Below are 141,913 nucleotides of genomic sequence, written 5' to 3' on the forward strand. Positions count from 1 at the left end.
CACTGACGGGAAAAGTGAGTCTGGAGAGACAAGTTCTGTGGCCCGTGAAGTCGTAATTGTTCAGAATGTCACAGATAACTCAAGTTTTGGTGTCAAACTTGATGGTACCAATTATCAGTTATGGCAGAGACTTATGAAGATTCATATTCAGGGAATTGGAAAGTGGAGTTATGTTACCGGTAGTGCAGTAAGACCGGATGCAGGTTCAAAAGCTGATGAATGGGATACGGCAAATATTAATGTGATGGGAATTCTTCTCAAAGCTATGACTCCGGAGGTGATGAGATTGTTTGCTAACTATGATTCTCCCAAAGCAATTTGGGATTCTGTTGCTGCTACATATTATGATGGGAGTGATTTTGCTCGTGTTCATGAATTGAATGTTAAAGCTTTCAAAATAACTCAGAATGGACAGCCTGTTGCAACCTTTTATGCGAATTTGAAGACAATTTGGCAGGAGCTTGATCAGAGGAACCCTAATCCTATGACTTGTGAAGCGGATATTAATTCCTATCGAAATGAGCAGGACAAGATGCGTGTCCATATTTTTCTTGCTGGCCTGGACCCTCACTTTGAAGGGGCAAAGAATGAGTTATTACGTCTTGCAACTCCACCTACGTTGGAGCAAGCTTTTGCTTATATCCGAAGAGATGAAGGTAACAAGGCGGCTGCTCAGAACCTTCATACTGAAATTTCTAGTTTAGCAATCCATGCTACATCCCCATCTCCCCTAGTTCCATCTCAGAACCAGTATCAACCACGGACTCAGGGATATCAGCTGAATCAGAATTATAACCAAATGACTTGCAACTATTGCAAGGAAGCTGGACATTTCAAGAATCAATGCCCTAAGCTTCGAAGGTTTAATTACAGCAACTCTGGTTGGAAAGGAGGCAATAATACTGGAGGTCCTGGAGGACGCGGTGGTGGTCAAAGAGGCAAAGCTGCAGTTCAATTCGTTGCAGAGCCTGACTTCTATAGCATTGAGGGACAAGATCCCTCAAAGGGTAATGTTTCCTTGACTAAGGAAACTCGAGGTAAAATTGGTGTTGCTTTACATGTTTCTGACTTTACTGGTAGTGATACATGGATAATTGATTCTGGTGCGTCTGACCATATGACCTATGATAAGTCCCTCTTTATGTCTCTGTCATCCCCCTCTATATCTCATGTTTCTAATGCGAATGGTGCATCTTTTCCGGTCTTAGGTATTGGGTCTGTTCAGGTTACACCATCCATTGTATTGCATGATGTGCTTTATGTACCTTCGTTGTCTCATCATCTTTTATCTGTCTCCCAGCTGGGGTCACAAAATAAGTGCTCTGTAACCTTTTACCCAATGTATGTTGTTTTTCAGAATCTGTGCACCAAGGTGATCATGGGCAAGGGAGACCTGAGGGGAAGACTGTTTCACTTGGATTGCATGTACGCAGAGCCCACACAAGCACCGGAACCACCTTTGGCCCTGACATTGAATTCTGACCGATTGAGTGAACTATGGTTGTGGCACCGGCGGTTGGGTCATCCATCTTTTGGAATTATGAAGAAGTCCATGCCTTCATTGTTTTTGGGAGTTAGTGAGTCTAGCCTACATTGTGAAACTTGTGCTTTGGCTAAGAGTCATAGGTCTAGTTATCCTTCAAGTTTTCATTCTAGTACTATGCCTTTTGAGTTAATTCATTCAGATGTGTGGGGTCCTTCTAAACATTCTACCCTTTCTGGAATGCGATATTTTGTGTTATTCATTGATGACTTTACTCGACTATCTTGGGTTGTTTTACTTAAGTCCAAAGATTCTGTTTTCTCTGCTTTTACAGCATTCCATAATCTTATTTGTACTCAATATGATGCTCATGTTAAGGTTTTCCGGTCAGATAACGGGGGTGAGTTTGTCAATCATTCTTTTCATGCTTATTTCCAACACCATGGCATAATACATCAAACCTCATGTCCACAAACTCCAGAGCAAAATGGGGTGTCTGAACGAAAAAATCGCCATCTTCTGGACATGGCTCGGTCTCTACTACTTAGTGCTAACATTCCTAAGTATCTTTGGGGAGAGGCCGTCTTGTGTGCTTCTCATCTTATCAATCGTCTTCCGTCTACCACTCTTCAAGGTCGTGTCCCACTTGAGGTTTTGTCTCACTATGTTTCTATTTCATCATCTAACACCCTTCCTGCTCGTGTCTTTGGTTGTGTTGCTTATGTTCATCTGTATAAGAATCAGAGGACAAAATTGGATGCTAGAGCCCTTAAGTGTGTGTTTGTGGGGTATGGTTCTCATCAGAAAGGCTACAAATGTTATCATCCTCAATCCCAAAAATTTTATGTCACTATGGACGTTACGTTCAATGAAGATGCCTGTTTTTTTTCCCCTCCTGTGACTCATCGTCAGGGGGAGCAGTCTTGTTACTATGAAGATTTATTCAGTGGGCAAGATGGGAGGACAGAGTTCTCTAGTCTGGAATGTTTGGGAACAAAACGTGACCAAGGGACTTTGGGGGGAACTGAACGTGCCAAAGAGGGTGTGATGGGTCCCACCTCCAAGGATAATTGCCCACTGATTGGTTCCTCCTCCAACACACATGGGGCATCGCTCCCACAGGAGCTTAACACCTCCGGCCACCGCATAATACAGCACGATCTGGCACCCAGTCCTCCGACCCTGGAAAGGAACGTTGGGTCGCCTGAAGATGGGCCGGCGGTGGAAAGCGGATCGCTTGGAGATGGGCCGGCTATGGGTATCGAGTCGACCGGAGATGGGCATCGGGCACGGACGTTCTCGTCAGGCGTTGGGTCACCCAGAGATGGGGATCGGGCCCTTGGGGGATCGGTGGGCAATGGGCATCGGGAACGGAGCTGCAGCAGTTCCAGATGCAGCAGTTCACTTCCAGCAACCACCGGAGATTATGCAGCCGTTCTGGCCAGAGATGATGCAGCAGTTCCTGATTCCGTAATGGATACCAGTGGCCTTGATTCAGATGCTTTGAACAGTCTCCCTTCTCCTTCAGAGGTCTCACCTGCCCCAACGTCACCTGAGGTACATTCTCCTTCTTTTTTGGCTAATCCATCTTCTGTGTCAGAGTGTGTTCCCACCAAACATATGCCTAGTCGGTCAAATCGTGGTCAGCCCCCCAAACGCTATGAACCCACACTCAATGCAAAAGCTAAATACCCTGTTGTTAATTATGTGTCAACCCATAGGCTGTCTAAACCTTATGTTGCCTTTGTGAATCAATTGTCTTCTGTGTCTCTTCCTAGTAAAGTGCAGGATGCAATGCGGGATGCGAAGTGGATGCAAGCAATGACAGTCGAAATGGATGCCCTTGAGAAGAATGGTACGTGGGAATTAGTATCCTTACCACACGGAAAGAAGACGGTTGGTTGTCGGTGGGTGTTTACCGTGAAACACAATTCTGATGGATCGGTGGACAGGTACAAGGCTAGATTAGTAGCTAAAGGCTATACTCAGAAATATGGGGTGGATTACGATGAGACGTTTGCACCAGTGGCAAAAATCAACACAATTCGGGTACTTCTTTCGTTAGCTGCTAATCTTGATTGGCCTTTGCAACAGTTTGATGTTAAGAATGCATTCTTGCATGGTGATCTGCATGAAGAGGTTTATATGGATTTGCCTCCTGGTTATGGTACTTCTACTAAAGAGCAAGTGGTGTGCAAATTGAAGAAGTCTCTTTATGGTCTGAAGCAGTCTCCCAGAGCTTGGTTTGGCCGATTTACCAAGTTCATGAAGAAAATTGGGTACCGGCAGAGTAATTCCGATCACACCTTGTTCCTCAAACGTCAGTATGGTAAAGTGACTGCCTTGATTATTTATGTTGATGACATGGTTGTGACAGGTGACGATTTGGAGGAGATTCAAAAGTTACAAGGTCAATTATCTTCTGAATTTGAGATGAAAGATTTAGGTAACTTGAAATATTTCTTGGGAATTGAAGTTGCTCGTGGGAAGGACTGTATTGTGTTGAGTCAAAGAAAGTATGTTCTAGACTTGCTAGCAGAAACTGGTATGCTTGACTGTCAACCTGCCGATACTCCTATCGAGCAGAACCATCGATTAGCAGAGTATTTGGATCAAGTACCTACAAATAAAGCGAGATACCAGAGGTTAGTCGGACGGTTGATTTACTTATCTCACACTAGACCGGATTTAGCTTATGCAGTTAGTGTGGTGAGTCAGTTTATGCATAATCCCAGTGAGGCTCATATGGGTGCCGTGTTTCGTATTTTGCGGTATTTAAAGTCTGCTCCAGGGAAGGGGTTAATTTTCTCCAAATACGGTCACCTAGATATTTCTGGGTACACAGATGCAGATTGGGCAGGTAATATTACAGATCGCAGGTCTACTTCGGGCTACTTCACATTTGTAGGTGGTAACTTGGTTACGTGGAAGAGTAAGAAACAAAAAGTGGTGGCTCGTTCTAGTGCAGAAGCAGAGTATAGAGGAATGGCCCGAGGTCTGTGTGAGATGTTGTGGTTGAGAAATTTGTTGAAAGATTTAGGGTTCAAGCAGAACAAGGCTATGCCGCTTTATTGTGATAATAAGGCTGCAATTGAAATTGCTCACAACCCTGTTCAGCATGACCGTACGAAACATGTGGAGGTAGATCGACATTTCATTAAAGAAAACCTTGATAGGAAGTTCATTTTGTTTCCTTTCGTTCCTACTGAAGAACAGTTGGCAGATATTCTCACAAAAGCTCTCTCAAGTAAAGTTTTTTATGACTCACTCGACAAATTGGGCATCCGTGATCTGTATGCACCAATTTGAGGGGGAGTGTTGGCGTGAGTCATACCTTGTGTTATTAGGGTTGTATATCTTGTGTTTTATTAGGAATATTATTATTAGGAATATTCTCTTCTTTTTGTTTCCTAATAGGACACGTTGTATCTTGTATATATATATACTCCATTCTTGGAGAAGAAATATAACACACATATCAGAAAAACACCAAATCACTGTGTTTCTTGGTTCCTTTTGACTCCCTGCACTTTCAAAGTTCATCTTCTGTGTAACATTACTACCTCACAGTGGAGAGGCCAAAGTCTATCAAAGTTGCATGGAAGCCTTCTGCTTCAAAAGGTCTCTTAAGATTCTCTCTTAAGGTTTCAATAACTGGTCACTGGCATCAAACTTGGTGCTCATGGATGCATCCCTTTAGTGCATTACAAGATTATGTCTGCTGCATCAGCGACTTGAATAGTGCATCCTTGTGCAAATGACAATACCATTTCTATCATACATCCACACATAGTACTTTGGAAATGCCAAATAGTGTTTCTTAGTAACTATATACTGGAAATCCCAAAGGAAGCAAGTTTAGAACAGCTTAAGTTACTGTTACTTTTCCTGCTCATCATTCTTTATTGAGAACTGATTCTACAGTAAGATGCAACAATACTTTGTAAATGTAAATGATGGAGGACATTTCATAATCCACAGAATCATGTTTTTTGAACATACGTAGTAATAAACCAGTCCAACATATCTTGATGAGCTTCATTAGCGCTTTTGACAGCAGTCACATTGTCATCTTTATACCTGACAGTCCATCCATGCGAAACACCAGGAAATATTTTCACAAAGTTATCAATCTGTAAACAGAAAGCATCAGTTAATTCCTAAAGCTTCATGTGAATTTTTCATATCAGACTCTCTTCCCATTGCATTAACATTTCTAATTAAGCAACTTCACTTAGGGTTATCCATTCATGCCAGAGAGTGAACATTTGACTATTCGAAGTTGGGAGATGCTTACCTTATTAGTGGATAAAATCTCCTTAAACTGTTTCATGAGTTCAGGTGCAGTGCCGTTGTCAAATTGAGCAGCCAATATGGCTATTGGAGTCTTAATCTCTGACATAGAAGAATAAAGAAAAGGAAAACACTGGATTAGTAACTTAAAGAAGAGAGTGATAGTGCACTAGTTCTTTTTGTCTGAGATCAGATTGCCTGTTGCAAAAGACTTTCAGGATATCAATATTTTTGAAAGTAAGTGTTTTTTCAACTGTGAATTGTGTAAGGGATGCCGTACCTTTAATATCATCAAGAGTGACACGGGAAGGGTGTAACAAAACTGCAGCCTCGGTGTAATAACCCTTTGATAGCTCCGCAACTACTTTGCCTGATGAATTAAGTTTCAGAAGTTGGAATAGTAAGAGCTGGTTAATTCAACAGCCATGGCACAATTAATCAAACCAAGAAATGGACTTTCTGAGTTCTACGATTCTACACATAAAAGTGGAGGTAGAGTTTTTACCGCCCCAACAGAACCCTGCAGCTCCTATCCCGGATACCCCTTTTTTCTTTAGAGCAGCAATTACACGTTTAGCATCTTCAAAACCTTTGTCCTAAAAAAAATGGAATGGGGATGACAGAAGCAACATTCTTAAGTAGGTTATGATCACTAAACTTCATAACACATGGAAGGAAAATATGTAAAAGTAAAATAAGTATATTTAACGCAGTTGCTCTTTTTTTTTTTTCCTTCATAAAAGAAAGAGATTCAGAAACAAACTGTTCCATGGTCCCTTAGCCAGTCTGTCATATTCCTCTGAGTGTTGTTAGGATTGTATGGATCTCCATAAAAGAAGTCTGGAACCACAACATTGAATCCAGCATTGCTAGCAACTTTGTCTGCAATTTTCCTAATAATGACAGTAGATAGGTCCCAAAATGAGTAATGATCGAAAACCCACAATCAATTAGGATGGGAAATAAATCTCAAGGCAGGTATAAAAGTCGGTCATTAAAGCAGATCGACTCTATTATAAATCTTGTTAAGGAAGCCATGAAAGTAAAGGTCTTGGAAATGCACCACCAATTTGAAAGGTTGTGCAAACTAGTGGAGAAAATTTAGGTGTTTTTATAAGTGGGCAAGAAAACCAGATCACCAAAGTAGTCAGAACAACTCCTAATCAAGCATGAAAAGCCTATACGTACAGGAAGTGGTAGATCGATATCTATGTAGTTACTTGCTAATAGCCTAATAAAAAATCTCCAAAAAAATTTGCTAAACAAAACGCTAATATGCTGAACAAACAATGCTTTCCATCTGTGGCTTTACACAGTATATATGCATTGCATCATAAGGTGTCTTTTCAAAGGCTCAAAGGTACACAAATACTAAGCGTAATGAAATAAGAACAATAAGCACATTATTTAGAAGCAGATCGATGTAATCATATGACTGTTGGACTAATACTTTGTGTTACATATAAGAAACTGAGAACAGAATTGAAGTTAGCCTTAGTCAGACAACAATGTCATATTCATGAACAGAATTGCTAAATCTGAAGAGAAACCAATTGATCAAATAGCTCGAATCTTATCAAAATCACAAAACAAATTAGCATGTTCGACACTTTGATTTCTTTCCACACACCCTTTGGCTCCTAGTATGAATTTGAACAGAGCAAACATAAATAACCAGTAGAAACTAGAAAGCTACTGTGGATGCATAACGACATAGTCGAGAAAGTGGTCATACCTTAAGTTTGGTGCTTCAAATCCTTCAAAATAAACAGACAAATCAACTGTTAGAACTTGCATAACCAAGCAATTAATCCTTCATTATTTTAGTAGCACCCAGATAAAATAAAAACTCAAATGTGGGGAACTACCATAGATGTCAGAAGCAAGGATTATGGCAAGCTCGGAATTGGAAGGGCCAGTCACATAGGCCTTCAAGCCTCCAACTTCAATGACTGTTCCAGCTCCTGAGGTTGCGTTTAGGTTGGGTGGATGCTCTAAGCACTGATGACCAGACACACCTTGTTGCAATTGCAGACACAAAATCACACAGACTAAATGTAATACTATGGTGAACATTCTGAGCATTCAAGCTTGTGATTTTGATTATGTTTCTTGATGACACGAAGTCAGAGCCACAGGGAAAGAGAGAGATGCTAGGATTAACGGAGCACAAGAACATGCTATTATAACCGAAAGAGAGGAGCAAACATCGAATAAAGAAGATTTAATATGCATATTAGGCAAAATTCGTTATGGATTTCAAAACATAAATACTTACTATTGATCGATCCATTTAAAATATATTTTGGGACATTATTTTCTAAAAAAATGGTATGAACACATTTTTGGGCAACAAATCAGCATTCGTGGACTTTCTGGAAGTACTAAAATTGAAATCATATGGTTTTCAACCTTTGAAAATCAAGAGAAAAATAATTATAGATTAGCATGCAATACTGAGTATAATGGAGGATTTTAGGAATTGCACTGATTTCTTTCCAAGATTTTCAAAGAAATTTGCTACATATTAGGATTATCAACTTGGATCAAGCAAATTGATACTCCTATGTAATTGAATAGAGCGAAAAACAGTTTGATTTGGAGAGGTAATCTGGGAGGCCACCAAACCAAGACAATAGTGAGAACTATTGTAACCAGTTTAAAAACAGAACTGGCAAGAGTAATCAGTTGGTAGCCAGAGATGCCATTAGTCTCTTGTTTTTTTTGGAATTAACACCAAAATATTGGAATTGAAGTGCAAGGAATCCTAATTAATGTAAAGAAACTTTGAACTGTCCGACCAACCTCAGGACTTATTATAACCTCCCAACAATGGATGAAAAATCAACCACTGAAATTATCTAGACACCGGGGCGCTAAAGCTACCTATGGCATGAACAGTAACTAGAATGTTGTCAAATGACTGATGAGGGCAAAGTTAAGTAAAGAATTTTCTTCCTCATTTCCTTGGTCGGGGATGACTATGTCCCCAAGCTTGGAATTTATTAATGGATTGATCCATTCGGTGAAAGCAAACTTAAAGTGATGCAGATGAAATCATAAATTTGGTCCGGATCATGTAAGACTACAGACCTAACAGGGAGTAAGATAAGGGAGGGATGAATACAGTGAAACTTTACCATGTTGTGAAGAAAAGGAGTGTTCTGGTCTCCATCAAGAAAACCAATGCAGAAAAGAATCTTGCTTGGCAGGAGTGACCTGATAATTGAAGTATGCAACCTTTTCTTGTTGAAATCTCTTATCTGATGGCTCTAATTCAGATAATTCAAACTGAATATATCCCACAACCGTGGTATTCCAATCTTTAATTACTACTTTCAATGCACGAAGTTTCGAAGCAAGAACGAAAATTAAAGAACCGAAAAACCGAGTATTGGTCAAACAGTCCCATACCAGGCTGAAAGAATCCAAGCCCTTGAACCACATACTCTGAACAAAGAATGGAGGCCTTGGAACACAGTTACTAACTTACTATAGATGCAGTTAACAGCAAAAGCAGTGATTAGAAGATATCATGGTGAGAGTTACGGCCTTCAATGTTAGCCAAAGAAAGAAAAAAAATTACGAGTAACAAGAACATTGCTGGATACAAAAACTTGTGAGTTTTTACGTACGCTACGAATGTCAACATTATAGTGATTTTGGTAGTTGGTGAGAATGAGATGACAGACCATGCAAATTTAAGGCCCAAGATGACAAAAATTAAAATTACAGTATGCAAACAGAAGGCAATCTTCATTCAACATGACCATGATGGCAGATAATATCATACAGACAATTAATATAGTTTCAACTTTCAAGTCCTACGCCCAAATGCCAATGGTGAACAAGGGCCCAAAGCCCAAAACTGAGATCAAGTTCGGTTAGGGTTTCAGTTTTTAGGTGCTATATGACACCAAACATTTCTTGCTTGAATCGTTTCAAAATCGTCCATTAAAATTACCAATACAACCGAAAAACGTCATTCTTTTATCAATCCATAACCCATCGTATCTTTCATCAACAATAGAAACCATCGAATTATCACAGATTTATCTACTTATAGAGACCAACACAAGGAAGGGAAAAAGAAAAGAGTAAAAATAAATCTTTGTGGCTTGGAAAAGAGAATTCGCAAGTACATGTATGGGAAACCATGGAGTTGGAGAATACAAGGAAAATGAGAAGTAAGAGAAAATGAAGAAGAAGAATGTTTGTTATTTCATTAGTGATTTTTGGTTAGTGGGTGCGCAAGTCTATACAACTGAATCTGAGAATTGAATCCAATTTTACCAATTCAAAATTTCAAACTGAACAAAACTAAAAAGTTTAAGAGCATCTCCAACAGTAGAATTTTTTTTATAGTTAAATTTAGCTAAACTTGTGAATTATAGCTATTGATTTAACAATGTTGCTCCATCAATGATAGCTATTTGTAAGTGAAATATTATGTTTCATCGAATCGTAAACTGACATGTGGACAAAAGAGGAGAGAGAAATATAACTTTTGCTTTAGCTATGTAGGATTCTCTATCTAAATATAGCTAGTCAATTTAGCTAAAGTTAAATATAGCTAAGCTATAGCTAGTCTGTTGGAGCTGAATTTTGCTTCAAAAATAGTTAAATATAGCTAAAAATTAAATTTAGCTACTCTGTTGGAGATGCTCTAAGTTTAAATCAGTCGGTACCAAAGCAGTACGGTTTGAATTGTCTATGGTTTGCCGGTCTTTCTTGCACACCCTATTTTTTTTTTTTTTTTTTTTTAGAATGGAAAAGTTATATAACCCATAATTTGGATCCAAAGCATTTTCTTAAAACTTAACCACATCAAACATTCCTGTTGGGATTGGTTATAGCATTATGTTTTGGTTCTTCAATTGGGTTCTTCCATTTTCTTTATACTTTCTTATTCCTGAATGGAATATGATTCATTTATGACACGTTTACTTACTTGAAATGGAAAATAATCAGGAATCGGAGACATATGGAATAAGAGAAGAAAGGAATCGGTATTGATTCCGGAGGATTTGATTCCTAGACCCATCTCCCCCCTTCATAATCAAATTCCTAAGTATTCAGGAATCGATTCCTGATAAGGAGGTGAAACAATTCTGATTCCTGATAAGGTTAGTAAACGCATGAATACTTTTACCCGGAATCATTCTGATTCCTTTATGTGTTAGTAAAAGCAGGAATATTTTTACCCTGTAATCATTCCCTCCCATTCTAAGTAAGTAAACATGCCCTTAGACAGGTCTCTCAAAATTTCTAACTTTATTTATAATTCTGTTTGGGATCAGACAGCTTTATCAGCTATTCTTCCTCCTGATATTGTAGGATTGCAATTCATATTCCTGTTTATCCTATTCCTAATGAGTTTGTTTGGGGACCTTCTGGTTTTGGTTTTTTACGGTTAAGAGTGCTTCTTGGCTTCAATATCAAAATGCTCCTTCTCATTCTAAAGTGTCTTTTAGATAAAATGTGGAAGCTAACTTTACCCCTAACAGTTAAGATCTTTGCTTGTCTTCTCATTAGAAATAGACTTAGAACTAGAGATAATTAAGTTATCTATTTACAATCACAATATTACTCCTATTTGTCCTCTCGTAACCTAGATACAAAATCTGTGGATCATTTTTTTATGCATTGCTCTTTTGCCTCTCAAATATGGTCTTTATCTTCTGATATTCCTACACCTATGAATTGGAATAATTCTTTTATAACTTGGCTAGATCATATCAGCCTTTCTAGCTCTTCATCTTCTGAGTTGCTCTCAAGAATCTTACTTATTGTTTGGTCTATTTGGCATTCAAGGAATAGATTAGTTTTTCAATAGTTAGTTCCTTCCCCTAATCAAACTTGTTTTGGGGTTGTGTACATTGATGGGAACTAACTATTCAAGCTAATCCAAACGTTTTTAACCATAAGGTTTCTAAATATTGTCATATCAAATGGTAGCCTCCAGATACTAACCATGTTAAATTGAATTTTGATAGTTCAGTTAGGAATGACTCTATTTCTATTAGTTTTATTATTAGAAATGTTGATGGAGCTAGGTCCAACAAATGTTTTTGTAGCAGAAGCTACTACTCTTAGAGACAGTTTACATACTGCATTACTTCATCACTACAATCATATATTTGTGGAAGGCAATTCCAAATTACTTATTGACTGTTTTTAAGATAAAATTGATGTTCCTTGGAAGATCAAAGTTATTGTTGCTGAATTAAGACTTTGGCAGCTCAATTTTGTACCATCCCCTTTAGACATGTTTATAGAGAGACCAATTTTGTGGCAGATTGTTTAGCTTCTTTAGGCCACAATACTCAAAATCATTCAGTTTGGTTTTTTCAATCTTTTTCTTTCTGTGTCTCGAACATTTCATTTAGATCAGCTGAGAATAGATATTTCTCATAATTTTGATTTTGTTTTAAGTGAACAAAAAATGAGTAGCCTTGGGTAAGAGTGTAATTTCGCACTAAACCGCCTCCCTCACTCAGAGTCACTATACTCCCACTCTAGGGTTTCATTCTCTCTCCCTCATTTCAAAATCGGAACTTGGAAGCTCTCTCTTTCTCTCTCTCTCTCTGCTCCCCCATCAAATTGCTTATTTACTTGACTACCCTCACCTGCACTCAGGGTTAGGGTTAGGGTTCCGATCTCATCCATGGCTTCTTCAGCAGTAGCCGCCCCCCGGTCTTCCTCCAAGACCGAGTCCTACGTCGACAACAAGCGCAAGGAGGACGTCCGCCAGGCCAACATCCTCGCCGCCCGCACCGTCGCCGACGCCGTCCGCACCAGCCTCGGCCCCAAAGGCATGGACAAGATGATCTCCACCGCCAACGGTGACGTCATCATCACCAACGACGGCGCCACCATCCTCAACAAGATGGAGGTCCTCCAGCCCGCCGCCAAGATGCTCGTCGAGCTCTCCAAGTCCCAGGACGCCGCCGCCGGGGACGGCACCACCACCGTCGTCGTCATCGCCGGGGCTCTGCTCAAGCAGTGCCTTGTCCTCCTCTCCCACGGCATCCACCCCACGGTGATCTCCGACTCGCTCCACAAGGTCTCGATCAAGGCCGTCGACGTCCTGACCGCCATGGCCCGCCCCGTGGAGCTCTCCGACCGGGAATCGCTTGTTAAATCGGCGAGCACTGCGCTCAACAGCAAGGTCGTGAGTCAGTACTCGACGCTTCTGGCGCCGTTGGCGGTGGATGCAGTGCTGTCAGTGGTGGACCCTGCGAAGCCGGAAATTGTGGACCTGAGGGACATCAAGATCGTGAAGAAGCTCGGCGGAACCGTCGACGATACCGAAACCGTTAAGGGACTGGTTTTCGATAAGAAGACGAGCCACGCTGCTGGTGGTCCCACAAGGATGGAGAAGGCGAAGATTGCTGTGATTCAGTTCCAGATTTCGCCTCCGAAAACTGATATCGAGCAGAGCATAGTGGTTTCGGACTATACCCAGATGGATAGGATTTTGAAGGAGGAGAGGAATTACATTCTCAGTATGATTAAGAAGATCAAGTCGACGGGTTGTAACGTTCTGCTGATCCAGAAGAGTATTTTGAGGGATGCAGTGACTGATCTGTCATTGCATTACTTGGCCAAAGCCAAGATATTGGTGGTTAAGGATGTGGAGAGGGATGAGATTGAGTTTATCACCAAGACTCTGAATTGCCTGCCCATTGCGAATATCGAGCATTTCCGGGAGGAGAAGCTGGGGTATGCTGACTTGGTGGAGGAGTCTTCGCTTGGTGATAGCAAGATTGTGAAGATTACTGGGATTCAGAACATGGGTAGGACTACGTCTGTGCTGGTTCGTGGCTCGAACCAGTTGGTGCTTGATGAGGCTGAGAGGAGCTTGCACGATGCTTTGTGTGTGGTTAGGTGTTTGGTGAGCAAGAGGTTTTTGATTGCTGGTGGTGGTGCCCCGGAGATTGAGCTCTCCAGGCAGTTGGGTGCTTGGGCTAAGGTGTTGCAGGGGATGGAGAGTCATTGTGTCAAGTATTTTGCACAAGCACTTGAGGTTATTCCCTATACTTTGGCTGAAAATGCGGGGTTGAACCCGATGACCATTGTCACTGAGCTGAGGAACCGCCACAATGAGGGTGAGATCAACACTGGCATTAATGTGAGGAAGGGGCAGATTACCAACATCTGGGACGAGAATGTGGTGCAGCCGCTACTGGTGAGCACAAGTGCCATCACATTGGCCACAGAGTGTGTGCGGATGATTTTGAAGATCGATGACATAGTAACAGTAAGATAGTTTGGATGTCTGGTATTTGATGGGAGCTTTTATCATTTGTGGTTGACTTCTGTTAAGAATTTTGGTTCTGGATTTGGATTGGAACTCTTTTTGGTGTTTTGTAAGAGATATTATGGAACTTTTGTCCATTTATATGCATGTTAGTCAGTTTCTGTTGCTTCTATGTCTTTGTTACATGCTAGAAAAGAAGATGGTTACTTTCTGTTTGTCTTCGATGAAAAAATATTGGTTCTTATTATTTGGCATGACGATAGTTAAGACATTAATCTACTGATTGTCTTTGGACCATATTACACTATTTCTGTCATCTTTTCTGAATTGTACTTTCATACATTAGGGTTTTGATGAGTTCACTTATTTGTGTTTTGGGTTATATTGATGAGTCATGGACTACAAAGGATCCAGGGGTTTGATGCCATGTGGTGGTGGTGGTTGTGGGATTTTTATGAAAATTTGCATTGCATGTAACTTTTGTGGTTGAGTTTTCGTGGATGTAGTTTGAAGTGTGTTGAGAAGCTGTGGAGTGTGAGTAAGCTGATTTGGTGGTTGAAGTGGTGTTTAGGGTGAGGTGAGAGCTGAGTTCGTAGTAGATTACTGTTGGAGAACAATGAAGGTTATTAGCTTTTGAAAATCTTTTATTTAGGAATCATACTGAAAATATTTCAGTGTCGAAGAGTCACATTTGTAATGACAGTGATTCAGTTCTAACGAATAGGTGTGTCCAGTTGTACCAGATACATTGAACATGAGATAGATACATAAAGAATTGATAATTTATCCGCGGAAACCCTTGTTGTATTGTATGCAACCATTGCTTTTTGTGGAGTTGTCTAGAATTACTTGTACAATATTGCAGTCCAGTTAGTTATCTGTACTATTCTTTCTAGATTGGGGCTAAATAGCTGTAACAGGTAGTCCAGGGTTTAGGAAATAGGAAATCAGTGAAGCCTTGCCTCACTGAGGGATGATTCACTTCATCACTTGGCTCTTGTATGCATTTTTTCTTTCTGCTGTATTGGAAAGCCTGGGCTGCCCCAGTCTGCCTTCCCTTACCTTTTCAATAATTTCAGTTTGCTGCGATCCTTTTGACCTCTGGCTTCATTTCCCTAGTTGAATCAATAAATTGGAAATGTCACATAAGGACTGAAAATGCAACAGATGCTTGCGTGGCTGTTGAATAACATGATGTTTGCATCAGTCACAGAATCTAGGTTCAACTCTAGGCAGAAAGTTCTTATAGATTATGTCTGAAATTCTACTTGATAAAAGGAAAATGTGAATTTTTTTTTGCCCCATCCTCAATTCAATTATTGGGAATTTGCAGAAAACTCAACGTTGACAGAGTTTCCCTATATTGGTAGACCTTGCTAGTGGATCGTTTCTAGACCTGCTAAGAGGCCATGAGACTAGTTTTGAAGGAAAATAAATCCATTCAACATTAAGAGCTCGAAAGTTAATCCAAACCGAGACACCAGTCCACAACATTAACCCAACACTAGCTAATGTGATAATAGTGCTATGTTACTTATAACTGGAGCAGTTAATTCAACATTTTACCATTAACTTCTCCAGTTGAGACCATTGAACATAATAGTGTGTTGGAAGATACACAAAAGGTCAGATTCAATCAGAAACATCTCATAAATGTAATTATCAGTTGGTGTAGACGAGGAACAAAATACAGGAAAATACTTGCTATAAGCAAAACTTTGTTGCAACACAATCTGGTGTGGATTTGATGGCAACAACAAAAATAAGAAAAAAAAACAGGTTATAACACAAAAATTGCCTAAAATCTGTACTATGTGCTAATCTCATTTAAGAGATGAACTGACCACACCAGATATTGCGTGCAGGCTTGAGGATTTCCTTCCACTACACCAGACCCGACTATACTAAAGTGGTCCTCAATTAACTCATCACTGTACAAAAAATGTCGAGACCCGTCCCAAATTATTGGGTCTCTGCATTTTATTTGCCTCGAATGTTCATCTGATCATATGCTATGAACAAAATTCTTGGAATGAATGGTTCCAAGAGACTTTCAACTCTACATGAAATCTTGGGTGTGTGTAAAGGAGTTGGTCCTATAACCTTCAGAGAATCTCAGAAACTATGGTGGTTTCATTTAGGTTGGAAATAACTATCATAGATTGAAAGTTGATCAAATGCCTCAAAGTTGGCCTTCAGTCCAACAAATTGGCTGCCCAATTGAGCACAGCCAGCATCTGGCCACCTGCAGCCTCCATCTCGCATGCGTAATGGGCATAAAGTTTCACAAACTCGACCAATTGGATTGCTGCCATCAACATCATCTGCCACGACCGTAATGGAAACAGACAGGTCTGATTTCTCATCATTCTGCAGAGTGCCATCTTCTTGTCTTTTTGAAGAACAAACTAATTTTTGTGGACCTTCAATTACACTACTTTCAATGTCAACAGTGCAATCTCCGCTACTTGAAAAATGTACCTTGCACCCCAGTGACTGTATAGCTCGCTTCATGGCCTCACTCTCCTTGTTTGCCCTCTTGACCAACTTCATAGCCGAGCTGCTGACTTGCTTTTCATGTCTTACATCTGCACTTAAGGTTTCCATGAGAGTAGTGATTTCTTTAGCTTTCCTTTCTGCCACTTCCTTTGCCTGTGAGAAGTTGAAACATAATAGTTCAGTCGCATAAGCAAATGTAACACGCCATTTAATTTTTGGTCAACATACAGCTCATAGATGTGCCAAACATAAGTCACATCCACAAACATAACACAGCAATAAAAAAGTGGAAAGGAATTCCCATGTAGTGGACAAGATATAGACTTGCCATTACAATGGAAGAAGAGAGGTACGTTTTAAATGCTTAGAAAGTTGACATCCATCTTCCTAAATTGAGCTTTAAAAGGACGTAAACTGAAAGAACAATACAGTAACTAAGATTACTACCTTCTGCAGTTCCACGAATTTAATATCCATCTTCCTAAATTGAGCTTCTAGCTCTCCAGCTTGAGCCTCTGAGGGACAAGCCCATCGCAAATGGAATTGTGGCCATAGAGTTGGTGCTAAACCAGCTGCTGGAGGTAATAGCGGACCATTGTGTTTCAGTGGATCATAGAAATAATTATAGTGCACATGAGAATTTCCATCTAAAGAGCGCAAATCAGCCAAATATGCCCACATGCACCCACAAGCTTCAGGTACCCCACACTGTTGCCTCTCCTTTTCACTAAATTGACAGACAACCAGGAGAAATTACTTTTAGTATAAGTATCAGTTATCATAAAAAGTATCAAATCTCTATTCCAATTTCAGTAATTTTCTTAATTATAACGCAATAAATTGAACAATCAAATCCTTAATGAAGATAAAGATGGGTTGTAAAATGACAATAAGGGGGACAGAGGATTTTTTTTATTGGGGTAAATAATCTGGTTTTTAACTCCAATAGCAAGAATGAACTGTGATTGAAATATACAAGTACATCAACCCTGTAAAGTATGTCTACAAGTACATAATGGCACAGTGCTACATCACATTGTTCCTCACAATTTGGATTCCTACTTCAAATTTCACTTTGCTACTTCATTCCATCAATAAAGCAATGCAGTAGTAACGTGGAACAGATCAAAAAACTAAATTGGAGAAAAGAAAAGAAAATCACAACCAGCTGCCTCCATTCAATTTAATAATTCACATTTTATTTGTTCTTCTAACTCCTAAACATTGTATCTCAACTTTCGCATTTTAAATGGGACATTTGCTTTCCAGACTTTCCCATAAGGGTACAAGAGAGGAACTTCTGGCTTATCGCAACAGAATCTAAAAATGACTTGACTTTGTGAGAAACTTTTCCAGCAGTCTCTTGCTTATATATATTGCACCACATTTTTTAACAACTCTACCCCTGCATAACAAGATTTATCCTGAAACCTTATTATTAGAAAGCAGCCGTAGTCTAGGATCTTTGTGTAGGCTGGTTGTCTAGCTTTATCTATTGTGGACTCCTTATCTGCCTTGTGGTACAAATAATATGAGGAATACTTCCTGCCACCACTAGATAAAAAAGCTTATTTTCCCACTTGGCAGTATTTTCACTTTTTCCTCATCTCTCTTCCAAAATTCGATAGCTGTAGGATTTCCCCCGAAAAGATAGGCATGAATACTTTACATGAAATTTAACTATAAACTAAGACAAAATTTAGCATTTTCAAATATTTTTGAGAGCTTAAGGTTGCTATTTGTATCCTATCATAAACAGTGATACCGCTCATCAATATTTGCCTACATGACATTGTGGTCTCAGAGTAGAGCTATTACAGAATGCAGACTCAGATAAGCAAAATCTGATCCACCACCTTAGGATAACTATGTCTGGTTCCATAACATGCAGTCTAATCCGAATGAGAACTACATCTGACTGATAGTATCAATCTAAATGCTCATAAAGGAACGTACCTATTACAAAAGAAGTTTCCAAAGCGGCAGGATAGAACACAATCCAATAGATCCACCAGGAAAACCTAAATGACCGAATTGAAGAGAAGTCAAAGTCGATGAGATTTTGATCCTTGACCAAAAGGAAAATTGGAAAGTGCACTTATGAAAGAAGGCTCATACCGAAGAGAACTCAAAAGCAAAAGGATACATCCGCAATAGCTGTGAAACACAATCTACCCACTGCAATGAAATAAAACATAGATTAGTTGTTGCAAACAAGCTGAAGACAGCAGTTTTGATCTTATATATCTTTCTGAAATCTACTTCACTAATACTAAAACTTCACATCATTTCAAGTAGAAAGCATGCAGAAAATCTAGCATTTGACAATGACAATGGAAAGGAAAGCTTGACACCAAACTAGAGGATCTCCCTGGGGTGAGTGCTCTAGAGTCTTAGCTCCTGGAACTATAAAACCCCAGCACATCATTTGGCGACTAAAATTTGGAAAAGAAAAAAAGAAAAGAAATGTTGGTGCCTACTGTTCTTTTTTCCCCTAACCATAGCATGAAGAACAACTAGCATTCAATACATTAGCCTAGATTGTCATCTGCACCAGTGGTTTGGGATGGCCAACTTGGAAAGTAAAAATATCGCTGGCTCTTCATGTAATGCAGCACTTTGTGATGGAGCGTATTCTCTATGGATATCTGACATCAAGAGCAGATATGTGCCTCGGAAACCTTGGAAAGACGCTTCAAAGGCATCAACTCTTTCTGTGTTAACTAAGTGTACTAGTGGGAGACGGCACAAATCAGAATTTTGGAGGATTGATGGGTAGGGGAGTCTCCTCGAAGTGAGTTATCTCAGCATCATTACATATGTAGTTCTGATGTTGTATTTCTACTTTTACATATACTCAGGTTTTTTTAATAATTTTTGGAGTTAGAAGGTTAAGAACATAGACGCTTACGTAGACGGCTTATTAACTTTGCTTGTTCAATATTCGAGAAAATTTCTGAGTTCTCATCAAAAAGAGAATAATTAAGATTTTTATCTTGCTCTTTGTATTATCTACAAGGCAGAAACTCACTACAGAACCCTCTTTCTGTGAAACTAATGCCCCGCTTTATAGTACTCTTCCCACCCACCTTGTTAAATTTTAGTAACAAACTGGGTCTTTGAAATTACTTATAAGGGCATGCTAAGATTTATCAAACAAACAATATGACAATAGCATGCTACCATCACCACCGCAGTCTAAACATTAAAGAAACAGAGAGTAACATTCGAATTATTGAATTTAAAGGGTAGGTGCATTGAGTTGAATGGTTTCTATATTTTTCTGGAAGGACAGAACAGCAGGTGGGTATGACAAGAGCACCATGCTTTTAGGTCTCTAGCATCTAATTATAGTCATGACACCTGAGGTGAAATGCAATAGCTACTAATTGCACCAGGACCTTTATGTTTGCAACATTGAACTACAAGTAAAAAATTAGTAAGATAAGCTTTACTGCAGTGACTTAAAGATACACACCTGCAGAAATATGGGAGAATAGTTGTTTGAAGTCTGTGCGTGAGATGTAGGAGCTTGAGATGTGAAGGATGTTCCTGACTGGCGATTGGGTGATGATTGGATACTCCCAGTAGAAGACTGCCTTGGTAACTCAGAAGGTATGCTTGTACTTCCGGTTACAGTTGGCATGCCAACTCGATCTGCAAATGGGTGACCAAATGCTAGCCAATCTTTCTCAATGAGTGCCTATATTGAACCAAATAATTAAAATACTTTTTGAGATCAAAATCATAGATAAGAACTTGCAACCCCAAATATGACTTCAGACCCAAAGATAAGAAATGCAACTTCAACATTCCAATTTTGTCTAGCAGATACCTGGAACCCATTTAAAGTCCGATAGTATGGATCAAGCAACAAAATGGCAAGCGAAACCAGCTGAGTAGTTCTATCCCATCCATCACTAATCAAAATAATTGCAAAATTATGAGTTAAAAGATCAAAAATGGAAGTGAATCAGCCAGTTTGATAAAGTACCTCAATGATAGACCCAAAAAAAGTACAACAATAATGGACCTTTACCTGCAATGTACAAGCACCGATGCCGATTCCAGAGCAACGCGTGCAGCAATCCAAGCCGAACCAGCTAACACACTTTGAACATGTTTAAACCAACCACTGTCTCCAAGAGTTGACACTGAAGCAGACATACTGCTAAGGTTGCCTCCACCCCAACTCCACCCACCATCCCTCTGTCAATAGCAACAAGTATAAACACATTCTTACCCACTTCAGACAGAACAGTTTTGACTAACTTAAGAAGAACAAAGGCCATAACATTTATTCCATCACCCCCCCCCCCAAAAAAAAAGCTTTACTGTTATACCGGAAAGCTTATTGTTATACCTGCCCATAAGCCTTATTGTTATACGGGAAAGCTGCAGCGATTTGACTAATGTTTTCTTTGAGCCATTTTTTCTTTTTAGTGTTGAGTTCTCTTAGGTCTGGTTGAGGAGTTCTTGTCCTCTATTGTACTTCGGTTCCCTTTCTAATAAAAAGTGGGGGCTTCTAAGAAAACCATTAATCATTTGATTTGTTGCTCATACAAAATATTATAGCGAAGATCCAATTAGTGACATTCATGCTTTGAAAATGCAGATATATGGTCTCCCCAATAACCTTGTCCCATAATGCATACTTAACATGATATTCTCAAAACAAATGCTTTTATAACATAGGTTATGCCTACAATCAAGAATTTTTTCAATTATCTTTGTTATACTAATACCCTAACATGTGTAATTTACAAAACTAATAGTTATATAAAATGCCTGCAATCATAATCAGTTTTTGGATTGTCTACTATATGCCCCAAACTCTAAACCTGATCAATCAGTGTGGTTCTAATGAACAGATTCAACATATCTATAACATACATCAAATACAGTTGAACAGATATCAAGAAGCCAAAATTTTATTCTGAGGACTAACCAAGAAAGATGACATTCCATCCGATGAAGCTGTACCATAAGTATCTAAGTAATCTCTGAGCCGAGCAAAACTATCTCTCATCGCATGGATGTTGTCTATCCCAAAGAAAACAATCTGATACACATAAAAGAAGGTATGTCTTAGCTAAAGCATTGTTGAAACGATATTGGACACATTTTTTTCCGATATTGGACACATTGTTGAAACGATATTAAGCACCACAGGATTCATAAACGAAACATAAAATTTAAAGAGACCTCAGACTGAAGGTAATTTGAAGATGACTCAGAACCACCTCCCATTGCACCATTAGCTAAAGCATTTTTTCGTGGTCTTGCATCTGCTATATATAGCTTCCTGGAAATAAAAAGAAAACCACTTGTTTTAACCTACAAGTTTAGAAGACAAGCATAGAAGAACTATGGAATGAGTCATTGAATCCCAAGCATAGAAGATACTGGAAGGGCAAATACGTGCATATTAAGAATTGACTTTTTAAACACCCATTATGGAATACGCTTTTTTAATGTTGTCTTTCAATGTTTGATGGGTTTCTAATTGCAACGCTAGCAATAGTAAGTCATTACGAAGCAAATACAAAAACAAATTATAGTGAAGAAAACTAATCATTTACCTTCTTTTACCACCACTACCAGTAAGTTCAGAGCAAAGGGCAGCAACGAGCTTTTCATCTGTGTTGCTGCACAAAAATCAATGGATGTATGCGGATGAGCACAATCTCATCAATACCCATACAAATAAACATTAATATATAGGAAATCTAAATTTCAAGCTTAATCAATACACCACACATGAGCGATAGGTGTGTGCATATTAATATCTGCTTGTTTGGGCAACCAAGTTTGTATTCTCTATGGCATGATAAGATGGGGATTTCAAAAAGAAAAGATAGTTGATAGTTCAAATTACCTCCTCATGTTCATCATGATACCAACTAAGGGTTGGGATGAACGTGCCAGAACGGCTCCTGTTCCTGTATGTGATCATCAACATCAAGACACAACTGTGAAGAAAACCATATAGAAAACAACACTATGTTTACTAGTATTACATACTTGGATGGCACCATGTAACTACAGGCAACCGACATCTTGCACGGAAGCTGGAAGCTTGGAGCACTTCTTCATCACTAGCATCAGTGTATATTCAAAGTTATTAGTTACATATTTACAAAGCCAGTCAAAAGCTTAGGCGAGATCTATGAAAAAATGAATCTTAAAGTGGACTTTAAAGTCTTACGTAATGGATTTCGGAACAATCAAGGCAAATGGATAACTCTGGCACAATGAATAGCTAGAATTTACACTACTTATTCTCCACAAATCATTTGACAAAGTGAATGACCCATCTTCAATCATATTCATAGACGCATGGGAGCCTTTTCCAAGAAGCCGAAAATACTCATTCAGTAACCGCACCTTTGGATTAGTGTTACTATATTTGGAAGGTCCAGAAACAAAAGAAAAAAGATCCCATAGGCTCGCTGGCTTTGTACACTTTAATAATGCATCAAACACTGCATGTCTCTGTAAAAAAGTTGAAAAGGAAAAACGACACCCATATTAGTATGCATTTCATGTGAAAGAAGCAACTAACAATATCCAAAATTTTTGTGTGAAACAAATGTTCTTTGATACGAAACACCACAAAATTTTCTGAGCTAGTTTAAATGAAGGAGCAGAGACAAGGAAGCAAGAACAAAAATTGTTATTTTCTTGAACCTTCACCTCCTCCCTTCTAAGCCAATTGATTGTGAAAGAATATCTAACAAAACCAGCATCTGCCTCACTAGGAGTCAATAGTAACTTCAATAAAAAAATATATAAAAGTAGAAACTTCTTATTATCAAGCTCTTATTGCCATTAAAAAATTTGAAATCAAAAATTTTGAATTTTTCAGACCGGAGAATGACAGGAAGATTAGTTTTAGGCATTTGATAAGAATAGAAAAACGAATTATTCAGAAATTTCAATTTCAGATTGGGGAGCTAATTAGTAAGTTGACTGGTGATTTTATGTCATTGTGGGTTTGAAATTTTTGTGACTTTTCAATCCAGCGAATAACGAGGATATGTTGTAACTCTTTGGATGCAACTTGAATGAAAATATTGAAACCAAATTGCCTCCCTATTATTATTTCTCCTTCACATATTCCTTCCCCCCCTCCCTCCCTCCCTCCTCCTCCCTCCCCCACACCACACAATAAAACTTTATTTCTCTCATTTCTCTTTCCATTTATGTGCTCTGCATCATAAAGCCTCTAATAATACTGTTTTATAAGAAATATGTGCCAGACAATATAAGACGTGGGAATTAGCACATAAAACCTAAAACAAATATATGTTGAACATAATGCAAAAGTACCAAGAAGTGCTAATAGCAAAAATTTACCTGCCTTGTTTTAGGGCGAAACCCAAAGACTATTATCCTCATGTCTTTACCTGCATTGTATACATGAAACCATTAACCTCTCAAATGACTTGCCATTTCACTGTTAATATATCTGACTAAACTAATTACATAATGGATTGCATGGGCAACTTAAAATTTCAAAACCTTTTAGTGACTCTGTAATTAAGAGAGAAGATTTGCTTCAACAAATATTGACAACTAACAGTTATGTCTTATCAAACTAACAAACCTCAAATTTCCCAAATTTCACTAACAAAAAGCCACAATGAACTAGCACAATACCGAGGGGGTTAGTAGGAATTTCTAATCCATGGTTTACTTGTCTGGGTTCAAATCCCCTCACAGTACCTACTTATTTGCTCTAAAGATTGTAGGATTTGGCAGGAGACCCAGATTTGAGCCCAGGCCCACAAACTGAGTATGGGAGATATCTGGGTATTAAGAATAAAAAAATAATGAGCCAGCACAACCCCTTAATTACTTGCACGGTTACGCCAACAACAACAAAAAAAGTGCACAGTGACAGCACCTCGCAAATAAACGAATACAAGTATACAACCAGCATCACCAGTTTACCATCAACATCACTGTCCATGGAATACCTCATGACCATAACTCCCTACAACAATTGATTCTGCCAGTTTACTACTACCAAGTACCAACAAATCCAACAATTTAACAGTAACATTTATCACACAACAGCACGCTCACCAGTGCTCCAACTTCTTCTCTTCACATAATCCATATGGATATTCTCCATCTTAATATCTCTCTCACATGCATGCAGAGTTGCAGACAAATGAAAGAAGGAATAAGTTCTCTATTTTTTTTTTAACTACATCCAACTTCAAAGAGAGCTATCAGCTGGCAATTACGTGATATACACTGAGTAATTCTAACGTATTAGCCACTGTTTGGCATCTATGTTCATACTTCATAGTCTACTCTTAGCTCAAGAAGCTCCACCATACATGTAAATAAATTAACATCTACAACTTTTTGTCCAACCATTATGCAAAATCTTGATACACACTCAATCTCTCACTTATTATCAAGTTTGTGCCAAATACAAACATTTTAGACTAACACCCTGAGAGAGAGAGAGATGGCAATGAACATGTAAACTGGCCCTGTTCATAAAATTAAAGAAGACTATGGAGAAAATTGGCCCTGTCTACAACAATCAATTTTCATAATACTCGGCCAAATTACAAAGTTACAGCAAGACCCATGCTTAAGCAATGCTGAAGAAACACAGTTTCACTCTGAATATCACAAAATGTATATCGCTAATGGCAGGTGATGCTAAAGGGGCCAAATTATTTGTACCATATTTAAACCACCTGATGTGGCAATTAATGTCGCATTCAAACATTGCTATAGAAATCATGTGGTCTCTTTAGCATTGTCCAATGTGTAACTGTCACATCAATTGCAACACTATATGGTCTAAATGTGGTGCAAGTAAATATTGTATGCTGGTATGGTTTAGTATAGGCTCTATATGAATGGTGCATATAATTCTAGGATTTCTATCCAGGCCTATGTTTTTTTTTTTCTTTTTTCTTTTCTGTGAAGTCTTTTTTGATACCCAGATATCCCCCACAGTCCCACACCCACTTTGCAGGCCTGGACCTGATAATTCCTCCTAACCCCTCTTTGGTTATTCTTCAATGATGTCCAACAATCAATTAACCAAGGAAAAGATTCAAGGAGATTTAAATTGACACAAATAATTCATCTGAACTCGTACCAATGACCTGAAGCAATCTTCTTGATGGAGTCTTGTCAGATTGACGAGGGGTTGATTGATTCTTTACAACCTACACTCAAAGAAATACTATTAGAAAGATAAAATAACAAAAAGGGTCTGATCAGAAACAGACATGCATAAATTTGTCATCCTTCCTTTTTCTGTGTTCAGTCTAGCAAAGCAAAAACCAAGCAAAACTTATTTGTCTTAAAGCTCTGTCATCTCTCCAAAATTGAAAGAACTAAACAGATACTGTGCAGGAGAAAAGAAAAAATAGATTTCTGAATGGCGGAGGTATGGTTGGAAAACACCAAAGAAATGAAAGAAATTGGACAGGACAAGGGCAATCTTGAAATTGCTGGAGACTAGGATTAGGAGAGCTTAATAAAACTCAACAGAAAATTCATATCAACAAGCTTTCCTATCTAATTATGTGGCAACATTTTCTTGAGAATCTTATAGAAGTCATCTTTGCAATAAAACAAAGTTCTCATACTTTCGTCCAGCTGACCAGATTTGGAAGGCAAATGTCCCTCCCAAGGTTCAAGTGCTTCCTTGGTGGGTGGCTCATGGGAAATTAAATTCTTGTAACAATATTCAAAAGCAACAGCCTCATCAAAATCCTCAATGTTGGATCCTATGCAAGGCAGGGAAGAGAGTGTTGATCATGTATTCCTTAATTGTCCTTTTACATCACAAATCTGGCTGAGATTTTTCAAGGAAGCGATGTGCCTAAGGATGCACTTTAGGTGTATCGGAAGAGGCAAGAAGGCTAAAACTCTTTGGGATGCAAAATGTTCACAGGCTTGAGTTATTTGGATGGAGAGAAACAGAAGGATTTTTGACGAGTAAGCAGGACATGACAGAGCTTTGGAATCAAAGTAGTTTCAGGTCTGCTCTATGGCTGCCAGTGCAGTGAGTTGACCTAGTGTTGTTACCTGGGAAGTAAATATTAAAAGTGTTTCTAAGCCTCAGGTTCTTTCAATGAGGACTTTGATTTTGCTCTCTTATTCTACCAAAAATTCAGCTTCCTTCCCGAAGAAATAATAATAAACATCAAAACTTTTCATCAACGATTAACATGTGAAGAATCTCTGCAAACTACCTCAATTTAATTTCATCCAATAGTTGTTGTCTGTACCTTTCCAGTGTCAGATTCATGCATAACTTATAGATACAAATACATTTGAGACCGGACCACCAAATAATGTATCCTCCAGAACATAGTTCAGTGTACATAGATATATACAGACAGTATAACTTACCATTTTGTTGAACTTCTCAATTGTTGCCAAAGGTATTGTGCCAAGCGGAATAACATTCCGAGTGTCCTCACTCTGAAATAAAAAAAAGGAAGCATATAAAACAAGAAGGTGACAAAATGGCAATAATTGGGAAATCAAATGCACACAACCACCCCAGTGTCATTATACTCAAGGTTTAATAAATAATAAATATGTGTGTGTGTGAATTACATAATCTGTATTCCACCTAACCATAGACCTGCTACGTTCGAACAGTTTTCTCAAGCAAAAAGACAGTTCGTTTTCTTTTAATTAGCAAATGATAGGGCAAGAATTGCCGTCGCCTGTTTGTAACACAGGGCAAGAGAAAAAGATGTCCAATCTCTTCTGATAATTCTTCTTCTTCTCATTATAAGCATCCGAGGTAAGTCAATATCTAGCTTTATGCGAGTTATTGTTCTAGAGATAGAAAGAGTTTTTGTTTCAAACTCAGGGCATCAAACTCTAGATGTTAGTGTTACACGGATTAGAGCACTATTCTAACACAAATTTTATCCCACAGGTGCACATGACGACCAGAATAATGCACATTGAAGATGGATGGTAAAATTGCCTGGTTATGAATCACTTACCAGAAAAAGAAGCCGAAAATTGGTGACTACCAAGGTACCTGCCTCGTCAGTATTAATAAGAACAACGCCAGATCCCTGGCAGTAAAGTTTCAAAAATTAGAAAAACCTTGAGAATCTGTAACTTGCAGAAGCGTAATGTGTACGGGAGAACTCAACCAAATCACATCCTAATTCAACAATAATTATAGGTTTGAAACTCACAATTTCTGCATAAAACTCAAGAATTCAATAAAAAAGCGTGATGGAGTATCCATACCTCAACTTCAACTTGCTCACCTTCAAGCAAGCAATCCAACCTCAAATGCGAAACGGCGCGTTGAACGGAGCGTGAGACCGGCTGCAAAAGGAATCACGAAATTGAAAAAAAATTGAGCGCACAAGGCAGAATGAGAGATCAAACAGAAAATGAAAACTGATATGAATAAAGACCACTAGCGAGAGAGAAGAGAGAAAGAGACCTCAAAGGTCCATTCGAGGGCGTCCCAGAGACCAGTGGCCTCCATCTTGTCGGAGTCATTGGAGTCCCGGAGCGGCGTTGATCGGCCGGAGCTTGGCCTCGGCGTTGATTCCATGCGGCGAAACGAAACCTAACCAAGTCGCCACAAGTTTGACAAAAAAGCGGTAGAGAGAATAGAGAATAGATAATCGATAATTGAGAGAGAGAGAGAGTCTCTGTTCTGGTTGTTTGTTTGTTTGTTGGAGCCTCAATTGGCTTTACCTGCCTTTCAAAGAAACTACCGCTTCCCACGCCATCTATTTTTTATTCCATTTTATTTTATGCTCTCTCTCTCTCTCTCTCTCTCTCTCAATTCGCTTTACCTCTCTAGTCTCTACTCCTCGTAACCGTCTTCTTCTTCACTCGCCTTCCATGGAGTCGTCGGATCCACCACCGTCGATCAACTTCGGCACCGCAGAGGCTCTCGACCACATCCGTAGCCTCACCGACGTCGGAGCCATGACGCGCCTCCTCCACGAGTGCATAGCCTACCAACGCGCCCTGGATCTCAACCTCGACCACCTCCTCTCCCAGCGCTCCGACCTCGACAAGCACCTCTCCAATCTCCAGAAATCCTCCCAGGTCCTCGACATCGTCAAGTCCGACGCCGACCACGTCCTCTCCAACGTCTCCTCCACCTGCGACCTCGCCGACCACGTCAGCGCCAAGGTCCGCGAGCTCGACCTCGCCCAGTCGCGCGTCAACTCCACGCTCCTCCGGCTGGACGCGATTGTGGAGAGGACCAACTGCATTGACGGCGTTAAGCAGGCGCTTGACGGCCAGGACTACGAGTCTGCGGCGAAGTTCGTGCAGAGGTTTACGCAGATTGAGTCGGAGTATAGGGATTCGGGTTCGGAGCAGAGGGATCAGCTCATGGAGTCGAAGAAGCAGCTCGAATCGATTGTGAAGAAGAAGCTATCTGCAGCCGTGGACCAGAGGGACCATCCCAATGTGCTGAGGTTCATTAGGCTCTACACGCCGTTAGGGATAGAAGAGGAGGGTCTACAGGCGTATGTGAGTTACTTGAGGAAGGTGATTGGGATGAGATCGAGGCTCGAGTTCGAGCATTTGATGGAGTTGATGGAGCAGAAGAACAATCAGAACCAGCAGGTTAATTTTGTGGGGTGTTTGACCAATTTGTTTAAGGACATTGTGTTGGCAATTGAAGAGAATGATGAGATTTTGAGGGGCTCTGTGGGGAAGATGGGATTGTTTATGCTATTTGTGAGCTTCAAGAGGAGTGTGATTCGAGGGGGACTTTGATTTTGAAGAAGTATATGGAGTATAGGAGATTGCCCAAGTTGTCATCGGAGATAAATGCGCAGAATATGAATTTGCTTGATGTTGGTGTTGCTGGTGTTGGGTCTGAGGGGCCTGACCCGAGAGAGGTTGAGCTTATATTGGAGGAGATACTGTCTTTGATGCAGTTGGGTGAGGATTATACTGAATTCATGGTGTCTAAGATCAAGGGATTGAGTAATGTGGATCCGGATTTAGCGCCGAGAGCAACCAAGTCTTTTAGGAGTGGAAGTTTTAGCAAAGTGGTTCAGGACATTACTGGGTTTTATGTCATATTAGAGGGTTTCTTTATGGTTGAGAATGTGAGGAAGGCTATAAGGATTGATGAGCATGTGCCTGACAGTCTTACCACTTCTATGGTGGATGATGTTTTCTATGTTCTGCAGAGTTGCTTGCGAAGGGCAATATCCACTTTGAATATCAGCTCAGTCATTGCTGTGTTGAGTGGTGCCAGTAGTTTGTTGAGTAATGAGTACCATGAAGCTTTGCAACACAAGATGAGAGAGCCCAATCTTGGTGCGAAGCTGTTCTTGGGTGGTGTTGGTGTTCAAAAGACTGGCACAGAGATCGCCACGGTTTTGAATAATATGGATGTGAGTAGTGAGTATGTGCTCAAACTGAAACACGAAATTGAGGAGCAATGTTTGGAAGTAAGTGAAATGCTTCTATTTTGCACTTCTCTGTGCTTACTTTTGAATATATGCTACATGAAATCTTGAATGACTACTACAGGCAACCTTTTGGCTCACATTTTACCTTGCTTAGGATTAGGTTCAAAGCCCCAAATGCATATTTTGTTCTTCCATTACTGTATCATTGTATTGTAGTGTAGGAAGAAGTGTGCTTGATAGTGCCACGTAGTTCTCCTCTGCTGTTTACTTGCCTTTTAAAAATTTCATTTTGGATGCTGCAGTTTTAGGCTTTTTCTATGATCAAGCTTTATACTTGAGGCTTGTTATCTTAATATACCAAAAGAATGTTATCTAAAGTTGATTAGTGTATTAAGATACATGCATTTCTGCTGTTACTGAGTGTATGATCTGTTCGTATAGCTGTTTCATATATCCTGATCCTTTGAAAAACAAATGTCTATTGCTTTTTCTCTATTTTTACTGAAACTTTTGCATGTAGTGGTAGAGGTGAAAAGTCAAGATAGCTTTGTAACTCACTTAGGCAGTTGTTTAACAGTTCTCAGATCCCTTCTGTTACCTGTGGACAATTATAGGCAAGTATTAAGAGCCAAAATCTGGCTGTCCTTTCTTATCAAAATGGTCTTGAGATCATGTAGGTTTTGTTTATAGGTATGTATCAGGATTGTCACTTTGTTGGCTGTACTGGAATTTCCCAGTATTTTACTACCCATACTTCAATATAGCAAATATGTCAGCTGTTTGAGCTTCCCTTGATATCGTACTTCTATCTCTTTTTCTATGATTATTAATGATGTGATCACTTGTTTTGTTGGATTACAATTTAGGCTACAAGTTATTTGTGTCCTTTATCAAAATAATTCCATTATTAGGTATTAAACTGAAGGATGCTTTAATTATTAGGTATTTCCTGCACCAGCTGATAGAGAAAAAGTTAAGTCTTGTTTGTCCGAGTTAGGGGATATGAGCATCACATTCAAGCAAGCTTTGAATGCTGGCTTGGAGCAACTTGTGGCAACTGTGACACCACGTATCCGTCCAGTGCTTGATAATGTTGCAACAATCAGCTATGAGCTATCAGAGGCTGAATATGCGGATAATGAGGTTAATGACCCATGGGTTCAAGGGCTTCTTCATGCTGTTGAGACGAATGCAGCATGGCTGCAGTCACTAATGACTGCCAACAACTACGATTCGTTCATACATTTGATAATTGAATTCCTTGTGAAGAGGCTTGAAGTAATTATGATGCAGAAAAGATTTAGTCAACTTGGAGGCCTTCAGCTCGACAGAGATTGTAGGGCATTGGTGAGCCACTTTTCTAGCATGACTCAAAGAACTGTTAGAGACAAGTTTGCTCGGCTCACGCAAATGGCAACCATCCTCAACTTAGAAAAGGTCTCTGAGATTCTGGATTTCTGGGGTGAGAATTCAGGACCTATGACATGGAGACTGACACCAGCCGAGGTCAGGCGAGTTTTGGGTCTGAGAGTTGATTTTAAATCCGAAGCAATTGCAGCCCTCAAGTTGTAATTCCCGCTGAACTGACACCTCTCCTTTATGTTGTTATTTTTTTCCTCTTAAAAAAGATTCATATCTTCATTCTTTTTGTTACCATTTCCTACAGTTTTGTTCACCATATTTCTCTGTAATAATTCTATTTTTCAGTCAGATTTCTGTATTACTTCAGCTTGAGCATGTACTAGTTATCTTTGAACCTGTTAAAAGTGTAGAATATTACTTCAATTGCATTACATCATTCATCTTTCCAATAGCATTAATATTTTAGTTTCTTATTTTGTCAATTTCGCATATCACTTCATCTTGATTTTTTGTAAATTGTATCAATGCACTGCTTATGTCACAAGCCCCATATAATGTACAAGGAGGATCAACAATTTTTTGAAGTCAAGTGGACCATTTCTTCATCTCAAGTAAAACTTCAAAGAAGGCAAAATTTTGAGAATAATGTGTAAATATAAAATTTATGATAAAATTGGACAGAACCAGCATCCCTTCAGGGTATTGTTTGCAATTACAGAAAGAGTGATAATTTAAACACGAATGACCAAATTTCAAATGAAAGACCCACCCTAAACACAGGTATCCTGCTTCCAGTAGAAATGCAAATACAATCTTCTTTTTAAGTGACTAGAACTGCTAGCAGTAACTAAAATTAACCGCAAGCATCTAGGAACAGAGATATAGCACAAGTTGACTGCTATAGGTCCAACAAAGACTAGACTTCGGCAGTGCCCTGAGTAAAGGGTCCTCACATCTGTAGCGGCCATCAGGTCCTATTCCAAAGCCTATAGGATCGGCAAACACATTCTCGAGCAGCTGGCTGCGAGGTGGGAGCGGCCTCTCATAGGCGAACTCAACGGCATCCTCAAGCACCTCATCTCTCTTCTTATCTATGGCCTTCTGCTCGTGTTCACTGGCTAAGTTGTGCTCGAATATGTATTTCTTCAAGGCTGTGATGGGGTCTCTGGCAGCATAGTGTGCCTTCTCAGCTGGCAAATTAGAAACAAAAATGGCGGTTTATATATAAAAACCTCAATTAAATGACGTGAAAAGAAAATGAATCGATCATGCTAGGTGCAGAAGTCTGGTTAAGAATAATGATAATTTGATATGTGGTGTTCAAAATTGAAGTGAACAAATGAAGACACTTCACTAAGGGTTTTTTTTTTGGGTGGGGGGGGGGGGGGGGGGGGAGTGGAGAGCAAACGAACACTGTAACACACCTCTAAAAAATGTTTTTATCAGCTGATAGAGGTGCTAACAAATCAGAAACTCCGTTATGCCAGCCTAGTAAGCCTACTGACATGCTTCTTCAAAATTGAAAGGAAAGCATCTAATATCCAAACAACTATATATTTAATTTGGTTGGGCAACAAAATGAACAACATGTAATTGAAAACTAGCAGGTAAAGATGTTATAAGAGAATCCAAATGAATAGAACGCACAGGAATGGGTTAGGTTAGCTCTTACAATTAATGTACAACAGATCGAGAAGCATTTAGAGGAAAGAAAAATTGAAATACTAACCAGGGTCACGGAGCTCATCGGGATCAGCCAATGAGTGTCCTCTAAACCTGTATGTTTCACATTTCACCAAGGTTGGTCCCTCTCCTCTCTGTGAGATTAACTTTTTGTAGTAGTGGACAGTTTCTGCGTGTTGATCCATTTTCTTTGAGCCGGGGGCTGGCAGAACAGCACTTCGGAGCTTTGATCGACCTCCATCGTCGGTTATGGAGCAGTCGGAGCTTTGGCTTTAAGGAAGAAGTGCAGATCATGGTTCATCTGCATTATAAGAAATTCAAAGTTTTGTATCGTGCCTGCGGCCTGCTCTCTCATGGTGCAGAGGCTTGTGACCAATTTTTGGTGCATCAAACTACGTACGAAGGCTGGGACCGCGGAGGTTGCAGGCACACCGGGCTTTTCATCGCTTCCTTCATCTACGTCGGGCGCTGGCAAGAGTGCATTTGTGGCTGCGCCAACATGGCACAGTGAAGCCGGATCGGGTTTCGAAGGTGGAGGAAGCTAGGGTTTCGACCCAAAGTGTGGCGAGGATGGTGGTAAAGGAGAATCAGGCTCCTGCTACTATAATGCGCGCTTGTTCTCCATGCATGACAGACTTGAATGCCATCGCCGGATGAGATGCGGTGTTGAATAATGCCAAGCCAGCTGATGCGGCGACACTGGTGGTGGATCTACCATTAGAGGCACCACGGCTTTCCGTAGTTACGGATTCTTTGATCCGGGTAGGTAAGAAACACCAAACTTTCAGGGGTTGCTATTCCTTTCTTAGAGCATCTTTAGTAGACTCTCTACTTTAGCTCCTTAGCTATTTTGGAGAGCATGTTTAGTTTTTTTATATATTTTAGCAGCTGCACCAGACTCCTAAGTGGCTCTGCATTATAACTTTTAGTTATCTCGCTCCTAAATATAAAGAGCGAGATGAGGCTCTCTATGATTTAAAACATTCTTTTTGAGTTATTTTATATAATTTATAAATACATTTAAACTATTTAATCTTCATTTAAAAAATAATATAAATTCAAAACTAGCTAAAATAAGGAGCATTGATGCAGACGTATTTCTAAAATGGCTAGCCAAAATGACTTTTTAGCTATTTTAGCTAAAATTTGACTCAAAAATAGTTAGCATTGCTAAAGATGCTCTTAGGCATCTCCAATAGACTACTTATTTCCAAATAAATTTAATATTTAGCTAATTTTAAGCTAAAATTTTACTCCAGCAAAATACCTAAACAAAAGTTAAATTTAAATTTTGCTAAATTCTCTAGCTATATTTAGCTAGAAATGAGAGAGAATTTAACTCGAGATTTAGGTATTCTGCTGGAGCATAACTCAATAGCTAACTAGTTATATTTCATTTTTAGCTATTTTTAGCTATGAATATAAGGGAGCATAACTCAATAGTTAACTAGTTATATTTTATTAATTTTTAGCTACTTTTAGCTATGAATATAAGTATCACGGTTGGGAATGCTCTTAGATGTTGATGCAGGTTTTAATCAACTAAACAAGAGGGGGGTGGTTTACTTCTCCCCTCACCTTAAAGGTAGTAAAAATGTATCTAAGCCACTACTTGCACTACAAAAATAATTGCATTAACCAAGGTGCCACGTCGTGGCAAAAGCCTTTTTTGCCATCGTAAAAGAGCATTAGCGACGGCTCTGTGACTACAATGCTTCAGACGTGGATGCTGGCATCGCGAATAGTATTTGCGACGACAAATGCACCGTCGCAAGATTATTAGAGACGGCAAACCATTTGCTGTCGTGAGAATTTTGCGACTGAAAAATGTTTGTTAGTACCTCAATTGGCTTTACCTACCTTTCAAAGGAATTAGCGGTTCCCGTGTCATCTATTTTTTATTTTTATGCTCTCTATTTTCTCCCAAACGCCCGTCACTATCTGGTACCTTTCTACTTTCCTACCCTCAAAAGTTTTTTTATTCTTCAATTTGACCCAAAGTACAAAATGTTTGTCATTATTTATTCCAATTCATGTGTGTTAATGGGCTCTTTTTTATTACATCCACAACTGAGAAATACAATAATTAGGCTTCATTGAGTTGAACTCACAAGCTTTCACTTACATATGAGGGACTTATGTCACTAAACCACATAGTACTGTGCTTAGTAGGCTATTTTGGTTTTTTTTTTTTTTTTTTTAACAGTGTTCGAAAATAAGCTCTAGGTGGCGCCTTAGAGTTTGGCGGCTGGCATCCATCTCGCCTAATTGAAAATCAGAAGAGAAAATTGTTTGGAATTGTAGGCGGCGATTAGGAGGTTCTAGGAAGTCCTAGGCATGCTTGGTCAGTTCTAGGTGGCGTCTCTATATCACTTCTTTCCTCTGTCTTTTACACCTCTCTCTCTCTCTCTCTCTCCCCCTCCCTCCCTCCCTCCTCGAAGGTTCGATATGGTCTGACCTCTCTCTCGCTTCGATGCTCTCTTAGAGCATCTCCAATGGCTATGTCTTTTAGTCTTGGTCAAATTTAAATTTGACATATGACGTGGCAAAATTGACATGGTAACATTTTGACTCATTTTAGCTCCAATGGAGATGTCAAATTTGAATATTATTTTAATATATATAATTCTATTATTTTGGAACAACTGTGCTTGGAGCTGGAGTTGCAGAAATCATGACAGCCTCCTTCAGGAGAACTATGTTTGAAGTATCTGAATCTCTTCTTCCATATCTCAAAGGAAGCCTCTGCTTTCTACAGCTTGAACCGTCAAAAACTGCAGCCTGACAGTTCAAATCCTCCAAACAGGCTTGTTTGCAAACTTCTTTACCTGAAGATGACAGAGCCATATATGGCTCATCCCCCCACGCAGTGCAGCCCAGTTCTTGCATGGTTTAGTTGCAATTCCAATTCTTTGATTTGCAAACATCTCCAACAGAAGAATTTCTCTCACAACCTCAAGCCTGATTTCCTGGGTTGACAGATTTGAATCTAGGAAGACATCTACAGTCAATTGCTGCCCCCATTGTGACACAATAGCTATTAATTCCGCATACACCTTTAGGGGAACATCTATTCGGAGAAGATGGCCATTCAATAGACCAATGTCCTTCCTGTTTCAGATCATATGAATACAGACGAAAAATCCCGTCTGCATCAATTCTCATAAGATAAGATTTTCCTTGAATGGGAAGACCTCCATCAGTGAGATTCATTAAATTTCCACCAGTATCATTGAGCAAGTAGAGACCTCTTTTAACACCTAAATTAAGTGAGACATTTGTTCCTGCTCCATATGGTCCAAGACTAGACAATATGCAAGTCTCTGCTCACTCTAAAATTCTCTTGATATCTATGATTGTTGTTCAGTGAAAATTCCAACAAACAGAAGGACAGAGAATACCAAATACCAACGAACAGAAGGACAGAGAATCACAAAGGATAAACACTGCGGGGGAAAATTCCAGTGAGCTATTACAATGAACTAATCAGATAGTAACTGGATTTGCTAAACTCTTTATGTACCAAACTATTACAGCGAACTAATCAGATAGTAACTTCATGGTGTTTTATAGACTGAAATTTCAGCTTGATAGGAATGAACCTAGATAAACTGTAACATATTTTGCTCTTACTTTATTTTAGATTGTTCTAAATTGATCAACATAGTTTAGTTGACATTTCAAACAAGTGTAAACTTACCTCCAAGCCCTGACTTGGCTGTACAACATTTGGGATTTGAATATGAGATTTATCGTCCATTGTCAGCAAACCATCAGTGTCAAAGCACAACCTTATGCTCATGCTGTAAATGTGATATTGAACTCAGAGAAGAAATACACAAGAAATTCTCTCAAAACACTCATTTTGTTTACATTCTATCAATCACAGTCTGCACAACAGAACCACAAAACAAAATCTGAAAAATCAAAAGAGCTGAGTGAGGCATTTGATCAAATACCTGCAAAAACTAAGGGCACCCAATCACTATTTGACCCACCTCCAAACTTCACAACCCATTCAATTTATACCAGCCTATGCACCAGTAAATGCTTTCGATCAATATATTCATGCTTGGTGGCCTTGGGTTGTTTGACAAACTATCATTCAATTTCTCTTCTCCATTCGTAAAGTTTCTGATTCTGTTTTGGTATTATGCCGCCGGAAATCACGAACACGGCGACTGACGTCATACCCAAAACACCAATTGTTCAAAACTCCAGCAAAATCAAAAACTAATGATAGTACGAGGTAGAGAGGATTAATTTTCCTACCTCATGCAAGTCAATCGATGGCCGAAAACCGCCACGAAGTCACTGGAGCAGTTGGGTCTTCTTGGCGTTGATTCTCTCTCCAAAGTTGAAAAACTTTGATCCATGTTCCTTATACTCAAGAAGAGAAAAGAAATTTGAAGAGAGAAAAAGTGTTTCTCTGAAATTTTGAAGTCCCGGCCTCCTGGGTGAGATGAAGGAAGAAAAGAAACGAGAAGGAAAGAGAGAAACGCACTGAGAAACATTAAAAAATTAAAAGACAGAACGAGAAGACGCTGTCAAATTTGACAGAAGAGAGGACTATGTCAATTCCACGTGGAAAAGGCATATAAGTTGGAGCACTCCTTGGACCGTCAAAAGTAACCGTTGGAAGGCCAGGTGGCAAAAGACCAATCTGTTGGAGATGGTCTTAGTTTTGTAAAGTGAACTGTTCCACTTTGCAATGTAAGATGTTTCAAGCCCAACACTTTATCCGGTAAGTCCGCCCCTAAACCCTAAAATCAGTTATCGATTCAAAACTCAAAACAAATAACGGGCTTGTCCACTGGGTAATTGGCCCAACCCATTGCTCTTAACTTCTTCGGCAAAGAAACTCCATACACAATCATTTAAACCAATAACCGGCCCGGCCCGGCCCGGCCCACAGAGACTCAGATCCTCTAGGGTTTAACATCTCTTTATATATAAAAGCTCCGCTTAGGTATTCCTGCCTCTCCCAAATCTCACACTTCCCACAAGTCGGAGCCGCCGAGACCCTCAGAGAAACCGAGGCATCATGAAGACCATTCTTTCGTCGGAGACCATGGACATTCCCGACGGGGTGAAGATCAAGGTCCACGCGAAGATCATCGAGGTGGAAGGCCCGCGCGGCAAGCTCGTCCGCAACTTCAAGCACCTCAACCTTGATTTCCAGCTCATCAAGGACGAGGAGACCGGCCAGCGCAAGCTCAAGATCGAGGCCTGGTTCGGCACTCGCAAGACCAGCGCCGCCATCAGGACCGCCCTCTCGCACGTCGAGAATCTCATCACCGGAGTCACCAAGGGGTACCGGTACAAGATGAGGTTCGTGTACGCTCATTTTCCCATCAACGCTTCGATCACTAATGGAGCCAAGTCGATTGAGATCAGGAACTTTCTCGGTGAGAAGAAGGTATATATATATACTCTCTAATCCTTAAGGTTTTACTTGTTTACTGTCATTGTGTTGTTGGATTTGTGGAATTGGTTGCTGGTTTGATCTGGAATTGTGTTTTCGATTCGAGTTTGGTGAATGGTTTGTGGTGTTTTGGGGAGTGTTTGACTGTTGTGATGTGTTGAATGTGCTTGTAGTGATTGTTTACGGGCTGTGATAATGGCAATGTGGTAGATGCCAATGTGTTTTTGTGATTAGGGGTTCGATATTGGAGTTTGTTTGACTGAAAAAATGGAAGATATTGAAGTTATTAATGACAATTTTTATCTAGCATTTTCAAACTATTTTCTGAAATGAAAGTTTATCGCCTGATTAGTATAGGGAAAGCAGAAGCTTCTGCAGTTCTTTTTTGAAGTAGTTTCTGTTTTAGGCTTCTGCATTTTGTTTTGAACTAGCTAGTGTTCTGTTTTAGAAGGATGGTGGTATGTTCTGTGCTGGACCAGTAGATGGTTAACCTTCTTTTCAAGGTTAGAAAGGGTGATTTGACATCCTGTTATTGGAATTTGGAAGTTAAGTTGATTAAATCAAATGTGGGGTAAGAGATTCAAGTCGTTGCTTGAGGGTTTATGTAAGTTCGCATTTCTGAATGATGAGCCTTTATGTCACTCTTTGAACTGTCCAAGACGCTTCTCTGCTTAATGATAAATGCTATGTTTGTGTCATTATTGTAATTTTAGATGACAAACAATTGTGTTCTATAATTGGTTAAACTTGGATTCCACTGAGCTATGAACTATCTTTGATACTGTTGGCAGTGTTAGGCTTTCTATTGTGTGCTGTTCTTGATGAATTATGGTGTTGCTCTGTCAGGTGAGAAAGGTGGATATGCTTGATGGTGTTTCTATCCTCCGATCTGAGAAGGTGAAGGATGAGCTGATATTGGATGGCAATGATATTGAACTTGTTTCTCGGTCTTGTGCTCTGATCAACCAGGTATATATTTCTCTTTTTGTTCTATATCTCGTTTCTGTTTTCTGTACAAGTTCTGTAATGTGTTTATTCTTTCTTGCGTGTATATGCTGCTTGCCTTTGCTGAGTCTTGTGTTCTCATGTTTGTTTTGACAGAAATGCCATGTCAAGAACAAGGATATCAGGAAGTTTCTTGATGGTATCTATGTTAGCGAGAGGGCAACCATCAATACCGAGGAATGAAGGCTGTATTTGTCTTATGTGATTTTGTTGAAGTAGTTTACTTTAATCTTATGGATTCCGGTAGTTTTCCTAATGTTGCAAATTTCATGGACAACCTCAAAATCTTGTTTCACCTCGGATCGATAATGTTTTGTTTTGCGAATTATATTTCGTTAAATTTTTGGTGATTTTTATATTTAAATGTTTGGTATGGTTGTTAATGCTTACTAAAACAATTAGTAAATGCACTTGGAAAAACTTTAAAGAGAAGCTAATTGTTTCATTACAGAATGTAAGGAATGGCAATAACTTTCATGTCATTCTTCTTCCTTGCGCTCATTCCCATTGATTCAGTCATGTCAAGTTCTTCTAATTTTGTCCCATTGGGGAGTTTCCAGTTTTACTGGTACAACAGTTGAGCAAGTGCAATCTCAACTGATGCAGTTCCAAATGATATGCCTGGATACATTCTCTTACCAGCCCCAAATGGAATAAATTCGAAGTTGGTCCCTTTAAAATCAATGGAAGAACCTTGGAACCTTTCAGGCTCAAAGCAGTCAGCACTAGCGCCCCAATGCCTTCGGTCTCTCCCAATTGCCCAAGCATTGACCAGTAGTTTGGTTTCAGATGGTATATCATATCCACTTATTTTACATGTCTGAGTGGCTTGTCTTGCGATTAAGGCAAGAGGAGGGTGTAACCGTAGAGTTTCCTTTACGACCAATTTCAGGTAGTCTAGTTTTTTAATGTCTGCATCATGGATTTTCTTCTTGCCTGCAAGAAGTTGTCGTATCTCGGCTTGTGCTTTCTCCATTACTCTTGGATTTCTCACTAGTTCTGCCATTGCCCATTCTGTGGTAGTTGCTGAAGTTTCACTTCCAGACGTATACATGTCCTGCAAATCCAAGGTTAATTATCTGCTCAGTTACATCTATTGCAGATTAAGTACCATTAGTTGCTAACATATTAGAAATAAGACTTCAATCTTTATTTCTTACCATTGTGATAGCTTTGATATGCTTGGTTTTGACATCAAGCTGGATCTGATCACTACACTCCTGAAGTTGTAAAAGCACATCAACTATATCTTCTTGCAGAGGATCATCACCAGCTGATGATTCTCTTTTCACTTTATGATCATTGATGATTTCATCAAGCATCCTGTCCATTTTTCCGTGTATTTTCTCAAGGGCAGGCTTGAAACGTGTGACATGACGAAGGAATTTGAGAGAAGGGAACAAATCTGGCACTGCAAAGCCTCCTGCAAGCTGGTTGATTTCATCGATCAATGAGGTAAATTCTTGTTCATGTTTGCACTTCTTCCCCAAGGCTGCCCAGGCAGTGATGCCGTTTTGCATGGAGAAAATCATCTCGCTGAGGTTGACCACTAGCTGTGGCTGTGATGCTGAAGAATAAACTGTTTCGACAAGATTCCATGCCTCTTCTTCTCTTATTGATGCAAAAGAATGCACACGCTTTGTACTTAAGAGCTCCGACACGCAAATCTTGCGCATTTGCCTCCAGTAATCATTATTAGGACAAAAGAGGATACATGAAAGATCATAAGACAAAACCTCAATAGCAAAAACAGTGGGGCGTTGTGAGAAGGCAGTTTCATGTGTCCTCAACACCTCTTCAGCTAGTTCCGGAGATGAAATCACTACGGCATGATTGGTCCATACCTCTTGGCCAAGTCTCTTAGAGAATGATGTGGTAGCGAGCCTACCAACTGAAGCAAGTTTCCTATAACGGGTAGCTTCCGCGGACCTGGAGGCAGACTAAGACTTGAGGTATGGCTGCTTTTCAATCTCTTCCGATATAGAACTAGGATAACTAGCGCAATCAGAGAAGTATAGAGAGGAAGGGAAGGAACATTATGAATTTGAAGCATTAGGGGCACCATGAGAAGCTTGGGGCTTTGATTGTGCAAGCAAGCAAAGGAAAAATTTTCTTGAACTATTAGAAAGCAACGAACCTAGTTGGTGTTAAGCACTGGAAACAACTCATGATGATAGTTAGGTCAAATAGGTATATTGATACTAATACATAGAGATTGCAAGCACTAATCAGGTCAAAAATGTGGTACTAATTGTCCCTGCGTGGGTGGTGGATCTGCAGAATTTAGATGCGACCGGTAATAAAACAATAATAATATTCTGTGTCCAATATAAATTGTCTTATATGTATAACAAATGCAAAACCAGAAGCTAATCTAGCACATAATTAAACACACATGTGAGGGGTATGCATTTGTCTTCTACTCTGAGTTTTTTAATAGATTGAAAGAAAATTAGAGGGTTTCATGCTAGTTATTAACGCCCAGTTTATCTTACCCAATGTTTTAAAACTCTAAGGCGTAACCTGAAGCTTTTTGGGAGAGCCTTGCACAAAGAATACACATATATATCTTTCTATATATAACAAAGCTAATATAGATTGTTCTTTGGTATTCAGCCAGATTTTACAACTGTAGACTAAACCAGAGATTACTGCTAGAGATTGTTCTTTTGATAGCTTCACTGGTACAAATATGCAGTCATCCTTGGCTAATATTGCAACTCAACTTGAGCAACTTGAGCATTAGGCTGATCCTTCATGCAGAACCACCATTGATAGATCTATACTATGTAGGAAACCTAGAAAGGAATGATTTTTCACTCATTTACTTTAGAATGACTCTTATAGGATAATATTGATTGTAATTACGATGACAAAGTCCCTGATTTTTGGGATTTGATGAGTCCTGTGACACCCTTCTGAGCTTTCTCTTACATATACATGTGCATTCTAGGCAGAATCTTGAGTCATCATATGCTCTTGTATAGAATTAAACAATATACCAGTCCTATATGTCAGATATGACCATTTTTCTCTATTATACTGCAGGTTTTCATGTTTTATGTTCTGAGTCGGTACACATCCCTTGGTTTGATTCAGTGTTTGCTGACATTGGTGATGAACAATCCCTGTCTCAATCTCTGTCCACATTCTCGGGCCACCTAAAACATATAAGCGTAAGAAAAGTATTTCTAACTTGCTTTTAAAAAAAACTTTTGATGATAAACATGACAGAGTTTACATATGCAATAATTAAAAACTTGATAGACTAGAAAAGTTCAGTTAAATACTTTCTTGTCTGATCAGTGAAGACCTATATACATATCTGATATGAAAACCATTTAAGCAGTACCTTTCTTACATCTTGTAGGACATACAATTGCAGTCAACAAGTTGTTCACTCGTGCTACTAGATGAGGTGCGGTTAAACTGTCTTTTTAACATGCAATGATTTAATAATATATTACCAGGAAGATAAAAGAGAAACAAAACTTAAGTTATATTTACAGGGATTACACAACTCCTTTTGTTATTAGGTCTGTGCGGGAACAAACCCCCTTGAAGGAGCAGCGCTGGGGATGTCACTATTGGAATCTTTTTCTCAAACTGGTGCTTTGTTGACAATTGCCACAACACATCATGGTGAACTCAAAACCCTGAAATACAGGTACTGGCATACAAGTTAAAGGTGTGACTATTGCAATAGTAATGACAGTTTAGTTCAGTTAGTGTTGAGTTAATTTAAATAATGGTTGTTGTCAGGCTTATGGTCACAGTAGCTCTCCTTGTGGTTTATGGAGTCAATTATTTGTGTAGTTGAAAATCTACATAGCCCTTTGGAATATCTTCCCCTTCTACAAGTCTGGGTTTGTGTCGATGACATTTTTCTTTGACAGCAATGATGCCTTTGAAAATGCATGTATGGAGTTTGATGAAGTGAACTTAAAGCCCACTTACAGAATTCTCTGGGGAGTACCAGGTATATATTCTGAATACTGCATATGCATTAGGTTAAACTGGGTTCTCTTTTCTGTTACAATGTCAAATACTTTTGTAAAAATCTCTTCATCTCACTTTCATTCATTAGCAAGCCAGTAGTCATTGGTGTCTCACTAATGCTATACTACCCTCTAGACCATATAATTATGTTGCTTAATAATGATTCAAGAATGCCATGTATTCTGCAGGGCGTTCAAATGCAATCAATATAGCTGAAAGGTTGGGACTACCTGGTAAAGTAGTTGATAATGCCCGAGAACTGTATGGTGCAGCTAGTGCAGGGATAGATGAGGTAACATGTATAGCTAACATACCTCTTTATCTTGTTCTTAATAATTAATAAAAGAAAACAATAATAGAAAAAAGAAAAAAAAGGAGCAGCCCTGTATGTATGAAACAGTGCAAAAATGCTAGAATAGTGTTCACATGTCCTAGTGTCCACTCAAAGAAATGATCTGCTGATCTTTTCTCACTTAGTTTTTCTTGCATTTACACATGGGAGATATGAAGCTTTTTTTGTATTTCAATGCAGGTTATAGTTGATATGGAATGGTTAAAGCAGGAGTATCAAGAGCTTTTATATGAAGCACAGAATCATCTGTTGTAAGAATCTGCTTCCCAGTTTTGATATTCTCGAGTAAACAGGAGTCCTATGGTCTTTTGGAAGGAAAAAAAATCTTATAAATAGAATAAAAATCATTAAATAAAAGGATAACAGACTTCATTTCATGACATCCAAGTAGATAATCAATGATGCAAAATTTTCAGTAATTAATATGCTCTCTCACTGAAGGTATGTCATTTCCAAAGATGAACTCTAGCTTTCAACTATTGTGTTCATATATGTTATATTTGTACTTATAGGATCTCAAGAGAGTTGCATGAGAAACTGTTGGTTGCCAAAAGGAAGATTATGGAACATGGTAATGATCAAAGATTTAGGCAAATGCGAGAAATATCTGAGGCTGCTGCAATGGCACGATCTATTCTTCACAAAAAAGCTCGAAAGCAACGCGAATCTGCAATTCAATCTCTGCAGCCTACTTTGGAGCGAAAAAGACAGCTTGCATTGGCAACAAAAGCAACTGATAATGGTGAGAATTCAACCACAAAAAGAAGGGTATCCTCTTCTGAAGATGTTAAAAAATCGCCATCAGGTAAATGAACCAATGAGAACTTTTTGAGATTAATTAGATTGTCATATATCTCTTTGAGAAACCGACTGAGTTTCTACCAAATTTAGAAGTTTTTTAACTATTATTTAGACTATGTTTCAGATAAGTTTGAGCTTCCCAAGGTTGGCAATATGGTGTTTGTTTTGTTTCTTCGCTTGGAAAGAAGGCGACAGTTTTGAGAGTGGAGCCATCTAAGGAGGCAATTTTGGTTCAAGCTGGTAACATAAAGATGAAACTGAAACTAGGTGACATCAAGAGGTGACCGGTAGGAATAGTTGTTACATGTAAATGTCATCGATGATGTAAATGAAAAGGATTACTGCCTAGTGCCTGCATAAGCACACATTAATGGGTGAGCATTTTCTGCTTCAGTTACAGCTCATTTACTGACAGCTCTTGTTTTTTTTACAAGGAAAATATAATCTCGGGATTTATGGACGTTTGAAACACCATTATGCAGGGTTTTTGTCAAGTGTTGCCATATGTTGAATACCATCATCAGTGGTGCAGTCGGGAAAGAGAGAAGGCTAAAACATCCAAAGCATCAGGAAAATATGTACAGAGCTCAGTGATTCTTATTAACTCCCAAGAAGTATGCTGATTTTAGGCCCAAGGCAGACAGATCGGAAGGCCGAAAGGGAGAGAGACACAGAAAATTAGGAATTATTTTTTCTTCAACTTGATAGCTTGTAATGAATCCCAGCAATAAGGTTGTGTGGTTAAAACTTAAAACCCACGTGAACCTCATAAATTTAATGTCATGAGTCATGACTAGTGAAGAATGGGACATGGAACTGAAAGAACGGTGCATTTCTGGCCTTTGTTATTTTGGTTTGGGAAATCGCATCTTCTTGTTGACTTTAGTGCTCGTAAACCGTGAGAACTAGATCAAGCCAAGTATTCTACCCTGTAACCCTTCTTCTTCATTCATTTTCTGGGGTAGTTCACACTCTCTGAACTCTATTGACTCTGGCAATTAAACCCTTTTGCTTTCTTGGTGCTAAGCTTTCAACCCTTTCGTCTATATTCGTTTAGTCGCACTATCAACGCTGAACTGCTGAGAAACTGAAACTTTCATCATGTGCTTAGATCTTTTTTAGGTGACTACGATGTTTCAAGCATAATAATGGTTCGTATATAATATGCTAAACCTTTCTCTTTGCTAGTTTGCTGCTCTGGAATGTATGGGAAAAGATGCCTTCTTTATTAAACCAAAACGATTTCACTGCACCAACTGAGGATTTCCCTACCGGAATAAGAAGAATGAACAAGGCAACAAAGATTCACCACACCGGCTAAAGAATCCCTATTACACGTACAATGATACAATGACAAAACCCAACAAACTGAAGTTGTTAGTAGTACCTTTCATTCCCTATCGGAATAAGAAGAAATGAAGAGTGAACAAGACAACAAAGATTCAAGACAGCGGCTGAAGATTCCCTATTACATACGATGCCAAAACCCAACAAACAGAACACCAAGGAATAAGAAATAAGAAGTAGCTTTTATTTTGATTAAAGATCTTTGCTATTCAATTCAACTTGTGTTGAATATGAACAGCTACATCTTTGCTTTTCACTAGTGGCTAATTTTTGACACTATTATATTAGTAGCATTACATATGCTAATCGAAAAGTTTATGAGCTAGCTAGCTAGAGCTTTACACCCCTTGTTCTTCATCCTTGCTGATGATGCTATGTTCCTCATCGTCAACCCCAACAACCCACCCAAATTGGAAAGTGACGTCAAGGAAATAGAGCATGACAACCAAAACAAAGCACGACAAGAACATCGGTATGGGACCAAAGATCCACAAGAACAGAGGGAACGAAAAGTAGAAGGCTCGGAGACCCAAAGACCAGAAGTAGCTGCCTCTGTTCACAGTGTTTGCCACATACTCTGTTGTCAAATTGTGATGCTTCAGATGCGGAGACATCTTCTTGAACGGCGCGTTGATCAGAATGCTTGCATGACTGTAGTACCTTATGGACTGCACATTGAACAAGAAAGCCACCAAGAAACAGACCAAAATGGAAAAGTATTTGATGGAGTATCCCTTCTCGCTTGTGTTCCCGTAAACGAAAACCGATGCACTTCTATCTTTGTTTACACTACTCATCAACACAGCAATGAGAGAGCTGAGCATGATCGCCGTGGAGGCCAAAAGGGTTGATGCCATTATGTTGTTTCGAAGCGTCTGCACCGCAAGAACACCATTTTTGGACGTGTCCTGCATTGCAATACAAATTTAGCATTTCCGGAAATGAACACATAGATTTCGATATTATGGATCAATATTATACGATCGAGTTTGATTACCTCCATCATGGCGCGCACCCAGAAACTGCGATTGATGCAATTGATGCCGATGACAGTGCTGTTGGGTTGGGTTTTGATTCGGTAGAGGAGCCAGAGATGGTATCCCACTATGACTAGGAGGCCTGCTGGGACCAAAATGTAATCAAGATCTTTTCTCTCCATGTTTTGCAATATCAAAAGGGCCTTTCAGATTTCTTGTTCTTGAACAAAGGAGGCGAGAGAGGAGAGACGGGGGGGGGGAGTCCAAGTGTAATTCGGGTGTTATAGTTTGTTTGAGTGATCGTGTACTGTGTACTATTTATAGGAAACGTATGGAGTTTGGTGAGCTTTTTTTTATTTTGGTCTGAATGTGGAGAATTTAATAACGACTTTTCAGATGTGAATCTGATTTGTTGTTAATTATGTAAATAGTTGTAACTTGTAAGTTTCATAATTTGTGAGTGTGCCCCTAGAATTAGTAATGATCAGATTACACATTATGACACAAAATCTATCTTCTTAGAAGAGGAGAAAATCAATTTCTAAATTCATCCGGATAAAATTTGATTGTTGTTAATTATGTAGTAGTTGTAAGTCTTGTATTTTAAATGTATCTCAAGATTTTATAAATGAGTGAGACCGCCTATTATGTGATGAAGGCAACAATGAATTAAAGTTTTCCGTAAGTTGCTCATGAGGTGAACTTGTCTCCTACCTTGGTTGAGAGTACTCAGAGTAGTACTCAGTAGGTACTATATAGTTAAGGAGATGTCCTCTTTTTTTCATCTCATTTTCATTTGGATTATCTGAATAAGGTTAAGGCCCATATTACCGTTCACTTGATTTTATATGTACTAGAAAGGTAGCCCGCGCCTTGTCGCGGGTTTGGAAAATATAGGTAAGGGTTATGCGGCAATATTTACAAACAGTGATGTAAGATTCAGAGAAAAAAAAAAAATTCAACCAAGTTGGTGCAGATAAACTGAACCATGACTGGTAGGGCATTGAAACGGATAAACAAAACTCAACTTTGCATGAATTTTCTTGCAAAGTTCTTGAACTTGTTGTGCAGTTTGTTCTTTTGGCAATTGGTGAAGTTAATGGTGAAATGTGTAAAAGCAGCTGGAAGCTTAGGTAAGCTTATGTTTATATGCATAGTTCATATTTACAACTGAATCCGAGAAGTTCTCCAGAATATGGAAAGCGCTGTACTGTTTGCCAGCATGTGTAAAACGTTTTGCGACAACTTTTGTTACTGCATGCTTGGGATTAAAGAGTCATAAGGCTTTAGAGACCCCCAAGGGCAATGTGACGGACCCATTCGAAAATTAAAAGATTCCGAGGAGAACAAAAAATTGGCAGCTTAAATGTTTATTCTTTACACATTCTGATATATGTTCATATGGACAGTTTATATTTGTAACTCAATCTGAGAAACTCGCCAGAATAGGGAAAGCAATGAAGATTTGGTGGGTTTGATCATATTGTTATGATAAATGGTTCTATCCAGCAGTGGCTTGGATGGACCGGTTCTCGACTGTTGCAGATAGTAGCATTGATTAGAATGACAATGTGAGCACCTGTAATGGTTATGTAAAAATGGTCAGTTGTAAACAATGTAAAGGTACAAAGTTGCAGATATTATTATTGGTGAATATACACAAAGAATGTGACATTCATAAGATTATGAATTGTGAGTTGAATTTATGAATGCAGCAGTCCATCATATATTTAATCATGTGAAAGCATATAAGATACAAACTTACATGAATAGGAAGATGGCAGTGAGAGGTTGGTTGGGTGTATTTGGATTGTTGCTGCTCTTTGCTTTGTCAGTGTTGGCTCTCTTGGAATTTGATTCTGATGTGCTGGATTTCTTGGTGCATAGAAAAGGAATCCAAATCAAGAGATAGATACAACCAGCTAATCACAAAAGGCAAGTGCAAAATGAGAAATATCTTTTTGTGGGAGGCTCGTGCTTTTGCTCAAGTGTTTTATACTCATTCCTATGCTTTTCCCTCATTATTTTCAGCAATCTGATCATTTGGAAATGCTGAATTGGAGCATGAGGCAAAGGAGTGCTGGGTAGAGGTTGGGGGGGTTGAAAGTAGAGCTAAATATAATGGAGAAAAAGCATAGGAATGCGTATGCAGACATTGAGCAAAAATATGTGTCTGAAATGCAGTGAAGAACTGATGATGCTGACGATCAAAGTTGTGGCATCCACGTGGGATTGAGCTGACTTTCTAGTTTCAGCTTTGTATTCCTAGCAGCGATGTTAAAAGTATGTAAGAAAGACTGTACTAAAGATCTGAATGATAACTATATAAAGATTTTTCCAGTTTTCTATAGATAAATTGCTACGTTTTGAATAATGAGTTTATTTGAAGCAGCGATCTAGTATACTCCCTTGTAGTAGACAATTCATCAGTCTTCACATGATCTGCATATGTGAATTACAGTTGAGAGATTCATGATTAGAAGTGGACCGAAAGCTTTAGTTTGCACTATATTAAGTTGTTCAAAATTGCATGTATGTAGTAAATATGAATTAAAATCTTTTACTCTTTCAAACTATTTTTAAAATTGTACCTGGTATTGAATGATGTAACACAAAATGTATATGCATGGGCTTATGATGAAGAAGAATCCACAGGAAAAGCATATGAGTTCACAGCAGTCAAGTAGAGGGGAGCATCAACTTTTACAAATTTCGCGGTGTTGCATTAGACAATCAATATTCAGTACATTAGATAATAGTGTTCGAACAAAACCCCATTGTTAATTTCACATTAGATAATAGAGCCATGTGTACATTAGATAATAGGAAGCATGAGTTGCGGCAAGAACAGTTTGAAGGATCTTCCAAGTGATTACTCCTCAAAATAAGACACTCAAATTGTGGATCAGTTCTTTTACTATGGGTGACTGTCAATGAAAGGTTTTTTATAGTAGCATGTACCATTATGAGAAACGCAGATTGTAATAACCATAAAAAATGACAAAAGAAAGATAGGAGATTAGAAGAATAAAGACTTGGTCTTCCCATATTTGAAGCATCATTCGTTCAAAGATGCAAGGGTCAGTCTTAGAATCAAAATCTTTATTTTTATTCTATTTGGACCTGGGACGACAACCTCATTGAATGATAACCATATTTTCATATGATTTCCTTTTCTGACATGTACAGACAACATGTTGGATCTTGTATCTATTTTTCTGTTTCGTAAGTAAATAGATCAAATCTATACAAACTAATCCGAAAGTGCCAAACCCAAAAGATTTTGAAATAGCTAAACATAAAATCTATCAAATCCATCAGTTTTTATAATATATGAAACAACTATACTCTATGTTTCAATGCAATTAAAAACTACAAATTCAGAAATAGAAATTTCTGTGTGGATGAAAATACCTGAAAATATAACCAAAGACAGCACAGCTTAGTGGAAGTTGAAACATGAAGCTAGATAATTGAATTTTTATTTTTTATGATGTAAGACGTACGATAGATGTACAATTAAGCTAAATGCATAAGAATTCAGTCAGTATCTAAGCTATCAGTATCATTATTGCCTTCACTTCAAATTAAATGTCAAACAATTACATTCACTGGAAAGACAATAGGAAAATGGACAACCATATACTGGTAACCCCAAAATCATATAGCTAAAGCTTGTCCCAATCTCCAGTTTCTCTTTCTAAAGCACCAACACAAACAAAACAAAAGAAATAACTATACTCTATAATATTTGAAACAACTATACTCTTTGTTTCAATGCAATTAAAAAGAGAAACATAAATTAATTCCCCACATTAATTGACCAACCAAAACAGAAATAAGATGAGTTAAAAACAGAAACATAAATTAATCACAAATTCAGATATAGAAATTAAAAAAAGAAAGAACTCACAACTCACAAATTAAAAAGCAAATTGGCTCAGAGACAACTAACCTCGTACTGAGATGATGAGGTCAGAATCTCCTTTTCTGAATATCAGCTATCTCTCTCTCTCTCTATGTCTTTGTGCAAAGGAAAGCAAACAATCACAGCCAATCTCTATTTCTCTGTTTAGCCAACACAAACAAAACAAAAGGCGCAAGCAAGAAATATAAAACAAAATGCCTCACCCTTGATTTTAAACTCTAGAGCTTTACATTTTAGCTGCTGTTCCGTTTTAAACCTGCAGAAAAGAGGCCGGTCAGCTACAACCTTTGGTACTTCGTAATACAATTGGGGTATACTGTCTTTTACGTACAGAAATAAATTGAAAGTATTTTGTGAATTAAACAAAAAAGAATGAATCAGTGGTATCATTGCAAATTAAAAGAGGAGATCCAATTAAATGTGTTGCTATCTAAGTATTTGCAGTACCCAATCAAAAAAAAAAATAACAAACAAAAAACAACAACAACAGAGATGGAGGATAGAACTTTTTAACAGTGGGATCCTTGTCTAAATATGAAAAGAGAAAAAAAGAAGAAAAGAAAAAAAAGAGAAGAATGAATGTTCTGATATACATAACACAAAAGAAGGCTTAATTAACAAACTGCAAGCAAAGTTCTTTCATACTCGGCTTAAGAACACAAAGGAAGAAAACCAAAACAATCAAAATGTTCAATGAAGATAAAAAAGTTTGGCACTTCAAAAAGCCTGTCAAGTCACAATTGAACTGGCTATTTTATTTGTTTATGTGATGGTCAATAATTCCATATTCCAGCTGAAGATGTAAATTCCAATATTAAATAACACAGATATCTATTACAGACATGAATGAAACATAAGAATAGTTTCACCAAAAAAAAAAAGAAAAACAAAAATCAAAACAGAGGCAGTATAAAATAAAAATTAATACCTTTCAACTGATACGGTTCTGTCAATAAAGAAACTCTGGTTTGGAACTGGACTGGAACGTAAATGTCGACCTATTTGCAAAGTTTGGAAACAGTTAGTTCGGAACCACGGTCAGCACCAATACAAACCATATTAACATTTATAAAGTAGAAGTAAACATGGAATAAAAAACTGAGACATAAGAATAATCCAAAACATGATTAGCATCAAGACAAACCGTATTAACATTTACAAAATCCATACCATGAATACAAACCATATTAACAATTCCAAAACCAAAAACAAACTGAGGTGAAGTACAAAATAAAAATTCAACTCTACTAACGATAAATAAAAATGGGTTGGTTCCCCTGAATGAAAATTTTCACAAAACATGGGTATTCATTACCAAAAGCTTAAATCTTGTCCTCCTTTTTGCCTTTTTTTTCCCTTTGGAAAAAAAGAAGAAAGAATTTAGAAACTCTATCTATAATACAGATTGGAAATGTAGCAACAAACAAACAATAAGACAATGAATAAAACAAACATTGCAAACAGAAAAACAAATCAAACCAAATCGAAAGTCAAAACATCAAGAAGTAAAGGAATGTGTAGCATGCATCAACCATCAGAGCCCCATAAACAGAAAAATGAACCACTGAAAAAATTTACCTGCAGTCAACAGTGGTGTCCATTCAATGTCTGCAGAATCCGTAATCGTTGCCTCAGTCTTCCTACAGCAGACCTGCATAAATAGAAATAAGAGATGTTATAACAATTATCAATTGTTTATTGGCTCCAATCAAGATTGTTGAAATAAACATGGTGTTTTAAGGCAAGGACTGCTGAAAACGCATTCCTACACTTATTTCTACATTTTGGCAGTTTGGTGTAGAACTCGAATTGTTAAATTAGAAAGCTGACATTTTAATTTCCAAAATTTTTAATGTTAACTATCTTTGTTCCACACCAACATACAGCAACAAACAACTTTCTAGAGTAAAAAGACCATAAGCACTTTCAGGGATTAATAATGATTATCAAAAGCTACTTAAGGTCTGATTGTAGAACACGACGAAATCAAAACCTCAATGCGGAGTACTTGTTTTGATAAGACCACAGCAACAATATCAATAACATATCAACAAATACTAATTCTTTGCATTAATACTGATCTGCATTTGGGGTTCTTGTTTCCAGAGAAGAATACACACATGTAGAATTTAAAGAATAATATTGCAGAAACAGGTGATCAATGTTTTAACTTCTGACTTAAAATCACAGGAAACTAATAACTTTATGGATCAAAGGCAAGTAATCCAAAACAAAGCCAACATCAAAAAACTTAACCCATCCGAAGCTAATCTTAAACTTAATAAGACAAAAAGTGAGAACATCTTATTGAAGCTTGCATAAATTTCCTGAGTAATAAAAAAGAAACAAATGTGATTCAGATTGAAGAACCAAAACTCAACTATATTCATATGGAAAAACAATAGAAAAAGGCTCAATTCATTGTACAATGAAAGGCTCAAAACAGGTGTAAAAAAACGTATAAAATTTATGAATATGAATTTATTGCAGATTAATTTTAAGGTATTAAAAAAAAAACAAAAAAACTGCTCAAGATCAAAATACTAGCAGAATTTGGCAGAGAGCTAATACAAATCTAAAGTAAGGCAATCAAAGTTAATTAAGTATATGCATTTGTAAAATTGAGTTTAAAATTAGATAGAGAGAGTGAACACAGTTGAAACCACCTTAAATGGTTGATTTCAATAAGCAAGAGATGTTTTTTAAAATCCATTTGAAAATCATAACAGTAATTTGAACAGACCAGGCCAACCAGAAGTATCAATTATTTATTACCAAAACTATTGAAAACAGTGATTTCTAATATCTAAAGCACACCAACTACATTTTGTACATAAAGAATTTGAAAATCTATACCCGAATGCAAGAGAACTGAAGAATCCGCCTGCAAACTGTTCCTCAAATCTGCAAAATACAGTGGCAACAATCAGAGAATTTAATAATACCATTGGTATACACACTATAAACTAAGTGGAAAAATTATCTAATATAATTTTACAGTGTATACCTGAATAACAATAAAAAAGCAAGATAACACTGATCGATAGACAAAGGAACAACAGCAGCAAAACGATGCTAAGATTCTTTTGCATAAAATCTGTAGAAGCCAAATAAAACAACAATGAAACATTGAAATTAATTGTTAAACTACAAACACTAATTTCAATACAAAGTTTCTGTATGCGGAAAAAAAAAAAAAAAGTTAGTTATGATATGAGAGGCCAGACGTATGGAAATATTTGATTCATTTATTGTTCAGACTATATGAACATCAGAATTTTAGTTTGATCTTACAATTTATGATCAGTTTCCTTCTATACTCAATACATTGCCTATACTTACTTTCAATCTATGATGGATATTAATTTTGACCACAGGTTGGATGCTAAAGGTACTGCAGAGTGGGCTGTAGACAACTGTACTATTGCCTAAACTTACATATTAACATAACTGCATTTTACTAAATGAACTAAAGTAATCGGACAATATGACTGATAAGGACGAAATTTCAATAAATGCTTATTATAGCGTCAGTTTCAGAATCATCAACTCCCATGCCTGATTTTATAATCAGTTTAAAAAGCTTATCTCACAATTTATAATTAGTTTCCTTCTATACTCAATAACTCATTGACTGATACAAATTGTGATAGACGACAATTGTAATCATTGACAGAGAAAAAGGGAAACTCAAATGGAACTAATTAAGATTCGATCAACAAAATGCGGAGGACACCAAAATGATTTAGCAGTGGGTGCCTATTTTAATATATTGGAGTCGACTAATACTATTTCATAGAGATACTCTAGTTTGAATATTCACAGTTGATCATTTCTGTTTAGGATAAATGCAGAAACTAAGCCTTAATGGGTGTGTAAAGGTATAGCTGCCAAACGAAAGAAAACAATTCATACTATGATTGTCCTATCCAAATTGATATACAAAATCATATCTAACTTTGTTAAATTGCAGACACAAAAACAAACTCGCATTATTAGGGAATTCTGTACTTCAGTGCTTTCTAAATCAATTGCTAAATTCATAATTATGCTCTAGATCCAATTCCTGGGTGACTGCCTTTGTCCTAAACATCTTACCTCTATAAAGGAGCTATCTCCCTCACTCTCCACAGCCTAGCTTAGGAAGTATATAAGAAAGTCAAATTATGGATCACTTCTTCAACTATAGTTAATTGCGAATGAAAACTTTTTTATAGTAGGATGTACGATTAAGAGAAAAAGAGATCATAATAATCATAAAAAATGAAAAAGAAAATCAAACCAAGATAGGATATTAGAAGAAGGCACACTTGGTCTTCCCATACTTGTACCATCATTCGTTCAAAGATGCAGGGGTCCCTCTTAGAATTAAAATCTTTATTTTTAGGGATTTTGTCCATTTACCCCATTTCTAGGGATTTTTTTCCCACTTACCCCATTAAGTTTTTTTAATTATCTCTTACCCAATACACTCTAAGGGAGTCTTCCCTAAAACCTTTTTTTTTGTTTTTAATTTTTTTTTAATACCATTTTACCCTCACCCCCTTGTTACTTAGAGAGAGAGAGAGAGAGAAAATAGAAGAGAGAGAAACCATGGGAGACTTCGCCGGAGCCCGTCACCGGCCGCCGGAATCCGGTCACCGGCCGCCGGATTCCGGCCAACTTTCGCCGGAATCCGGCGACCTACTGCCGCCCACCGGAATTTGCTGAAAATCTCAGCGGAAAGTTTTTTTGCCCCCAATAGACATCTATTGCCCCCTAGTAGATGGGCAATAAACCTCTATTGCCCCCAATAGACGACTATCAGCCATGTATTGCCCCCCAATAGACGACCATCAGCCATGTATTGCCCCCCAATAGATGTCTATTACCCTCCAATAGACGACTATCAGCCATGTATTGCCCCCAATAGACGACTATCAGCCCCCCAATAGATGACTATCAGCCATGTATTGCCCCCCAATGTGTATTGCCCCCCAATAGACGTCTATTACCCCCCAATAGGATTTCTATTGGGGAGATTACATCAATTCAAAACGTCTACTGCCCTCCAATAGACGTCTATTGCCTCCCAATAGATCTTTAAGAGGCCTCTATTGCCCCAATAGAACCTTTTTTTTTTTTTTCCTTTTCTTTCTTTCTTTTCATTTCGGGGCTTCTGAACCAATTTACAGCAAAAAAAAAAAAAAAATTTGATTTGGGCACCCAGAGAAAAGCTCTGGGCACCAAATCGTGGTTCTCCTCCACCACCGGCATACCAGATCCATGTTCTCCTCTGCCACCGGCCCGTGTCGAGGCCGGAGAGCCTGGGTCGAGCACCAGAGGTCGAGCTCGAGCGCCAATTCCCGCCGGAGATGAGTTGCGGTTTTGATTTCGTGATCGACGAAGCCAAGCAACCGGTGACTTCAGTGTTCAGCACGAACTCGCCGCCGGCAATGGATGGCGCGAACTCCGAGCTCGCTGCACGAACCGGAACTCCGACCTAGCTGCACGGAGGTGACGTAAAGGAACTCCGAGCTCGCTGCACTAACTCGCCGTCGGCTGTAAGATCAATGGCGCCGGCTGCACGAACTCGCCGCCGTCTTCTGGGCTGCACAAACTCTTCACCAACTGCACGAGCTCCGGCTTCTGGGTTGCACGACTATTGCCGGATGAGAGAGAGAGAGAGAGAGAGAGAGAGAGAGAGAGAGAGAGAGAGAGAGAGAGAGAGAGAGAGAGAGAGAGAGAGAGAGAGAGAATCAGATCGAAGAGGGGAGAGTCAGATCGAAGAGGGGAGAGAGGAGAGAGAGCTCGATGGCATATGGTGTAATTTATTAATTTGATTGAGGGTAAAATTGTCTTTTTAATTTAAATTGGGTAGTGGGGAATAAAAATCTGTTGCTGGGGTAAGTGGGATAACTTTGGCTCATTTTGGGGCTTTGGGTCAAGGACCCTTATTTTTATTAGTTGCTGAACTGAACTAAACTCAATAAATCCCTTTAAAGACAACAACATTCTTTTACTTCCAGTAAAACCTGATCACCCAAAAACAGTAACACTTTTTTTCACTATTCTTCTACTTATTTTTATTATAAATTTTCTCTTATTGATAACTCTTCCTTTTTCTTCTTCACAGTTATACATAAAACTCACACAACAATATATCAGAGACTTTTCATTTTCCAATAAAAAACTTTAATAATTAGTCGCATATTTTTCATTTCGGATCTTCCTTGTTTGGTGATTTGCTGCCATGGATTGAAATATTTCAGCTCAAGAAAGCAACCACAATATCTTAAAAGCTGCGCTGATAGGTACATCCCAAGATTGAAATAGGGCGAAAGGAATTGACAGACCACGCACTCATCCATACTCTAGGGTATGCAGCCCATAGGCAAGTATAATTCAAAAAACAACTATAGTCACGCATAACATGCAAGAAAACAAAAGACTCAGACCTCAAATTGCACCAAATTCAAAGACAATACTTCCCACGTTTGAAATTTTTACAGAGATTTGTTTATAGCCATAGCTGAATCAAAGCCTAATAATAGTGAATAGTCAATGGAGAAATTTAACCATTCCTCAGATACTAAGGTCTTTTTTCACTTAATCGAAGCATGTAGTAAACACCCAAAGTAGCCATTATAATAGCAATTTGAAAACTAAAAAAATCGTTTACACAAACCACCTTTAAAATCAAAAGCATAGATGGTGACTCATTTTCAATTAGATCGGTTAACAGTGATTGCTATTGATTTTCAAATGCCTAATGTTTAAAACACTAATATCTGAAGCTGCCATAAAATTTAGACTGAGCAAATTATGCCTAAAGCTTTGAAATTAGATTATGGAATCAGATTGGTTAACATCGATTCGCATTGACTGTCATATATCTACTATTTAAAACAGTAATGTCTAAAGCTGCCATAAAATTTAGACTAAGCAACTTATGTCTAAAGCTTTAAAATTAGATTACAATTGGAAAGCTTTCAAGTTATATATCTGGTACTATAATTAGGATTATGAATATATCATTATCACAAAATTGGGAATCATATTAAAATAGCAGAGGAGCTTACCTAAGTTCTGACCAAGTTATGACCAGAAACTTCGATTGAAAGAAATGCGCTTAAGTCTTGGCAAGTATCTGATGATAAAATTCTGTGGGAATTAAACACACAGTTAGATTGGCTTTAAGGAAAAACTAAGGCATAAGAATGCCAATACGAAATAGGATTACAAATCAAACACAGAAGCAAATCAGAGAATCAATTAAGAGCAGTTGACAGAAAAGCAATGGCTTTTAACAGTTGATTGGCTTTATTGAACCACCCGCACAACTCAATAACACGGGAAAAAAAAACAAAGGTAAAAGCAAACCCAAAACCAACTACCCCAACAACCAAGAATCAAAATATTCTCTCTTCTCACATCAAAACTAACATCAAAATCATACACTAACAAATAAAATACATTTACTTTTATCCAAATAAGCCTAACTTTCAGTCAGCAAGAAGAACTGAACGACGATTCCCTTTTCTGGGTAGATAAATGATAACACCTATCTCCTTTCCTCTACTCTTTACCCAAAACCATCATCCCCCTCAAAAACAAAAGAAGAAAAAATCCAACAAAAATCACAGAACGATTCAAACCACATACCTTGTAACCGGTTTTTTCTTTCCTCGCTCTTCTTTTGCTTTTTTCGATTCCAGACCCAATAGATCTTCTCCTTTCCTCTCTTCTATCCCTCTTTGCAGACCCGATAGATCTCCTCCTTTCCTCTTTCTTACAAATGTAACAATCAGAAACAATTATCCTCCAGAAACAATTTCTAAAACTCACCCAAAACTATCATCCCCCTCAAAAACAAAAGAAGAAAAAATCCAACAACAAAAACCACAAAACGATTCAAACCACATACCTTGCTATAGATCTTCTCCTTTCCTCTCTCTTCTTTCACTTTTTTTGACCCAATAGATCTTCTCATTTCCTCTTTCTCTCTGCTCTCTTGTTTGATCTTCCAATACCTTGCAGCCGGTCTTTTCTTTCTTGTCTCTTCTTTCGCTTTTTTTTTATCTTGATGTAAGCCACTGAATCCCAGCCCCAATCGTTATGCCTATCCAAGACTGAGAAATGCAAGGACGAAAACGACCCAATCGTTATGCCTATCCAACACTGACAAAAACAAGGACGAAAACCATTTTTCCACCAACTTGATATTCTCCTCGAACAGTGAGGACAGAAGCACCTTTTCCGACTCTTCTTAGGAAGAGTGTAACAGTAACATTCATGCTTTATATATAGAATAATGTATGTACTATAGCGATAAAGAAAATGTGGCATCGTTGATGATGAGTTTAAATCTTGCACCGTAGAAAACTTTTCTGTTTACAGAAATATCAGAGGCAGCAATATCAGAGTCACTTTTGTAAAGCAATGCTGCTTAATTAAGAGATCAATTTGTGGTTTTGAGTAAAAACCAAATTGGTGGAATATGGTGAACCTCAATGAAACATATTTTGGTTCCTAAATGAAAGTTTTGTTTAGTCTTTCTTGATTATCTCAATTTGAATTGATCTTTTGAAAACTACCATGAACTGCAAATGAAAAAAAAGAAAAAAGGGAAAGAGAAGTTAACTGACCTTGATATTTGCACAGAAGTCTTCCATGTAGCTGTCTGCTATCTACAGAAATGTTAAGAAAAACAAATAAACTTCACATGCAAGGCTGATCAAAAACGAACTTCTATCGATTTGATTCATGGTTAACAAAGGTGGATAGCAACAGTAGCAATTAAACTCATTATACAGCCAATATGCATATTAAAAGGATAAGATGGAAGATGCTAATTTAAGGTGGGTCAGAAACTTTTTAGGACTAAAACTGAAAGATGAGAATTGAAATTTACAGAAACTGATCTTGTAAATAAACCATTAGTAAATGTCTTACTGTAGCATTACTTTAGACTAAAATGATTCTAATAACAGATAAAAATTAAAACAATTGAATACGCAAGACACATTGTAAAAGTTATTAAGTTTCACTAAAATTGTACATGCATGGATAAGTATTACAATTCTAGCTGAGTCTTAAGATAAGTATATTAAGTTATTAAGTTCACCAAGAGCCTCTTGTCTAATGAGTCTGTATTTGTAAATCTATTTGTAAATCTGTCAAAATTGAGGCTTAGTTAGAATGAGTAAGGAAGGTATGATGAGCTGAGGCATAAGCAACGTTAAATATTTGAAATACACAGAATCTACTTATACCGGGTAAACCTTGTGGGAATAATGACTATCAACTTCAGTAGGTTGTCATACTTGTGCTCTCTATTGATCATCTTTTGCTGGATTTAGTGTGTGCTAAATTATGTTTTGGTTTGGTCTAGAGGCCTGGTTTGTGTATATAGATGCTTGTATTAATATTGTAATGCCATGTTTTCAGTAGAATTTCAAAATTCTAGAGAACCTGTAGCTTTCATATTAGTGCTTAATGTGTTTGGTTGATCGAATGAAGGTTTAATACAAATCACATTCAAAGGACTACCAAAAAAAAACAGAATACCTGCAGCAAGAACAGTGAGGGCTGCTGAAATTGAACATGTATTTTCAGAACCAGCTCTTCCAAACTTTGAAGCAGAGGCAGTAATTGCCTGCTTGTCTGTTCCTAATTAAGCAAGGCATTGATAAAAGTGAGTTTGCTTCATATATGTCCCTGACTTTCCCTAAGAGAAACATAGAACTGGAAACATATTGTTAAGGGTACATAAGAATATTTTGACAGTTACTTGCAAAGTTATATCTTTACTATGAATTTTAACTTCATTGTTATATCAAATAGCATTAGGTTCTCAGCATTTAAACACAAAGCAAACGACATTCAAATGCTAGACACAAATTAAAATCTCAAATTCAGAAAGAATCTAGAAAAATGGGTAGATTGAACTTTACCTGAATTAGACAACCGAGAACCCAATTTGCGCAGAACCAATCCAGATTAGCGAGAAATAGACGCCCAATTGACCGAAAACAAATGGGGCTCTGTCAAAATGAAAGAAGCAGAAGGGAATAGTTAGCTTTTCAAAGGATTTGAGTTGGCCTTAAACCATAAAGGTCTCTGCTTTAATGGTACAAATTAGGTGGGTGTGCTGCTTCGGAGAAAGCAGGCAACGCAAGATTGTGTTACTTTTAGTGAGGCGGAGTACCCCATATACAAATGTTCTGATTATGACATATCCGGCTAATGATGCACATGAAAACTCAGAACTTATTATAGTTGATGAAAAAAGAAAAAAAAAAACTGAATAGTGATGCTCTCAAACTTTTTATCTTTCTTTGGTGATGGTAATAGTGATTTCAAATCCAAATTTAAGGAACTGCAGCATTCTATCTTTCATTCCCTGATTATACTTGTATAAAAATTAATGAAAGATTTCAACTCATGAAAGATAAAAAGCATACATTGAACCCGCTGCAGTCTATTACCCATATTTGAAACTATTGAAGAAACAAAGTCTGTAAACATAAAAATTTATTTCATTTCAAAAGTAACAATAGCAGATAATCGAATTCAGAAAACAATAGGAGTAAAAGACTTCCATCAACGATCAAACGTGTTTTACTTGTTGTCAACAGTACTCTGTTTTCTCAGATTACCACCGAGATCCAAGCTTTGGAGCTGTTCCAAAACAAAAAGAAAAATTATCATAGAGAACAGACTCGATAGACAAACAATTGAATTTGATTTGTTTTGATGTTTCACTGATTTGAATTACAAAAGTTGAAAAATTGATTAATTTGTGCATAGACATCAAACTGAATAAGCTAATAAACAACATCATAATAGTTCACGGAAATTGAAATCTAATGATATGGTATAGTAATCAAATTGAATAATCTCATAGTCTAGTCAAGAAAATCAATATGTATGAAAGTGAAATCTCACCAAGCCTTTGGTGATGCTGATTTTGACGGGTGAGCATCACAAAGAACTCTAAGCACCCTAGAAACTCTTCATTGGCATAGATCTGATATCACTGTAAGTGTAATAGCATAGACAATTTCTTATAGTTCCAATTCCCATCCTAAACATTGGTCTACAGCAAGAAGAGTGAGGGCTGTTGAAATTGAAAATGCCTTTTCAGAACTAACTCTTGTCTCTTCCTAAAGTACTTGTAAGTAAGAAAAGAGTTCAGTTTGGTTATGAATATGAATTGGCACCCAATCCCAACCCCGATCATTATGCCTATCCAACACGCAAGGACAGAAAACTACAATCCATCAAGAAAACCTTAGAGAGGAAAACCACAAATCAGATTCTCAAAAATACCTTCCAACCGGTCTATTAAACTCGGCAACATCTTCCCCTCTCTTCGATTCTTCTTTTCCTTCTTTTCTCTTCTTTTGCTTTTTTTTTATCTTGATCTGAACATCCCTATCCAAAACTGAGAAAACCAAGGACAAAAACGACTTCTCCAGCAGCTTGATATTCTCCTCAACAGTGAGGACAGAAGCGGCTTTTCCGACACTTCTTAGGAACAGTGCAACAGTGTTATTCTCCCTTTATATATGGAATAACTAGCAGTATAACCCACACCATGCTGCGGGTTTGTTTGCTTGGCGCAGCACTTCTAATCCAACGTTAACTCTTTTTTTTTTTTTTTGAATAAATCGAACGTTAACTTTTCTTGACCAATATTTGTTGTCAAAAGTAATGCTTCACTTTTGAAGATTTCATTCAATTTAAAGAGCTCCAGATTAGAAATTCCTTGTAATTACTATCGCAAATCAATGTGCAGCACACATTGTCTCCTTTGCAGCAGATAAGAGAGGTTCTCATTCAAAATGTACAAACAAAAAAACAGAGATAGGACGAACACAGAATCATATAAATCAACACTCCAAAAGCAGGTCATCCTAAATCGGCATTCAAATGATATGCAAGCTTAAAGCGGGACTGCACACAACTGTGCAACCACAAATAAACATAATTGGAACATTAGAAGATACATTTTTTTTTTCCATATTCTAAAACACTCGCCCTAACCAACAATATAACGGACATAGTTTTGTTCAAATAATCTTTTGCTTGATTCATCAAGTCTGGTGCAACGTTAAAACTGAAAAGAAAAGAACAAACAGATTTAGAAAGAGTAGCAAATGAAATTTATATTGAACTTATGTCAAAAGACTGTTATACACAATACAAAGGGTCAGAGGATCTTCATCTTTTTTTTTAAATGTAGTAAGGAGCTTCAATTGGCATGACAAAAACGTCTGAAAAGTCCCAAGTAAAGCAACCCAAACCATTCTTCAAGCTCTATGTTTCTCTAGTATAGTAACTACAGAATTCATTCAAACTTGCGACCCTAAAAATTTGGGCAAATCAGAATAGCATAAAGTGGAATAAGAAATAGCTAATCAATAAAGCTTTTTGTTATCTAATTCCTCATAGAATACTGACTCATGCACTTTCACTAAGGTAAATAGTGAACCAAACTATATTAGAGATTCAAAATAATGTGGTTTTGAAATGAAAGCTTTAACCAAATGATCTTTTCCATCTTTCAATAGGTCAATAGATTTTGTTTACCTTGTTACAGGATCAGGGTAATGGCAGACCTGCTTGCATACAGAATCTGCATAAACAAACAGGAACAACACCATTAGGCTCAAAACAGAACTCCACCTAATAACAAATAGAATAACTATATTGCCCGTTAGAACTGCAGTACATTTCTTTTCCTGATATCCCATAACTTAACCTGGAGAAAACACAAAAACCAAAGAAACAACACAATCACTTAGAAACTAAATCAACTGCGATATGAGGCAGAATTACTTATCTACATCTTTCCTCCTACCAGATTTCATTACATTTTCCCTCATTCATGTGCTACTAACAAAGTTCTTAATCCTGATTAGTCAATTTCAACTTTTCTAACTTCTCTCAAAGTGGACAGTTACAGTTTGATCACCAGAAGCTGTCACAATTTTAGTATTGTCCTGTAAAAACATTACATTACATAAGCACCATATTACATCTGCTACATTTTCACAATGATAAGGAAAAAACTCAGGAAGAAAAAAAATAGTAAAGGAAACAAACCTCACTTGTCAGCTTGGAATAGTAAACAACCCCAAAACCACCTTGTCCAATCTTATCGAAATCAGCTTACAAAAAATCAAAATTCAAAAGGAATTAGGAAAGATGAATTATTAACCTGAAGAAAATCAGAGGAGAAGACGAAAAATAAGAGAAGAGAAACCATACCCCAAGACAGATACGTTTGATGGATAATTAACCTGATGAATATCGTCCGGATTAAGGCCACTATGGGGAGATTTCCGTGCTACATTCCAGGTTGCCACAAAAGCTCTGAAAGACAAACCCGAAAGGGGTGTATTTACAAAGTTGCAGCATATATTGTAGTAAGGAAAGCAAAATGAAATAGAGACGGGAAAAAAAAAATGCAAATTATGATTACCGAAAAGACTGAACATTCGACCTGGGCATTTGAGCCCCTCTGCCACTAATAGATTGACTGTCAAGCACTGTATCAGATTGTGCTTCTGAAAGAAGATAAAAGCAAGGTAGTTTTCATGCTATAAAATAGGTATAAGCTTTCAGCTCTACTTTCACCTCACCTATCGCATATATTTTAGTTAAATTGTCATGTAAGGGAACATAAATAGTTCCTGATCAGAGACATCTACACGAACTATTTTTAAACTTTTATTTATGCATGTGTATTCATTCTGAGTCTTGGCTTATGCCTTTACAGAAATATTGTCAAGTCTATACTACTGCAATAAGAAAGAGTGATTTTTTGGTTCTATAAATTGAATTATACCTTTCTATTCTCTGCCTCTTCTTCTGAATTCAGTGAGAATAAACAGCTATGTAAAAATATTCAAGCATTTCCCTAGATTTCAGTTGTTTTGAAGAAAGGGAATCAATTGCTCTGCAACATGAAAATGCAGAATGATTAAGCATAGGAACCAATGATATGAAAACATCTAACAATAAAAATCCAATCACATTATATTGAGGGGATACATTACTTGTGATAACTGTTGGATACTCAAATGCAAATTGATCTAAACACACCAAGTTTTACTTTTGATCAGACAAAGAACTCAAATGGGCACTTCTATATCCAGGGTTAAAGTAACAGAAAGCTGTTGAGAACTCTGTGTCGAAGGACTTGTATAGATTCTATGTATGCCCTGTAAACAAAATGCCCAGCTACAAATAAAGCCTGGACATTAGATACCATGGGCAATTAAACCTTCCATCCAATCAACAAATTGACACAAACAGAGCAAACACAAATGTCTAAAACGGGTTCCATTAATTGCAACACATCCAGTAGATAAACACAAATGATATCTCTTAGTTTAGGAGTTAAATGAATAAAGCACAAAGTCCAAATGTAGGCAACAGCAAGAGAAACAAATAAAGAAAGGAAAGTATTTATAAGATTGAGAGACATAGCATAAGAAGTTGTGGATCCAAAACTGGTGAAAATAGAGCATGGTTGAGTTCGGAGGAGGATTTTACATCCAATGTTGAACTGAAGGAAAGTAGAAACAGAGCAACTGATGTTGTTGACGGAGGTCATACCTTCTGTGAAAGAAACCAGATCTCCAAGCCTTTTGGGAGCAATTCAACCTTAGAAAACTGCAAAACTGTAAGATTTGAATCAAAATTACTGATTCCCATACCAAAATTTCATTTCCAAGTAATACTATTTTGGGTACATAAATGAGGTCGTGTATAGAGAATTTCGATTTGATCAGTGTAATAACAATCTGGAAATTTTAAAATGGATTTTATTTTTGTACACATCACCTAAACGTACTGCTTTCTTCTCTAAATGAAAAGTGAATAATTCAAATAATTGATAATAGAGTTATATATATAGCATACAAATTAGTGAAAACTAATATCAGTTCAAACTCAATGAGAACATAAAATTCAATAAAGATCGAAGCAGACAAAATTGAGACAAAAAGAATTTCAGTCAGAAAATTTCAGCACTATGGATATGTGAGAAACGCTTTGACTATAAAGCAGCAAGTACAATTAAAAACCACAGGCATTAGGTTAAAGTTTGCATCACAGATTGCAGGAAGACTTTTAAAAATTAAGCAAAAAAGAGACAAAATTGAAATTTGATCAACTATTTGCCCAACTGTGCCGCTGCATCTCAAGATGCAAGCAAGCACGGGTATTAAGAGTTATCCAGAAGTAAAAAGGGAATGCAACGTAGATCAGATGGTAGTGCATGTAAATATTCATCATTCAACAGCAGAAATGATGGGTACAAATCATCACTTCTTGTTGCATACCCCCAAAAAAATTTGACATTTTCAACAAAAGAAATGACACTGGAAAGTAGAGCACATATTGAGTACCCCAGACAAACAAAACAAAATTACAATTATAAAATCAGATCAGAAAGACAATCACTGATTTACCCTATCAAAACTTTCTATCAATTTCTACATGAATGAGATCAGATAGTCATTCACCACCTTGCATTTCTTGGATGCAAATAAGACGGGGGCTACAATCACTATCATCATTTTCACTCAAAAACCAAATTCAACTTTACAAATTGCAAGCTAAACAAATACAACAGGGTGATAATGGTGGAAAAAAGTTAATACCCTGACGCAGATCTTGCAGTCGCTTTGGGGCCTCTTGAACTGCTTGACCCTCTTCTTCACGATCACCTTCTTCAACAATGGAACCGCCATTTTCACTCAGCTCCTCCTCCTGCAAAATCGAAACAGAAGATTGAAACTGAGTTAGATAAACCAAATGGAATAGTCGAATGAGATTGATGAAATAGATCTGAAACCCTAGTGAGCGAGAGAGTGAAAGAGAGGGTCAATTACCAAAAACTTGAATTGGGCTGCATCATAATCAAATTAACTGAAGTTCGATAGAGGCTTCCAGATGCAAAACCTCTATCTAACCTCAGCCTTCTGTCGGTGTCCAGTATTTCCTTGTAAAATTCCATTGCCACATCAGCTTTTCCAGCAGCACAGATTGCACGTATCATCATTCTGAATACCAGAGTCTAGTTCAAAACCGCATTTCTTTATCTCTCTCTCCCCCTCTGTCTCTGCTCTTTGGTCTCTTTCCTTTCATCTGAAAAGTCCAATTTGCGAGGGTTCTTGTTGGGTTACGCATCAATAATTTAATACTAACAAATCAAATAAACCCCAAGTTTGGTTCTTTTTTGGCTCTAGAAGCAAGGAAGCTCGTGGCCTAATGAATGAGGCTTCTAGTCATGGCCTAAGGAAGCTCCAGATCTGACTCATATATTTTGCAGAATACCAAGTTGAAGTTCAAATCTGGGGTATAGTGAGAGCTGGTTGGTGAGTTGAACATGAGGCTCTTCAACCCTTACCAGAATATATAAAAAAACAAATTGTGAGTAGTGAAAACAGCAAGAACAGTAATCAATTTGTATACTTATTAGTCATGGATTTTTGGTGCATTTTCCATTTGGCTGCCATGAAATACAGAAAATAACTTCTGAATTGGAACTAACTATTGCAAATACATCTATTAAGAAGCCAGCTCTTTAGTCCCTAGCAACTTTAGTTTCACTGACCAAGAACATGACAGTGTTTTCATAGTAGTGTTTTCATATGGTTGAAAGTAAAGTCAATATATATGCACAAACAACACAAACAACATAATCAATATATGTGCCAACTGTGAAAGCACAAAATCATTGAAAACCTGATTCTTTATCATCAAGTATAGAATTTTGAAGCATCCAATCCTTGACTGATCAAATACAGGATCCACAAACAATTTCAAATCAAATTCACACAAAATCACAAATACCTTCCCCTTGTTTTGTTTTCAGTAACAACTTTCTGCCTCTCTCTTCTCCTCCTTTTCCTTATTCCCCGTTCTCTTCTCCCTCTCTCTTTGTTTCATCTCCTTTCTTTCTCTGTATCAGACAAACAACAAAATCCGAAAATTATGAATCGGAGCATATAATAACAAATCAAACTACCAAATTAATAAAAATAATAGAATCAAAACAGAGACTTAAATTACTTACTACAACTTTGTCACCTTGTTCTTTTTTTTCTTGTTATTTTTTTCTTCAAATAATCATCAATGCAAGTTCATGGAAAATATTAGAAAGTATTCATTTAGACATACCAGAAACAAAGAAAAGAAAAACTTGTCTTTGAAAATGATTGAATGTTAGAAAGGAAATTCATTCTCACTCAGAAAGAAGATCAGAAATTCAACTAAAACATAGATTTAATTACTTGACTGACCTAGAGAGCAACCTCTGTCAGTAAAGACCCAGAAATAAACTCAGACTCAAAGCCGTTCTCTTGTGCTTCGCCGAATCAGTAAGTTCCTGTAAATTTCATTAAAATCAAAGGATAGCTAAAGAAAGAAAAAGAAATAAGAAAAGAAGTATGTTCACAGACGAAGCCTTTTCTATTTGATTTTAGTCAAATCTTCCTCTCTCAGACTATCAGTGGAATTTCAATTTGGGAGCTGTTCAACAAACAAAAATACAAATACAAATCAGTGAAAATAAATCATCATAGGTATTTAACAAAAAGATTAATCTTTATCATGTTGTACTGACTGTATGCAATTAGAATCTTACCAACCTGTGATAGGTATTGATTAAACAAATGCAGGATCGATTACTCCTCTTCTCCTTTCACATTCTCTCTCTCTCTCTCTCTCTCTCTCTGCACCAAAACAAACAGTCACAGTTCTTATCCACAAATCAAAGGCATGGCCGTAACGCAAGGCAAAATCCACAAAAACGACGACCCAGTATTAATCCAAACTAAACTTCTTCTCTTCTTCTTTTGGCAAACAGAAAGACTGATATTGATGGAGGGTTCTGGAAACGAAAAAGAAGTGAAGATCTTGCTTATATAGTCAAGGATTCAGGTGGCAAGTCTGGAACCATCGCAAACCTTCATTTTGTCTTGATTCCGACTGTTTGGCATCATATCTTCTCCTACCCCAGAGATTGTCTTTTCTGTTGATTGTCCGAGAACACCAAGGGTAAAAATGACTTTTCAACCAGCTTGATATTCTCCACAAACAGTAAGGGCAAAATCGCCTTTTCGACCCCTTGATGAACAGTAGTAACAGTTAACTCACCTTTCAATATATGTATAATTAGGTATCTTAACATTGACAAACTATGCATGGGGATGCAAACGTGATTCATACGTGGAATTGGACGCATTAAGCTTAGCGACTCCCAACTAGGCCACCACTGAGCTCACCAAACAATCCCCATTACTTGCTTTTGGTTAATTAAATTGCAGCACAAATTATATACAGTGAAATAGATTTTTGCGCACACCTTGTTGGACATGAACCATGACTTGTTGGGAAACTGCCTTCGTTAATTTTGTTCGTGAAAATCATCATCATTATTACAAGGAAAGAACGGCACTGTTCAGCATAAAGATTATACAAGAACTTCCGTACGAAATGCAGGTCATGAAAATGTGTCAATTCATTGGAACAATAATATTTACCTAGTTAGTTAAGAAAACTATGCTTAATCACCATTAGATATAAATCTACTGGTAGAAAAACAAAACAGCTCACCTTTGGAAACAGTTTAGCTGCAGAAAGAGATTTTCACGACTCTGCTAAGCATCTTAAGCGTTTGAATATGTGATCACATCGTCGAATTAAGAAATTTACAGAGCTCTAACCAACCAATCACTTTGGACAGAGCCCCATGTTATGCACATTTCGATATCAGGTAGGCGAAGGTAGTGATACGCTTAAGCCTAACTTTTGTTGGCGTCAGCCATAACTAACGCACGTAGTTTATGCCCATCAAATGGCAAAAGCACATGTCTGGTGTACACTGGGAAGAAAAGATTCTTAAGGTCGACCCTTCAACCAGAAAGTTCGTACGGATTCGAAATAACATGAATGTTGACAGCAAACTGTCAGTTCTCCAAGGGGTTAGGCAGAGATGTAATAAACAAAAAGCAGCTCTAGCTTGATTCACAAGAAAGAAGGTTTCGATTGGATGCTGTGAATCTGTAAATAGTTGCTAAACAAAAAGAATTTTGGCACTTGTTAGTTAATCACTGAGTTGCTAAACAAAAAGAATCTCATCACCGGAGTCACCAAGGGGTACCGGTACAAGATGAGGTTCGTGTACGCTCATTTTCCCATCAACGCTTCGATCACTAATGGAGCCAAGTCGATTGAGATCAGGAACTTTCTCGGTGAGAAGAAGGTATATATATATACTCTCTAATCCCTAAGGTTTTACTTGTTTACTGTCATTGTGTTGTTGGATTTGTGGAATTGGTTGCTGGTTTGATCTGGAATTGTGTTTTCGATTCGAGTTTGGTGAATGGTTTGTGGTGTTTTGGGGAGTGTTTGACTGTTGTGATGTGCTGAATGTGCTTGTAGTGATTGTTTACGGGCTGTGATAATGGCAATGTGGTAGATGTCAATGTGTTTTTGTGATTAGGGGTTCGATATTGGAGTTTGTTTGACTGAAAAAATGGAAGATATCGAAGTTATTAATGACAATTTTTATCTAGCATTTTCAAACTATTTTCTGAAATGAAAGTTTATCGCCTGATTAGTATAGGGAAAGCAGAAGCTTCTGCATTTCTTTTTTGAAGTAATTTCTGTTTTAGGCTTCTGCATTTTGTTTTGAACTAGTGTTCTGTTTTAGAAGGATGGTGGTATGTTCTGTGCTGGACCAGTAGATGGTTAACCTTCTTTTCAAGGTTAGAAAGGGTGATTTGACATCCTGTTATTGGAATTTGGAAGTTAAGTTGATTAAATCAAATGTGGGGTAAGAGATTCAAGTCGTTGCTTGAGGGTTTATGTAAGTTCGCATTTCTGAATGATGAGCCTTTATGTCACTCTTTGAACTGTCCAAGACGCTTCTCTGCTTAATGATAAATGCTATGTTTGTGTCATTATTGTATTTTTAGATGACAAACAATTGTGTTCTATAATTGGTTAAACTTGGATTCCACTGAGCTATGAACTATCTTTGATACTGTTGGCAGTGTTAGGCTTTCTATTGTGTGCTGTTCTTGATGAATTATGGTGTTGCTCTGTCAGGTGAGAAAGGTGGATATGCTTGATGGTGTTTCTATCCTCCGATCTGAGAAGGTGAAGGATGAGCTGATATTGGATGGCAATGATATTGAACTTGTTTCTCGGTCTTGTGCTCTGATCAACCAGGTATATATTTCTCTTTTTGTTCTATATCTCGTTTCTGTTTTCTGTACAAGTTCTGTAATGTGTTTATTCTTTCTTGCGTGTATATGCTGCTTGCCTTTGCTGAGTCTTGTGTTCTCATGTTTGTTTTGACAGAAATGCCATGTCAAGAACAAGGATATCAGGAAGTTTCTTGATGGTATCTATGTTAGCGAGAGGGCAACCATCAATACCGAGGAATGAAGGCTGTATTTTTCTTATGTGATTTTGTTGAAGTAGTTTACTTTAATCTTATGGATTCCGGTAGTTTTCCTAATGTTGCAAATTTCATGGACAACCTCAAAATCTTGTTTCACCTCGGATCGATAATGTTTTGTTTTGCGAATTATATTTCGTTAAATTTTTGGTGATTTTTATATTTAAATGTTTGGTATGGTTATTAATGCTTACTTATTGGGACAAATATGCTGTGCGGTGCTCAGTTTACTAGCCTTGCTATTTCTATGACCTGCCAAATATTTTGATAGAATAGAAATGGTCAAATGGGTTTGATACACCACCTGTGTACAAAGAAAGCCAATTGCTCTGGAATGTATCTCAAAGTATAAGTTCTCTGAAGAATTTGGCATCTTGCAGTTCCCTTAAACAATTTTATAGTCATCCATCATTGGCTCCTGATATAAATTGGTTTTGTACTCTTGCGTCTAGACTCTGGTTTGGGTTTGCTCATATAAAGTCGGCACAACTCTAATGCTCCTTTAGCGAATGTGGTTCAATGAGATGATTGATTTGTCTTTGTCCCATCAATTCCAAATGATTGACTAGGAGTGATTTCTGGCTCGAAAGTTTAGAGACGTCAAATTTGATTCTGCTAATAAGTGTATTTTATGCGATTTGCTAATAAGGTGCCTGGTGCTGGTGGTCTATAACAAACGCCATAAAGATCCAAAATAACATTTGTGGTGCCAAATTCTATGCACATCACATGCTTGGACCCATGTCATCTTAATCATTCATAAGATGACTATTCTATAAGAGTGAGATGATATGCATTTGCGTAGATAAGAAGTGATTCTTCAGGTTGTAACTTTGTTCCAATCAATTATCTTAACTTGTGTGCTTTTGTATATACTTGCTTATGGACACTATCTGTCTATCTTCATTCATCACCCAACCCTTCTTTCTTGTATAGCTTCACAACCTCTACTGCAATCAAATCCAAACTCTTTCAATAATGAGTTGCTTCAACTGGTTGCTCTATTTAGCTGCTGCTTTGGCCGTGATACGCAACGAGCTTCTAGTTGATTCAGCTAGTGACAAGAAGCACCACAGCGGACCAGTTGTTAATGTGACCAAGCACCTCATGTTCCCAGATTTCAACCTCTCCTACAACCCCCGAATCTTGAATGATGTAAAGCTCTTAGGCAGTGCCAAGCTTGCTTCAAAAACCAGTGCTATACAAATCCCCGACGAGTCTCATGTCACTGATCTCAGACACCAAGCCGGCCGAGCCATCTACTCTTCTTCAATCCGACTCCTGGACCCTCACACTGAAACCCCTGCCTCTTTTGAAACAACCTTCTCTTTTCAATTCCACAATGCCTCTTCATCTTCTCCTGAACGAATCCAAACTACTCAAAGCGGTGGTTATGGTAATGGCGGCAGTGGACTAGCCTTCGTCATCGTCCCGGATGAGTTCACAGTTGGCAGACCTGGTGCTTGGCTTGCCATGCTCAACGATGCTTGTGAAGATGACTACAAGGTTATAACAATCGAATTCGACACACGTTTGAATCCAGAGTTTGGAGACCCTAATGATAACCATGTAGGTATCAACTTGGGGACTATTATCTCCACTGAAACAATCAACGCTTCTGATGTTGGCGTCTTCCTCAACGACGGTTCAATCCACCGAGCTTGGATAAGCTACAACGGCTCACGCCGTTGGATGGAAATTCGTTTGGGATCAGACGACGGAAGTTACCCTGCAAAGCCAGTCTTCTCCGGATCTCTTGACCTCTCACCGTTTCTGAATGAGTACATGTTCGTTGGATTTTCGGCTTCCACAGGCAATCACACCCAAATCCACAGCGTGCTTTCTTGGAACTTCACTTCTGTTAGTCAAGCTTTTCTTCGTGTGCCGTCAATAGAGACATGTGAGAGCAAGATTGTTGTTACTGAAAACTCTCGTGCTGAGCCTCCCGGCACGTTCTTGATCTTTATAGCTGTGCTGGCACTTGCCATAGCTGTTATGCTTAGCCTTTACTATAACAGCAAGCGTAGAAGTGCAAATTCGGATAGTGCTAGTATAGTGTTGCCGGAGAAGAAGCAGAGACCGAGACCTCCAAACAAGCCTAGAAGCTTCACAATCTCGGAGATTTCATTGGCGACTAGGTCTTTCGGAGCGCTAGAGATACTTGGAGGTGGATCAAAAGGGGTGTGCTACCGAGGGAAGCTTCCGAACGGATGTCAAGTGGCAGTGAAGAGGTTTTCGCCTCTCAGTTTCTGAACTCACAAGGGTTGGATAGGAGGAGATTGATGAAGGAAATCAAGGGTATTAGCAGGGTTAGACACCCGAACTTAGTTTCCATTAGAGGATGGTGTCAGGACAAGAAAGAGATTATGGTTGTGTATGAGTTTTTCTCCAATGGAAGCCTTGATAAGTGGCTGTTTGGTGTTGGTGTTCTTCCGTGGACTCGGAGGTTGATGCAGAACAGATGGCAGTCCAATTTGAAGAACAATTGGATCGTGCCAAAGGTGGAAAACGAAAAGTGACTAGTAGAGGTGAAATGGGCTTTCGGAGTCCGATTGGGACGAACCTTACCTTTCCGGAAAGGGAATCGCGCCAGAAGAAGGATATGGATGAGGCCGGCTCTGGGGCTGCAGGAATCGGTGCTGCAGGGATCGGTGATGTAGGCGCTGGGATGAGTTTTTCCAATCTGTGGAGTTCCGACAGGATCCTTCCGATGCTTAACGTCTGCTGCTTGCAAGGATCGCGGTGGCTGGAGGTTGCAGCACTTGGTCTGGAGGGTTGGGATAGAGGGGGAAGGCCGCCGGATCGAGCTGGAGGCCGGTGATGTGGGCTGGTTGTCCCTGATCTGGACGGATTTTTCATTCTTGCTCTGACCTGTAGTTGCACGAGCAGAAATGCTGCCCCAACAACTTTTGACCTTAGAGCAAGTTCAGCGGTATCGGTTTGCCCGGGCAAAAGGTGGGAATGATGATGTGTTTGACCGGTTAATTGATTTTTATGCTTCCACCGTCCCATGCATGACCAGCCAAGCTTTGCCTTTTCTTGACCCAGGCCAAAAAAATGGGCAAGCCTCTGACTATTTTCTTGCCCAAGGTCATGGACCTGCCAGCTCGCCAAAGAGGAGAACGTGGGTGATGTTAGGTGCGGACGCAAGGAGACAGACGAGGGAGTGGAGTACACAGACCAATCGAGAAGCACCATGTGGCCCAGCACCTTCTGCATATCCTTATTTTGTCGCGTAGCGATATTACTTTTGCGACAGGGGACAGGTGGCATCGACCCGTTGGCTTTTCAGCAAATTTGAAACCAACGGTGCTTTAATCTGGGCCGTTGGTTTCAATTAAGGTGAACAATCCGATGTGGATGAATTAATATTGATAGGAATTAATTGTAATGGTAATGTTCGGTGGAGTTTTGACTAGTCTTGACCGGTCAAGAAAAACAACGGTGTAAACCTATGTCCAGTGGCAGTGAACAATATCTTGATTGGTCGAATTCTTGACTTCTCAACCTTGACATTTCTTGACTACGGGTGAACTTGCTCTTATCACCTTATGGATCAATTTGATCAAAGGCCAACACCGACGGTGGGGCTCCACCAGATGATGAAAACCTCACAAACCCTAGACTAGAGTAGAAGTGCATGAGGGGCGTAGAAAACTTTGGAATAATACACTAATTTAAACTTATCATAAGTTGGCTAAATTATGCAAAGGGATATGGTGCTGCATTAATTAGGGTGCTAACTTGCTGCTAATGCTCATTGCTTTAATAAATGCTATGGTGGTAATCAATGATGTATTGTCTTCTTTTTCACTTGTTGGTAGATCTGAAAGTGCAAAAACAAAGGGGGTTTGAAGAAAACTTCCAATAGCCACATTTTCCACCAAAGCTTATCACTGTTGATGTTACTAAATAGTCCTTGGCCAAGCCAAACCATCTGATTCAAAGGAGAGTTCCGTTATTATATTGAAGGGGAAATTATCATTTACCCAATTTTAGCTTGAAAATTGCCCACTTGCTCCACTAACAGTTTTTTAACCCCATTTACTCAAAACACTCTAAGTCTCTAATACCCAATTAATTCTTTTTTTATTCTTTTTATTTATTTTTGAGACATTTTTGCCCTCTCCTTCTTTCTTACTTAGAGAGAGAAGTCATCATCCACCTTGCTGTGCTCCGGTGACCAGTGGCCGGCCGTGGTCTCTCGTGACAGGAGTCCGGCGTCCAGTGACCGGAATCTGACTACTGGACTGGTGACCGGATTCCTGCATCTGAATTTATTACCCCCCAGTAATCATATTATTGCCTCCCAGTAATCATATTATTGCCTCCGATAATCATATTATAGTCCGGATTCCGGCATCTGAATTTATTGTCCCCCAGTAATCATATTATTGCCCCCCAATACTCATATTATTACCTCCTAATAATCATATTATTGCACCGCAATAGACATGTATAACTACTCAATAAAACTTTTTTTTTCATTCTTCCTTCTTTTCAGCAAGAAAACACTACAAAAATTGTATCCAACTGCAATGTTAACCTGCTTCTATTAACAAGATATTACCCAACTATTGTACTTGTTTTCTCAAAAAAAAAAAAAGCCTACTGTACTTGCAAATCGGAACCAACAGAGAAAGCAAGCTCTATAACAACTTATGCTGAATATTATGAGGCTACAATACTACAATGCACTTTCTCTCATTCTTTGGCCAGTTCGCCGACCAACCCCCTGCAAACCATCAATGGCAGAAGACGAGAGCACCGCAACAACACCACGAAAGATAGAAGAACAGAAGGCAACAACTGTGCAACCACCGGGGAAAGAAGAAGAGGAGGATGCATCCCTGATCCGACCTGAATCCGGAGAAGAAAACGCATTCCGAACCTTATCGGAAGAAGATGAACCACAGATAGGAGAAGAAGAGGAACCACCGGTGGCTAAAGAAGATGACGCAGCCACGACCCGATCCGAATCTGGTGAAGAGAACACAGTCAGTCCAACCCCGACACCGACCGCATCCACTGCCTCCACCACCACCGCAGCCCCTCCCCGGAGTTGCGGAAGCGTGAGCGGCGTGAGTCGACGGTGGAGGACGAGAAGGACCGGCAAAAGGTGGTTCTGAGAGAGAGACAGAGAGAGAGAGAGAGAGAGAGAGAGAGAGAGAGTCTAGGAGGAGAGAGAGGCTGAGGGGAGTCGAGAGAGAGTATGAGGGCAATACTGTCAATAGATATTAGATTGGGTAAATGAGGTTAAAAAACTCTTGGTGGAGCAAGTGAGCAATTTTTAGACTAAAATTGGGGTCCCAGCCCCAATGGTCAAAACCTAATGTAGGATGGATAAAACTTAGTGTTGAGGAGCTAAATCCAATTTCAACAGCATTGGTACTAGGGATATGCTTAGAGATCAGAATAGAATCTATATAAAAGGATTTTCTTCATACATGGGACATGCACAAGTCACTGAGGTTGAGGCTTAGGGATGTTGTTTGGTTTGCACATGGCATACTAGTTGAATATGCCTAAATTATAGTTGAATGCACTTCAGAAATTCTTATTCAACTAATGAACAATGGTGTGGATAACCTTCATCCTCTGAATAGCGTTATTAGTAGATGCCTATAGATGAAAACTAGGCTTGAATGACCACATTGTACGTAGCTTATGTTTAGCGAGAAGTTAACATAATTACTGTTTTGCTATCTAAGTGTAGTTTGGACACTAACATAGTCACTATCTACAAGGAGCAACCTCTTCCTCAAATTATCAATGCCTTCCTTGATGATTTGAGTGAAGATCCTAGATTTCATGCCCCGGTTTTCAAGCACAAATAATTAATAGACAAGTTAAATAACACAAATACATTGAGCGTGATAATTTAGACATCGACCCTAAACATATGGAAATTATTTTTTCTTTTAAAACCAGCATATGACAGTTTCTGAAACTCACAATTTCAATATAGACTCGTTTTGTATAGTCATATATTATATTACACAAAATTTATGAATTAAGTTGCGTTAAAAATTTAATAAGTAAAGGCTTCATCAGAGCTTACTACAAAACAGAAGTCTAATAAAAGCAAATCAACAAAATCAGATTCCGACACCTACAGCTGCGACTGCAAAACTTCCACTCCAGCTACGATTACCCTGAACTGCAGGATTAACCCTTGCACCATAGAATAGTGCACTGGGTTGCAACAAACAAACCATGTAAGCTTTTAAAGCTCATGTGAGTCAACTTAAACAAAAAAAAACAGAAACATGTGCTTAGGTTATCTCAACCTTACAAATCAACATATATTTCAGCCAACTTCAAGTTCACATCAATCAATATCATGCTTAAGTAAAACAACTCATGACTAAAATTCCACATACTATAAAGTCTCAACCTCAACATCCGCTTACCCAAAAAAAAGCATAATCAAAACGATTCCATCTCAACTAACATTAAATGTAATTAATTATTAGTACCACTTATAATCTCAACTCCTTTCTCATAAAACAAAACATTTGTTACCCTTATGACATTTTAAATCATTTTAAAATGCAACAACAAATTTACGAAGCAATGTAAATTTCAATCCATTAACAGCACTCACAATCTACCCAAAGTACAACTAGTTATCTCTGCATATAAATTAGTTCAGGAGATCACCAAAATCATACAATCCAAAATTATAGTAATCCCTGCATATAAATTAGTTTAGAAGGCTACATTAAAATCATATCATTCAGAATCATAGTAATCTCTGCATATAGTTTAGTTCAGGAGATTACATTAAAACCAATCAATCTAGAAAACAGTAATCCATGCATAGAATTTAATTCAAATAGTCAAATAATTAGGGGGGTGTATTCAATTAAGAGTCTACAAGATTTTTTTGTATTTTAAAAGTCTGTGGGTTTCAACTGAGATTTTAAATAGTCCTTTAAAATCTTGGTGTATTCAATTAAGATTTAAAATTATCCATTCAAATCTGCTGATATATTGATTTTTAAGGATTTCATTAAATGCTGGATTTTGAAGGATTTTATAGTGCTTTTTATACATATCAAAACTCAAAAACAATCCAACCACTTCCCAAAAGATTTTGGTGGATTCTTTCTCACTCAAAAAATGAAGAACCTCTTGTCTTAGACCTATTTTCCCACTATATTCCTCTGCCTCTGCTCCCATCTAATAATTTTTTATTTTATTTTTATCACTATAACTCTAGAAGCCTTAATCCTTCTAGCTAATGAAGCTCACTTTCAATGGTATTATTAAGATGATACATACACACATGATTCTTTTGTAAATTAGATATGAAATAAATTATGTCATTAGTTTATTACTTTATTTTTGTGTAACATTTTGGCTGGTTAGTTTTCTCTTATTGTTCATATATCATTATACACAACATAAAGAATGGTAGATTGCCATACTTTCTTGTCATTGATATAGCATTATAGTTGGATCCATACATCCATTGCTTAATTAAAGAAGAAGAAAAAAAAATTAACCTACCAAAAACATCATAAGGATTTGTAAAATCTAAACAAATACTAGTAAATCAATCCATTAGAATCAATCAGAGTCCATATAGAATTTAAACAATCCGTGGATTAAGTAAATCCATGGATTCTAAAAACTCAAACAAAGTCTTTTAAAATATGAATTGAATACACCCCCTTAAAGTGGATGTAGTCTCCTCCAAAGTGGGAGATGAACCACTATATTGCTTTTGTGTGTGTGTGTGTGTGTTTGTCTCTCTCTCTCTCTCTCTCTCTCTCTCTCTCTCTCTCTCTCTCTCTTCTAACATTAGCTAGAGCTTTTGGTTCTAACATTAATATTAGTGCTGTCTATGGGAAATCGATACAATAACTTTGTCAGTTACCAAACGTTAAGTCAGCTTAATGGAGCACATAAAATATTTTCAATCATCTCATCTATGTCCAGACACTGGGCTTTCCTGATTACGTCCAGCGTCAACCCATCTTAAAGCCCAAAAAAAAAAAAAACAAAACAAAAATTCAACTAAGCTCATTCTTGACGATGCAGCAAGTCACGTCAAGACTATCTCTCTTGACGCATCAAGTCAATAGCATCATGCTCCATAGAGTGCTAAGATCAATCATCCTTCCTGACATATCAAGTCATCAACAGCGTCATGCTCTATCGAGGTTAAAAGATCAATCTAATCTAGGCACCCGAAAAATTACTCTGGGCACCTAGAAAGTTCATAGTCCATCACAACTTCCTTCATCCATCATCAATCAACACTTTATGCTCCTTGTGATCATCCATGACGAACTCAAAAACCAAGGTCTGCGCTAAGGCAAGCCTTTTCATCAACAATGTGACGCGCTTAAACAAGCCTGGTCATCAGTGCCAAACGTCCTCAACACAGTCATCACCTCAACATCTTCTTCCTCACGGGACACCTACAACATCTATCCTTTCACCAGCACAGCCTTTGATTGGCATCAACGTCAAGACATTGTGCCGCATAGAAATTTTGTGTTGTGTCAAGCACTAGCACATGCAATACAGTCAAGCACAACACCGCTAGGCCCCACAGCCAAGCACAACACTGCTAGGCTCCACCGCCAAGGAGAACACCGCCAATCGCCAACCTTTAACTCCAATGTTAAGTGCCAGCGCTAGCGAGGCTAGTGGCCAACGTAGCCTCTGCTTAGCGAGGCTAGCGGCCAATCCACCAAGATAGAGAGCGCAAGCACAAGCCTCTGGCCTCTGCCAATTGACTCTGCTAACAGAATCTGCTAAGGACATCCTCCAATCGACTCTGCCTAACGCACCGTCAAGTACCACTTAAGAAGCCTTACACTCAGAGTTGAAAATTACTCAGTATACCCATAACCTCCAAGACTGACCGGCAGACTAGTCTAAGACTGTAACACCTTGGAAATTAGTTATTAATTTTTGTGTGATTTTCAAAATTTATTTTGTTGGTTGTTGTGCGATTAGTTGTTTCGTGGGTGAAGTGAAAATATTTCGGATGAATAATAACTCGAAACATTTTATTTTTGAGGAGTCAAGATTGAATTTTAATTTGTTAGGTTTCTCCAAAAACTTCATTCATCGATATGAGTTCGTGGATATGTGGTACATGAAAATCAGAGATCGTATGAAGAAGTTATGGTCAGCTAAAGTTATTTCCAATTTTGAAAATTTTAGTATAAGTAGAAAAAATCCCCAAAAAATCAGAAGTTTCCATTTTGAAAACTTTCCGAAAAAATTCGGAAGAATTCTCTCTCAACCGACCCTCGGATCCGACCGGCTAGAACTCAACCGTCATGCGTCCTCCGGTGGTGAAACCAATACCAACCAGCTCAGCATTTCCTCCTCTCCTTCCCCCAGCCACCGACTTGCTTCCAGATACATCATAGGTGGTAGATCGAACGGCAAAAAACGTGGCAGCAATGACCCATATTAAACTTCCTCCTCTAGTCACGGTAGCGGTTGAAACCATATGCGTTGCGATACTCTCTTCCTCCTTATTCAATCCGTGCAAGTGTTGAAGATGGGCTTGAAGTGTGGAGCGAGATATCAAAGTTTGAAGTTCAAAGATAGAGAGTTTTTAAGCTTAATCTAACCCGATTTAGCCCGAATTGGCCTTAGTGCTAGTTATGAATGTTGGTATGCACATACTTTCCAGGCACAAGTATCGGAAGTACAAGACTCGTATCACCAATACATAAGCAAGGAAAGCTCCCAGCCGAGGATCCCGATACCCCTCGGCGGGATATCAGGAACCCTGAGCATCCCACACCGAAAGAAACGGAACCAAACTCCTACAAATCTGCTACATTAAGGTCATCTCCAACAACCCAAAGAGGTAACTGTTTACTACCGCTTTCCATTATCATTATCTTGTATTCTTGTAATGATACTGACTTAGACATCAGAGCGTTGAAGGCCGGCACACCAGGTCTTCCCTATGACCTTCATCTGTTTTGCAAATAAGCGAGACCGATAGCAATAGTAGCAGACCGATACAAAACGCTGGATCAAACCCCTCTCGAGACAACTGAAACAATGAAAGTTGTTCATCATTTTGTGATCTTCATGTTGGTCAAGGCTAATCTTCCTGGTGGCGACTTTGACCGTCGCGCATGGCGCTCACGCGCAGCCGCTTGCGGCGGTGTGTCTAGCCTCCTCAGGAGTAGTCTCTGGTTCGTTAGCCTCCATTCGTTCTTTGATACGAACATATGCTTGACGATGTTGATTTGAGAGGATTGTAGTAGATTGTGCTTGTCTCGGTTTGTGTGTGAGGACACAGCAGGATATGGAGGTGAGTAAATCTCACATTGTTTTGGGTGATCAATTAGATATGTTATTATTTTATTAGAATTAATTGTTAGCTGCAAAATCATACTTATCGAAAATAAATATTTGTTTTGAAATATATAAACTTGATCATCAATGATTCATGGGTAAGTAAAAAACTAAAAACTAAAATTTGTTACAAATGATTTTCAATTTGAGTAGATTGTGAAATATAGTTGGAATTGGTTGGTGAAGTGAAAAGCTTTTATGTTTCGCGTGATTTGATTCCTATTGGTTTGCAAGATGATTTTAAAGAAAATAAATGAATTTGAAAAGGGAATGACGATGTTATTAGATTTCTGTTTTGAAAGGAATATGTCCGATTTGTGAAAATGTTGAGGTGTGATATGCAGTAGAACCAAGGTGGTCATAAATTGTATGATGATTGATGTATAAAGGATGTGGATTATTATATAGTGATTGATGTTTAAAGTTGTTGATATTGATGATGTGGTGATTAGTGTTATCAGTAGATGAATAAGGGGGGTGTATTGTATTTGGATTTGTGCAAATTTTTTTTAAATGACAGACTTTTTGAAAAGTCCACAGACTCTTTAAAAAGTTGATAGACTGTTATTGATTTCTTTTTTCTTTTTTTTTTTGAAAGAAAGGAGGGCAGTGCAAGTGCCCTTACACCTTATCCATTAATGAAACCATATAATACATGAGGGGGACATAGTGCCTTAACCCCAAATTACAATAATCACAAAGAGAATCGCCTGAGATAATAACAGGCGTCTCACCTAAGAAAATTATTGATTTCTTAAAACCATTGAGTTTAGCAACATGCTTTTATTGATTCATGAAAATCTATATACTTTATTATGGATGACTTCTACAGATTTCTTAAAACCATTGAGTTTAGCAACAGATTTTTATTGTTTCATGAAAATCTATATACTTTATTATGGATGACTTCTACAGATTTCCTAGCCTGTATAAAATATAAAAACAAAAAACAAAACCAATGCACCCCAAACACAAAACAAGATAATAACTCATTGCCTCTTCAATGCTCAAGTATCTCGTAATAAAAATTGACTCAAATGAATGATTGTTAATCTGTCTAGCTAGTTTGTTCTCATTCCTAATCTCCCAACAACATTAAGATACAGTATAGATCACTTGATGTTTATGGTTAATTATTCTTATCAATTTTGTTTTCACTGATTAACATATAACGTAACAATATTGGTCAATGTCTTGATCTATAATCAATCAATTGAAATTCAATTGTTCAACCTTTCTTTGAACCATAATATTAATTCGAATCGATGAGAATAATTAATAAGATAAAATTTAGTATGTCATAGCAACACCGTTCAAGTTTTTAGGGGTCGACCACAATATTTGAGTTTTAGGATTTCATAAATCATTTTTATTGTTATTAGAGTTTGAAGTATCACAATTGAAAAACAAAAAAAAATCACATTCAACAACTACAATGAATATGTTGTGTATCAAAAAACGTTAATTTCATAAAAGATTAGAGAAAAACAAAAAATCAAGAAAGAGAGATAATGAAGGACCAACCTCTTCGCGCGCAGAGAGAAGAACTTTGATAGATTTTTTATTTATTTTTTTTTTTTTAAGAGGGAACTTTGATAGATTTTTTCAAATCTTTGGTCTGGAGGCTGGAAAATTATTGGAGTTTGGTATGTATAGTTGTCACTACAAAGTTTATGATTATCCATGATTTTATAATTTCATAAGTAGAAATGATATTTTGAATACCTCTGTACTTTTATTTATTTTTAAAAGTCCTAACTGAATACCCCTAGATTTTTGTGGAATTCATGAACTCTTTAAAAATCCTAATTGAATACCTCATAACTTTCATGGACTGCTAAAAGTCTATATTGAATACGCCTAAACTTTTAAATTCCATAGATTTCTTTAAAAATCCACTAATTCCATATACAATTCACCCGAGTGTTGATTTTAGTTTATTTCTGGTATTGAATTGCTTGACTTTCTGGTAATCTCCTAAACTAAATTGTACGCAGGGATTACTACCTTTTGAATTGATTACTTTTAATGTAATCTCCTGATCTAAACTTTATGCAGGGATTACTTTGATTTCTGTTGATTGCTTTTAATGTAAGCTCCTGAACTAAACTTCACGGAGGAATTACTATGATATAGATTGTGTGATTTTGAGTGATCTCCTGAACTAAATTTCTAAGCAGGATTACTGGCTTTACTTAGATTAAATTGTGAGTGTAGTTGTGGTTTGAGATTTGTAGTGAGTTATGAAATGATTTATAATGTCACAGAGATGAGAAATGCTTTCGGTCAACAGGAAAGGAGTGTGATTTCATGGATTTGTTGTTGAGATTAAAAAATGATTTGAAATGTCACTGAAGTGACCACTATTTTTGTTGTGACAAATGAATGATGATTTTTATATTATTGTGTTTTAAAATGTTATAAAATGTTACTTGTGTTGCTTTGTTTAGTTGAAGTTTTGTAAAATTGAGTGCTGAGTCAAGAGTTAGAGCTTGTGAGTTTGTACGTATGAGTTAGTTTACGTGAGCATGATATTGAAGGATATGAACTTGATGTTTGTCGTCGTGATTATTGAATATCGATTTTGTTAGGTTGAGACAATTTAAGCATGTGTTTCCATTTTGGTTGTTTGAATTTACTCACACGAGCTTTCATAAGCTGACCGAATTTGTTGTTTCAACCCGACACACTATTTAATAGTGTATGGGTCTATCCTGCAGGTTAGGGTGAACGTGATGAAGCTGTGGTCTTTTGCCGTAGCTGTCATGAGTTTAGGAACTTATTTGTTGTATGTAGTTATTAGTCTTCCTATGTGTGGAGAGTGTGGTGGGTGTGTTTACTTAATGAATTGTTATTTCACTTTAATTTGTAAACCTAATGGAATGTAATACATGGCTCTAAAGATTGAGTCTGTATCGATATTGTGGGTTCAGAGCATCTTTGGGCATTTGTTCTTTAAAGAAAAAAAATCTCTGGTATTTTAGCGTTGATGTCTGAACCATCACGCCATTACTTGTGATTGTTTAATTTGTTTATTATTTATGCTTGAAAATCGGGACATGACAGAGACTTTCCGGCACCCATTGCCTTACCTCAACTCTTGATTCATGAAATCATTTGAACACTCGAGTGGTATTGCTAGTTACTCGCATGGAAGGCATTCAACAGATAGTCTTTGAACAACTCCAGGTTCGCACTAGGGTGCTCCAGAACTGAGAACCACCCTTCAAACTCCAACTATAATCAATCATATAAGTCTTGCTTTTACCTCAGTATTTGATACAATTAAGGTCCTGTGTTTGTGCAGAAGCATGGCTAATAATTCAAAATACTACTGATAATTATACCACCATGTCATAAGCTAGCACCCAATTATAGTATATTGCACACTTGCAAATGACATTACGACTAAAACCTAACTTGGTGCCACATAGGAAACGCATGTTACACTTGTTCTTCTTACGTACACAATCATTCTTTTGCCTTACATATGGTTTTATCAACACCACATATGTTGGTTATACTGTCTCATCTAATGAATTAAATGACCTGCATGATTCATACACTTATTTTGTTGGCTCCCCAGGCCATGTAAATATATTGTTGCAGCTTCTAGTGTCTAGCCTATAGAACACATATTGTTGATCTAAATACAAATCACCATGTGCTACATAGAACCATATATAAGCTGATTATCATATAACTTGACACATGTGAATGAATCAAGTGCACACTATATGCACTTGTCTGTGCTGCACGTATCAATCACATTAATTTTGTGCCACATACAAATACATAAACTCTTATTAACTGGACACCTAACTCACACAAACTACTTTGTCTATTGATAGATGGAGTAACTGATGGCCACAACTAATTTTACATGCTACCATATTCATAATATCATTGGCACATCCAATTGGATTGGGTATATTCCTCTATATGTCGACACACATACATAGCTGCTTTATACAGGCTACATAATCAACACACATAATTGTGAATTAACTGTTTCACAACTAGCTTGTCACTAGTTTGTTTGCTCCAAATTCATGTATGATTGCAATTAAGCATCAGTACCATCAAACTTTGCATGTACCTCTGATGTGAGCTTCATACTTGTGCTTGGTAATTGTTGACAGTTCAAAATTGCAATTGTAAACATCTATGATCTTCTTGGTTTATATTCTAGCAATTAAACGATCACTCATAACGAGTATATACTATGTACCCATGCTCTTATCTAAGCCTAATATTTCACGATTAGTTTCCATTTTGGCTATAACTAAATGAGATTCCAATCTGGCATGCATTTGTACATCATCATGAAATTCAAGCCTTTCATGTCAATTGGTGTAAACATATAGGTGAAGCAACATGATTCAAACATGTATACATGATCAAGATGCTAATTATTTCCTTTATCATATGTTAAGGAGGCATAATCACCGATCACCTCCCCAATTAACGAAATCATCATCCTTCAACTAGGGTGCTTCACCGAAGCTATGGAGAGTCATGCTTAGACAACTCCAATATGATTTAGGTACTTATATCAATTCTAACTCCAACCCACTCCAAGTCGACATAAGATAAGTAACCATATCTCTTTCTTTATGCTATTGCATTTAGAGATCTTTCCATGCCAAAGCCATGTTTTGCTTTTTACATTTCAAATAACATTAAGCATATGCTTACAATATGTATCAATTTTAGTAGCACACCTACTATGCTAAACAAACAAGTCATGCTTCAAATATCAATCTCAATGATCTTTTAGCATGTTTACAAAATGCAAAATGTTATTAGCATTTCCACTACAAGTACATGCTATATATACACATATCATGCTTCTATTTAAAAGCAATTCAATCAAACATACATAAAAACCTAGTGAACTATACCATGTCTAGAAGCTTGTGACACTCGTGACTTAATTAAACATGCTCGGATTTCGACTGGATTGGGTTATAACTCGGTTGGGTATCGAACACAACCACGACTTGCTCAAGTCAAGCTCTTATGCTCGCACAGCGCCTACCCACTCAACTACACCCAACTTGTTCGAACACAATCCAATTTACTCGAACATATTGAACATGCTTTAATTAAGCATTATTAGTTCACCACGCTTCATATTATTCACGTGGCACTACACCCAAAATCTATATGGACACCCATTAAACTTGTCACTATCTATTGTGCATGTTATATGGCCATAAGATCCACATAATATTACTTGCTATGTTAATTTGTTATTCATACAATTAGCAAAATTTAAATGTACTCTATGTATGCAAGTATTTTGTCTAGCGCTGGGCACCATACATTGTAAACTCACTATATTTTGTCAAACTCTTTCGATGGGAAAAAGACCTAATAGGTCTAGACTCCACGAGTCTGTGGTCCATGACTACTTGCCTATACCAAGGCTATGCCTTAACAACAGTAGTCTTCACGAGACACTGCAGTCAAGTTTCTTATCTGGGAAAGAGTAAGGGACCTGTTAAAGTAGCCCACGACAGCCATTGATCCTGTAGTTAACTGCTAACACTTGGGTCATAAAGATTAGGCTTCGCCATCTAACATCCACTGCCAATGCTCCCTCACTAAATAATTTTCTGACCATATGGAGGTCTATAGCCAAGGATTAGGAGACTCCTTGGAGGGCCTAGCAGGGCCCCACCTAAAAGGGCATAAGCATTTGCTCCAACATAATTCCAAATGTACAAGGCATTCTCATTAGTTATGGTCGTTATATGGTACAAAGTTAAGCTTTGGTATCGACTCCGCAAGAAAACCCTCCTTGACTGGGGACTTGGGGAACTTGTACATATGGCCCAGTATAATTAGCAACGGTCATGCTCATGCATCATGGTATCACCTTCGAGCTACTGTACATGCCTCATGGCTTGCCTGAGCTCATGCTCATGCCTTCCTAGCATCTTGAGCTTCACGCTCTTGCCTTTCTGCCACTCCCAAGCTTCACGCTCTTGCCTTTCTGCCACTCCCAAGCTTCACGCTCTTGCCTTTCCGTCACTCCCAAGCTTTATCGCTCTTGTCTTATCGGCAACCCCGAGCTCAACGCTCTTTGCCTTCCGACAACCCCGAGCTTCAACACTCTTGCCTTCCCAACAACCCCAAGTTTCAAGCTCTTGCTTTCCTGGCACCCTAACTATTATGCTCACACATTCCCAGCATTCCTGAGCTTCACACTTATGTCTCCTTGGCATAATGCACATTAATGGAACATTGAATTAATCTTCTACCATTTATTGTTTCTGAACAATCAAATTCTTTTCACATTCCATTAATATGAGCGAAAACCAAACTAACACAAATGTTTGCATACTCATTATTTATGAGTTACAAACTCTTGCAATCACGGCACTTATGCAACTTACATCTCATGCATGTAACCTCATCAGCTCGACATCGTTCTTTTTCTTTCACACATCACGCATTTATGCATCATATGCTCATTCTTAATATGCTCGCACAAACATGTGCGTTTTCGAGCTTATACGTCATAACAGATCATACTCAGCACCATTCACATATATACATCATCATGTATTATGCACCTTGTGCATTCATACATGTAGCGCATATCAGCGTAACTCACATACGTTGCCCAATACAATAAATATTCTACATGCGCATGCTTCTATCTTTGTTTTGTAGGTTAAACAGTTCATTCTTGCTTACGGAATTTGGGGACTTGTAGGGGCTTGGCACTTTCTGGACGTCACTTATATTTGATGACATCATGTTTATAACTCCCCAACCAAGAAACTTCTCTTACTTGGGAAGGTCGGAGATTTGTAGATACCTCCTACTAGCATGGCTAGTTTGCTATGTCGTCAAACATAAGTAATCCTCTCTTAGTGGGCCTACGAGCCATGATGGGACTCACCTGTGACATACATCTTGTACTCCGACATCCAAGCTACCTTATAGTAGTCGAAAGCCGCTAAGAGCTTGCCGGGAAGCCACCTTCCCGGATTTGCCAACATGCCTTTACAATATGCTTTCTAAATTAGAAGAGTTGTTTTTGCATCCCATATGGGAGAACAAGTAAAGGAAGGAGCCTCCCTTCCCTATAAAAAGGGACTCCTTCCTACTTACTCAACCATCCCATTACATCTCTTGTAATCTATATAGTCAAATATTTAAAGTGGATGTAGTCTCCCTCAAAGTAGGAGATGAACCAATATATATATATATATATATATATATATATATATAAACACACATATCTCTCTCTCCCTCCCTCTATATATATATATATATATATAAACACACATATCTCTCTCTCCCTCCCTCCTAACGTTAGCTAGAGGTTTCGGTTTTAACGTTAACAACTTTGCTTTAACTTACCCATTAACCGTTGACAATCAAGTTCATATATTTCAAAACAAAGATTTATTTTTGACCAACATGATTTCACAGCTACCATTTATTTATAATAAAAACCATAACATAACTAATTCATCACAAAAAACAACATGAGATTTACTCACCTCGAAATCCAGCTGCATCTTCACACAAAAGGAGAATAAGCATAATACCACACTCAAAATGATTTTGTCAAGCACCTGAGCAGCATGGTCTCAACTCAGTAAAACGAAGTACCATAACGTTTAAGGTCCGAAACAAGTACTTGAACTAAAAACTGAAGATTCTGTTAATCGAAACAAAACTTCATTCAAGACCACTCAACGTTTGAAAAACACTTCTAGGATCATAATGACAAAACAAAACGACGATCCAACGGCAGGATACTCACGGATGGAAAATTGATGAACCGAAACCGAGTTGGGTTAGTCCGGTTGGTATCCGAGTCGGGTTAGGGTTTCTACTAAGAGAGCATGGAGACCAAACTTTCCAAAAATACAAAGTTTGGATTTTTATGAAAAAATTTGGAAATCTTCCACTTATAGAAAAATCTTCATACGATCTAAGAAAAATGCCTGCCTCATGCCTACGAACTCGTATCAACGCGCTCTACGACACTCGTGAAGAAAGTTTTCCGAGAAAATCAACAAATAATAAGTCAACTCTCAATCCCCTCGAAAATAAAATATTTTTGAGAAATAATTGTCCAAAATTATATTTACTTCACTGACAACTTTAGGAAAGGCATACCAGCAAGAGTAAGCGCACAAACCAACACCTCGCTAATTTCAATAAAACAATAACAATTCAAAAATGAATTTTCTGTGTATTACACTAGACTTAAGAAACTTTGTAATGTTTTGAGTTAGTTTTCTTGTTTTTGGGTTTGTTTAGGACCCCAACTATCAAAATACATTACATTGCTTAATATAAGAAATGAGGGGTGTTTCTTGGTTTTTTAGAAATTCAAACAAAACCATGTTTTGACTTTATCTATCTATAATATGATGAAGAGATAGAAACCATTTTCTCAGCCAAAGTAGGTGTGAAAATGAGTGAAGACCCTTACGCCATATATTATTTTAAATAATTTTTAGTATTAAAGGGTATCATAATAAATAACAAAATACTTACAAAAAATTAAAAAGAAAAATAATGTTTTTTGAATCAAGCTCACGAGGGGACATAGAATATTCATCACAAGTCATACTAGGCCGTTACATATCCTTCCATTATCATTTAAGGACATAGACATACAAGAAGATAGCGTTAGTACCAACAAGTGGTACGTAGAAATAGGCCCACTCATTATATATTTAAATACGTAGAGGCAGTAGAGACCCTATTTCGGTACTACTCCAGAGGCCTAGAGATACATAAGAGTGCACAACGGTGCTTAGCTTCCTAATACAAGGAATTATTGTAATTTAGACAAAACTAAAAAGACATAGGAATGGGCTGAGGGCAAAAAGCCCAGCCTAAATTAGAAAGCCCAATAGGGCAGCCCCAAAAGAAAGAGGCCCAACTCAAGCCCAGTAAAATAGGGTTGACCAAACCCAGACCACATCTCCACCACGCCCTCAACTACCTGTACAGTGTCAGTGTTGTTCCACCGCCTACGAGCCCCTCCACGAAACCAGCACCACCAGCCTCACCATGAGCCACCCATGAGAGAAAGCGCCGTCGAGCTTCACCACGAGCCCCACGAGCCTCCACCGATGCAACGCTTAGCCTTGAACCCCACGAGTCCGTACCGCCGACTAGACCACACCGTTGGATCTGGAATTCCTCCATGAGGGCCCCCAGAAACTCGAACACCTTACTAGATCTGCACAGAAAATGACCGCAAAATGCCTAGAGAGACTGCCAATACCTGTCGCCAACCATCCTACCAGAAAATTCCCTCCCTTCAGACTTCAGCCTTGGGCAATGAAGTACCCGTCTGGCAGCCAGCAACGGGATAACGCGGCCATGCCGGCTCTACCCATGGCCGCTGCCGGATAGGAAACATTTGGAGGTGTGGGCGCTCTCTCGTGGCATTAAGGCTAAGAGAGAGACGATTTCTATAGAGATAATCTAAGTACTAAATCCAAAAGAAAAATAATGTTTGATAACCACCCATTTGTAAATAATTTCTCACATTTCTTTCTCCCTTCAAATAACTATCAACAAAAACAGAGGTCGGAAGAGGGTTGGCTGGGTTGTAGCCCATGCAGCTTTCTTGTTTCTCCTAATACATGCATATAAGTTAATTAAGCCTACATCTCACCCTTTTAAGAATAATAGCTCAACCGTCAGTCTTCAAAATCAGTGTGTTTTATTTTGTTTATCTAGTAAATTGGCCAATTATTAATCAATCATAAAATCTCATAGGTAAGAAAAGGAATTTTGATTATCTTTCTCTTCACTCAGTCAATAGAAACATAATTTAATAAGTTTCAAAAGAAGAACGAAAGAATTTATTCTCTTATCTTCCCACAAGTTAAAGAAAACACAATTTTTTTTTTGGGGGTCTCATAATCGTTAATCTATTATTTGGTTGCTTGTGAGATATTATTTCCTTGATATGAGTACTTGGAGGCTTTTTCTTCTATAATTCAATCGTCTGTTTAATCTTGACATTTTAAACAAGAGAAGACTCCATGTGACATTTTAGCTAAGTATAAAGCAATCCCATCTTGTCCCATCCAGTTGTTAGAATCGGGTTTGGGTTTGGGATCATGATCATCCCCGCCCATCCTGGCCCATGCCCACCCCTATTATTAAATTACTATAAGTTTAGGGTTTTCAATGTGACAAGTTCTTGTATCAAACATCAAACATGAAATGTAATGTGGGCCTTTTTCGATTACCAAAAAAAAATCGTTTTTGTTCCCATGTTGGTCTAATTAATATATACCATATATTATAAGAGAATGTTTTTTTTTTTTTTTGAAGAAATTTTGAGAAAGTGAACTATTTAACTGACATATGCCCAACCCAGAATCTAAATATAGAAAGCAAGTCGAAAGTCAAAATCTGTAAAACCATAGCAGCTACAAGTTATAGCTTGTAAAACTAATATATATGTTCGTATTTCCCTATTACATGTGTTTGTATTCTCCTAATCCCTAATATCCACATGTAGTCAATCTTCTTTCTCGATCGATCTGTTGATTTTTAAATATTTGAGTGTTCAGGTGAGCTTTCCTGCCATTAGAAGTGGTGAATGACGTGAGGCACTTAGGACAGGGAAAAAACTGAGCAGCAGGAGATGGTTGGTCTCTCTTGGGATCAACACCATCATGCTCCTCGGTGACATGATTGGTTATCTGACAGTGTTAATTCAAATCCCTCTTGCATTCCTCGCAATAAAACTTGCTCTAAATCTGAAACATTGTTCTTAATTCGGTGAGAGATCAAGAGACAAATGAGACCACAGAGTGAGAAACGTGGCGACGAGCAATCAACACTCAAGTCAATGAGATTATTTTATCTTTTGCCAAAATATTACCATATAAATTTTTGGATTAATTTCAGTTTAGTACCCTATGGTTTGGGGGTAAAATCATGTCAGTCCCTGCTTTTTCAATTTGATCAGCAACACCCTGTGCTTTCAATTTCAATCAGCCGTGCCCAAATTTTATTGTTCCGTCCAAATTTTACTTTGTCAATCCAGTCAAAGTTAACGTTCAAATTGGATGGAACAGTAAAATTTGGGCACGGCTGATTGAAATTGAAAGCACAGGGGTGTTGCTGATCAAATTGAAAGAGCAGGGACTGACATGAGTAAACTGAAATTTATCCTAACGTTTTTACTAAATCATTAACTAAAATATCCATTAACAAGCCTAATATGTTGATGTGTATAAATAGAGACTACTGGTGATATAAAAAATGAACAACACAAAAACGTATTCTCAATGCATAAGAAAAAAGGTTGTTGTGGTGATCACAATATCACTTAGTTCTTTCATCAAAGAACAATTTTAATTGGATACATTGTGAATTTTATCAAACTATTGATTTGAATAATAATATACTTATTTTAATGTGCATAGACAATGATATTTCTAGACTATTTCATACACTCTAATGATAATTTTACAAAAATAGGCTTTGACTTCGAGACATTGCATAATTTTTTTTCTTTTTGTTGGGCAAATATAAAGAGTGACGGGAAGAATATGAGTGCCCTAAGCCCTCATTTTCTATAAACAGTTGTGGAAGAGATTATCGCTTCTCAAGAATTGTGCAAGTAGTGAATGATAAGTTTTAAACATTATTTCTATGATAATTATGTCTCCTCCTTGCTCTGCCTGCTTTCGCTTTCTACCCTTCTTTGACACCGACTTGCTCAGTTCAGCTATAGCATGCTTCATCTCCAAAGACATACGGTCAATTTTCACATCAAAAGAATGCTTAAGATCCTTCACTTCCTCAGTAACATCTTCGATCTTCTCAATTATTTGCCTTTGCTGTGATGTTGGAAGTCTCAAAATCTCAGCAAGCCTCTCAGCCTCATTTTTCTTGAAATGACCATTATTATGCGTAAACCCAATGAGGTGCTTTACATTCACAAGTTTAGGCCTCTTGCAGTGAAGTCCAGCTGTTGAAAGTGGCGTTTCAAGGATATTACTGTCTTGATCTTGGCTCTGCCAACGTGTTCTGCTGCGAATAGTTCCAGAAACCGATCAATGTCGTGGATTACAAAATCATCAGCCCCGACTGCATCCCACTTGAGGACCTCGCTATGAAGAGGCGTAGGAGGTCGCTGCAAAGTTCAATAAACGTAGCTGAGTACGGAGTTAATGGCCGGCAATTGTTCTTCTCGTTCTTGTGGAACCTCTTCTTCTTCTGGAACCTCCATTCTTCGGACGCATGAGCCCTAATTCTAATGATGCATTTTGGATGAAAGTTGAGTGTCTAGTTTCTCATTGATGATCTTATTGTAGGTTCTTTGGATGCTTACTTAAAGGCATGTTCTAACGTTTGCGATTTTAAATGTGTAGATGACCAATTAATTGGGGCATTTTTTTTTTAAACTAATAACTTGAGCCCTAATTATGTGAATTAGAACCATCCAGAAGTTTTTTTTCTTTCCGTTTTGAAATGATATAAATGTATGTCTCTTACTTAGGCTTACATAATTACATGTCATTCACATTCTCAAACTGTTGATGCCTAAAATTAGTATCAACAATTATGTGACTTTATCGAGATTAAGCTTGGTAATCTTCCATGTCAGCCTAGCATGACCGTGCTTTGGTGCATAAAAAATCTTTTTATGTATAATGCTTAGGATTGTAATTCAAAAAAAAAAAAAAAAGTACGATAGTGAGAACGGAAGAGATTTGTAATGGTTTACCCAATTAGGGTTGTGTCCATCTTGGTGTTTGGCGTTTCTGAAGTGTAAACAAAAAAAAAGACTCAAGATTTTTGAGCACTCATAATTGATATCTCCATCACACTCGTAACACTCTTAGAACGAAATTGAATTGATAGCTTGAATTGAGGTATGAGATATGCATCTCCTTGTAAAAGTAAGCTTTCTTACTAAACCTGAATTCAAGTTCTTTTTTACTCAAGTCTGTGATCCCTTCTCCACCTTCTCCCTAAATCATTGGAGTGTATGAGATTGAAGGAGTTGTGTCCTAAAACAGTCATTTTGATGTAATTATTATTAATCAAAAGGGCAAGTTTATTGTTCATTACTTATATTTAATATTTGGTTGAACAAGGTCCAAGGAATATGAGTTGAAGAGAAAGTAATCTAAAGCGTTAGGTGTGTGAGATCTTTACTCTTTGACACTCTTATCCTAAAAGGTTCATAGTCATAGGATTATCATTTGGACAATGATGATCCGGAAAGACTAGCACATACTATGTATGCTCAATATGGAGGATGATATATCACTTCTCATTTGTGTACAAACATTAATATAAGTATGTGGGTGCTCTTATCTTAAAGAGTACACTGAACACGATCATTAGAGTTCTTGTATGGAGTTTTATGTACATGTCAAACTTGAACTCTAAATTGCAATAATACAAATTAGTCTTTTGACCTGAGACATCATGGTTGTCTTATGAGTGAGTGGATTAACTCTTGATGATGCAATAATATTATGTCCCTTAATGGATGTGATTGATGCATTCATTGGTATAATCAATTCGGTCATAAAGACATGTAAGTGTACAATAAGGAATCTCTATCCTTAAGTAAATAAGGTGTATGTTTAAAGATATGATTAATGAGATTAAAAAAGAGTTTCTAATCACATTATAAGGATAGCATAAGAATGGAAATCACATTAGGGGATTGACATATCGATTCCATACCCCGATGATGTGATTTAGAACATCATGTTAGAGAATGACCGTATTGTATTGTAATTCCAATTGAATAGGTTATTTGTCATTCTATATTAACTAGGGTAGTCATGATATATTGCAAGACGTTATTCATGACTTGCGAAGTCCTTGAGGATTGGTAAACATTTATGATCCTAATAACAAGGGAGAATCAAAATGGAGTATTGATTCGTAAATGAAATAGAATGGTTCTACAAACTTCATTGCCTTGTTAATTAGAACCTAAGAGATCGCACATCATATAAGTGGATCCTTGAGATTGTATATGAAGAAGATTAAACAAGAGTTGGTTATGACCAAATAATTAATTAGATTTATTATTTGGACATAATTAGGATTTTCAGGTAAAACCGAACTTATTGGGCCTAAACAATTGTCAAACTTTTTCGTGTGGACTTGGGCTTCACTAAATGAGACTTAAATGAAAGCCCAAGACACAATTTTAGTGCCCAATAACATGTATAGACCAACCAACATTTTAGCTTTGTGAAAGTCAATATTTCACTTTTAGTAGTTGGAATTATTTTTTTATTATATAAGGTGAAACCATAGACAAAGTAAGCTAAAGTTTTTACACTACTATCTTTAGTTGGTAGGAGAGAGTTCTCCCTTTGTCTAATTGCATAAGTTGGTTATAACAAGGACCTTTTATCTTTCTTCATCTCTTGATCCACTTGGTCAAGATCCTTAGAGGACACATCCTTTTGTGGCTCTACTTGTTACATCAAGGAGGAGTTTACAAGCACTAGAAGGAGTACAAGAAGGAGTTCTTAATCCAAGGTGCTTTAAGGTGGAGGAAACACATACAAGGAGAGATCAAGGAGAGGAATTTTGGTGGTTCACTTGGATCGGATTGAAATTACGCTCCAAGGGTGAGTAGAACATAAATCCCTCTTTGTTCTTTCTTACTATGCATGCTAGGTTTATATACATATCATAATAAGCCAAGATCATGACTTAAAGGAATGAGTTTTATGTTTAGTTAGTAGTTTAATTGTTAAACTAATTCCTCACTAATTAAAAAGTTCAGAAATCCATCCATTCCTTCAATTGTCAATAATGAACATCCCAAGCCTAGGAAGAAGGCGAAATGATGAAAATTATTGAGGTAGCTACACCCTTGAATATGAAGGAAGGTTTTGGTTTACCCAACACCAATGAGATTGTGCACATCTCTCCTACAAAGAAGAAGTTAGATAAATCTAAGGGAAGGAAGAACAAGCCTAAGGCTGCTGCAAAAGGGTCCTAAACCTAAAACTAGGAAGAGAAGCATGCCTCAGAAATTGAAGGTGAGTGAAGTAGCTGAAGAAGTTGTTATGGTTGGGAAGCTTCTCATCTTTAGGAGATAGAGGAGAGTGATGATGTTGAAGGAAATGTTGAACTTGATGAGACCACTCTCCCTTTAGGTCGGCAGTTACTCAAGCTTAAAATATGTCACCAAGAATGCCCACATTTCCTGCGTTGCTTTTATTGATTTATTTTTATTTTTAAAAACCCTTAGCTCACTTACCCTTGCATATGCTAGTGAGAATCGAACACATGACCTTTACAATATTGGAATTATAACTTACCACAGGTCACTGTCAGGCTTTTATAAAATTTCAAGGGTTCTATAAGGTAATTATTGGTTGTGCTTCATTGCCCCATTAAAAAGGTTAAATTACTTAGGTAATGACTCTTTTGACAACTTCATATAGGTGGATCATTATCTGTAATTTCACTGATCAATAAATGAGTTGGCATTAACAAAAACAAAAACAAAAGTATAACCCTTAATTTACCAAATGGAATATATGTAATGTGCTTGGTAATTGAATTTCGATACAAAAATTATCATCTAGGAAAACAAAATCCATTAATTGTATCAAGCCAAAACATGGCTTGTGGTTTGATTCCATAATCCTAGACTCCATTCTTTAATAATTTTTTGATGATTTGTATATTTATCTATATAACTATCTATCTATCTATACTATAAAATGAAGCATTCAGGTTTCCGGCCGATTGCCCTCAAAGCAACATTTAATAGGCATGCTTGCTCACCTAAGAGACAATTTTAATTAGGGATCTTGACCAAAAGCACTAAAATGTGCCAAAATTATCCCACTTACCCCATCAACAGATTTTCATTCCCACTTACCCTATTTAACGTAAAAAGATAATTTTACCCTCAACCTAATTAAACAATTACATCATCTTTCTCTCTCACATTCCTCCATCCTGCATAGTCTCTCTCTCTCTCTCTCTCTCTCTCTCTCTCTCTCTCTCTCTCTCTCTCTCTCTCTCTCATGGCCACGTTGACGATCAGTCATTCGCTTTCTCAACCGATACCTTCTCGCCGTCGTCGAATTTCTTTGCAATTTCAACTGCCGTCGACTCTTCTCCTCCTTGACTATGCTAAACTGATTTGACGACTTCCTCGACCAAAAGAACCGGTTTACCTTCAAATCGATCAACCTCTTTCATTTCTCCAGTGAATTCAACCCTCCTCTGGCTCTGATAAACCTCTTCAACTCTCAGCCTCTCTTCGATCTGCATCTCCCTCCAAATCTGCTGAAAACGATGGTGTTCGTCGACCGCAAGGGGTTGGCCGAGTCGGGAGCGATGTAGTTCAGGAGGAACTTCGTGTCCGGGCTTGAGTTCTTCTCGATTGTTTTGGAGTCGCTGGTGTTGAGGTAGAAGATCAGGCTTCGTCTCCTCTCTCTCATATGTGGAGATGCTACAACTGCATCTATGTCTACGATAGTTTCATCTCATTATGCTTTCGTTGGTACTAATATCCCCTATGATTTCTTTTCCTTGTGTTTGTCTCTTGTTGTGAAAAAACCTAGACTCTGACAAATATTTAAACTTTGAGAATGAACAAATATTTAATCTTTGAGAATGAAGTTCGAAGGCAAATATTTGGACTTGTTTTATTCATTTTGTTTGGTAATGTATGTAATTATCTATTGAACTAAACAAGTTTAAAAACAAGGATAGCTAGTTGGCTGAAATTAAACACTTCATTTCGGACAGAACGCTCTATGTTTGAAATTATAAACTTCATTGTTCTTGTTTGTTTATGCTTTTATCTTTAAAAGCAAAGAAAAACTACACCGCATCCATGGAGTTGTTGATTTATTTATTTTTTTGTAAAATAGGGAAGAAGGCCCAGAAAGAAAAAATACCCAAAGAAAAAAGGAAAAAAAAAATTATTGGGGGAAATAAAAGTCTATTGGGGGGCAATAGAAGTCTGTTAAATGTCTATTAGGGGGTAATAATAACGTCTATTGGGGGGCAATAGACGTCTGTTAAATGTCTATTGGGGGGTAATAGATGTCTATTCGGGGCAATAAACCATTGCCCTTTCCCCTGAGGTTTTCAGAAAAGTTCGGTGGGCGGCGGCCTGTGACTGGTGACCGGAATCCGGCGGCTGGTGACGGGGCTCTGACGAAATCTCTTATAGTTTCTCTCTCTCTCTCTCTCTCTCTAAGTAACAAAGGGGTGAGGCTAAAATAGTCTTAAAAAAAACAACAAAAAACAAAAAACAAAAACTTAATAGCAACCGAAAACCAAGTAATCAAGAACACATGTCACTATTAGGGCTGTCAATGGGTCGTGTCGCAAGATACAAACCCAAACCCAACCCATTTAATAATCGTGTCAAAAATCTAAACCCAAACCCAACCTATTTATTAAACGGGTTACCCGTTTCCAACCCGCTTAACCCATTTAACAAATAGGTCATGTCGTGTTAGACAAAATGACTCATTTAAGTGTTAACAATGCGACCCATTTAGCTAAAAAAAATGCATAAATTGATTAAATTCACTAAAAACTCCACAAGACGAATAATATAAATAATTAAATCCAATAATTATAAAGCAAAATATTTCAAATTGTCTAATCCTATGATCAAATACTCCTAACGTCCAAAATTTCAAGAAGAAGTATAACATAATCGGGTTATACGGGTTCACTTTGTATTGGCGGGTTGACCCGTGGCCGACCCATTTATTAAATGGGTCATGGCGGGTTGACCCACAGCTAACCCGCTTTTTAATCGTGTGGGTTCAACCCACTTTATTTCGTGCGTGTTTCGAGTCGTGTTATCGGGTCGTGTCGGAATTGACAGCCCTAGTCACTATCAAGAAGGGAACGGGACCAGGTCCCGTTCCCAATTTAATTTATTCTTAACACTTCTAAGAACTTTCCCCGAAACAACGACCAATTGACTCGAAGTCTTAGACTGAAATTTCAATTTTCTCTTCCTACTCTTCTTAGGAAGCTTCACACTCTTCTACAGAGAAACCTCCCCCACCACTTTACGCTTATTCTTGCTGCCCTCGGCCTCCCCAATCGACCCTTCTTAGCCAGTGAAATATTAATTCCACCAACCTGTGAAGTAAGAGCCAACGAACTCTCAAAGTCCAAATGAACGGATTCAAAAGGCACCACCTTTGCTTGACCCTAATCATTGGCGGTACATTTGTCGGGGTTGTCATCGTTGCACTTGCATTAATGGCAGCGTGGTGCCTAGCATCTAAACGAGCAGCAGTTGCACCGTAGTCACCAGCTAGCCTGGCCAGCAGTTGTGCCATAGAACTTGGCATCGAGAACGAAATAGGAATCTTTAAGGGATTTACCGCCGGTTACAAGAAAATGAGTTTTACCCGTGTCGGCTGTTTTCCACCATCTGCTCATCTTACTCCAGTCAACAGAAAAGAACCCACACCCCCTCGGGCACCAACTAGCCCAGAGTATGTACCAGCCTCTGTCATTGCTGGCAGCCCTCCATACACACTCGCCCCAGTGCTCTAACAACCCGTAGTCTCTACAATAACCCACGAATCTCTCATACTTGAAGCAGATCATGGTAGAGATTCTTAGCGCTAACTCAAATTCCATCGCAGAGAAAGCCTGCCTCACCAACACGTTGATATCATGCTAGATTCTAACCCTAGCCTGCACACTCTTTAGGATCCCAGTCTTATCAAGGAAAAGGACCTCTCCTACCATACACCCAACCATATATATGGTATCCTCAATCATCAACTTAGGTGGAAGTGCCAGGATCTCAACCTAAATCGGGAGAGTGAGGATCGGTACCGTAATCCGATCTGCAAGGGAGTCAAAAGCAGTTAGGCAAGAAGAGACGTACCGTAAAACCAAGGTCCTCCATTGACTATATGGTATTTTTCCTTCTCCACCATGAATACTTATTTACGTACAAACAATTTATTTTTCAGATTCAAAACATATGAAATAATGCCAATGAAGGCCTTGACATCAGCTCGCGCTTGGAAAACAGCAACTTCCCATGGCATAGTGGTTGATTGAGAGCGTTGTCAAGCCACCGCTACAATAAAGAAACATGAAAACATAAATAAAAGAGACATTTTAAAAAATGACCAAGTTTTGGTCACCAATTTGATTTCTAACCTTGTTTTGTAAAAGACATTTTTTTTTTAATAACCATATGACAGTATAGAAAGTCATAAATGAACCACCCACTTCTCCACTTCTTTTTTTCTATTGTTCATTCTATCAAGAATTGAATTATAACTTCGTGGTCAAATAAAGGTCCAAAGCTTGCTATTTTAAACATGTTCTTCAAGATTTAGGGTTTAATTTAGGGTACTTCAAGGATTTTCGGATTGAATATTCCTGCTCTAGTCCAATATACACGTTTAGCTGCAAATACTTGAGTTCGATATTTTACATTTGAATTCCTTATATGTTTAAGAGTCCTAATAATTGATGGCTACTATCTTAGAGAAAGAAGCTAATCATGATTATGGATTGCCAACATAGTGATATCTTTGATTGTAATCGCAGGATACTATATTTGGTACTTATTGATCATGCTTGCAATCGGAGGATACTGTATTTGGTTTCCTATTACTAGTCTGATTATGCTTTTTAGCTTACTATTTTTCATTATATTCTCTTTGAATACCTCCAAGATCATGATCTTCTGAGCTTTGTCCTTGTAATTTCAACTTATATTCCTAGTTATTTGATTATATAAGAATTGATAGCTATGCACTCATGCTTACTTGTAGTTTGATCTTCTAATTTATGCAATCACTGAAGAGACAATGGTCTGAATTACAACTATTAGTTTTCACTTTCATACTTGCATGAAAGTTTCTATAGCAATCCTCTGTTTACATTGTTACATGCTTGCATCTCATTCTGCAGAAAAGTCTATGCAGACATTGCCGACAGAGTCAAATAGGATGTGCAACTATTTGAACTGATATTGCTGATCAATCTCCCTCCACGTTGGGGATATTTGACTTAACAAATATATGCATGGTCGTTCCATAATATATTTAGTGACAGACTTGCCTGTTTAGTGATTGTTGCCTTCATGCTTCCTTGTGTTCCTTTATTAATTAAACAGCAATTTAAGGAGCCTAGAAGATTTATGTCTCCCTATAGTTTGCTCATTTAATAGCCTTCACTTCATATAATTTAAGTCTACATACACTTCATATAGCTTAGGCCTCATCAAAAAGCCCGCGGATCAAGTGGGCCGATGGAGGCCCGCCGGCCCTGAGGGCTAAAAGCCCGACCCAGCCTGTTAAAAAGTCCTCAAAACCCCGCCTCGGTGGGTAGTGGGCTGGCCCCCAAAAAGCCTGCAAAAACCCGGCCCGCCAAAGGCCCGCTAGGCCCGGCCCGTAAAAGCCCGTAAAATATTATATATATATGTGTGTGTGTGTGTTTATATATATATATGTAGATATGTGTGTGTGTTTATATATATGCGTGTTATATATATATAATATATATATAACACGCATATATATAAACACACACACAAATATATATATCTATATGTGTGTGTGTGTGTGTGTATATAGATATATATATATATAGACACATATAGATATATATATATATATATATTTGTGTGCGTAAACGTTTATATATATATGTGTTATATATATATATAGGCCTTCTCCACTGCGGACGTCCGCAGTTTTTCATTGGTGCGGATTTCCAGTTTTGACCCATTTTCCGATCATATTTTCACATCTTAACCGTTCAATTTTTAGGTCCTAATGTATAGATCACCTTTGCAAAATTTCAGCCAAATTGGTGATCGTTAAGGTATCCAAAACTGCAATTTACAACAATGTACACGAACGGTTCCGGTTTGGCAGATTCGGTCCGTTCGTGTAAATTGCAGTTTTGGATACCTTAACGATCACCAATTTCGCTGAAATTTTGTAGAGATGATCTATACATTAGGACCTAAAAACTGAACGGCTAAGATGTGAAAATGTGATCGGAAAGTGGGGAAAAAATGGAAATCCGCACCTTTTTTCTTAGGTGCGGATATCCGCACCTGAGAATGATTCTATATATATATATATATATATATATATATATATATATATATATAATGATTCTCGGTTACGGACGTCCGTAACTTTCAAAATCTGCGGATTTCCAACGTTAGCCGTTGGATGTAGTTAAATGAAGCTCCACGGCCATGATTAAAAGAAGAAGGCATGGGTCATACGGGTTGGAGATTCAAATGGATCCGACCCGGGTCTTATATAAGACCAACCTGGAACTAAGCTAACTCCCGCTCTTTTGACAATTGATCTCTTTGATCTCCCACTCTTTCATTCCCTCTACCTCTAAAATATTTTGATTCCCTGTGATGTTTCTGAAGAGGGAGAGAGAAAACTGTTGCTGCACCATTTGGTTTTAAGGTCAAAGGCACTCATAATTCAGGTATAGATTTAACAAAATCTTGTTCTGTCTTCTTTCTCTGTTGACTTTGGATTTGGTCAGGATGATGGGGCCTTGAATCGATAAAAACTAAAACTGGTTTCTCTGCTGACTTTGGTTTGGGATTCTATGTGTAATTATCAATCTAGTTTAATTGGTTTGCCATTCATTCACTGCCTTGATTATAAAATTGTAAAGTTCATGTAGTTTAATTTTATGTGGTTTCATTGTTTTGCAATGAAAATTTATAGGTCGGGGACTATGTTTCAGGCAATGAATTTAGGGTCAGTTTCATGTTCTGCTAAGACCACCAAAGTGTACACTCCTCAAGTAGCGGATGAGTTGAAGCCTACAAAAAAACCGTCAATTTAGAACACTAGATCAGCTTTTTGAATTTTACAACAAGTATGCTTTTGAAGCTGGGTTTAGTGTTCGGAGAAGTTCTACTGCCAAGAGTAAAGATGGTTCTGAAACTATAAGACAAGAACTTTGTTGTCGCAAAGAAGGGCATTCACAGAAACATACGGCTTTGCCAAAAAAGCGGAAAGGGATTATAAGAACTGGTTGTCTAGCAAAGATTGCAGCTGTGAAGAGATGTGGCATATATGTAATCACTCAATTTACGGAGGCTCATAACCATCCTTTGACAACTCCAGAGAGAGTTCATTTGTTACCATCTCATCGTCAAGTTTCAAATGCTACCAAATGCTTAACCATGGAACTTGGACTGGTAAATATTCCAACCCACCAACAAATCAGTTTGCTTGAAGTTCAATCGGGAGGAATTGAGAATATGGGTTGCATAGGGAAAGATATATACAATTATGAAAGAGATAAGCGAGAAGAGTTGAAAGGACATGACGGAGATATGTTGTATGCTCATTTTTTAGCACAGCGGGAGAAGAATTCATTTTTCAATTTCAAGATAGAGGAAGACAATGAAAATAGAATCAAACATTGTTTTTGGGCAGATGCGGCCTCTAGGAGGGCTTATAGTTTATTTGGGGATGTAGTTATCTTTGATACAACATACAACACTAACAAATATCGGCTGATATTTGCACCACTATTAGGGGTTAACCACCATGGTCAGACCATTATGTTTGGTTGTGCATTCTTAGGTGATGAATCCACAGAGTCGTTTGTTTGGCTACTCAATACTTTCTTAGAAGCAATGCCAGGAGGAAATCCCCCAAAAATGATAATTACTGATCAAGATCCTGCTATGAAGATTGCCATTTCCCAAGTTCTTCCTAACACATTCCATAGGTATTGCAGTTGGCACATATTAAATAAGTTTTCAGAAAAGATAGGTGAAGTGAAATGTAATGAATATTATGATGACTTTAGAAGTTGTGTGTGGAACTCTGAGATGACAGAAGAATTTGATAAGAAGTAGAAGGAAGTTGTTGAGAAGAGTGGTTTAAGTGACAATGGATGGCTTCAATCAATTTATGACATTCGAGCATCATGGGTGCCTGCATACTGTAATCGCATTTTCTCGGCCGGAATGTCAAGTAGCCAACGTGCTGAAAGTTGTCATTCATTTTTCAAGAAGTATGTTGACCACAAAAATTCATTACTAGACTTTGTGATTCGCTTTAATAGAGGACTTGTACATCAACGTCATCAAGAGTTAGTTTCTACCCATATTGATGCAAATGAAGAGCCTCAGATGAATACCCCTCATCCTATGGAATCTCAATTGTCTAGAATTTATACTCGTGCCTGTTTCCAACAATTTCAAAGTGAGTTCTATATTAGCTTTTTCAATCACAGGTTTCAACTTATGAGAGAGGATGACAATCAAAGATTGTATTTGGTCAAGAAAAGAAGTGATCAGATTCAAAAGGATCGGGAAATTGTTTATGACAAGCATACGGACCTTGCTTCATGTACTTGCAAAAAATTTCAAAGTGAAGGAATCCCTTGTAGGCACATCTTGGGATATTTGCTGAAAGTTCAGGAAGTAGATTACTTGCCTGACCAATATATTTTGAATAGATGGACTAAAGCTGCAAATGCTACTGTAGTTAAGGACCTAGATGGGTTGGAAATAACAGATATAAATGCATTGGTGGTGAAGCGTAGTAAATTATTTCATCATGCTTCACTTGTTATTGATAAAGTCCTTACAAGTCCTCATGAAGCTCAGACCATGTTTATCGAGGCTCTTGACAATGTTCTTGATAAGCTTAAACAAATGCAAGTCAATAGTAGTGAAAGTGCAAGTATCGGTAAGAAGTTGCCAAGTGATGTTCAACATAGGTATAATGAGCCAAAGATTATCAAAGCAAAGGGTTCTGGAAAAAGGCTTAAGAAGTCAAAGGAGAAGAAAGAGAGAAAGAGAAGTAGTACAAGGAAATGTCATGGATGTGGTTTGTATGGGCAATTACATGATAAACGGAACTGTCCGGCGCTTAATATGCCTAACGATAGGTAACGTTGTGAAGAACTTTGTTTATTCCTTGTATAATTTCATTTTTTATATGGGGATGTAGTTAATTAGATGTTATTTTCATGTAGTTCTGTTCTTGACAAATATGCGGACAAGGATGAAGATGATCACGAGCCAATATCAACTGATAAGATGAGGACCCCAGTTCCTTCGATGAAGATGATGACAATTAAGTTCCCCTGCTTTTTGCAGCATAGTAGCAGAGTATAAAGAAGGAAAGAGTTGAGCAGAAAAAGTTTGTCTTTGGTTTTGTAGCATTAGCAGCAAAGTATAAGCAGTGATCAGATTGAGCAGAAAAAGTTTGTTCTTTGCTATGTTATATTAACTAGCTATCATTGTCTGCCATTTTGTGAACAATTCAATAGTTTTGGATATTGAGGTAAGATCATCGACTTGGATTCTGAAACAGATGGAGTGCTCTGTTTCGTCAAATTAACCAAGTGCTCTGTTTACAAATGAAAAAAAATGGTGTATATACTGTTACGAATGGTTGTATTGAATTGTGGAGTTCTGGATTGTATTTCTTGTTTGTTTCATTTCGGCACAGTACTTTTATTTGGTCAATTGGTCGTGTTGGGGACAAATTAACCCAACTGCCTTGGTCCTTGAATCTAAAGATGTGGTTCATTCTGCAGAAGTTCCTAGATCTTGAATAAGGAAGAAAGTGATGCGAAATGTCCCAAAAAAGGGGGGAAAAAGAGCAATTTTTCTTAGAATGCTCCAAAAGAGCAATTTTTCTTCGTATGTTTGTATGAGAACTTGTTTGAGCTAGCGTTCTATTGGGGTTGTAAATGCAGAGTGCAGCATGTGAACAATTGGCAGGTGATGTGTGATGTATTGATTAGAAGGTAGCTTGTGTACCAAGATGACCACCTTATCACTAATTGTTGGAAACTGTGCAAGAGGAAAAGCAGGTGAAGATCGTGGATTTGAATTGCTAACATACATAATGCATAATTGTTCTTTCCACAATTGTTCTGATTTATTTAACATACATAATTGTTCATACATAATAGTTCTTTCCACAAAAACTACGAATGAGCAATAGTAAGCATCAAAAATCCCAACTCCTCCACATATAACACAACGACCCATCACACTTCTGGCAGAGCGGCCCAATGACAATCCCTAGTTGCTTCCTGCACATGATCAAATCAGGGTGATGCTTGGTCATCGTTCACTATGCTATAATCTGCATAGATGTAACAAGTATTAGCATTTGTACCTTCAATTAATATAAGACAAATTGATTTAGCTCAGGCACAGAAACATACATAAAGGAAGATATATGGAAGGTGATGTTTTATCACTTTATGTTGAACTATTGAATCCCAAAACTCAAGCTACTAATAAACTTCTAAATCCCATAAGTATTTGCAGCCTTGATAAACACTCAACTTGGCCAAATTGGGAGTGAGTACTTTATATTTCTTCTTAAACAGTTAGCAGAATCTGAACAGTAGTCTAATGCGATCAGAAAAGAACCGAAAGTATTAGATTGTTGTCCAAAAGTACCAGTGTAGTCTCTATTCTCCTAAACCCCATGACTATCCTATCTTCTCAAACCATATTGAATCCATCCTATTGGCATAATCCCAACAACAATCTAATAGGTACACAAAGAGAAAGAAATATGAAAAGTTTCTCAATTTTAAACATGGATGAAGAGCCATTGCTCGAACTGATGCCAAGTTAACAACTTGTCAACTTCGATGGCAAGAGAACATTACCCACAACATCTAGAAACAGAGCACGTTAAATTAACATGTCAGAGTGTTGAATTATTGCATCACACAATTTCCAACTATCATCAATTGCTAAACTTGATAACAAATCAAACTAAAAGCCATACCAATAAGAAAATTAAACTAAAACCATACCAATAAATTCAAAACCATTGTTCCCCAGTGGCTTAGCCCTCAGTTGAGTCAGTTCCTCACATCGAATTGGAAGAAAGAGAAGAAACCCACAATAAATTGTAAGCAAGAGAGCACGTTTCAGACTTCCAGTGTTCCAGACCAAGTCAGCAAAGCCTAAATCAACACCCACGAAATTGAAATCAACATCAATTCTTAACCCTAAAAACTTCCCCAAATTGAATTGAATAAATACAACAAAATTGAATCTTACACTACATTCAATCGATTGCCCCAAAGAAGAAGAGCAGTAGAAGAGAAGGAGCCTTCAATCTTTGAGACTCTGACAGAAGAAGAGAAAGGAATGCAGCACCTTGCTGCCTTGCTCGACGATCGTGGTCGGCTGGTCGCCTGGATTTGGACTCGAGGCGGTCTTGAAGGATTGAAGGAGTGAAGCTCTCCAGTACGGAGCAACCTTGAAGTAACTGAATTCAGGTCGGGAGTTGGGGAGTTGAGGTGGGCTTGAAGGACTGAAGAAACGGACAAAGTTGTGCTATTCTTTGTTCTAAAGAAGACAACTTGAGAACCATCGAGATTCAACTCAAACCTTTGCAGGTGGGTTTTATATTAAATCCGGGTCGTATCAATTAACCATTTTTTTGCTGCTTTAATCATGGCCGTAGAGCTTCATTTAACTACATCCAACGGCTAATGTTGGAAATCCGCAGATTTTGAAAGTTACGGACGTCCGTAACCGAGAATCATTGATATGTGTGTGTATGTGTTTATAAATATATATATATATATATATATATATCTCTCTATATGTGTGTATGTGTGTGTTTTATATATATATATATATATATATATATATATATCGGTTGACCAATCCGATCGGATTCGAAAATATGGTAAAATTGGCTAAATTTTTTTACCACACTCATAATTTATTGTAATAAACTCATCCAACGGTTTTTCAATTTTCTTTGAATTGATAGGGGTTGCTCTTTGGAGTGTATGATTTATAAATATAGGTTTATAAGAGTAACTACGTTTGACCTAGTTGATCGAATTCGAAACAAGAACCAAATTGGCTAGATTTTCTACAACCATCATAAAACATTACAATCTCTCCATCGAGTGGTTGGTTTCTCCGAATTCATTTTCCACTTCATGGTTGCTTTAGAATGAACCTAAACAATTTAAATGCAATGTATAAGTCATACAACTTTAGGAATAAAATTGGTATAGACCAATGTGTTTGTAACAAAAATTAATTTTTTTTTTATCTTATGTCCACGCACATCCATCGATGGAATATATACAAACGTGATGTGAAAAAATAAGCACGTTTTGCGGTTGTCAAGCCATCGGTCAACCAATAAAACATATAAGTGACTACGGTTGACCAATCCGATCGGAATCGAAAATATGGTGAAATTGGCTAAATTTTTTACCACACTAATAATTTATTGTAATAAACTCATCCAACGGTCAGTTTTTCCATTTTCTTTGAATTGATAGGGGTTGCTCTTTGGAGTGTATGATATATAAATATAGGTTTATAAGAGTAACTACGTTTGACCTAGTTGATCGAATCCGAAACGAGAACCAAATTGACTGGATTTTCTACAACCACCATAAAACATTACAATCTCTCCATCGAGCGGTTGGTTTCTCCGAATTCATTTTCCACTTCATGGTTGCTTTAGAATGAACTTAAACAATTTAAATGCAATGTATAAGTCATACAACTTTAGGAATAAAATTGGTATAGTCCAATGTGTTTGTAATTAAAATTAATTTTTTTTTATCTTATGTCCACGCACATTCATCGATGGAATATATACAAATGTGATGTAAAAAAATAAGCACGTTTTGCGGTTGTCACGCCATCGGTCAACCAATAAAACATATAAGTGACTATGGTTGACCAATCCGATCGGATTCGAAAATATGGTGAAATTGGCTAAATTTTTTACCACACTCATAATTTATTGTAATAAACTCATCCAACGATCGGTTTTTCCATTTTCTTTGAATTGATAGGGGTTGCTCTTTGGAGTGTATGATAAATAAATATAGGTTTATAAGAGTAACTACGTTTGACCTAGTTGATCGAATTCGAAACGAGAACCAAATTGGTTGGATTTTCTATAACCACCATAAAACATTACAATCTCTCCATCGAGCGGTTGGTTTCTCCGAATTCATTTTCCACTTCATGGTTGCTTTAGAATGAACTTAAACAATTTAAATGCAATGTACAAGTCATACAACTTTAGGAATAAAATTAGTATAGTCCAATGTGTTTGTAATTAAAATTAATTTTTTTTATCTTATGTCCACGCACATCCATCGATGGAATATATACAAATGTGATGTGAAAAAATAAGCACGTTTTTCGGTTGTCACGTCATCGGTCAATCAATAAAACATATAAGTGGTTACGGTGGACCAATCCAATCGGATTCGAAAATATGGGTGAAATTGGCTAAATTTTTTACCACTCATAATTTATTATAATAAACTCATCCAACGGTCGGTTTTTCCATTTTCTTTGAATTGATAGGGGTTGCTCTTTGGAGTGTATGATATATAAATATAGGTTTATAAGAGTAACTATGTTTGACATAGTTGATCGAATTCGAAACGAGAACCAAATTGGCTGGATTTTCTACAACCACCATAAAACATTACAATCTCTCCATCGAGCGGTTGGTTTCTCTGAATTCATTTTCCACTTCATGGTTGCTTTAGAATGAACTTAAACAATTTAAATGCAATGTATAAGTCATACAACTTTAAGAATAAAATTGGTATAGTCCGATGTGTTTGTAATTAAAATTAATTTTTTTTATCTTATGTCCATGCATATCCATCGATTGAATATATACAAACGTGATGTGAAAAAATAAGCACGTTTCGCGATTGCCACGCCATCGGTCAACCAATAAAACATATAAGTGACTACGGTTGACCAATCCGATCGAATTTGAAAATATGGTGAAATTGGTTAAATTTTTTACCACACTCATAATTTATTGTAATAAACTCATCCAACGGTCGGTTTTTACATTTTCTTTGAATTGATAGGGGTTGCTTTTTGAAGTGTATGATATATAAATATAGATTTATAAAAAATTAGTGTCTTTAAAAATTTATTTATCAATAAATTAGTATCTATATATAAATATAGATTTTTTGTGGTACAATATAGTTATATAGATATGTTATCTTTGGTTATATTTGATCATTATCCATTGAATTTCCAAAGCTTGATTAAAAAAAAAAAAAAACTTGTGTCTTTAAATATTTATTTATAAATAAAACCCGCAAGGCCCGGCCCAAAAAAGCCCGCAAGTCCCGCTTTATATGGACGGGCTTGGATCCTTTTATTTTTAATAAAGCCCGGCCCGCAATTATTTAAAAATATAGCAAGGCCCGGCCCGGCCCGTTGACGACCCCTAATATAGCTAGCCAATTCTGTTGTTACTTTTGTAATTTTATTTTATCTGATAGCCTTGCTTCTATTAATTCCATAAAGCATCGTTGATATATATATAAATAAATATATATATATATATAAATAAATATATATATATATATATATATATATATTGTATTAAAGCTACACTACTGTTATTGTCACTTTCTTTCTTTTTTCTTTTCTTTTAGAGAATGAATCGGTTCATGCATGATTGTTCATGCATGATTGAAAATGAGGGTTGCATACCCTTGCTGTACTTTTCCTCAGTAAAAATTATTAATTAATCAAAATTAAGATAAAATATCGTATCTGAATAATATATGTATGGATATGGGTGATCATTCGAAATCAATGTTAGTCTCAAACAATGTTACCTACCGAGAGCTTGTGAAGGAATCATATCATCGTCTTGGTATTAATCCAGATCAATATGGAATGAAAGTGCATTATCAATATAAGAGCAACTTAGGGGTGTGTAACACAATGGAGATAGTAGACAATGAAGACGTAGCTAGTTGGGTGTGTGACCTTTCAGTTCAACCTAACAAGATTTTATTATACATTACTCTAGAACACAGCTTATCAAGATTTGTAAGTGGAAGTAATCAAGGCATGAACAGTAGACCTAACCCATCTTTTTAGTATGATGATGTCGTCTCAATAATTTTCTCTACTGAACTTGAAGATCAGAGCCCTATTGCATTGAGTTCCCCACATGAGCCAATAGTAGCGAACTTTGGGTTGGATAATGGCGATAATGTCTCATACGAAAATACAGAGGAAGGTGAGTTTCCACATTCCAATTGGGATAATGAGAGTCCAATGGATGATGTAGAAATTGAAATGGAGCAACCTACGAATGCCAACTCTGCTCCATCATTTTCTTATCGCAGCAAGAGAAGGCGCATAGAAGACTATGAGAATGTTGCATTTGTGTACACTACTAAAGATATTTTGGTAGCTCAGTCAGGGTAAAGCTATTGTATGTTAACATTTCTCATACATTAACTATTTTTACCCCTTTAAGGACTCATATTACCACTTTGAGAACTAATATTACTATTTTGAGGACTCATATGGTAAACTATGAAAATTTGCCACTTTAAGGACTCATGTTACCACTTTGAGGACTAATATTACTATTTTGAGGACTCATGTGGTAACTAAGAAAATTTACCACTTTAAGGACTCATGTTACTACTTTAAGGACTAATATTACTATTTTGAGGACTCATTTTATCACTTTTAAGGCAATTGTATGCATGTCATACGTTAACACATTGTAGAATTTTCTGCTCAGTTATGCCTAAGAAAGAAACCCTTGAAACAACATTTGGGTATGCTCGCAACAAGAAAGAATTACGAGTTTAAGGTGAACAAATCTAATAGTGATCGGTTTGAAGTTGGGTGTGTGGATCCTAACTGTAAGTGGCAACTCTGTGCAATAAAGCTACAAGACTTGACCTATTTTGTAGTAACGAAGTTTCATAATGAACAATCTTGTTCATTGGATATTATTCATCATGATCATCGATAAGCAAGCAGCTCTCTAACTGGTCAATCTGTCAAGTCATATTTTGAGGGTGTCACTACTAGCAAAATAACAACACACACGGATTTACTGTAGTTAAAAGCCACAGATATTCGTGCAAAATATAAATACTAACGGAAATCCGTGTGAAATGAGCATAATTGGGCCCACAATAATTTATACAATAACAATATCAACGGAAATCCGTGTGAATAAACAACAGTAACAGATGTCTGTGTAAAAATTAAAACATTTTAACACGGTTATCTGTGTGAATATCAATTCACACCGATTTCTGTAAGTATTATAAATTAATTTATTTAGAAATAGTTAATTTTTTATTTTATGTGAATTATGGAGGGACGGATTTCCGTTACAATAAGATTTTGGTATGGATTTCTATGTGAAATGAATAACACACGAATATCTGTGTGAAAAGAACAATTAGCTATAGAATTCCGTGTGAAAAACTCTATCAAAGACATAATTCCGTGTAAACAATCGAATGACAATTAACATGATAGTTATTGGATACCGAGGTAAATACACACAGATATCAGTTGCAAATGTGTATGTATTTCACACGGATTTATGTGGCAAAATAACTTGAAAGAAAAATATTATCAATAAAAATAAAAGCTAATGACTAATTTTTTAGTTTCAAAAAATAAGGGCAGGCCAATCAATTTATTCCCGCTCAATATTTGGATATTCCCACGGATTACTGTGGGTGCTGTTGTAAATATTTGAATGACAATAGATGACAGCTATTGAGTTATCGAGGTAAATTCACACTGATATCTGTAATAAATGTAAATGTATTTCACATGGATTTTTGTGTGAAATATTATATACACAGATTTCCGTGCATCAATGCTACTTAAAACCAGATTACCAAATAAAACACTAAACCAAAATCTAATATTTAACATTCTCCTGTGTCTCCCTCTCTCTCATCTCCTCAGTGCCGGCCTTGAGGCTAGGCGAAGCAGGCCCAAGCCTAGGGCCTCATATTTTAGGGGCCTCAAAATTTTTTATTATGTAGGCCTGCAGATAAAAAAAAAAAAAAAAGAATCAATCTAAACCACTTTGTGTCTTCGTACACGCAACATGACCCTCTGTTTTCAATACTTCCATAGTTCCATCAGATTGAGACGCAAAGCAGCAAAGAGGAGATGATTTTCCTCTTTCTAAGTTCAAGTTTTCGAAGCTCTTTCTCAATCCAATTTGGTGAAAGCTCTAGCGAAGCGGTGACACAATCAGCTGCAGAATCCTTTAAAGTCAACTATTTTCTCTACATAGTTGATCGAGCTATTTCTTCATTCAAAACCAGGTTAGCACAATTTCATTCAAATTTAATATAATCAATTAATGAGCATGATGTTTTGAGCAAGCTGATGATCATGTAACTGGTCACGTAACTGACCAAGTAACTGTAACTGGTCACGTAACTGACCATGTCACTGACCAAGTAACTGTAACTGGTCATGTAACTGGTCAAGTAACTGACCATGTCACTGACCAAGTAACTGTAACTGGTCATGTAACTGGTCACGTAACTGACCATGTCACTGACCAAGTAACTGTAACTGGTCACGTAACTGACCATGTCACTGACCAAGTAACTGTAACTGGTCACGTAACTGACCATGTCACTGACCAAGTAACTGTGAGCACACTCTTGTATTACAAGATCATAGCTGTGAGTTTCTTCAAATTGAACAACTCTGTACCTACCACTTGATTTATCCAACTTAATGATATCTAAGCAGATTATAGCAAAGAGAATCCAAGCAGAGAAGCCGTTGTTTTGGGTGTGACATGTTTATATAGTTTATTGAACTTCATCTTCTTCTTTTTTTCTAAACCAGGTTTGAGCAATTTAAGACTTTTGAAGAGAATTTTGGGCTTTTGTTTGATTTGGACAAGTTAAGGTCTGCAGATAGAGATAGTTTGAAGAGTTTTTGTGCTAACCTTACAAATTTATTGAAGCATGGCAAGATTTCTGATCTTAATGAAGATGATCTATATCATGACTTACGAATGTTGAGTGAAGATTTACCCAATGAAACAGAAAGAGCTATTGATGTGTTGAATTATATAAAAGAAGTTGATGGCTGTTATCCAAATGCTTGGATTGCTTATAGGATTTTGCTAACTATACCAGTCACAGTTGCCTCTGCAGAAAGAAGTTTTTCAAAGTTGAAATTGATCAAATCTTACATTCGGTCTACTATGTCACAAGAGAGATTGAGTGGTTTGACTATGATATCTATTGAAAAAGATATTGTTGGAAAACTTGATTATGTAAATTTGATTAGTACCTTTGCATCTAAAAGTGCAAGACGAGTTATATTTCAGTGATACTTTGAAATTGGGATATTGTTTTCTTTTATAATGTTTGAGCATTTATTTTGGGGCCTCAAATTTTTTTCCCGCCTTGAGCCTCTAAACTCACAGGGCCGGCCCTGCATCTCCTCCACCCACTGCCCCTCCCCCACCCTCTTCCCCACCTCCCCCTCTCTTTGCTCCTCCGCCCATTGCTCTCCCTCTCTCTCTCTCTCATATCCCAGCTCCTCTTCTCTACCTCCCTCTCTCACATCTTCAAATTGTTATGGTTTAATGGAGGATAGAGGAACTAGATCTGTTTTCTCTCTCCTCCGACACCCACTTCCGGTCACCACTGTGACTCACCTCCACCATCACGGACCACACCGACCTCCGAAGAGTTTGAAGCAGCCTCCTTGACTTCCGGCAACAATCCACACGTCGACGCTGCTTACTTCCACTGTCAAGCACCACCTCCCTCCAGTCCATCCTTCCCTCTTCTCTGTGCCGGCGTCTCTTCCTCAGCCTCTGCCGCTACCTAGGAAATTGGCCGGCACCGGTGTGATTTCTGCATATACACAAAGGCAAGAGCTGTCGACCAGGTAATTGATCTATTCTAAAGCAATAAATTGATCTTTTCCAAAGTAGTATATGCGCTGATACATGCAAGAGGTAAAGCACTATGAGGAAATGGCCAACCTCGTTAAGCAGATGTGCTACCTGGTGCATATAATTTTAGAGATGATTCCTCTAGAACAGAGTAGGAGCTTTGGGCAATAATCTCTTCAAATGTACAATTGGGATGGATGAAAAGGCCCAACCTTGATCGGATTTTGGGGTTAAACTGTGAAATATGTACTTTTGATTTTCTTTCTTTATGTAATTTTGTGTGAATTGTGGAGTTTCATATATTTGTGCATTTGTCTGATTTATTTGTTTGACAAAGATTGAACTTGGAGTGGGAATCAGTCAAGGAAAAGGCAAAAGGAGAATCAGGAACGAATGAACTTGGTAGGCAGCATTTTTGGGGTATGTAGCTTTCAATTTCTGTCTTTCTTTAGTCATAATTATTTAGGTTCGTAGTAATCTATGTTTTTTTTGTTAAGGTAAATGGGAAGCTCTCTGGTCATAGAGTTCGTATCCAGTATCAAATATTCAGCCTATGTAATAATTAAGATCAGAAACACAAAAGAGAATTCATCTCTGGTCTCGATCATTAGTAATTGAATTCAGTAACATGATTTCAGATACAAAGCATGATTCAACAATGTGGTCGTTGAGATAGTACTTAGCAAGCCAATATTAAAGATTGAAAGAAGAAAGATATGTTTTGCCATATATGCTTGTGTTAAACGTTGGACTTAAAGTCGAACCTATAGTAGCAGATACTACCATACTATTTGATTTTCAATCTGCTTTAGACATTGTGGCACATATGTTTGCATATAGTAGCAACATATGCTTTTTTACTAGTAATTTGTTGACTGACATTATAACTTCTCTTGTTGCAATTATAGGTTTTGCACCACTAGGCTTCTTAGTGATGCTGTTGTTGAAGTTGGAGAAATGTCATTCCATCTTCACAAGGTATGTTTTGTTTCTTTCATGTTTCCATTTACATCATTTTGACGGGTATATTTTTGTTACTTGATGATACTCGTTATATAGATTGGAATAACTTTTTAACTTCAAATACAGTTCACTAAGATGATCTCAAATTTTATATACACGATCTTATAATGGTAGTTGACTTGAAACTTTTATTTGGTTGCCAAGTTCACACGTTAATTGTCTTCGATGCAGTTTCATTTGCTCTTACTCTCTTAGTGATGAGAACTATTCTTGGACAAGGGGGAAAATCTTAGTGATATTCCACCTTCAATAACAATGTATTCCGGAAAATAGCCTTATTTTTTTGTAATCCAAGAATTTACCTTGGTATGAAATGTAAAGAATATCTTGCTATGAATGTAAAGTTTTAATATTTTCGATTGAGTTGTAGATTTATTCATTTTATTGTAAATATTTGTAGTATATTTATTGCAGAAAAATAAAAGTATTATTATGTTTAGGTTGCAAATTAATTAGCAGATTTTTTTTTTTAACATGCTGTTACTTTTACACATAGAAATCAGTGAGAGTTAGAGTATATTATGGATCTCACACGGAAATTTTTGTCAATAAAGTTATAGATTTTGACACATAAATCAGTATGAGTTGTATCCCGTACAGTAATACGTGTGAAATACAGTTTACACATTTGGCAAAGAAATCCGTGTGAAATAGAGTTGTTCACACGGATTGTGTTCCATTCCGGTAATTTATATTTATGGAATTATAGCGGGGGCCACGTCTAATATTCACACGGACAAAATAATCCGTGTGAGATGAGCATTACCCCCTCTCCAAACCACACGGTAACTCAATCTGTGCGTGTACCGTGGGTAAAAACTATCATATACTGAAATCCGTGTGAGAAAGTCTTATTACCCACAGATTAAAATCTGTGGGTAATTGTTGTTTTGCTAGTAGTGAACCTCGCGTATATACAGACCTAGAGATATCATTGATGATGTGCGTGTCTAACTTGGAGTTAATATGGGCTATAATAAAGCTCGGAGGGTAAGAGAAGCACCACTTGAAATTGCAAGGGGATCACCCAAGAAATCATTTTCTATACTCGCAACATATTGTGCATGTTAGGGCGCAAAAATCAAGGCACAATAAAACAGATAGAAATTGATGAACAAAATCACTTTTTATACTTTTTCCTAGCAATTAGAGCCTCAATTAGAAAATTTCGTGATTCTATGACATTAAGAAGCCATCTATTGTCAGTTTTTATTCTTTTAATGTAAACAACGTACTGGAGCTTTATCAAACAAAGAATGAAAATGATTTTTTCACCCTGCTATTTTGTTTTATTATTATTATTATTATTATTATTATTATTATTATTTTTGGCTATTCAAACAAAGTATGAAAATGATATTCCCTCCTCAAAGCAAAACAGAGCAATTGTATTCCACACGTCGCACTGAGCAAAAATATAGCAAATGATCCTAATAGTATTGAATTAAGTTCCATGTCGCACTGAGCAATTGTATATTAGATATTAAAGCGCCCATCTTATCACAAGAGATGGGTGATAGTCTGATGTTTTTGCATCCAAAACACATTAAAAACCAAGGACAAATTATAAGCATTGTCCACTTGTTTGATGAAATGTGATCTTCCTATTAATGTTATTTATAAGTCGGAGTCTAACTGGCCCCAAAGATTAAAGTACTTTACATGAGTGATACTTTAGGCTGAGATTGCTCATTAAATGAGAAGAGATTTCTCAAAAGTTTTCAAGTTTTTGTTGTAGGGATCTAAAAAGGTTTTACATGACTTTTTACCTTCTCAAATGGTCATTTTTCAACTACATTAGAAAACAAAGTTATAAATCATTTTGAAGACACAAAAAGTATCAGTTTTCAAAATTTCTCAACCAACTCGTCGAACAAAATGATTCAGAGCCTCTGTTCATCAATACCCATCAAAAGTCCTCCTTCAATTTTAGGAGCTTCAAAATTATCTATAGATTAGTTCGAAATCAATAGCTTGAATCTATTTGATATATAGCAAGTTGAATCTACTCTTAGAAAAGAATGACATTCCCCCAGAATCCATTTTGCCCCAGCAATTGCTTCTATTTACAGGAACAAATAAGAAAACCTAGCAACAATCTGCATCAAGTTTTAACCACACCACGGTCACACTACATTTCATGATTACTAGTATTAATATATCTGCCATCTGGTCAAAAAAATTAGTTTTGGTCTCAAACATTACTATACTAAAACCTTCAAGTTTTGTATGAAGTCATGAGTTCGAGTCACCATGGGGTCAGGAGTGAAACCTTTTGATCATCTTTAAAAAAAAAAAAACCTTCAAGTTTTGTAACGAGTAATCGCTCAAAATTACCAGTAAAATTCTCGAAATATGAATGTAAGATTGCTCGTGCAACTCATAAAAATTGGTAATAAAATCCAAAAACTGACCGATTAAACAACCTGAATTCCTATATATATATCCGAACTTAAACCATGAGCTCTCCTAGCGGAATATTGTCGTAGCAAATCATTAAGTATTCTGCGTCACACAGCCAAAGTCTACCGATATGGTAGTATTTTCCGGTATTAATACCAGAGCAACCTAACGTAATTGAATGTCAGCTGGTAGTTCACCTCCTAAGTTTTGTTGTCACATTATTATAATAGACAAGCACCCTAACCCAATTAAAAGGCAGCTCACAGTTCACTACTTGCGTTTGTTGGCACATACGTAGTAATATTGCTTTCGGATTATTGGATTAATGCACATGCACTATACTTGAAAGAGGATGTACACCTCCTTTTTTTTTTTTTGTCCTTTTCTTTCCTTCACTGTTGGCAAAACATATTTGTAAGAGGCCAACTTCCAATCCAGCCGCTGATCGCATACAAATTATGAAAGTGGACAGATATATGTTTCCACCTTGAAGAACCCGCAGGTATCCGTCGATGGCCGTTTTGGACCGGTATTGGTCCCCTATGCTCGTCGGCGTATTGGTGGACCTATGGATCCCACTAATGGTGGCAGCACTAGTCTTATCCCAGTTACCTACCAACAGTACTTTGGTGTAGGTTTCACTCAAATCCGGACCTTTTCAATCTGGCCAATCCCATTGAGGATGTACAGCTACTCTAGACTCTTTTTTTTTTTTTTTTTTAAATTAAAATAAGAGATAAAGAGATCTCAGCTTTTCGAAAGTAGATGATTTAGGGAGCAAGTCCCACACCCAAACCCTCAAACCTAAACCTACTCTAGACCCTTCTATAAATGCATGTGTGCGCGTGCACGTTCTAGCTCAACCCAATATCCAATTGATCTTCTTCAGGTTTGTAGATCTACTATGGCAAATTCAAACTCAGTGAAAGTAGTTGAGGTTTGTAAGGTGGCTCCGCTTCCGAGCTCACCGGACAAAATCACATCAGAACAATACCCTCTAACCTTATTTGATCTACTCTGGTTAAGGTTTTTACCTGTTGAACCCGTTTATTTCTATGAAATACCTCCCACATCTGACCCCCATATCTTCTATGATTCCATACTTCCCAAACTCAAAGCCTCCCTCTCTCTTACCCTCCAACACTTCCTCCCTCTCGCCGGAAACCTAACTTGGCCCCAACACTCCCCCAAACCCATTCTCACCTACGTCCATGGCGACTCCGTTTCACTTACAGTAGCCGAATCCAATGCCGATAATTTTCCCCACCTTTCGAGCAATGACTTTGTTGAAGCCAAGGACTACCATCCTCTTATTCCCCCATTGGAAGTTTCTGATGAACGAGCCGCGGCCATGGCACTACAAATCACTCTGTTCCGAAACCGCGGCTTTTCCATTGGAACGACGATGCACCATGCCGTCCTGGACGGCAAAAACTCATGCTCGTTTTTCAAAGCATGGGCTCACATATGCAAACAAGGAACTGGAATCGGATCATCATCTTCTTCTATTTCACTACCGGATAACCTCAACCCATTTCACGACCGAATGGCCATCCACGACCCAAAGGGGCTCGGAGAACTCTACTCGAATGAGTACCTCAACCGGGGAGGACCGAACAACAGGAGCGTGACGCATGACCACCCACCTAAAGCTCTTCCCCAAGACCTAGTTCGAGGGACCTTCGATTTCTCACGAGCAAATATTCAAACTCTTAGAGAGCATGTTGTGAAGACAACAAGGGTTGCTGATTCATCATCATCACTTCATTTGTCCACTTTTTCTCTAGGGTGTGCTTACACATGGATTTGCTTAGTCAAGGCCGAAGAAATAAAGGGAGAGAAGACGGCTATGATCTTTGGTGTGGACGCAAGGTCTCGCTTGGACCCTCCTGTACCGGAAACCTATTTTGGAAACTGCATAGTGGGCCGTGTAGCAGTGGCCGAAACGAAAGGCCTAACCGGTGAAGATGGGTTGGTCGTGGCCGTAAAGGCAATCACTGAGGCTTTGAGGAGTTTGGACGACGGGGTTTTCAATGGGGCAGAGCTTTGGGTTTCAAAATTTCTCGACTTTTCTCTGTATGATAAGGTATATTCGATTGCGGGTTCACAGCGGTTTGAGGTTTACGGTACTGATTATGGATGGGGAAGACCAAGGAAGATCGAGCTCGTTTCGATAGATAAGACTGATGCGGTTTCTCTTATGGATAGCAAAAATGGTGGTGGAGCTGTTGAGGTTGGGTTGGCTTTGAAGAAACCACAAATGGAGGTTTTTGCATCTCTATTTGCCAAAGGTTTCTGAAGATCGATGTACTTACCTGATCTGACCCCAAGTTTGATCGCGTACGTACATGGCCGCATGGGTCTATTATTGAATCTTAGTGTGGTTTCCGTTGCTTATAATAATCTTTTCACCAAAAATAAAATAAAATTATTTGAATAATTTTCTCTAAACATTAGCTGGGTGGCCAGAACTTGGTCTATCATTAGATCGGTAGGACCGTAGAAACAAACACATGGGCGGCAATTCCAAATGTTTAAGATTTTTCGGAAGTTACTGCACCTTATAAACGTGGGCAGTGACACATTGCAAAGTGTTTTTACCGTCCAGAATACCCCATGCAATTTTTTTATTTTTTATTTTTTATTTTTTAAAAAGACAACAACTAGGCTAATATGAAACGATTACAATGTAAAGATACATATATAAAATGACAAAACTAATACAAAATGCAGTAGTGCAAAAGTAAACCTAATATATGATCACTATTAGATATAATATCACATCTAATTAATGAAGCACCGGATATAAAATGAGATATTGAAAAAGGTACTGATAGTATAATTCACCATGCATATATTATTTAAATAAGTCGAACAGAGGAAAATCTTCCATGAATGTAACCGGAAGGAATTGCAGGTAGCATTGATCTTTTTTTTTTTTTTGGGTGGTAAGCTTTAGCATGAATCTATATTATTATTAAGAGAAGATATTTTGTTAGCCAAAACTGATAATTTTAACAAATTTAACCCTGAAAGATTAAAAAACTTTGAGAATAAATTAAATCACAAGGATAAATAGAAATAGATTTTTATTAACAAAATTAAAACAAATGATTTCACAACCCCCACTTTTCTCTTCCACTATTTTCTCTCTGCAATAACTATCAGTGAATCTATTAGAATAAGTACCCACTTTTTTTTTTAAACGAAAATTTTTCGTATACATACAGAGCATGTGATTGCAGACTAGTACTGATCTAAGAGGACTGTTCCGATCCCAAGCCTTGGCGTACGCTAGGTTTGCGTCAAGTGTAAATTTTTATCTACCACTTTTGCTACCTTACGTATATCTTTTGCATTTTACTTGGTGCAATAACTTCTTAATTTTTTTTTCATTCATATATTGACAAACTTACAATTAAGAAGTATAACTTCTTCAATTTTGTTATTTTTTTTCTTTCATAGAAAAAGATTAATCTTACTTCTTTCATTCTAATGATTCTATGGCCAAGTACGAACAAAAACAAGTCAAAACTCAACAGTACGAGAGGTATATCGCATGGCAGTAGTAGACAATCAGAAATTGTGTACCGTTTTACACATTCCAACTCCCCCAAAAGTCCGACTTTTCCTTCATGCCGATAAGGGGCTACATTTACTACTTTAACGCCAAAAAACAAATATAGGCCTTAGAAAAAAGACTGGAAAATTATTTTTTTATAAATGACGGAGACGAAAACGGAAAAGAATTCTGTTCATTAACTCGTTCCTACTTCAATCAGTTCCAAGCATACGTGTACTCTAAAAATTGAAAATTCACAGCCCTCAACCTACCTTTCAGCCCTCTATCTACCTTTCAGCATCAGTAATAAGTTAATAACTAATAAGACCACAAACCGTGAAGTGTATCAACTTCATTGGGATCCAAGGCTTGGATTTCCCAGGTATAAAATAGCCCCGCCTCTCCCAATTTTAATAGTTGTTTACAAAGGCATTCTCGAAGGCTAGAGACAGTCAAAGTCTCATGTTTTGACACAAGTGTGTGATTACATAGTTATCCGCGCAACTTTTTCTGCGTGTTGATGTCATGTCAACAAAATCTCTGTCTGTTGGTCAGTTTTTCTAGTGTCTTGTCGTTGTGACTTGAAATTTCCAAAGCGTAAGGGAAAGGAAATCAAAGAGCTAGCAAGAGAGAGATGCAACTCGGGAGACTTAATTATATATATGGATGTGTATAGTTAAAGCTTCTTCAATATCCAGTCCTTCTCAATCTGAGGTGATGGCAAACTTATCAGTGAAGAAAGTTGAGGTCTGCAGGGTGGCACCAAAACCAGGTTCACCAGAGAACCAGTCACTTCCTCTAACATTCTTCGACTTATTGTGGCTCCGTTTTCAACCCGTAGAACGCCTCTTCTTTTACCAAACCTCTTCCACCGATTCCGTACTTTCCAAACTCAAAACCTCCCTATCTCTCACTCTCCAACACTTCCTACCTCTCGCCGGAAACCTCACCTGGCCCCAAGACTCCCTCAAACCCGTTCTAAGCTACGTTCAAGGCGACGCCGTTTCACTCACCGTAGCTGAGTCCGATGTAGATTTCGACCACCTCATTAACAGTATCTTTCTTCCAGCCCAAGATTTCAGTCCTCTTGTTCCTCAGTTGGATGTGACTGATGAGCGAGCCGCCGCGATGGCATTGCAAATCACTGTCTATCCCAACCACGGATTCTCCATCGGAACGACCACGCACCACGCAATCCTTGACGGCAAAACTTGGACCTCGTTTGTCAAAGCATGGGCTCATATATGCAAATATGAAGAAGCACAAGCTCTGCCTTCGTCTTTGGTACCCTTCTACGACAGAAGGGTCGTCAAGGACCCATCCGGGCTCGGAGAACTCTACTCAAGACAACACCAAAACAAGGACGGCCGGACCGACAACAGAAGCTTAAGCATTGCCTCCATCAGTAAAGATCGCAAGGCCCCAGATCGAGAAGACTCGATTCGTGGCACATTCGAGTTCACTCGCGCATTTATACAAACCCTTAGAGCGCATGTCACATCTAAAATGGCTTCTGATTCATCGCTCCATTTGTCAACTTTTTCTCTAGTCTCTGCCTACACATGGGTTTGTATGGTGAAGGCCGAAGAAATCAAAGGGGAGAAGACGGCTCTCATCATCGGGGCGGACTCCAGGTCCCGGTTGGACCCTCCAATACCTGCAACGTATTTTGGTAACTGCATAGTGGGTCGTGTAGCTGTTGCGGAAACAAAAGGGCTATTGGGTGAAGATGGACTGGTTGTAGCTGTGAGTGCAATTACAGAAGCTGTAAGAAGCTTGGAGAAAGGGCTTTTGGATGGGGCAGAGAATTGGGTTTCGAAATTTCTGGATTTTTCGCTGTATGGTAGGACATATTCGATTGCAGGGTCACATAGGTTTGAGGTTTATGATACCGACTTTGGATGGCGAAGGCCGAAAAGGGTTGAGGTCATCTCCATTGATAAGACGGGAGCCATTTCTCTTTCGGATAGTAAGAATGGTGGTGGAGGTGTTGAGGTTGGATTGGTTTTGAAGAAACAGTATGCTGAGGCTTTTGATGCTCTGTTTGCTAGCCTAGTACTGCATTAGGATTGAGATTCTGGACCAAGAAAACAAGGATTTGTCAATCACTATTATTCTTGGTTTTGTGTGCTTTCTGGTAATTATTATTATTATTTTTTAGAATTGAATGTACCCAATAGAATTATTGATATGAATAAATAGTGATCTTCAGAATGTTTAAGAATCTAAGATAATATGTTAGTATTGAATCTAAATGTCGAAACATAATGGTTGTTTGATGCATCATCAGAGCAATAATAGAAGGTCGTGTTTTCTCCCGATCACTTGCGCCGAGTAATAGATAGAGGCAGAGACTCCTTTCTTCCCCTGTGTAAAAATTGGTCGGTTCTAACTTGATATACTTTGTACAGATCCTGTGTAGTTGGTAGGTCAATTTTTAAGCCTGACCTGGTCCCCAAGGTGACCTTGAATATGGCTTGGAATACTGTAGAGACTTTTACCAATTATTATTGAATGTTTGGAAAGATTTATTTATTTATTGTTTAAGTACAACTATAAAATGAAACACAGAGAGAGAGAGAGAGTAATCCAAAGAGAGAATGGAGTTTTCAAGTGTGTTTATTCATCTCATTCAAGGAGGTATTTATAGGAATACATTTGAGATGTGAGATGCTTAAAGAATGAAATACAACTTGGATGACAGCTCCATTTCTAGCTTTCTCATGTGCCATTGTGGCTGTGATGATAGAGATAACCATGCTTGTTCCCCTTTGGCATAAAGCTTATCATACAAGTCACTTATTCCTATCTTTACACTTAAGCATCCCTCTTTATACATGAGATAGACATATAAACATATATATACTACAACACTCCCCCTTGGATATTTCATGTCAATAGTATTGTCTAGGCCGTGCGCTTCGAAATTGCCTCGTTAAAAACCTTGCCAAGTAATAAAACCCTGTGGGAAAAAACAACCTTGGTCGAAGGAGAAAAAGAGCACAATGCGCATCGAGTGTGGAGTATGTGTATGGATACTCCCCCTGATTTAGACTCCCCCTGGAGATCATGGGAGTTCGGATAACCTTCTCAATCCGATACTCTTAACATGTTTCTCGAAAGGGGATTTTGGTAACGACTTAGTAAATAAGTCCGCTACATTTTCCTCTGATCGGATTTGATTTACTTCAATTTTTAGAAGTGTTTGTTGTTGCTGATTGTAGAAAAATTTTGGCGATATATGCTTGGTATTGTCCCCCTTGATGAAACCTAATTTCATTTGCTCAATACAAGCTGCATTATCTTCGTAAATGCATGTAGGTTCTTCTGTGGTAGACTTCAAACCACAGGTTCCTCGAATGTGTCTATTTATAGACCTTAGCCATATGCATTCACGCACAGCTTCATGTAGAGCAATAATCTCTGCATGATTTGAGGAAGTAGCAACAAGGGTCTGTTTTGTGGATCTCCAAGATATCGCGGTGCTTCCCATGGTAAAGACATAACCTGTTTGGGAACGACCTTTGTGAGGGTCAGAGAGATACCCTGCATTAGCAAAACCCATCAAAACATCATTATCATTTTGATGGAGGGGAGGGAAGGTGGCTTTTTGCCTTGTGGGATCTAGTCCCATAATTCCTTCTTTCCTTTTCTCCCTGTAGGGATAAAACAAGCCCATATCAATCGTACCTTTTAAGTATCGAAAGATTGTCTTTATACCAATCCAATGGCGGCGTGTTGGCGAGGAACTATGTCGAGCCAACAAGTTCACTGCGAATGAGATATCCGATCTTGTGCATTGAGCTAAGTACAATAATGCACCTATTGCACTTAGATATGGCACTTCAGCCTCTAATAAGCCTTCGTCCTCATCCTTTGGACGAAATGGATCTTTTCTGGGCTCAAGACTACGGTTGATCATGGGAGTACTCACAGGCTTTGCTTTATCTTCATTAAAGCGCCTTAGTAATTTTTGAGTATATGCTGACTGATGGATCATAATCCCATCACTACGGTGCTCGAGTTCTATTCCGAGACAAAACCGTGTTTTCCCAAGATCTTTCATCTCAAATTCGGATTTCAAATATTTAGCAGTTTCTTTTAACTCATTTAGAGTTCCAATTAGATTCATGTCATCGACATAAACTGCTATAATTGCAAATCCGGAACTTGTCTTTTTAATGAACACGCATGGGCATATTTCATTGTTAATATATCTCTTCCCAATCAAGTAGTCACTTAGACGGTTATACCACATCCGTCCGGATTGTTTCAATCCATATAGTGAGCGTTTCAATCTTATTGAAAACGCGCTCCGTGGTTTAGAGCCATTTGATTTAGGTAATTGAAGTCCTTCTGGAACCTTCATATATATCTCTGAATCTAGATCCCCATAGAGATATGCTGTAACCACATCCATAAGTTGCATGTCAAGTTTTTCGGAAACTACCAAACTGACAAGGTAGCGAAACGTTATAACGTCCATTACGGGAGAATATGTCTCCTCGTAGTCGATTCCAGGGCGTTGTGAGAAACCTTGCGCCACAAGGCGGGCTTTGTATCTAACAACCTCATTTTTCTCATTACGCTTTCTAACAAAGACCCATTTATGGCCAACAGGTTTTATATTTGGTGGTGTCAGCGTTATAGGCCCAAATACCTGTCTCTTTGTTAGTGAATCCAATTCAGTCTGGATCGCATCTTTCCATTTAGACCAATCTGCTCTTCGTTGACATTCTTCAACGGAGCGAGGTTCGATATCATCGTATTCTATAATTTCTTTTGCAATATGATATGCAAAAGTATCATTAATAGTCATAGAATTTCTATCCATCATCACATGTATACTAGTGTAATTCATGGAGATCTCTCTATTCTCTGGAATTGGTTCTGTTATTGGAGCGTCCTCCAATGATGTCTCTTTGACATAACCATAATCCGGAATATTTTCATGAGATGGATTAATTGTATCGATGATTAATGGATTATTTTGTGCTAAACTCGCTTTCTTTCTTGGGCGAGAATCCATCGAACCTATGGGCCTCCCGCACTTCCTGGCGGGAGCCGTGGGTCTAGCCACTACGTCACCCATATAGGGGACGTTGGTGCCATTCTCATGTACTCTTGAGATGGCATCATGTCCTCTAGTGTTAGGGACATCAATCCTTGCAGGCACATTTGCAGCAGGTATATGTGATCTTGTCACTTTAGCGATATCAGAAAACGCATCAGGCATTGATTCTGCTACGTTCTGAAGATCGAGAATTCTCCGCACTTCTATTTCAGATTGTGCTGTTTGGGGATCAAGATGAGACAGAGTGGGGACAAACTACGACAATTCCTGTCTTTTCTGTTGAACATTACCATTCATGTCTCCCCCTAATGACGGGAAGACTGTCTCATCAAAGTGACAATCCGCAAATCTTGCGGTAAATAGATCGCCTGTCAAGGGTTCTATATAGAGGATAATGGTGGGAGAGTCATACCCAGTATAAAGACCTAATCGTCTTTGAGGACCCATTTTGGTGCGCTGTGGCGGCGCAATCGGCACATAGACTGCACACCCGAATATGCGTAAGTGTGAGACATCGGGCTCATACCCAGTTACCATCTGGGAGGCAGAAAATGGTTGGGTGGCAGTGGGTCTAAGACGAATAAGCACAGCTGCGTGCAATATTGCATATCCCCAAGCAGAAATAGGGAGATTGGTGCGCATAACCAATGCTCGAGCAACCATTTGAAGTCTTTTAATGGCAACTTCTGCGAGACCATTTTGGGTGTGTACATGAGGTACAGGGTGTTCAACCTCAATCCCAATGCACATGCAATAATCATCAAAAGTTTTTGATGTAAACTTTTCAGCATTGTCAAGACGAATTGACTTAATAGGATGATCAGGGTGGTGAGCCCTTAATTTAATGATTTGTGCTAGGAGTTTAGCAAATGCAGCATTTCTCGTGGATAATAGCATGACATGCGACCAGCGTGTCGATGCATCAACCAACACCATAAAATATCTAAATGGTCCGCAAGTTGGTTGAATAGGTCCACAAATATCACCTTGTATTCTTTGCAAGAATGGTATATTTTCTTTAGTGTCCTTTGCATAGGACGGTCTCGATCCTACCTTTGCTAAAGAGCAAGCCTTGCAAAACGAATGATATGAAGTAGTTCTTTCGACCAATCTTTGGTTCGTACTTCTTTTCGTTTTGAAGAATGGATGTCCGTGTGAAGTTTTTAATATACGGAGCATCATATCTCGACCTGGGTGACCTAAACGGTAGTGCCAAAGTCTATATGTGTCAGAATCCCATAAATTTTCATTCATAACATGGTTGGATTCAATTACTCTGATAGTGGTTGCATATAATCCATTAGAGCGGCACATAAGTTTCTCTAATACTCGTTTATTTCCGTAGTTATTAGAGATAATGCAAAGGAACTCTTGTCCATTCTCACAATGTGTTTCCACATGAAAATTATTGGCTCTTATATCTTTAAAACTCAATAGGGTTCTTCCAGCCCTAGGAGCGTATAGAGCTTCAGTGATATTAATATTCGTGCCATTTGGCAACAAGAATTGAGCTGGTCCTCGACCATGAATCAATTGTGATGATCCTGCCATCGTAGTTATTGAAGATCGACTAGGCGTCATCCATAAGAATAATTGCCTATGTCATAATATAGTATGTGTGGTGCCACTATCAAGAAGGCATTCCATTTCTCCGGAAAACATACTGAAAAAGAATAAAGTTCGGAATATTAACACATGTCCATGACATTGAATGCGATACTTTATTAATAAGGGAAATAACCAATGATTACATCAAGGTTTCCCAAAGTCTATTCCAAAATACAATCAAACATATACAAATTGTAATTGCTCAATCCGTTTGGTAATTCCAATGAAATATGACCAGGAAAGTAGAGAGATGTTGGTGGAGCGAGGCTCGCTTAAATACCTTGATCTCAATTACTTTCCTAGACATCATACTTCATTGGGTACGCCACATGAGAGAGAGTCAATACAATTTGATTAAGGCACGTTTGCCATTATTGGGAAATAGAAAAGACTATTTTAATCAAAGTCTGCTGCATCCTCGTGCACTTGTTTAGCTTTGAAGTCTTCTATGGTGAGATTGACATCTTCATTCTCTTCATCTTCGGCAAGGTTGGCTTCTTGCTCCCTGAATTGCCTATACTCTTTGTAGCTTGCAGCTAGTTGAGTACTTGCATTGCATTGCTTGAACCAATGCTCGATTGATCCGCACCGATGACACACGTCATTATGGTTGCCTCCTTTCATTGGAGGTGCAGTTTGTCCACGTTGTGGATATTCCCTAGGAGGGTTACTGCTACTACCACGTCTTATGATGCGACCTCCACGGCCCTTATTGTTATCGTATCCACCTCTCCCACGTGTGGAGTTGCCACCACGTGTGAAGCCACCACGTGTGGAGTTGCCACCACGTGTGTCCACTTTAAAGTTGCGGTTTCTCTCTTTATTGGAGTGGTTATTTGGGCCCGTACGCCTTTCATGTCCCCTGTTATTAGGGTATTGCTGCTTGCGCCCTCTTTTGGGTGCATTATAATTTGCCTCACGGACGCTCTTGGTTCCGATGGGCCTTGAATGATAATTCTTTACAAGGATGTTGTCGTGCTTTTCAGCTACCGACAAAAGATTACTAAGCTCATTAAACCTTGTAATTCGTCCAGCATTGACTTCGGTGCGATATTGCTTTGATATCACAATTGCTGAGACGGGAATGGTGGAGAGAGTCTTCTCAATTAGCTCTTCTTCTGTGAGAGGCTTTCCACAGAACCTCAACATGGATTTGAGGCGAAGAGCTTCCGAGTTATATTCAGCAACAGACTTAAAGTCGGAGAAGCGTATATTATTCCACTGAACCTTCAAGTCAGGGAGGAGGGTATCTTGGATATTGCCAAAACGCTCTTCTAGCGCTACCCATAGGTCTCTTGCATCTTTGATTGACATGTACTCTAATCTGAGTGCTTTATCCATATGGCGCCGCATCAAGATAATAGCTTGTGCATGCTTTGTAGGTGTTCGTTGGAACACAAGGCCTGGATCAGGAGCTTGAATTATGGGCAATATTCCCTTTGAAGTGAGGTGGTTCTCAACGTCGGTTACCCAACTATGGTATTCCGAACCCGTTGAGTCAAGTATTTGAAAGTCGAGTCTAGGTTCATTCGACATCCTGAAGATAATAAGAGAAGATATATTAGTTTCGGAGTTTAAAACTTCCACGAAAGCTAAAATCAATAATATTTAGACCAAAACAATGATGTTTTGCGGACGCTCTTAGTCCGAATATTATGAACACTCTTAGTTCATGATTACAAACGCTCTTAGTTCGTTTAGCGTGAATTACGGTAATTCCGCTTTTAATTGTAAGTTCCCGAGAAAAAGAAAGAGAGGAAAAATGAAGTAAAAACTCAAAAACGGGAACTTTTAGTAAATAATACCTTGGAATAATTGCCGGAAAAAGTCGCCGGAAAAGTGTCTGAAGTCGCCGGAAAAGTGTTCTGAAAGTCGCCGGAAAATTGCTCGACAGATCTGTCGACAGATGTGTCGACAGCTGCTCGGCAGCAGCTCGGCAGCTGCTGCGCAGGTGCTAGGCAGGCTGCTCGGCAGATGCTCGGCAGATGGCTCGGCAGATGCTCGGCAGATGGCTCGGCAGGTGCTCGGCAGCTGCTGCGCAGGTCCTCGGTAGATGCTCGGCAGATGGCTCGGCAGGTGCTCGGCAGCTGCTGTGCAGGGCCTCGGCAGATGCTCGGCAGCTGCTGTGTAGGGGGTAGGCAGGGGCTGTCGGCAGCACTCTGCAGGGGCTCGGCAGCACTTCGGCAGGGGCTCGGCAGCACTCGGCAGCACTTCGGCAGGGGCTCGGCAGCACTCGGGCAGCGGTTCAGAACTTCCGGCAGCCGGTTCGGGTGGTTTCCGGCCGGTTCTGGGGGTTCTGAAACCGGTTCTGGGCTTCTTGAATCAAGGGCTTTGATATGAGCTAGGGTTTGGAGGTTTTTTGTAAGTTTGAAAAAATGGCTTCGATTGGATTATGAACTACCTCTTCTCCTTTCAACTTCGATCCTAATTCTAGAGCAATTTCGTGCTGATAACGTGTTTAAGTACAACTATAAAATGAAACACAGAGAGAGAGAGAGAGAGAGAGTAATCCAAAGAGAGAATGGAGTTTTCAAGTGTGTTTATTCATCTCATTCAAGGAGGTATTTATAGGAATACATTTGAGATGTGAGATGCTTAAAGAATGAAATACAACTTGGATGACAGCTCCATTTCTAGCTTTCTCATGTGGCATTGTGGCTGTGATGATAGAGATAACCATGCTTGTTCCCCTTTGGCATAAAGCTTATCATACAAGTCACTTATTCCTATCTTTACACTTAAGCATCCCTCTTTATACATGAGATAGACATATAAACATATATATACTACAACATTTATTTATTTTTTTTGCTGATTCCATTTGACATCTCGGAAGTCGTTGCCTTCGTTTTGTGCTTGCTCAATTCTTCTGAGCTCTAATTTTTTCTTTAACATCGTTTTAATTGCACCTTTTGTTGTCCATTAAGCTGCCGCATGATTCATTCAGTCTTCAATCTAATCTTTAATTTTTAGATATCCATACAACTCCTTTCACCAACAGAGAACGAAAGGAACTATAACGCATCGGCCATCTTAAATATCCTTTTATCCTGCTTTATGTCTATTTGATAATGGGATTTTATATCATGTTCTTTGCACCCGTGATGCATCTCAAGAGTTGGCCATAATGGTTTAACATAATTTGTATTGTTTATTAATGCTAACATGTTTGTATGTTTTCTGCAGGTAAACTATTGATTTATTTTAATTGAGGTAAGAAAGGGAATCTAAAAGACAATTATCACAGTTCTTGATTGTGCTCATGGCCTCCGTAAGTGTGGCTCCTTTATCTGGATTAAGATACCACAGTGGAATTACAGTTGCTATCAATAGTTTGCCCAGTGAGATGAATGACATGAAAATTAAGGATGACAAGGTAAACAATACCCACTTATTATTCTGGCTCAATCTTTGTCATTTCAATGTTTCATTTGAATATAGGCTCCTACATGATTGTGGAATATGTTATTTATGTATACTTCTTTGTTCTGTTTTTCTTTTGACAGGAAATGGAAGCAACTGTTGTAGATGGTAAAGGAACAGAAATGGGTCATATAATTGTCACGACTATTGGTGGAAGAAATGGCCGGCCAAAGCAGTTTACATTGTAAGATGATTTCTGTCCTTGCTTTTGTATAGATGCACTTTGTTTCTGTTTCATTAAATTGATTAATGCATTAATTAGTAGCTGTTTCAGTGATTAGGTTTCCTTGAGTTATGAGTTCAAAAGATACAGAAATCAATTGCAAAGGGAATCTATATTGTTCTACTGTGTTCAAGTTACTTTTGCTCATGGAAATCGTATTGGTTGACTGCAAGCATTAGCTTTGAATCATAAATTTTATTTCCAATTCATAAATAAAGTTAGACTGCTCTTTCTGTGTTTGATTACTTTTGTTTATGGTCTAGCTCCTTTGTGTTTTGAATTGGGGGAAACTTGAGCTGTAGTTGCATGAGCTTTGATTCATTGCAGTGGGGAGAACCCTTACTTTGATTCATAACTTGTTTATGAAAATGTGAAAGTGAGATATGTGATGATACTACCAGTAAATATATTCTTGGAGCATACCTCTTCTAATAAAATGTTGATTGGGAAAGCCATTAGTTTAATTGAGCACATTTAGGCTTTACAAATAAGCAATGCATATGATCTGTTTGTGAAAATCTTTTTGTAACTTAGTTTTTGAAACGTTGGAGGGTCCAGCTTCATTTTCTTCCACTTTAATTGCATGGATACACAAAAAAAAAAGGGTGCAGAACTAAAGGCAGATTAAGTATGCAGAGCTAAGAAACAACGATTACTCTTATTTTTCATAGGCTGCTGCTGTTTATATTTTGTTGTTTGATAAGATTCTACTTCAGAAACAACCATCACCTACATTTCACACATTTCAGTGACAGCCCATCGCATCCAAGAATAAATGAACTGCTCACTAACGCAGGAGAGGCCTCGACATGAGACGAACCGACGGAAGACACGTGAAGTACTCATGTAGAAAAATTGGTTCGAACTAAAAGTGTTGGATATTTTTGTGAAAACCAACCACTATTTAATCAGTATATAAAGATCAGTTTTGGTTAGAATATTCATTTTTTTTAAAATTGTAAATACACAAGCTTGATTTACATAACAGCTTCTGCTTACTCCACTTTGGAAATATGTAAATCTACAATTTCGGTTAAAACACCAGCTTTACGTATTTCGGTTAAATCTACAATTTCAGTTAAAACACCAGCCGGAAATATGTAAATCTACAATTTCGGGTAAAATAATAGTAGTTTCAGTTAGTATCTTAGATTATGATTAATATCACTCTATTACGTATAAAATTCAGCAAAAAAAAAAAAAAAAAAAACCAAACCTGCAGCATCGCGCGGGCAGACTTGCTAATATGCACTCAGCTAGAAAAACAGCAGATGATCCAAACGAATTTGCATTAACCCTACTCCAGTTAAGTCGAATCTCTACATCAGTTTCAGTCAAGAGGCTTAATTTTCCATTTCAACATCGAGAATTCTAGGAAGCTCTCACATAATGCAGTTTGTTTAAGACTGAAGTTGTTAACATGCAATGTCAATGGCATCAACCCCAAAAACAGTTCTTGAGCTTGCTTAAAAGTTGGCACTTCTGAACTAAACAATAGTTGTTGTCGATAACATCAGGTGGAATAGGTGATAAGGGATACTCATACTCCCATTTTGTGGACATATCTCACTCAAGGTTTTAATATAGGTTCTAGTCAGGACTCCTGTGCTGTTGAAGTGATGTAATTGATCAGTATGAAAGTGACATTGGTTCGGTTTGTTGCACTTCCTAATCCCTGAGAGGCCTCCAGCCTGCAATCATAGATTTTTATATAGGTTCTAGTCAGGACTCCTGTGCTGTTGAAGTGATGTAATTGATCAGTATGAAAGTGACATTGGTTCGGTTTGTTGCACTTCCTAATCCCTGAGAGGCCTCCAGCCTGCAATCATAGATTAGTTACACACTTACAATGCCTATTGATGAATATGTTTTCAAGTCTTAATTTTGATCCATTACTTTGCCTGAAAGGCCATTAACTATTTCACCAAGTCATACGAGAACAAAATGGCGCTTAGTTGAACAGACTGCAGTAAACAGATTCTTCAGCTGTAATAGCAAGAATTTGAGGACAAAAAACAATGCAGAGACTGAATAGTGAGCCAACGTTCTTAGCTCATTCTATATTAAGGACCAGAGTAGCTAGTGAGCCGCTAATTTTAGCCTAATTAAGAGTCCTTAATTAATATAGATAGCGATTAATGGACGTACTATTCAAGCTTACAAGACAGCTGTTCTCTCAGTCATCACTATGGCTGCTGTTATAGAAGTTGCAATATAGTTGTATAAACAGATAACAGACTAAAAAGGACAGTCAATCTTATAGCAAACTCAACTGGAGGGGGTTGCGGTATGCAATTGACTCCAACAATTCAGTGCCAAAGCTGCGTTTGGTGAGAATGTCAGCAACCATGTTAAATTCCCTGTAGATCTTGCACAATCTCGAAACCATAAAAAATAGCTTGGCAATTAATGAGTGTAGGCAAATGTTGAGCTAGTAATAATTTTGAGAAGGTGAAGCTCATGAAGGCCTTCACCGGGTTAACCAGGTTCTCGGAATCACTTGTCAATATTGATCAGATTAGCAGTCATTGTCAGTTAAGAGAGTTACCCCCCATGTCTCAGCCTCAATAAGTGCCAGTATTAACAGTGAACCCTTCAATCGTAGCACCACTGTGATCTAAACATTTATGGCATAAATCTCTTGCCAAATGCTTGGAACTAGAGAGGGTAGTAGGGTAGTAACTAGTAATATAGTCAAAACTCCATGACTTGGGCTGGAAGTCACTGGCAACAAAACCTTCAATTCACGCGCCCAACTCACAATAAGTTGTTCAACTATCAAGTAAGCTGAAAAGAGGAATTGGCCGGGTTTCTAACTAAACATCTTGCAGTGGTGACTGGTGGCACAGTCGCTTTTACCACAATTTAGCTAGAACCAGTCTCCAACACAGTCAACAGACGATATATAATCCCCAAAAGAGCTGCCTCAATAGCATTACCAGCTACAATATTCATACCAAAGCCCTTCAGCCTAAGTTCCATTTGCATCAGTTAATAGTCCTCCTGCACCAATTTTCCCAATGAAGGTCATTAATATTGAGCTAGCATTAGTTTTCAACTGATAATAATGTGTTAAGCTAATTGGGAAACATGCAAAGATTGCAGATGACATCCCAATGCTTAAGTGTGAGGTCTCGGCATCAATTGAAGAATGATAGCTGACATGACAAAATATGCGGCAAAAAATTAACCTTATGACTGGAGTCTCTTATTAAGCATATTATTAGATGAACTGCTTTGAGTATATTACACTATCAAGAATAGGATCCATGAGATTCATTTAAGCCCATGGAGCACAAGTGATGAAGGAGGTTGGAAACTGAGTCAGGGTTAAGCTAGGTTTGGGGAGGCTACAGAAAACCATTAACAATGCCTCCTTGAAACTTCTTTGTCGATCTTTGAAATCTTTACTGCCTGAAAGATGAATATGGAGCCCGACCATCTGGCCAAGTTCACGACACAAGCGGATCATACAGGCACAGTGCTCAAGAAGTTAAAAATTCCTTTTAAAATACCTATTCTCCCTTGTTTGCCAAGGACTACAAAAGTTACACTGATGGAAACTTATGCATCTCATGATCATCATTATAAGAAAAAGATTGTCATACATATGGCGCAAGCAGAAGGTCCGTGCTCTGCGTGCAACCTCCATTTGGTATGCAACTCTAGTTGATATCTTCTACACTTCAGTTGTGTGGGCATCTTGGATTTTGTGGTGGCACTTTACATATTCTACCAGCTACTTAATTGTCTCTGGATTTTGGAACTGTTAGAGGATTTACCACCCTTGTCTTTATAGGTATTTCTGGATGCAAAAGTTTTTCGTCCTCCACGGGCTGCTGTTACAGCACGTCGCCTCACCTTGTTCAAGCGTTTTTCCAGCTCAGCATCATTGTCATTATTAACTGTCTCATTATCTCCCTCCTGTGAAAATTAAAAAAGACAGTAAGGCAAGGAAGTTGAATAAAGGATAAAATCACAATTATTACACACCATTCCACATTTGGGATCTACTCAAACTTGTTTGCTCATCTTGGTATTACAATTACTACGACAAAAGCCCTGAATGTAACATGCCACAATTGACAGCACACTCCAAGTCCTACATAAATGCTAAGTTCCAAGTCTTTGTAGGAAGAAAAATAAATTCAAGATCTACCTCATTACTCCCATCTTCATTTTCAGGTTCACTGCTGGGACCTGCTTCACATGTTCTTACATTGCCCTCTGGTTCAACTTGCTCATCATGCTGTAACGTCTGATCCAATTACAAAAGAAGAATAAGTGCAAACATATATTGGATGATGCAACTAGCACCCAAATAAGTGCAAACATGTATTGGATGATCCAATTACATTGCCCTCTGCTTCACATGTATTTCCTGAATTAGTTACCTGACAGTTTAATTATACATTTTGTTAAAATATTATATAAGCAATAAGTACAAGAAATTTCTAGTTCACTCTGCAAATACAAACAGTTATGATTTCGCTAATCTTCATTCTATACATAAGGTAGTTACTTGAGACCACAACTTGGGACTCGGATTTAATTTTCTTCTGGACATCAACAGAATGTAAAAGAGTTTATTAAAAAATAAAAATAAAAAGAGAAAGATGTACCTGATCTGCCACATGCAGTGAATCAACACCCATTGTGTTTGCTTCATTTAACACAGAGATGTGCTCATCGTCTTCTGTATCTTCATCATCAGAATTAGCATCCTTCTTGATCCCTCCTTCAATAAACTGCATGTAATGATGTGATATTGAACATCATTAGTCACAGATGTCTATAATTTGGCCAAACAAGAAAACCCACATAACAGTAAATATCCCATCAGATGATTTTCCAAAAGATTGGAATAACTTGCGAAAGTAAATAAATATTGGTTTCCTTTTGAGCCGCATGAGAGTTTGAAAGAATATCCAACAGCCTATAGCATTCTATGTGCGATAAAGCTCAGTTCACATAAACAATCTGTACAATGCTTCATTCAACACAATACCTTAGCAATTTCTTCCTGATCCTTCCTAGTAAACCCACTAGCAGAAAGTTCCTTGTCTAAAAAACCAGTATCTTTCGCTATTGAAGTAAACGAAGGCCTGCCACTATCATCTGTGTCTACTGCTGTTCCATCAATATCAGCTGTGCATTCATGGAAAGACATGTTGAATCTGAAAAGAAGACAAATAAATTAAGAATCATAATAAACTAGGCTGATCCACTAACCCAAACATTATTTTTTCTTCCCTAACCATCACAATTGAAACTCAACGTTATAGACATCTATGAATAAGTAAGCCTCAACCACCTATACCCATGATCTTGAAAGCCGGTAAAAGAAAAAATAACAACCAGAAAGGTCAATTTAAGTCTTTAACATGAATTGTTACCCCATCATAAATTCACAACTATTACTCCCAATTCAGCCAACAATGATTTTTGGTTCTTACTATCCATCACAATGATTTAAACATTCAGAATGCTAAAGGCAACTGCATCTTGCTACAAAAAGATTACTGACCTCTTGCTGAAAAACTTAAAGACACATTCCACATCACGATCAAAGTACCTGAAATATGAAACTTCATTGAATGAGATATGATATATGATGAGCACAAATGTTCTGGCCAGGAATAAAAATCATGCTAAGAGTCAACGATCATAACTTACAATAAGAAGTGCAAGAACATGACTGGAATTTATTAAGAAACAGCTTCTTACATTTGTGCATTACGATGTGATACAGAGACCATTTGGGGAAAATCAATCATGGTAACCTTCTCGTCATCATCAATCTAACAGAAGAGAAATTCATAAATTATTACAAGTTTGCCAATGTGCTGAAAAATGGTAAGTAAAGCAGGCCTTTTGATCCATGTATATTAATTCATTATCACATGTATCGCTGCCAAGTGAGAGCCCAAAGGCAGGACCCATGTTTTAACAATCAGAGGATTATGTATTTTTTATTTTTTAAGATACAAGAATATAGAGTCAACGCAACCTAAAGGGTGCAAACATAAAATGCCACTGCCTCAAAATGCATACCATAATGTTAAATTCATTGAAGTCACAGTGAATCAAACCATGTTCTGCCAGACGAACAACGAGCCCAATGATAGTATTGAAAACTGTCTCAGGATTTTCCAATTGCTTCACCTGCACACTATATTGAACAGAAGGTAAGCTCCATAGATCCACGAAGGAGCATGATCAATATTTTCTTTTTTTTCTTTTTCTTAAGCAAGCTAGCTCCAAAGGAAACGTACTAGAAAAACATTAGATCTGCCAAGTACAATCAGTAATATGGCATTCCTATTTTATCAAGAAGAAGCTTACAGGGGGTAGCCTGGTACTAGTGACATAATCACACAATGCCTGTTACAATCTACTGCATTTGGAACAGGAAAACCATGCTCTTCTAAAGCCTGCTCAAGCAGAGCAACAGTGTAAAGTCAAAATCAACATAATATACACAGAATTGGACCAACAAACAAAACTAAAAATGACGTAAGATAGAGATAAAGAACCTTCATAAAAGAAAATTCTCTGAGTGCAGCAAGACGGGACAAGTATAGCCAATTGAAACTGCTACGATGTTTTAAGTAATCACGCTTAGACTTGACAGCCCTGAAAGAAGTTCTACCAAGCCTGTGCAATTTCATTGCCATCACTGTACCATCTTCGGTGGCCACCTCAAAAATATCTTGAAGAAAAGGAATGCTATGAGTACCAGAACCTCAAAACCAGCATCTGTTACATATAATAAGAAGGAAAGAAAAAGTACCAGACTCTTTTCCAACACCAAGTTGGCGACCAACGGCTGAAAAGACTCCACGGTTGACCAAAGTCTTAATTGCAAGAAAATCATAACCAAGGTACGTTAGCCGAAACCCATCATCTGGAGGCACACAATGACCAAGGAAAATGAGAAAATATCAAAACAATAATACTTTATACTTAGAATGAGAATATTAAATTTACATTTAGAGGCGTCGTGGTGCAAGAGCTTATGCTTGAGCAGATTTTTCATAACTTTGTAAGTGCCACCATGCCTACATATAAAACGATTTGCTAAGAGTTAGAGAAAGGGTGGACGCTTTGAAATTCAAGAAGTGAAAAGAAGAAATCTGAAATCAAGAAACATACTTGAGCGCAGCTATACGCTCCACCAGTTCAGCGGGTACGATTTCATGCTGAAAGAAAAGGAAGGGTTTAAAGATTCAACACAGGGCTAAGAACACTTCAAAAAAAGTAAGAAAAGAGGGACATTTACATTTCGCATTCCCATTTCGACAGCGGTTAAAACCCTGAAATCCTCTTTAGTGAGGTATCTCAACACATCCACATCCAGCTTCATGTCTCCTGCTTTATCTACTTACTTCAGACTTTGGAATGCGGATTTCTGGAATCAGTGGTTCAGGCTACACACAACAAAGCAAAATATCTCAGAAACATAAGAGCAGCAAGTGAATATAGTAGCATAATGTTGGCGTTTACAACTCAAGATAAAAGCAAATGCGAAAAGCGGCATTCTGATCATCAACAAATAGCCTGGACTGTACTTATATTCCAAACGAATGCCCAAAAAGATGTAAAAAAAATCAAAGGGTTGTCCCACAATTGCCAACTGAATTTTGTTTTATGTGTTGGGCCTAATTCAATTGTTCATCTATGTTTTGAATAAAAGCCTAAAAGGTTAATTAGAAAAAGAAAAAAGTAGAAGGAATCAGTAATCAGTGCTGGGTGTTTGGGATAGAAGTTAACTTGTTAATCAGTAGAAAGAAACCTAGAGTGAAGCTTCAGCCTAAGCAAACCGTAAACAAAGGAACAGAAAACACAAAAGAATGGAGGGATCATACTAAAGAAAATGTAAAAAGGAAGAAGGAGGCTTCCGTCGAACCCAGTTCACTAGAACCATGATACAAGATAAATTGAGTTTGCTACTTACAGAAGCAGCATGCGGCGGCGAAACAGAAACAGAGACAGAGCAGACAGAAACCAACCAGGTTGTTCTTCTAATAATTTTTCATTTTTGGTTTTCACTTTTAAATGGGGTTTTCCCCAAAACGACTTCGTTTCCCCCACAACACTACGACTCACAAGCCCGAAGCCCCTTTATCCACGTTCCTAAAACCCTTCTCCAGTTTCTCAGTGTCTCACAAGACTCTCAACTCGCTCAAAATTTAAAATTAGACCATGTCCTATCGTATTAAATTCTTTTCAGGTTTTTTTATCAGGTAAACAACTCAAATACTATAATTAGTGTTTCGCGCGACGAACTCACAACCTCTAATTTATAAAGGAAAGACTATACCACTAGACTAAATGATATTTGTATATTTATCGTAAAACACAATAATAATTCGTTAAGTTAATGCGAAAGAATGCTAAAATAAAAATCTTATCAAACATTTAGACGCTTAGTTGCTTAACCTTGAACCACGGTGCTCAATTTCTATCGTTCGAATGAAGAGAGAAGTGTAGAGAAGGTACCCGAAGCAAAAGGAGAGGAAAAGCCAAGCTTGATCGAAGTAGGGATGGCATTTTAACCCATGGGTATGGGTACCCATGGGTAATTATTCTGTTTGGGTATTTTTTTCATGGGTATGGGTACCCGTTTAAGAATTTTGGGTGGGTATGGGTAGTTTATGAAATATCCATTATAGAAATGGGTGGGTATGGGTATTACCCACGGGTACCTAAATTTTACCCAAACCCTATTCACTTCTCTTCTCCTCTCTGCGATTCTTCTCTCTCATTTTAACACAGCAATCTCACCGGAGATTGGCTGTGAATTTCGGTCGCCGCTAGAGCTAACTTCAGCCATCGTAATTTGATATATAGTTGTAGATTTGATGTATTGATCGTAGAAGTGTTACGATGACTTTGTGTGGTCTAGGATGAGGATCTGGCTGTTGGATCATCGTATAATTGTGAAAAGATGGTTCAAAAGGCGATCCATGAGGATCCGACCATTGGATCTTCGTATAATTTTGAGAGGATGATCCTAAGGGCGATCCTTGAGGATCCGACCGTTGGATCATCGTATAACTGTGAAAAGACGATTCAGAAGGCGATCCGTGAGGATCTGACTATTGGATCTTCATATAATTTTGAGAGGATGATCTTAAAGGCGATCTGTGAGGATCTGACCGTATGATCATCGTATAATTGTGAAAAGACT

The 141,913-nt window shown here is 37.9% G+C and overlaps 13 protein-coding genes, 3 long non-coding RNA genes, 2 other non-coding genes and 2 pseudogenes across 24 annotated transcripts; 9 read left to right on the forward strand and 11 right to left on the reverse strand.

Annotated features, from left to right (window-relative positions):
• Positions 1 to 5,070: 5,070 nt before the first annotated feature.
• LOC112182217 (endo-1,3;1,4-beta-D-glucanase) lies at positions 5,071 to 9,012 on the reverse strand. Its single transcript, XM_024320661.2, has 7 exons — positions 7,645 to 9,012; positions 7,512 to 7,533; positions 6,540 to 6,669; positions 6,282 to 6,372; positions 6,057 to 6,146; positions 5,781 to 5,878; positions 5,071 to 5,616 (listed from the first exon to the last, which is right to left on the reverse strand). The coding sequence occupies exons 1-7, from the start codon at positions 7,859 to 7,861 to the stop codon at positions 5,467 to 5,469; spliced, it is 798 nt and encodes a 265-aa protein (XP_024176429.1). The 5' UTR covers positions 7,862 to 9,012; the 3' UTR covers positions 5,071 to 5,466.
• Positions 9,013 to 12,299: 3,287 nt separating this feature from the next.
• On the forward strand, positions 12,300 to 14,254 carry LOC112191957 (T-complex protein 1 subunit delta). The gene has a single exon (XM_024331465.2). It carries the CDS (start codon positions 12,444 to 12,446, stop codon positions 14,046 to 14,048), a length of 1,605 nt encoding a protein of 534 aa, XP_024187233.1. The 5' UTR covers positions 12,300 to 12,443; the 3' UTR covers positions 14,049 to 14,254.
• A 1,411-nt stretch (positions 14,255 to 15,665) lies between these two features.
• Positions 15,666 to 28,269, reverse strand: LOC112191950 (phosphatidylinositol-3-phosphatase myotubularin-1). Its single transcript, XM_024331445.2, has 19 exons — positions 28,006 to 28,269; positions 27,804 to 27,884; positions 27,548 to 27,622; positions 26,937 to 27,008; positions 25,672 to 25,741; positions 23,898 to 23,947; positions 22,747 to 23,033; positions 22,563 to 22,636; positions 22,417 to 22,480; positions 22,121 to 22,186; positions 21,744 to 21,843; positions 21,487 to 21,600; positions 20,578 to 20,747; positions 20,374 to 20,458; positions 20,017 to 20,241; positions 18,657 to 18,716; positions 18,495 to 18,559; positions 16,986 to 17,265; positions 15,666 to 16,691 (listed from the first exon to the last, which is right to left on the reverse strand). Exons 1-19 carry the CDS (start codon positions 28,117 to 28,119, stop codon positions 16,173 to 16,175), a joined length of 2,571 nt encoding a protein of 856 aa, XP_024187213.1. The 5' UTR covers positions 28,120 to 28,269; the 3' UTR covers positions 15,666 to 16,172.
• Positions 28,270 to 28,294: 25 nt separating this feature from the next.
• On the forward strand, positions 28,295 to 31,764 carry LOC112191953 (conserved oligomeric Golgi complex subunit 4). The gene is given in 3 exon segments (XM_024331460.2): positions 28,295 to 29,232; positions 29,235 to 29,992; positions 30,896 to 31,764. Coding segments are annotated over 3 exon segments (2,205 nt in total). The 5' UTR covers positions 28,295 to 28,415; the 3' UTR covers positions 31,526 to 31,764.
• Positions 31,765 to 32,167: 403 nt separating this feature from the next.
• LOC112186357 (pyruvate dehydrogenase E1 component subunit alpha-3, chloroplastic-like) lies at positions 32,168 to 33,198 on the reverse strand. The gene is made up of 2 exons (XM_040515111.1): positions 33,045 to 33,198; positions 32,168 to 32,505 (listed from the first exon to the last, which is right to left on the reverse strand). The coding sequence occupies exons 1-2, from the start codon at positions 33,181 to 33,183 to the stop codon at positions 32,183 to 32,185; spliced, it is 462 nt and encodes a 153-aa protein (XP_040371045.1). The 5' UTR covers positions 33,184 to 33,198; the 3' UTR covers positions 32,168 to 32,182.
• A 4,764-nt stretch (positions 33,199 to 37,962) lies between these two features.
• On the forward strand, positions 37,963 to 71,470 carry LOC112196370 (60S ribosomal protein L9-1). Of its 2 annotated transcripts, XM_040515329.1 has the most exons (4): positions 37,963 to 38,324; positions 70,007 to 70,099; positions 70,948 to 71,070; positions 71,203 to 71,470. In XM_040515329.1, exons 1-4 carry the CDS (start codon positions 38,043 to 38,045, stop codon positions 71,287 to 71,289), a joined length of 585 nt encoding a protein of 194 aa, XP_040371263.1. In that variant the 5' UTR covers positions 37,963 to 38,042; the 3' UTR covers positions 71,290 to 71,470. The 2 variants fall into 2 exon arrangements, with proteins under 2 accessions (XP_040371263.1, XP_024192465.1); XM_024336697.2 differs by lacking the exons at positions 70,007 to 70,099; positions 70,948 to 71,070; positions 71,203 to 71,470 and adding exons at positions 39,270 to 39,392; positions 39,525 to 39,784 and having other exon boundaries at positions 37,964 to 38,417.
• Positions 39,874 to 40,897, reverse strand: LOC112196342 (annotated as a pseudogene).
• Positions 41,360 to 45,461, forward strand: LOC112196350 (endonuclease MutS2). Its single transcript, XM_024336670.2, has 10 exons — positions 41,360 to 41,380; positions 42,477 to 42,604; positions 42,799 to 42,846; positions 42,965 to 43,095; positions 43,325 to 43,407; positions 43,616 to 43,719; positions 43,960 to 44,030; positions 44,292 to 44,584; positions 44,705 to 44,954; positions 45,063 to 45,461. Exons 4-9 carry the CDS (start codon positions 43,007 to 43,009, stop codon positions 44,779 to 44,781), a joined length of 717 nt encoding a protein of 238 aa, XP_024192438.1. The 5' UTR covers positions 41,360 to 41,380; positions 42,477 to 42,604; positions 42,799 to 42,846; positions 42,965 to 43,006; the 3' UTR covers positions 44,782 to 44,954; positions 45,063 to 45,461.
• LOC112164021 lies at positions 46,091 to 47,150 on the reverse strand. The gene is made up of 2 exons (XM_024300266.2): positions 46,925 to 47,150; positions 46,091 to 46,835 (listed from the first exon to the last, which is right to left on the reverse strand). Exons 1-2 carry the CDS (start codon positions 47,084 to 47,086, stop codon positions 46,266 to 46,268), a joined length of 732 nt encoding a protein of 243 aa, XP_024156034.1. The 5' UTR covers positions 47,087 to 47,150; the 3' UTR covers positions 46,091 to 46,265.
• LOC112173623 lies at positions 62,837 to 63,818 on the reverse strand. 2 transcript variants are annotated; one of them, XR_002925624.2, is made up of 3 exons: positions 63,783 to 63,818; positions 63,409 to 63,454; positions 62,837 to 62,935 (listed from the first exon to the last, which is right to left on the reverse strand). It is a non-coding gene; the product is annotated as an uncharacterized LOC112173623 (long non-coding RNA). The 2 variants fall into 2 exon arrangements; XR_005807260.1 differs by lacking the exon at positions 63,783 to 63,818 and having other exon boundaries at positions 63,409 to 63,505.
• On the reverse strand, positions 65,443 to 68,188 carry LOC112173631. Of its 3 annotated transcripts, none has more exons than XR_002925633.2 (5): positions 68,136 to 68,188; positions 67,687 to 67,795; positions 66,723 to 66,978; positions 66,492 to 66,600; positions 65,443 to 65,507 (listed from the first exon to the last, which is right to left on the reverse strand). It is a non-coding gene; the product is annotated as an uncharacterized LOC112173631 (long non-coding RNA). The 3 variants fall into 3 exon arrangements; XR_002925639.2 differs by lacking the exon at positions 68,136 to 68,188 and adding an exon at positions 67,910 to 68,093; XR_005807263.1 differs by lacking the exon at positions 68,136 to 68,188 and adding an exon at positions 67,910 to 68,093 and having other exon boundaries at positions 65,465 to 65,499.
• LOC112183179 lies at positions 66,087 to 66,163 on the reverse strand. The gene has a single exon (XR_002929770.1). It is a non-coding gene; the product is annotated as a small nucleolar RNA Z195/SNORD33/SNORD32 family (small nucleolar RNA).
• On the reverse strand, positions 66,330 to 66,411 carry LOC112183199. Its single transcript, XR_002929789.1, has one exon. It is a non-coding gene; the product is annotated as a small nucleolar RNA U31b (small nucleolar RNA).
• A 711-nt stretch (positions 71,471 to 72,181) lies between the features above and the next one.
• On the forward strand, positions 72,182 to 74,023 carry LOC112181639 (annotated as a pseudogene).
• A 40,946-nt stretch (positions 74,024 to 114,969) lies between these two features.
• LOC112179748 lies at positions 114,970 to 116,790 on the forward strand. The gene is made up of 4 exons (XR_005805101.1): positions 114,970 to 115,397; positions 115,742 to 115,824; positions 116,313 to 116,382; positions 116,599 to 116,790. It is a non-coding gene; the product is annotated as an uncharacterized LOC112179748 (long non-coding RNA).
• Positions 116,791 to 119,699: 2,909 nt separating this feature from the next.
• On the forward strand, positions 119,700 to 121,281 carry LOC112179000 (phenolic glucoside malonyltransferase 2). The gene has a single exon (XM_024317295.2). The coding sequence runs from the start codon at positions 119,735 to 119,737 to the stop codon at positions 121,127 to 121,129; it is 1,395 nt and encodes a 464-aa protein (XP_024173063.2). The 5' UTR covers positions 119,700 to 119,734; the 3' UTR covers positions 121,130 to 121,281.
• Positions 121,282 to 122,945: 1,664 nt separating this feature from the next.
• LOC112182811 (phenolic glucoside malonyltransferase 2) lies at positions 122,946 to 124,641 on the forward strand. Its single transcript, XM_024321359.2, has one exon. It carries the CDS (start codon positions 123,059 to 123,061, stop codon positions 124,457 to 124,459), a length of 1,401 nt encoding a protein of 466 aa, XP_024177127.1. The 5' UTR covers positions 122,946 to 123,058; the 3' UTR covers positions 124,460 to 124,641.
• Positions 124,642 to 129,470: 4,829 nt separating this feature from the next.
• Positions 129,471 to 130,910, reverse strand: LOC121049166. Its single transcript, XM_040505764.1, has 3 exons — positions 130,880 to 130,910; positions 129,664 to 130,611; positions 129,471 to 129,579 (listed from the first exon to the last, which is right to left on the reverse strand). Exons 2-3 carry the CDS (start codon positions 130,608 to 130,610, stop codon positions 129,471 to 129,473), a joined length of 1,056 nt encoding a protein of 351 aa, XP_040361698.1. The 5' UTR covers position 130,611; positions 130,880 to 130,910.
• A 1,181-nt stretch (positions 130,911 to 132,091) lies between these two features.
• Positions 132,092 to 133,628, forward strand: LOC121051796 (shaggy-related protein kinase NtK-1-like). Its single transcript, XM_040515149.1, has 3 exons — positions 132,092 to 132,450; positions 132,581 to 132,681; positions 133,470 to 133,628. Exons 1-3 carry the CDS (start codon positions 132,337 to 132,339, stop codon positions 133,531 to 133,533), a joined length of 279 nt encoding a protein of 92 aa, XP_040371083.1. The 5' UTR covers positions 132,092 to 132,336; the 3' UTR covers positions 133,534 to 133,628.
• Positions 133,629 to 136,236: 2,608 nt separating this feature from the next.
• On the reverse strand, positions 136,237 to 140,832 carry LOC112182789 (serine/threonine-protein kinase rio2). Of its 3 annotated transcripts, none has more exons than XM_024321333.2 (14): positions 140,678 to 140,831; positions 140,003 to 140,150; positions 139,876 to 139,922; positions 139,711 to 139,781; positions 139,514 to 139,627; positions 139,257 to 139,432; positions 139,066 to 139,154; positions 138,775 to 138,892; positions 138,448 to 138,521; positions 138,248 to 138,295; positions 137,729 to 137,897; positions 137,343 to 137,468; positions 136,880 to 136,969; positions 136,237 to 136,644 (listed from the first exon to the last, which is right to left on the reverse strand). In XM_024321333.2, exons 2-14 carry the CDS (start codon positions 140,084 to 140,086, stop codon positions 136,453 to 136,455), a joined length of 1,398 nt encoding a protein of 465 aa, XP_024177101.1. In that variant the 5' UTR covers positions 140,087 to 140,150; positions 140,678 to 140,831; the 3' UTR covers positions 136,237 to 136,452. The 3 variants fall into 3 exon arrangements, with proteins under 3 accessions (XP_024177101.1, XP_024177100.1, XP_040369054.1); XM_024321332.2 differs by having other exon boundaries at positions 136,880 to 136,978; XM_040513120.1 differs by lacking the exons at positions 136,237 to 136,644; positions 136,880 to 136,969 and adding an exon at positions 136,975 to 137,114 and having other exon boundaries at positions 140,678 to 140,832.
• Positions 140,833 to 141,913: the final 1,081 nt, after the last annotated feature.

This window comes from Rosa chinensis, chromosome 1 (assembly GCF_002994745.2).
Source record: "Rosa chinensis cultivar Old Blush chromosome 1, RchiOBHm-V2, whole genome shotgun sequence".
In the NCBI taxonomy this organism is placed as follows: Eukaryota; Viridiplantae; Streptophyta; class Magnoliopsida; order Rosales; family Rosaceae; genus Rosa; species Rosa chinensis.

Excerpts from the sequence above, each read along its gene's own strand:
- LOC112182217 (XM_024320661.2), bottom strand. The coding sequence starts at position 7,861 with ATGCTCAGAATGTTCACCATAGTATTACATTTAGTCTGTGTGATTTTG. Across the intron at positions 6,670-7,511 it reads TTTGAAGCACCAAACTTAAG|GAAAATTGCAGACAAAGTTG; the intron begins GTATGACCACTT and ends TGTCATTATTAG. Across the intron at positions 5,879-6,056 it reads CACTCTTGATGATATTAAAG|AGATTAAGACTCCAATAGCC; the intron begins GTACGGCATCCC and ends CTTCTATGTCAG.
- LOC112191957 (XM_024331465.2), top strand. The coding sequence starts at position 12,444 with ATGGCTTCTTCAGCAGTAGCCGCCCCCCGGTCTTCCTCCAAGACCGAG.
- LOC112191950 (XM_024331445.2), bottom strand. The coding sequence starts at position 28,119 with ATGGAATCAACGCCGAGGCCAAGCTCCGGCCGATCAACGCCGCTCCGG. Across the intron at positions 27,623-27,803 it reads GTGAGCAAGTTGAAGTTGAG|GGATCTGGCGTTGTTCTTAT; the intron begins GTATGGATACTC and ends CTTTACTGCCAG. Across the intron at positions 21,844-22,120 it reads GGTAGTGGTGGTAAAAGAAG|GAAGCTATATATAGCAGATG; the intron begins GTAAATGATTAG and ends TTTTATTTCCAG.
- LOC112186357 (XM_040515111.1), bottom strand. The coding sequence starts at position 33,183 with ATGGATCAACACGCAGAAACTGTCCACTACTACAAAAAGTTAATCTCA. Across the intron at positions 32,506-33,044 it reads CGATGAGCTCCGTGACCCTG|CTGAGAAGGCACACTATGCT; the intron begins GTTAGTATTTCA and ends CTAATTTGCCAG.
- LOC112196370 (XM_040515329.1), top strand. The coding sequence starts at position 38,043 with ATGAAGACCATTCTTTCGTCGGAGACCATGGACATTCCCGACGGGGTG. Across the intron at positions 38,325-70,006 it reads CCAAGGGGTACCGGTACAAG|ATGAGGTTCGTGTACGCTCA; the intron begins ATGAGGTTCGTG and ends TACCGGTACAAG. Across the intron at positions 70,100-70,947 it reads ACTTTCTCGGTGAGAAGAAG|GTGAGAAAGGTGGATATGCT; the intron begins GTATATATATAT and ends TTGCTCTGTCAG.
- LOC112196350 (XM_024336670.2), top strand. The coding sequence starts at position 43,007 with ATGTCACTATTGGAATCTTTTTCTCAAACTGGTGCTTTGTTGACAATT. Across the intron at positions 43,720-43,959 it reads CTAGTGCAGGGATAGATGAG|GTTATAGTTGATATGGAATG; the intron begins GTAACATGTATA and ends ATTTCAATGCAG. Across the intron at positions 44,031-44,291 it reads GAAGCACAGAATCATCTGTT|GATCTCAAGAGAGTTGCATG; the intron begins GTAAGAATCTGC and ends TTGTACTTATAG.
- LOC112164021 (XM_024300266.2), bottom strand. The coding sequence starts at position 47,086 with ATGGAGAGAAAAGATCTTGATTACATTTTGGTCCCAGCAGGCCTCCTA. Across the intron at positions 46,836-46,924 it reads GGGTGCGCGCCATGATGGAG|GACACGTCCAAAAATGGTGT; the intron begins GTAATCAAACTC and ends ATTGCAATGCAG.
- LOC112179000 (XM_024317295.2), top strand. The coding sequence starts at position 119,735 with ATGGCAAATTCAAACTCAGTGAAAGTAGTTGAGGTTTGTAAGGTGGCT.
- LOC112182811 (XM_024321359.2), top strand. The coding sequence starts at position 123,059 with ATGTGTATAGTTAAAGCTTCTTCAATATCCAGTCCTTCTCAATCTGAG.
- LOC121049166 (XM_040505764.1), bottom strand. The coding sequence starts at position 130,610 with ATGTCGAATGAACCTAGACTCGACTTTCAAATACTTGACTCAACGGGT. Across the intron at positions 129,580-129,663 it reads CATAATGACGTGTGTCATCG|GGAGCAAGAAGCCAACCTTG; the intron begins GTGCGGATCAAT and ends TAGGCAATTCAG.
- LOC121051796 (XM_040515149.1), top strand. The coding sequence starts at position 132,337 with ATGGCCTCCGTAAGTGTGGCTCCTTTATCTGGATTAAGATACCACAGT. Across the intron at positions 132,451-132,580 it reads TGAAAATTAAGGATGACAAG|GAAATGGAAGCAACTGTTGT; the intron begins GTAAACAATACC and ends TTCTTTTGACAG. Across the intron at positions 132,682-133,469 it reads CGGCCAAAGCAGTTTACATT|TGACAGCCCATCGCATCCAA; the intron begins GTAAGATGATTT and ends CACACATTTCAG.
- LOC112182789 (XM_024321332.2), bottom strand. The coding sequence starts at position 140,086 with ATGAAGCTGGATGTGGATGTGTTGAGATACCTCACTAAAGAGGATTTC. Across the intron at positions 139,433-139,513 it reads TGGTGTTGGAAAAGAGTCTG|ATATTTTTGAGGTGGCCACC; the intron begins GTACTTTTTCTT and ends CTTTTCTTCAAG. Across the intron at positions 136,979-137,342 it reads CACTGCATGTGGCAGATCAG|ACGTTACAGCATGATGAGCA; the intron begins GTACATCTTTCT and ends TAATTGGATCAG.